Source organism: Myxocyprinus asiaticus, chromosome 10 (assembly GCF_019703515.2).
Source record: "Myxocyprinus asiaticus isolate MX2 ecotype Aquarium Trade chromosome 10, UBuf_Myxa_2, whole genome shotgun sequence".
In the NCBI taxonomy this organism is placed as follows: Eukaryota; Metazoa; Chordata; class Actinopteri; order Cypriniformes; family Catostomidae; genus Myxocyprinus; species Myxocyprinus asiaticus.
Genome location: NC_059353.1, coordinates 34521630 through 34643892, shown reverse-complemented (window position 1 = coordinate 34643892; position 122263 = coordinate 34521630). Strand labels below are relative to the sequence as shown.

Sequence of the window (122263 nt, the reverse complement as noted above, 5' to 3'; positions counted from 1 at the left end):
AGAAAGACCTTTACCCAGTATCATCACCAATTTGCCACTAGCATATGAACATAAAGGTCTGATGGTCACTGTAAGGTCATCTGTTCAACATGCCAGTTAGTGGTCCAGTTGCACCATAGAATTTGTTATATAATTAAAGAATGCAAGTATGTAAGCATATAAATATACTTATTAATTAATGTTGCTGTTTAATTTGAAGCATTTGCCATAATGCAACATACTAAACAAAATCTGAAGGTTCATGCTATACCATTTGTTACACCAATATTTTTTTGCTATTACCGTAAATGTGATAAATTACAAAATAACAAAACCAAAGTGACCTTCAGTTTGTAATAACTGCCCACTCTGCACTCTTCCGCCCCAGACAGCAATTTCATTATTAGGGGATTAATCATAATCTCTTTAACTTCCCTCTAATTGTTTATATATACAGTATTTATATACACACAGTTGCAATCAAAATTATTCAACCCCTCTGACCAGCAATACATTCTGGTGATGTGAATTAAAACACATCAACTAAAACCTCAGTAAACAGTCAAAGTACGTTTTTAATACACATTTGAGTGATTTTGAGAACAAAGAGTTCAGTTTACCCAAATTTTCAAATATAAAATAACTAATTCTCTCCACAAATGTCATCAAAAATATTCAACCCCCAAAGTCAATCATTTGTGGAGCATCCTTTATCCTTAATAACAGCAAATAAATGTTTCAGGTAAGTGTCCTCAGGCTTCGGACACCTCTCTGTTAGAATTTTTACACATTTCTCATGAGCAAAAGCTTCCAGCTCATTGACAATCTTTGGTTTCTGTGCTGCCACAGTTTCCTTGAAATCCCAACAAAGGTTTGCAATGGGATTTTAATGATGGACTGAAAGGGCCATTTAAGGACATTCCACGACCCATCCCTGAACCAGATTTTGGACAACTTGGATGTATCCTTGGTGTTATTGTCTTGCTGGAAAGTCCAGTGATCACGGAGCTTCAATTTACACATTGAAGGCATCACATTTTTCATGACAAAATGGCCTGATACCTGAAAGAATCCATGGTGTCAGTCAAATAGTCAGGATAGCTGTTTCCTGCAGCCGCAAACACCCCCATAACAGGACTGATCCACCTCCATGCTTGACTGTGGGGATGGTGTCGTTCTTGTCATCATCTTGTCATCTTACTCCAGTCGTACTGCTGACCCATGGGTCTAAAACTCATTTTCATTTTAGTGTCTTACATCTATAAAACCTTCTTCCAGGACTCCACAGGTCTTTCCAAATTACTTCTTGAATATTCAAGTCAACATTTCCCTTGGTGAAGTTTTGCTTTCTTCCACACCCCAAGAAGGTTGCTGTTGTACCATATTTAAAAAATGTATGAATGGTGCTGCCAACTTTGGAAATTGAAGTGCCTTGGAAATGTACTTTAAGCCATGACCTTTCTTGTGTAATGAAATAATCTCCTCTATTAGCTTATTTTTAATTGCATTTTTTGCATAGAAATACATTTTTGATTACAACACTAAAGTTAAATTTTAAAACTTAAATAAGCGCCATTGCAGATTGATGACTTAATTTTGTTTTAAAACAATTACTTGTGTAGCCTTATATATTTAAGAAACAGCTACATGCAGTAGGGGTTGAATAATTATGACATGGCTGTATTTTAAAACAAATATAAAAAATAATATTAAAAAATCCTGCTATTTAGAAATATTAGGTTATATATTCACACTATGACTTTGAATGTGTCACTCAACTGATATAGATGTAAAGTTTAAAAATTCTGGGTCATCAGAAAAGCTTACCTTTGTAAATCCTTACTGTCTTGGGGGGTTGAATAATTTCGATTGCAACTGTATATATATATATATATATATATATATATATATATATATATATATATATATATATATATATATATATATATATGTATGCAGTGTGTTGCATAAATGTGTGTGTAAATTGAGTAATGCATCTGAACATTAAATGGGAACAATCTGGACCTTGTTTAAACTTGCCTCCACTAAAACAGTACATGCACCACTTCATATAATAAGAAAGAAAGTAAAACATGATTTTTTTTTTTTTTATTATAAACTGTGCTTTATGTACTATTGCACATGACTCACATGACCACTTTTTCTTCAGAGATGTCTGTTAAGTTGTTTTGGAATTTTCTATATGAAGAGCTCCTCATTAAGAGAACAAACAAATATGGGAAATAAATGTAAACATTAAACGTATAAAGGGTTAACATACACATTAAAAATGACAGGATTTTTTTTATTTTATTTTTTATGTATTCATACTAAACTAAACTATATTTTATTTTATTATTATTATTATTACTTATATTTTAAACTTTTTTAAAGATTTCATTTATATTACATTCTATTTTTATTTTACATGTTCACTTCATATGTATACTCCGAAAAATCAACAGAGTCTAGTCTTTTAATATTCATCAGCCTGGCGTTCGCCATCGGAAGACCTCCGAGCAACGTCAGCAAGATCTAATTAATATCAATGAGCAAACCCGGCCTTTGAATGTCTTGCCAAGCTGTGACGGAGCTTCGCGTTATACGCATGCTCAAAGATGCGTAAGCATTGGACAGGTTGTACGTTCGTGTGAGAACATATGGGCAGGTAAATAAACCGCCGAACATGTTTTTATTTGTGCTAAATCCTAATGTACTCATTACAGTAGCAACAATGTGAACATTCCGGTGTGGAGCTGAATTATGCACTTATCCTGTTGCGTTGCTTGCGAACATAAAACCAATCTAAATTAATTAGCACAATAATGTTGTGACTTATGAGTGTGATTAGCCAAATTTAGTCATTCCAATTTATGCGTTTACTGTGTTTGTTTGACATTCTAGTTTAGGTAGTGTTTAGCCTAAATATTTAGCATCTGTAAGGTGTTTCTATAATCATATTAAGGCATGACTGGTCATTCATATTATTGTTCATGTTTAGCTTAGACAGTGATGTAAAGACACTAGAAAGATAACTTGTAACACTCAAAACAATGTCATTTCCTTCTCCAATGACACAATGTTCAAGTTCATTTCCATCTGAACTGTCTGTAAACAATGAACCACAACAGACATCCTTGATTCCATGACTTCATCTCTGCTGTTTGTGAATCACTTTCTTCTGAATGCCTTCAAAAACAAAGTGCTAGACAGGAAAAGTTACAGACCTTGGCTAAGTGGTATTTTAGAAACCAAGATGATGGAGACCAACCTGTCTGTTATTTTTTTCTTTAATTAATGAATATATACAGTGTATTTTATATATATATATATATATATATATATATATATATATATATATATATATATATATTTTTTTTTTTTTTTCACATTTTAGAATAATAGTTAAGTCATCAAAACTATGGAATAACATAAATGGAACTATGGGAATTATGTTGTGACTAAACAAAATCCAAAATAAATCAAAACTGTGTTATATTTTGGCATCTTCAAAGTAGTCACCCTTTGCCTAGAATTTGCAGACATGTACTCTTGACATTTTCTCAACCAACTTCTTGAGGGATCACCCTGGGATGCTTTTTAAACAGTATTGAAGGAGTTCCCATCTATGTTGGGCACTTATTGGCTGCTTTTCTTTATTATTTGGTCCAAGTCATCAATTTCAAAAAAGTTTTTATTTTATTTTTTATTATTATTATATTTTAGTTTGATAATTAAATTAATATGGTGGCACAATTATATTTTTGTCTACAAAACTAACTAAAAAAACATTTAAGCATATGCCTTCAGATCAAAAGATTTTTAAGATCATGAGAAACATTTCAGTGAAGTGTTTCAAAACTTTTGACTGGTAGTGTGTGTGTGTGTGTATATATATATATATATATATGAGAGAGAGAGATTGTACTTTGGTCTTTGGATTCCCTCAACAAGCAATCATTTTCATTGATGATTTAGTGGTGTGATGTGATTATGTAATGTTTGTGTCATTAACTGAGCAAAGCTGACATATGTTTTTTCAGGGATCCAGTTTTTACCCCTATGACTGCCCTCAGCTTGCGTTCTCCATAATGGCCCCTTCCTCTTGTCGTTGTTGCTGTCTCTGTTCCCGACTATGCTCAAGATCTTCAGCCTAAACCTTGGCTCTGGGCCTGGGTTTCGTCACCTTGGGAACCAGTCGCATCCTATTACTAAAATTCTCAGCCAATGAAGGTAAAGTAATATTACACCAATATGTACAAACAGCAACTTGATATATTTATTCTCTTGATGTTAATTACTTACTGCCAATATATTGAGAACATATTGTTGCTGCTTTTGATGATCATTTGTTTTCTTAAACTTGCAGATAACAAATATGACTTTCTTCCTGCCTCTGTGAATTTAATGGCAGAGGCCATCAAACTAGTATTTTGTTTAGTGATGTCAGTACGGGTGGTCATTCAAGGTGAGTCAGCCTCAACTTTGATATGTACCAGAATAGCATTCCTCATTAGGCCTATCTGATTGATGATATTCTGAAATAAAGACATATATAACATCACTAAAACTATAACTTTTGTTTTCCAGAGGGTAGCTCTTATAAAGATTTGGGATGTGCCTCTGGTGCCTCTTTTCTCAGTTACTTGAAATGGTCTGTCCCTGCATTCCTCTACTTCCTCGACAACCTTATAATCTTTTATGTGATGACCTATCTGCAACCTGTACGTTGGACTTTTAAAGGATTTCAGTTGTAGATAAATATTAGTAGTTAGTAAAAAAATATAAGTAGAGAAATAACTCCATTGCATTTGCTACCTGTATATAAAAATTAATGATTTTTGGTTAGTGTACACTAAAACCATAAAATAGAGTAAGAAAGTTCATATAATGCCGAAGTATTCCTCACTTTTTTTTTAACAGGCCATGGCTGTATTGTTTTCCAATATTGTTATTTTTACAACAGCCATTCTTTTCCGAGTGGTTCTAAAGTAAGTATTTATCATTACACTACACTGTAAAAATGAGTATTTTTGTCTTGTTTTCCAGTTAAAATATCAAAATATTCTTAAAACAATATATATTCACTTGACAAGCAAAATGACATAAGGTATTAAGTCTTGTTTTAAGAGAAGTTGGACATTTTTTATTAAACTTTATGCTTAAAAAAAGAAAAAAAACAACTTGTTTTCCCTTTGAAATAAGTGTGTTTTTCTTTCTTACCCCATTGGCAAATTCTTGTTTAAGCATAAACCCCACTAAATGTAGTTTTTTTTTTTTTTCCCAAAAATAAAACAAAATATCTTATGCCGTTTTGCTTGACAAGTAAATTAAGAAATATATTCTTGGGAGTACATTATCTATCTACAGTTGCATACCAAATTGTTCAATAATAATATTTATTCTATAATCTATATTTGCATCCTGTGGCCTGCAGGAGGCGCTTGTCATGGGTACAGTGGACATCTTTGATCATTCTGTTCCTGTCCATTGTGTCGCTGACCACTGGCAATGGTGACCAGCATGCCATTGCTGTACATGGCATCCACCCAGCCCACATTTCCACCCTCTCCAACAGCTGCCTGAAATACGCCCATCCCAGGTTAGAGCAACAGAACCATACCGAATCAGAGTGGATGAATGGCTTGTCACGTGAGCTGTGGGACAGCCAGCTCATCCACAAGCTGAACAGCTTTGGCTTGGGATATGTCCTACTGCTGTTGCAGTGCTTCATATCTGCACTGGCCAACATCTACAATGAGAAGATCCTCAAGGAGGGGGAGCAGCTGGTGGAGAGTATCTTCATCCAGAACAACAAGCTGTATGTCTTCGGTCTGATCTTCAACAGCCTCACATTGCTCCTGCACTCTGATTACCGTGATTTAACGCTGCACTGCGGCCTCCTCTATGGCCACAACGTCTTCTCCATTGCTCTGGTCTTCGTCACCGCTGCTCTAGGTCTCTCTGTGGCTTTCATCCTCAAGTTTCGTGATAACATGTTCCATGTGCTGATGGGCCAGATCACCACAGTGATCATCACTGCGCTCTCACTCTTCCTTTTTGATTTTAGGCCATCAAAGGATTTCTTCCTGCAGGCGCCTGTAGTTCTGCTAGCCATCTTTATCTACCACAGCAGTAGACTGAAGGATCCAGATTACACTCTGCAACAGGAGAGGCTCAGGGTCATCAATGGTGAAGTGTTTGAGAGGTCAAGAGGGGTAAGTGTTGCAAGTTCAGATTCAAATAGACTCAACCCTGAGGGTGGATATTAAAAAAATATATATAATTATTCTTTGCTTAATCGGATATTGGTTCTCTAATAGGGTTGGGTAAAAATATCGATTTTCCGATGCATCGCGATCTGCGTTTGAACGATCTCGATCCTATAATCCTAAAATCGATCTTTCATTCTATGCGTCAACCCTCTATAATGCAGTAAATCACTTGCATGTGCTTCTAAATCTCATGCTATGTGGCTAAATATGTCTATGTTTAGCCACTGGCTAGTAAATGTTCAGATTTCACTCACCAGTGATTGAGTAGTAAAGTGGAGAAGAAATTATTAGCACAGAGGTCCTTTCACTGCATGTTGAGAGTAAAAGTTTGGTTTAACTCGTTCTGTGTGTCCAATGACGAGATCCACGGATCCATTTGTCATTGAACAATGTCTCTTTTTATACCCGTTCTGTTTTTTACTGTTTTTTTTACAGTCGGTGATTAAAAACAACAAAAAAAGAAAAACTGTATTCTAATCACACGTAGATGCGTTAAAGAAACCACGCATGTCTTCTCTTGTAAACATGCTCTTACTGGCTGATGCCACTAGTCTCGGAGACAAAATAAAGATAAAGATAACAAAAATATATATGCAATATAATATATGCAATTTCAAGACATTAATTGATGGAACAGACTGAATTTGAAACTTTTTCAAAAGCTATGACCAATTTGATGAAAAACTAATGATAAAATATCATTTGTAAAATTTATATTTTCGAATTGTACCTAGAAGGTTGCCTAGAAGGCTCCTTTATAATAAGAGCATCAGCTGAGAGAGAATTTATTTTATATTTAAGCAAAATGGACATTGTAAAAGAAATGCACCCATATGAATCGATATCGTATCAAGAGCTGTGAATTAGAATCAGACTGAATCGGGAAATCTGTATCAATACCCAGCCCTACTAATACCAATAAATGCCACCATTTAGTGACTCTAAAAAATATCACCCAACAACACCATTTCACCATTGCATGTTCAAAAGGAAACAATAACTTGTACATAACATAAACTTAATACATTTTAAACAACTTAACATATAAATAAATATATAAAATATTGTTATCGTTTAGTTATTGTGTCTAAAAGCTGAAGAAAAAAAAACTGGCTCTGTATATCAGTTATCGGACACTTAATACCAGGATTGGTCACAAATAACAGTTCGTTATTCTCCTACTACAAGTAAGAGTTGTGCTCTTTTTGTTTAGAAAGGTTTTTACTTTGCACCTCAATGTATTGTCCAAATCTTTTCATGCATGGGTCATTCGTTTTCACTATTATTTTTTAAATTGTGTACACACTGACTCTTTGTGGGAAATGCTTGGTAAACCCTGATTTGATTTAGTGAGGATGGGTCAGAAACCCGATTCTCTGTATAAAAACACAATTTAGAGCAAAGCCCTACCTTAGATAATTGCATTATTTAAATCAAAAGTTATATAGAGAGCAGGGAATTCCATTAGTGGCAAAATGGCACTTTTCAATGAGAACTTTGTGTTGTTACATAGAATATCTTTTCCCTAGGGCTAGGGAAAATGAAAAAGTTCCAGCTGAGTTCATGTTTTCTGTATAGTAAATGACAACTTCTAACATGAATAGTATATTGCATGAAACTGCATTCATTGGACGGCATAATCCTTGAACTATAATCTTCCATGCAGATAAGTCTAAGATAAGAGGTAATGGAAATAAAAACATTTAGCATCATGTACTTCTGTACAGATACAATAGTCTTAATGGACATGTAGTATCTCATGACTATGTCTCATGTTTTGATTGCAGGATGGAGAAGAGTTGGAGAGACTAACCAAGGCTGACACAGACAGCGATTCAGAAGAAGAGTCTTTTTAAGTCGGTTTTGAACCCATCTCTGTAAATACTTTGTAAATATTCTGGAATCAGCGTGTATATGCATAATGTGTATTATAGTTAATTAAGAATCTAAATATGTACTGCATTGTTTCAGTTACATGGAATGTCCTAGAGACACCAAAAGGGATCAAAGAGTTATTATTATTAGCATTCTCTTACAAACTGTCCATGTAATTATTATGAGAATGTATTAACCTCATTAAGTTTGATTATGATTGTGAAGATATTACTGCTTTCATTACATTTTGGTTAGACTGTTCTTCATTGCTTCATAGTTAATATGAATATGGATACATAAGGTATTAAGAAATCATTCTATTTTTACTATACTACTCTAATGGTAACATCTGCTTTCACATATACACATTCACAAGCATCATGTACTATATGCCGTACTGTGATGGCATGTTTTGTATTTTGAGGTGTTGACATACGAAAAAAAATAATACTGTTCTGGGATTTTGGGGAGAATAAAATCCCACTTTAATCATATCTGCTTAAATATTTGCACAGTCATTTTATGGAAATTCTCAATAATTGTGTATAAAAGGTAGAATACAATTTTTCTAGTGTTAAAATATTTGGTCACACTTTATATTAGGTGGCCTTAACTACTATGTACTAACATTAAATACATACAAGACTATGTATTTACTGTGTAACTACATGTTGTTCGGCAAAATGCCCACATTTGCTGCTACTGAGGTTGAGGTACAGGTAGGTTTTGAGTATGGGTAGGGTTAGGGTTAGGATTAGGGGTTAGAGTTAGGTTTTGGGGTAAGGGTTGGGTTAGGGGTAATGTTAACAGTGTAACTACAAATGTAATTAAAGTACTTTAAATGTAATTTCAATGCAACAACATGTATGTACATAAGTAAATTGTATCAAATGATTAAGTACATAGTAGTTAAGGCCACCTTATATAAAGCGGGTCCAAATATTTATCTAATCGCATCTTAGTATGCAGAGTCTACTATATGTAAGCCAATTGTAGGTTGCTCTGTTTATTCTGACCAAGCTGATGCAGAAACATTGGCTCAACCAATGGTTTGGGGTGGGATTATCAGTTTGTTTGACCACAGGAATAGAAGGGAAGTTCTAGGAACCTAGTTGAAAACAGCAGAAAAATTACACATTTCATCTGTAATAATAAATTTGTGGCAACTGTCAAAATATTACTGACCAGCAGAGGGGGATAAAGTAAAGAAAATATTGTGCTATTGCAACAGTTTATCTTGATGTTCTTTAGTAAATGTTAGATTTTTATTTTTTTTAATGCTGTAAGTGCCTTCAAAAATGAAAAAAGGGCATCTTTAGGAGAAACATACAATTGGGGATCACATTGCACTAAAATTCCAGCTGTATTATACAATAGTTTAGCTGAGAATACAATTTGTATGAAGACTTTCAATATTTGGAACATATTGTGTCCAAAACACAAAGGCATGATAATAATATATCTTTACTGAAATTTTAGCACAACTTATAAGTTTATAAATAAGACATAAACCATATTGCGACAGTGCTCTTTACAATAAAGGAATAAAATCCAAACCATGGTTTCAACAAGAAAAAGCAGGATGTGACCTTTAAAAACAATCACTTTGTATAGAGAAAACATCCAATAAATACAAAAGTTATGTTAACTTCTTTTATCTACAAAAGATTTTGTCCATAGATGTAAAAGAGACCTTAGACTTATAGCAGAGGAGAGGTATATTTTAACAAGGACAGCTGTATATGATTATTGTAAAACTAGTTAAAAGGAAGTTTTAGAGTTATCTCTTACCCTGAAACTGTTTTATGGAAACTGTAAAACCTTCTGCAGGGTTCACAGGTTAGCCCTAATATCACCAGGGCCCTAATAACCCTGATGATAGCCATCCTGGTAACCCTCATGGTAACCGTGGTGGTAACCATAGCCACCGTACTCATCTTCGGGACAGCGCATGCCTAGAGACTGCTGGATGGCCATTTCCTGTCTGCGGAGCTGCATAGAGTCGATCAGATCGTAGATGATGGCCATAGACCACATGGGGGATGGGTACCAGGACTTGACATTTCCATCTTTCCCCACCAGCAGCATGGAGAAGTACTCAGGGCTGATCTGGAAATAGTTTCTGATGTCCCTCACTAGAGTTGCAGATATTCCCTCACGCTCCACAGTTGCAGTCCCTGAAACACAAATGTGGGTGTCAGAAGCAACATACACATGAAAAACATAGGATATTCTCAAGAAACTGCCATTTGTGTGTCCCCATGACTTACTACTGATGTAATTAAAAGGATAATTCACTCAAAAATGAAAATTCTCTTATCATTTACCCACCCTCATGCCATCCCAGATGTGTATGACTTTCTTCTGCTGAACGAAGATTTTTAGAAAAATATCTTAGCTGCATAGATCCATACAATACTAGTGAAAGGTGGTCAGATCTTTGAAGATCCAAAAAGCACATAAAGGCAGCATAAAAGTAATCCATACAACTTTTACTATAAATCTCCACTTTTACTTTCACTTTCACATTCTTCCTCTTTTTCATGCATATTGCCACCTACTGAGCAGGGAGGAGAACTGATGGTAAAATAGGACTTAAATATTGATATGTTTCACACCTTCACCTATCATCTCGCTTCTGAAGATATGGATTTAACCACTGGAGTCATATGGATTACATTTATGCAGCCTTTATGTGCTTTTTGGAACTTTGAAGTTCTGGCCACCATTCTCTTGCATTGTATGGACCTACAGAGTTGAGATATTTTTCTAAAAATCTTCATTTGTGTTCAGCAGAAGAAAGAAAGTCATACACATCTGGGATGCATGAGGGTGAGTAAATGATGAGAGAATTTTCACTTATGGGTGAACTATCCCTAACAGGATGCTGAACTTTTTCACATTATTTGATAGATGGAACTCTGTTTAGCATTTCATGCAAAATACATTTAAAATAGAACATGCATTTTATTTAGAAATGTTTGTTTTTCATTTAAATATTAACCAATTTGCTTTGTTGATGTTCCAGTTATTGTAATGCAACTTGTCCATGCAACTCTGTTATTCCATTAATTTTAATATTACTTTCCCTGCAACTCTGTTTTGCTGTCATCCATCCATCCTCTTTCTAAACATACATGTTAATACAAAAAAGTCTTCCACAGCACATTTTCACAAAAAACAGATTAATCTGAGTAAAATCAGCAGGATTTAGCAGATATTGGCTTTGCTTTCATCTGCATATGGGGCCTATATATAGGACTTTACAAAGATTTCAATGTCAGCACTCTAAAAATGGCTTTTTAAAATAATTTCTTAATCTAAATATCTTAGAAGGATGCTCTTCAAACTTGCTAATGCAGCCTTTCAAAATACACAGGAGCCGCAATGTAAACGAATGGAAAGCTGTCTGAAGTTTCAACAATGATGGGAAATATATAAACACCTGAGGCCTCTTTCATTTCTGTCCTGCAAAATATTATTCCAGTGGGAAGTGTTTGGTCATTTCTGAGCCCTGCTGAGCTGGAGAGGCTGACTCATGCAGGGAGGGGCCTGAAATAAGAGCCTATTTGCTGCTTTTCACTGAAACCTAAAAAGCAACTAATGTCAACACAACAACACTCATAAACACATCTAATTTGCTCTGATTAACCCTTGACTCAAACTAAACATCTGCCTGCTGTAAGATTTACATGTAAGCTGTCATATTGCGAAAAACAGCATGTTGTGTACAAATTAATCTAGAGGTGTTTGCCTAAAAGCGATGTGTGTATTTTTTTCCATGTTTAAATACTTACTCCTATCAGAGCCTAATATGCAGAGACAGCTATAAATAAGCCATTCGTAGGTTGATTTCCCCAAAAAGTGCAAGCACTGTGGCTCTGCGGTGTTCTGAAAACACTGCACTGATTGTTTGATTATCCTAACCAACCCGACACAGCAACATTGGCTCAACCTATGGCATGTGTTTGGGACAGGACTATCTGTTTGTTTGACCTTTGACAGACAGAGGCAGTGTTCAGGAAACCTGTTTGAAATCAGTCATTGAGCATGTTTACATGCACCAATATGCTGATTACTCCCAAAAATCAGCTTATTTATAAATCTGACAAAGCAAGAAAACCGTGTTTACATGAGATTTGAAATAATCGCATTATTCTCTGATTTTGACGTCAAACTGTGAACAGACACGTGCTCAACACGTGCGCACATTGGACAAGCAGGTGAGAACAATGGTAAAGATGTTTACACGCCATGCGAAATCCGCGTAATGGGCAAAAATCTACCTGTGTCGACCAGCTTATTCTTACACCATTTATAACCTTACGCCGATAAAGGAACGCCGTTTATTGCGTTTACATGAACACACGCGTTGTCGGCTTATTAAGCATAATCGGTGTAAGAATGTCAGGGTTCGTACAGATGCTTCAAAGTTAAATTCAAGGACTTTCAAGCATATTTTTATTTGTTTTCAAGGACTTTGCTCGAGATGTCATTAAAAATAATTCTTTATTTGTTAATTTAAAATAAAAATATTTTATTCACTATTATATTAATCATATTTATTTTTTTATAAAACACCACTTATTACAAGTACAACATATCTCAATGTGCATCTTTAACTACATATTCTCAGTAACAATTCTTGGTTGATTCATGACGAAATTGATGTGTTATTGTAGTGTGCTTCCTTAAAATGCACTTTGCTTTCCAACAAAAGTGAATAACTGTGTCCGTAAACAGTAGTCCATATGACTCATGTGCTGTGTTCCATGTTTTCTAAAGTCACACAACAGATTTATGTGAGGAACTGACCCAAATTGAAAATGGGTCATTTTCAAAAAATTTGGACTTTCCAACTTATAAAACATTGAAATTTCCCATTCAGTTCAGTTTTTACCCATAAACGCTGAGGGTAAACATTTTGTAACATGTTGACATTATTTTTATTCATAAAGAACAACTTGGCTGTTGTTCTTTCTTTTATTATTTAATTTTGTTTCACGAACGAAGCAAGTTAACAATAAATTAACACTAATGAGGGTTAAATGGGTTACAACACCAAATTTTGAGGGTCCAATGGGGTACAACACCAAATTTTTGTGTGTGAAAATATTACAGTTAAAATGTGAATTAATAACTTTTTAACATGCTGGGAAAAATCACTATATGCATATTTAAGCAGCCTCTGAAAACATTTTTAAAACATAAAAAAAATAAAAAAATGTTTTAACATTGATAACACCAATGCCATGAAGTTAAGGGACAAACATTATTTTTAAATTATTCAAATTATTAATAATAACTTTGTTTTGCTTTTTTGCACACTTGTTCTGCCTTACACTAATGCTTCTATTAAAAATAAGTACAAAATAAACACATAAATAACTTTAAATGTCATAGAAGTCGTGTAACAGATGAAGTGGATGGGATTTTTTTTTCAGGCAATTGATTTCAAATATATTTTCTAAAAAAAAATTCAAAACAGAGTCAAGCCATTTCATATCACTAAAGGTTAGGTTATAGAATGATACCTTTTATTTTATTTTTTTGCTATTAGAAAGCTATTTCATGACTAATAAAGTCAAGGGACATGTTTGTCAACATATTTTGATATTGACCCAAATGTTGTCAGAAATAACCTGTTTTATGAGACACAAAGCTGTCTTTACACCAGGGGGCGCTAGACGGCACACAAAACTGAATCCTCCATTGATCTGCATTGAAATCTCAGAACGTTTTACATCTTATGTAATTTTTTTACTCTGGAGAGTAATTTTTAATAAAAAATTATAGTTGTAAGAATTTATACTTGATAAAACTGCCACAGCAGTATCTATAAAATATATATTTTGAAAATCCTCCTGTAACAATTGATTGTGATTGGCTCATTCTGAACAGCGCTGCCTAAAGTTTTTCCGAAAATAAATACATTTAATTTATTAAATGATTTAAGCAATGTATTTTACGTTTTTCTATAATTCAAGCACTTTTTAAAGACCTCTTGGTAAAAATGGCTATTTTCAAGGGTTTTCCAGGACTTAATTTAAAAAAGCCAAATTCAAGTACTTCAAGCACTTCAAGCACCTTGTACGAACCCTGGAATGTGCATGTAAGCACTCTCATTATTTTCGCAATTCTGTTTTGTGTAGGGGTGTAATAGTTCGAATTTCTCATGGTTCAGTTTGTATTACAGTTTTAGGGTCACGGTTTCGGTATTGTTCAGTACTTTCTTTGTTCAGAAAAAAATATTCCTGCCAAATCCAAAGAATAATCTATTTGGTAAACACTTCAACAGGTTTGATCTTAAATAACAATCATTGTTTTACAACAGTAACCATAGTTTAACCATGTTATTTATAGTAAAATCATAGTAACCTCAATATAAACATGGTTACTGTCATGGTTACAGTATATAGTAAAATCATGGTTACTACATAAAAACTACAGTATTACTGTTATAAAACCATGGTTAATTGTATCAAAACAATGATTTCTACTCAGAAAACTATGGTGACAGCAGTCATGGTTACTACAGTTTTACTATAGTAAAACCATGGTTAATTTTCATCAGGTTCCGTAACTAAAAAAAACATTTTCTCTAATTACTAAATCAACATTTTAACTTAATACCTGCACTAATATGCTACATGCATCAACATAAAGTGCACTTCAGATTCATCTCAACATATATTCAATATTCAGAAGCTGTACATCACTATAAAAGGAATAATCTTGCAATTAAAATGCAAACGAGAAGGGATGTTGTGATAATGCTGCTTGAGTATTTTAATAATATGTGGAAATCCCACATGAACACCACAAGTGCTTTAGTTATTGTTTCATGTCTGTTTAAATTAGCATGGCGTGACTGCTTAAAAATGGAAGGGAGTGCGTGCAGTTTTGGCTCACCTGCGGCTCTTTCCCTGGGTGATGTCGGTGTAAAAGATTAATCATGTATCACTATAACGGCATCTTAATGCCATTAATCAAAGCGCATTATTGATAGAAACGCGGGGGGCTTTCTCTATCAGCGGCTTATTTTCTCTGCTTGCCATTTTCACCTACACACAACGCGTGCAGAACAGTGATGTCATCAAGTTGACCCACATGAAACACAGGCGGAGTGTATCCATCTACAGATCCATTCAGGTGCATTAGCGGAGGTTGTAACTGTACCTGTTTGTTTGATGCTTTGTTTTCTTGACCAAAAATTTTGCTCCAGAAGTGTCATTAAACTTGAGGTGAACCGATCGTGGTGCCAATGCTTCCCGAAACGTAGGTGGCGAACTGTACGTTTTTTTTTAATTTTTTTTTACCAAGAACCATTACACTCCTAGTTTTGTGACACTTGTGGCACAGAAATTATACACTTCACCTTTAAGCATTTCTTTACTACAGATACTGAATGTGCTTTTACATTTACTAAGACTGCAATATGCAAAATTATTAAGCAACAACAGAGCAATCTGGTATTTCAAACTGGTTCATAGACTGTAGCTACCAGTGTTTGCAGTTGCATACCACTTAATAGGGCTTCTCGCACCTCAAAGTCTAGACCACATTTAAGTGTTTACTGGTAAGTGTAGTTTTTTTTATTTATTTTTTTTAGCATGTTTAAGTGGCAAGAGTCTTACCATTGATGGGGTAAAGCTCCAACACTCCACCCATGTCTGCCAGCTCTGTCCCCACCAGCTTCAGTATTGACACATGGCGAAGACCTGCAAATCAACCGATACATCAACCATTTCAAGGTTAGAGAGCAACAGACTAAATAAATCAGTAGCACTTTACAATAAGGTTCCATTTGTTAACATTATTTAACAACATTAGTTACATTAGTTAACATGAACTTACAATGAACAATATTTTTACTGCATTTATTAATCTTGGCTAATGTTAATTTCAACATATACTAATACATTTTTTAAATCAAAAGTTGTATTAGTTAACGTTAGTTAATGCACTATGAACTAACATGAACTAACAATGAACAATTTGATTTTTATTAACTAACATTAACAAAGATTAATAAATGCTGTAAAAATATTTTGTTAATTGTAGGTTCATGATGCCTAATGCATTAACTAATGTTATCGAATGGAACCTTATTGTAAAGTGTTAGCAATAAAACTAAACATCCTGTGACTTTTATTCTGTTCTCATTAAAGGCATGTTTGTGGCTTACAGATTGTAATTATTGGGATATGTGGGTGATATATTAATAAACAAAGCTTTTCTCATTAGAATATTGATAAAAACTTGATGAAGTCATTTATGTTTGAAGTGATGACCAAATCCAAAAACGCTTTGGTAACAGACGTCATCTTAAATGGAGAGGAAAGTCAGTCATTTGTTATTTCTTCATGTCAATGTTGATCATTACAATTGTACAAAGGCAATCAGATATTATGGTATATCCAACACAAATTCATTTAGTTGTTTGTAGTTTTAACAGAAAAAAAATACTGAAACTATGTGCTACTATCTGCCCTGACACTACCAAGATAGGGAACATCTCTTTATGGTCCTCATTGCCATTTCATGTGGATACGCTTAATTTGGGACAGAAAACAGAAGAAGCTGCACCTTACTATTAGCTGTTCCAAGTGTGGTCACATGCTAGGGGTCACCGCCTAGAGCCCTAGACCAATGGGTGTGGAACTGGCTAGCAAACTACTACTAATAAAAAGGGCCTTATATCAGTCAAATCCACTGTGTGCGCAAAACTGTATTTTATTTATATGAAGAAGCCACACAAGAGCTTGCCACAATGATGAATTAATGCTTAGTTTTATGAATTATATGTTTGTCAAGATTTCTGGGACAAGATACAAACTGGCAAATGTTCACTGCTGTTGTGTCAAGCCTATTTTGTGGGAAACATTTCTGACTGCACATATCATTGGAAGACACATAGTTCATGGGAATAATACCAAGAAAATCAAAAATCCATAACGTAGCGGAATTTACAAGACCTGGCTTGTTCTAAACAACAGCAACAATGGCCTGGTTTCAATCTTATCTGACTGACAAGAGAAAATCATTGTCAGGGGTTTTCATACAGCACACAGATATTATCTTGGCAAATTTGAGATATATGTGAAAGAAACATGTAAAATGCTGCAGGGTAAAAAAGGTCAATCTGTCCTTTGACACAACTGAGGTTTGCGTGAGTTCCTGAAGAATAGCTACAATTCCTCCCAGCAAATTCTTTGGAATTACTCTTGAAATTCCCCTAAGGTTTAGTGGTTATCATGCTTACCTAGATTGCATGCCTGGCTGGTCAGTGCATAGAGCTGTTGCTGATAGGCCCATTCTTCATCATCTGGCGCAGATATGACAAACAACCTCCGTCTCCAACGGAATCTAGGATCACCCAGACAAAATTCATTACCAGAGTATAAAGACAGCAACAGGTCTGTTTACTCAGAGTTTACAAAGGAATATTGAAAATATAAAAAAAAATTGACATTTCTGTGAGAGATTTATCTTACTGATTAAATGCAATCATATACTGGACATTTTATACCTTACCTATAAGGTTGCCAAGTTAAAGCAAAAATATACATTCAAAAACAGGGACTAAAAACAGTTCATGGAACATAAACGAAAACCGTAACAAAGAGATTTTCAATTGTTCCAGAGTAAAAAAAAAAAATTTTTAAATGCTGGTAACCGGTTATAACAGGTTAATTTTGTTCCGTAAATTTTTTTCATGAAACTAAAGGCCAAAGGGTTTATCACAGTAAATTTTTGTAACTACACTACATGTTGCCCAAAAAAATTAAACTTGTGCTTTGATCCTGAAGGAAACTGTTGCATCACCCATTTCTTTGCCTAATTGCCCATTGTGGATGTAGTATTCTGTGAATTAAGACCTTTTTATCAACTATGCATAATTACTACATATACATGTATGGCTAATCCAGATACAATGAAAAGGTAAAAGGAGGTAAAAAGTAAATTTCTCAGTTGTTTCAAAGTCTTCACTTAATTATTGTTAGATGCATTAACACAGATTTGATGCTGCCAGGTTTTGACTGAGAAGCAGATCTGTAATACAAATTATACTACACTGTTAATTAACTGTATGCTGTTATGATTTCTGTGCTGATAAATTAAAAAAAATTAACTGCTAAATTTAGCTTATTTTGGTGAGGCAAGTAGCTTATTTTGGGCTTGTTTTTCCAGACCAGATTGCTTATTTCTATTGTGAAACCTGGCAACACTGCAATTAGTATTTCACCCACCCCTTAGCGCTGAGTTCCCCATCTGTCACTCACTCGAAGTTGCGTCGATGTAGTGACACTAGGGGTCACTCTTGGGGGCCCGAGACACCTCTGGTCTTTGATAAAAGGCCAATGAAAATTGGCAAGTTGTATTTGCATGCCACTCCCCCGGACATACGGGTATAAAAGGAGCTGGTATGCAACCACTCATTCAGATTTTCTCTTCAGAGTGAACGGTCATGCTCTCTGAGCTGAATTCCCATGACTGTTCATTCACCTCTGCTGGATCTGACGGCGCATTTCAGCGGCTTCTCCCTCCTCTGCACTGGTGCACTGCAGAGAATGCCCCTGGGCGCTTCGGCAGAAATAAGAGTATATTTCTCAAAAAGAGCGGCACACACGGAACGTCTTTTTAAAGATGCCTTTCCTTTGTGTGTTATTCCTGGTTGCGCTCGTTATCTCTCACCTTCTGACGGTCACGATCACTGTCTTTCGTGTCTGGGCACTGCTCACGCGGAGACAGTGTTCGTGGATGGGTCATGTACTCATTGCGAGGACATGTCCATGGCAACGGTGCAGTCGTGGCTTGCCTTCGTAAGAAAGCAAGCCACCCCAGAGGCTCCCTGCCTCGGTACCCACGGGTATGAGGCCAGTACGGCTAGCAATGGGGGCAATTTGGGGACCCCAATGGGACCGCCGGGTATCCCCCCGCGGACCTCCCATTCCCCAGCACGCTCGTCTGCCCCGATCGGGCTTCCAGATGAGTCCGCCGGCTCGTCTCACGGCGAGTTCGACCTCTTATTCGGAGCCCGTGAAAGTGATGAGCTCTCGAGCGCAGCATCAGAGAGCGGGCTCGTCCAGTCGGACGCGGAAGCCTCAGCTGGGCTCCTCCCTTTGGGTGCGGTCGCCCAGTCACAGGCTGACGCGGAGATGACAACATGCTTTCCCGGGCAGCCGTGAGCATCGGGCTAGAGTGGAACCCTCCGCTCTTCCCTGAACCCTCGTGGCTTGATGATTGGTTCCTGAGCTTGCGGCGCCGCTCAAAGCCATGTCCCGCCCCCGTTCCTTTCTTCCCGGAAGTGCATGAAGAGCTGACAAGGTCGTGGGAGGCACTTTTTACTGCCCGGTCCTGATCTTTTCAGCTTCCCCGCCCTCACTTCCCTCGATGGTGGGGTGGCCAAGGGCTATTTGGCAATCCCCCGGTGGATAAAGGCACTCACGGTGCACCTATGCCCGCAGAGCGCCGCCACCTGGCGCGGGTGCCCAAAGACCCCGTCCAAGGCCTGTAGGTTTACGTTGTCTCTGACGGCCAAGGCCTACAGTGCCGCTGGACAAGCCGCCTCCGCCCTGCACGCCATGGCTCTCCTGAAAGTCCGCCAAGGCGCTAAGGGAACTGCATGAGGGTAGTTCCGCCCTGGGATTGATGCAGGAACTGCGCTCGGCGACCGACCTCGCTCTCCGAGCGATGGAGGTCACGGCGTGGTATCTTGGGCGGACGATGTCCACATTAGTAGTCCAGGAGCGCCACCTTTGGCTCAACCTGTTCGAGATGGGTGAGGCCGACAGGACACGGTTCCTTGCTGCCCCCATCTCCCAGGCTGGCCTATTCGGAGACACCGTCAAGGACTTTGCCCAGCAGTTCTCGACGGTGGAGCAGCAGACGGAGGCTATCCGGCATATCCTGCCCCGGCGTGGCTCAAGATCCCGCACCCCGTCTGCTTGTCGCCAAGGGCGTCCCCCTGCAGTGACTGCACCAGCTCCGCCGCAGCCCGCCCCTTCGGCCCGGCCCTGGTGTGGAGCCCACCGCAGGAAGCAGACGGCACCTGTCTCGTGGCCACCAAGAACCTGTAAAAGGCTTCAAAGCGCCCCTGAGACGGGCGACCCAGGGACGATGAAACCCGCTGCTCTGGAGTTGGTAAGCAGACCTCTCCATCCCCCGGTCGAGGGCCAGGAGGAGAATCTTTTTGTTACCTTTGCATTTAATTGTGCTGCATGCCCAAGTGGCTGCAGTACCCAAGAGTTCAGCAAGAGTGATTTCCTTGTTCCCTGGGTCACGTATCTGGTGTGCACGGCCGTCATCACGACCACCGTCCACCACTCTATTTGGCAGGTTTGGCGCTCCAACGGCGGTCTTCCGTCCCTGAGCGCCCAGCTGTGGCACAAATCCACCCCCGATTTGACAGTCTCCACGGGTCACGAGGACAGGCCTCTTCCTCCCCATCCCAGGCTGTTCCAGGGGTGGTCACAAGGAGCCAGGTAAGTGCTTCGATGTCCCTAGACTCAGCACAGCCACGACATGGTTTGGCACCTCGAGCTCCGCCCCGCTGCGAGGCCCCACCTGCCGGTATGTCCGACAACGTTGTCCCTTTGGTCCCCCTTGCGCGGAACTTGGATGCGTGGCTTGCGCTTTCCAATCTGTTGCGATGGCTGGTCCGGACCGTCCGACTCGGCTACGTGATTCAGTTTGCCAGGTGTCCGCCCAGGTTCAGCGGTATCCACTCACCTTGGTGAAGGACGAAAACACTGTTACCTTGCGCGCGGAGATCGCTACACTCCTACGGAAGGGTGCGATAGAACCTGTCCCTCCGGCCGAGATGAAGAAGGGGTTGTACAGCCCCTACTTCATCGTACCGAAAAAAGGTGGTGGGTTGTGGCCAATCTTGGACCTGCGAGTACTGAACCGGGCTTTACACAGACTCCCGTTCAAGATGCTGATGCAAAAACGCATTCTGGCGAGCGTCCGGCATCAAGATTGGTTCGCAGCGGTAGATCTGAAGGACACATACTTCCACGTCTCGATTCTTCCTTGACACAGACCCTTCCTGTGGTTTGCATTCGAGGGTCAGGCATATCAGTACAAGGTCCTCCCTTTCGGCCTGTCCTTGTCTCTTTGCGTCTTCACGAAAGTTGCAGAGGCAGCCCTTGCCCTGTTAAGGGAAGTGGGCATTTGCATTCTCAACTATCTCGATGATTGGCTAATCCTAGCTCACTCTCGGGACATGTTGTGTGCACACAGGGACTTGGTGCCCTCACACCTCAGCCGACTAGGGTTTCGGGTCAACTAGGAAAAGAGCAAGCTCCTCCCGGTTCAGAGCATCTCTTTCCTTGGTTTGGAGTTGGACTCAGTCTCTTTGACAGCGCGCCTCACGAACGAGTGCACACAGTCGGTGCTGGCCTGTTTGAAGGCGTTCAAACAGAAAACAGCGGTTCCACTGAAACTCTTTCAGAGGCTCCTGGGGCATATAGCATCCTCAGCGGCGGCCACCCTTCTCGGGTTGATGCATATGAGACCGCTTCAGCACTGGCTTCAGACTCGCTTGTGGACAGGCCTGCGACTGCATTGGCACATCAACTGCCTCGAGTTGCTCATTGACGCCGTAGCTATGGCATATCACGCCCAGGACGTACCGCCCCCGGTAGGGCTACGAGCCAATTCTACCAAGGGTATAGTGGCCTCCTGGGCCCTGGCCAGGGGTGCCTCTCTAACAGACATTTGCAAAGCAGCAGGCTGGGCAACACCCAACACGTTTGCAAGATTCTACAACCTCCAGGTGGAACCAGTTTCGTCCCAGGTAGTGGCACACAACACAAGCGGATAAGCCCGGGATAGCCGGCCGGGTGTATCGCATGCACATAGCGCCTTTCACCTCCTCTGAGCTGAAGACGTGCACCATTCATTCCCTGGTTGACTTCCTCCGAGCCCTGTGGCAGTCGAGTCTTTGGAGAGAGGCCCAGTACACATGCTAACTAAGAGCCCTGTTCTGGGGTAGGCGCTCCGCATGTGGCGGTTCCCTGTAAGGTAACCCGTGCGATGTATATCTTCCGCTAATTAGTTTCCCTGTCGGCAAACTGCATCTTCCTTCGGCAGAGCCCCCTCTGCCACAGTCTCCATGTTTGTAGTAACTCCTCCCCCATTGGGTAGGATCTACCTTGAGACTCTCCATATGGTCGGCAAGTGACGTATTTTTCCACTTAAATATCCCCCTCCTCTTTGGGTGAGGTTTGGTCTCCGCAGTGTCCTCCCCTTGGGAGGGACACCCCCTAAATAGACCTGGCAGCCCAGTCAGATAATACCCCTTCTTTTTTAGGGAATGGAAAAAAGAAGGGGAAAAGAGGCCACGACTGGGCTAGCCTGTCTCTATCTTTTGGGTAGTCGACTTGTCCCCAAAGGGCCGTTCGACACTCATAACTATGTTGGGGGAGGTTACGTGTCGGCCTGGTGTGCTGACTATGAGGCACACAGTGGTCTGCCCATCACACACCGCCAGTTCACGTAACACAGTTCAGCCAGTTGTGGCATTTCGTATAGGGACCCCTAGTGTCACTACATTGACACAACGTCGAGTGAGTGACAGATAGGGAACGTCATGGTTACTTGTGTAACCTCCATTCCCTGATGAAGGGAATGAGACGTTGTGTCCCTCCTGCCACAACGCTGAACTACCCACTGAAATGGCCGGACCTTGTCTCGGCTCCTCAGCATAAAACCTGAATGAGTGGTTGCATACTAGCTCCTTTTATACCCATATGTCCGGGGGAGTGACATGCAAATACCACTCGCCAATTTTTATTGGCCTTTTATCAAAGACCAGAGGTGTCTCAGGCTCCCAAGAGTGACCTCTAGTGTCACTACATCGACACAACGTCTTGTTCCCTCCATCAGGGAACGGAGGTTACGCAAGTAACCAGGACATACTATCATTTTAAAAAGAACGTTATTAACCGTTATTTTATTTTGTTCTAACCAGTAACCATTTGGAAAGGAGGCTGTGGAACTTCTTAACCAGAACGAAAAAATACTGTTTTTGCTCAGAACGAACAGAAATGAAAAACATTTAGGTTTTAGTCCCTGTCCAAAAATGAGAACAAAGCCAAAAACAGACATAAAACAGGTAAAACAGTAGTTTCTGATGTTTGAAGTTTTGTTTTTGGATATCTTGTTTGAACAATTTTGTCTCACGATGGCTCTGATATCTCTTTTTCACCAACAGAGTGCCGGTGTTGGTGCCGGAGCCTTGGCCCAATCTGTTCTGTGCAATTAAACCCAAGAAAATTTGGTTCTGGGCTGAAAAAATATACTCTGCACTGGTCTCCTAAACATTCTGGTCTTGAACCAGAAAACACTAATGTCAGTGGCAAGGGGGCGAGATAATATTTTCGTATGACCACGTAGTATTCAAAACAACAACTCAGTCTGGCTAGATTGACGCAAATCAAAACTTGATTGCTACCATTAGAATCAATTTCTTGAATCGATTTTCTAGAGTTCCACATGAGTTAAAATGCACATTAAAGTAATGGAAACTGCAAAACAATAACATGTTTTGACCATTCGTGCATGTTATGAGTGTGCGATAACATTATGTGACTGGCCCAATGAAAGGTCTGACCTTGGCACACAATTCTTCAAACATGCACTCACAGAGCACTTTTTAAGGAACATCTGTACATCTACTTATTCATGTGATTATCTAATCAGCCATATCTAATGCAGATATGGGTCAGGAGCTTTAGTTAATGATCACATCAACCATCAGAATGGGGGAAAAACTCAGTGATTTCGACCGTGGCATGATCGTTGATGCCAGATGGGCTGGTTTGAGTATTTCTGTAACTGCTGATCTCCTGGAATTTTCACACACAACAGTCTCTAGAGTTTGCTCAGAATGGTGCCTAAAACAAAAAACATCCAGTGAGCAGTAGTTCTGTGGACGGAAATGCCTTGTTGATGAGAGAGGTCAACGGAGAATGGCCAGACTGGTTCAAGCTGGCAGAAAGGCAACGGTAACTCAGATAACCACTCTGTACAACTGTAGTGAGCAGAATAGCATCTCAGAATGCACAAAACATTGAACCTTGAGACGGATGGACTACAACAGCAGAAGACCACATCGGGTACTTTATTAGGACCATCCTGTTCCTAATAAAGTGCTCAGTGAGTGTAGCTCTAGACATTCGGAAGTGTTTAACCCACAGCTGGTCTTTAAAGTTGGTCCTCACAGTCTGCCAGAATAGTTTTGAGCGTGGGTGCTCCCAGGTATGTGGAGGCTGGCGGCGTGAAGGCATCGCAGCCATTTCAGCCCTCGATATACACTACCGGTCAAAGTTTTAAAATGCTCATTCTTTATTATCTTTTTTTTTTTTTTTTTTTTTTTTTTTCACATTTTAGAATAATAGTAAAGTCATCAAAACTATGGAATAACATAAATGGAACTATGGGAATTATGATGTGACTAAACAAAATCCAAAATAAATCAAAACTGTGTTATATTTTAGCATCTTCAAAGTAGTCACCCTTTGCCTAGAATTTGCAGACATGTACTCTTGACATTTTCTCAAACAACTTCTTGAGGTATCACCCTGGGATGCTTTTTAAACAGTATTGAAGGAGTTCCCATCTATGTTGGGCACTTATTGGCTGCTTTTCTTTATTATTTGGTCCAAGTCATCAATTTCAAAAAAGTTTTTATTTTATTTTTTATTATTATTATATTTTAGTTTTATAATGAAATAAATTAATATGGTGGCACAATTATATTTTTGTCTACAAAACTAATTTCAAACATTTAAGCATATGCCTTCAGATCAAAAGATTTTTAAGATCATGAGAAACATTTCAGTCAAGTGTTTCAAAACTTTTGACCGGTAGTGTATATCAGATATTATACCCATTCTGCGCCATCTCCTGGCAGCATTTTAAAAAATGAGGTACAATTGCTCCAATCCTGCAAATAAAACTCTCCCTGAAGCAAGGAGGTCATTAAGCTGCTCCATCAAGACAAGGCTGGCTCCCTCAAGATAATGCGCATGCCATAGAGGATGGAACGCACAACAATTCATATTTTCTTAAGTGGAATTTTTAGAATTGCAGTTAAAAAATGTGAAACATTTCGATGGAAACCCAGCTACTGTTTCTTTTTTAGTTATTTTCCCTGTCCATTTAAGATGAAATTATTTTGTTTACAAACATCATGTGTGTGAATTGATTGTTATTTTATATTTAACCCCTGACCATTACATCAAAGCCAGTTTGTGATGGCTAAAAGATGTTAAAATAAATGATTTCTCCCCAATTTGGAATGCCCAATTGCCATTGCGCTCTAGGTCCTCGTGGTTGCGTAGTGACTCGCCTCAATCTGGGTGGTGGAGGACGAATCTCAGTTGCCTCTGTGTCTGAGACCATCAATCCATGCATCTTATCATGTGGCTTGTTGAGCACGTTACCACGGAGACATAGTGCGTGTGGAGGCTTCCGCTATTCTCCGCGTCATCCACGTACAACTCACCACGCACCCCACCGAGAGCGAACAACATTATAGCAACCACGAGGAGGTGACTCCCTTGGAACTGAGCCAATTTGGTTGCTTAAGAGACCTGGCTGGAATCACTCAGCATGCCCTGGATTCGAACTCGTGACTCCAGGGGTGGTAGTCAGCATCAATACTCGCTGAGCTACCCAGGCCCCCTAAAATTTGATTTTAAAGGAGTAAGAAATGTAAACAAGGACTGTGATGAGCATTTTTGTTTCTGGGTAGCTTAAAGTATTTATAAACATATGTGATCTGGCCTGGGAACCAGCACTATTTCAATGAAAAAGGTTCTAAGATACCGGGAAAGGAAGTTCTCCAATGATCTTGGCTTGTCTTCTTTCTTACACATCACTCCATCACGTTTTTGTTGTTCCATTTCTCTGATACGTGAGAAAAATGTGTCGATATGGTCAAACACAGCCTTCATTGCAATTGGCACTTCATAGTTATGCTGGAAATAAAAAAAGAGAGATAAAACTTAGAAAATCCTACAAGCCTCATAGAGGGTTAGAAGGTTAAACTGAATACCTTTACCAGTAAAGGGATATTCTCAATGCATTTTAAGCAGCCAAGAATGCTGAACCTAAAATTATGTGTGCAAATCAACGGAGCTGTGAAGAATTCTTGGCATTTTTTTCTGCAAACCACAACAAATATGCTGTTCAAATGCAATTCAAAACAACAGTCCAAATATCACGTTTCTTCTCATTTGCACTTTTGGCAGTTATATACAGTATTGAGGCTCTGTTCATAATGTAAATGCAACACCTGAATTCAGTTTAAATACTACATGCTCAGTATTGATGCAGTATTTGAGGGTGTCTGACCAGCAACGGCTCTGAGGACTTTCAGTAGATTTTCCTCTCTGTCCCTATCCACCGCCTGACTGCACCGAGCCATCTTTGTTTATTCCAGCCATCTAAAAACAGCTTTATGCTGGCACACCTCACATGCCACTGAAAAGTACAGTGGAAAAAATCTTTAAAGCTGTAAAAATGTGGGGGCCTGGGTAGCTCAGTGGTAAAAGACGCTAGCTACCACCCCTGGGGTTCGCTAGCTCGAATCCCAGGGTGTGCTGAGTGACTCCAGCCAGGTCTCCTAAGCAGCCAAATTGGCCCGGTTGCTAGGGAGGGTAGAGACATATGGGGTAACCTCCTCCTGGTCGCTATAATGTGGTTCGTTCTCGGTGGGGCACGTGGTGAGCTGAGCGTGGATGCCGCGGTGGATGGCGTGAAGCCTCCACACGCACTATGTCTCCGTGGCAACGCGCTCAACAAGCTACGTGATAAGATGTGTGGGTTGGCGGTCTCAGACACGAAGGCAGCTGGGATTCCTCCTCTGCCACCTGGATTGAGGCGAATCACTATGTGACCACGAGGACTTAAAAAGCACATCGGGAATTGGGCATTCCAAATTGGGTGAAAAAGCTGTAAAAATGTAATGTATGATATGTACAACGTGGAATATGGTTTCATGATACCAACGTGGAATATGGTTTCATGATTCATGATGCAGTAACCATTATAAAGGCAGTGGGGGTTAGTGGGGGTGCATGACTGGTGCCTATGATTTCACCAAGTAGGATGTCAAAACAAGCATAGCAAAACATCAGACATAGTCCGAACCTTATCTCTAACCTTTAACGACCCCTAAAATCTGAAGGAATGAAAAAGGTTGATAATAACACTGCTCAAGCCCAAACCCAAGCCTAACTGTAACCATTTCCCTTACCTACAATCTGATTGGTTTAAACAATGGTTGTTACAGGGACAAACAAGGATGTTGATGTCAAGAACATGTCTTACATGGCAAAATCATGGTCACTATTAATTTTTAAAGACTTTTTAATGCCTTAAAGGGATAGTTCACCCAAAAATAAATTCTCATTAACTCACCCTCATGCCAACCCAGATGTGGATGACTTTCATTCTTCTGCAGAAGCGCCGAGGCATGGTGCCATGTTGATTGCTGCTCTTTGCAGACTTGTTAGTTTTGTATATATTGTCTTGTTTGGGTCACTATTCTTCCAGCTAGTTTCCTCTCTTATCACTTATGACTGCCAAAAACTTCTGAAAACAGGTGAAACAGTCCGACTAGATGCAATTTTTGGTGTTAGAGAGCTGGAGTTGCTACCTTCGCTCTTTTGTGAACAACATGGCCGACGCGACTCATCTGGGACCACCCAGAATATGCAAGCTCGTAAACGGGGTCGCAAGGACGGTGTACAGGTAAGAATGAAACGCTGCGGGCTATGACCTCCGATGTCCAGCATTTTCCTGTCCAATGTTCAGTCTCTGGACAACAGAACAATCTCAGGGGATGACTTAAAATCCAAAGAGATTTTCTTTCTACGGATTTGCTGTGTTTTCTTCTTTACGGAGACGTGGCTCACCGGCAGCAAGCCGGACCAAACAGTCCAGGCCGAGGGCTTCTCAATCTACCGTGCAGATCAGACTGATTCATTGTGAAAAAAAAGAGGAGGCGGCGTATGCTTTCCTATAAACAACGCATGGTGTATGAATGTGTAAGTAATTTTACAGAACTGCACTCTGGACCTTGAATACCTTCTGATCAAATGCTGACTGTTCTACCTGTCTAGGGAGTTCTCGGCTGTGCTCATGGCCGCAGATTACATCCCAACCCAAGGGAACACACACAGCGCTTTGAACGATCTGTACCACATCATCACTGAATACGAGAACAAGCACCCCGATGGACTGTTCATTATCTCGGGGGATTTTAACCAAGCTTCAGGAATATCTATCCAAAATACCACCAGCACGTCTCCTGCCCCACCAGAGACCCAAACACCCTCAACCACTGCTACACCTCACATAAAGGAGCGTACCGTTCCCTACCTCGTCCGCATCTAGGACGGTCAGATCATGCCTCGATTCTGCTGCTCCCATTCTACAAACAGAAACTCAAGCGAGAGAAGCCTGTGATTTGTATGTACAGTGCAGTGCTGGACACCAGAAGCAGAGCAAAAGCTTCATGACTGCTTTGACTTGGTGGACTGGGACACTCATCTTCTGATCTCGACGAGTATGCCACAGTGGTCACAGACTTAATTTGGTACTGAATAATTAACTACATACCCAATAAAACAGTTTGCTCATTTCCTTACCCGAAACCGTGAATTACCCCTGAAATCCGATATAAGATCCATGCACGCACCTGCGCATTTCAGTCCGGAGACATGAATGCATACAAGAAATGTAAGTATGACCTCCGGAAAGCCATCACCAAAGTGAAACGAGAATACAGCAGGAAAGTGGAATTACAGTTTAACTGCACTCAAGACGCACGTCAGATGTGGCAGGGAATCCAAACTTTAACGGACTATAAACTGCAGATGCGGTTATTCACAGCTGCTGGTGCATCTCTCCTTGACGAACCGAATGCGTTTTACGGCCGTTTCGAGCTCGCAAATAAAGATCTTCCAGTGCAAGCTCCCACAGCACTGCATGACTACAGTTTTACCATCTCTGCGACAGACGTGAGAAAACTCTTAACCGAGTCAACAAAGCTGCTGGTCTGGATGGAATTTCAGAATGTGTTTTAAAAACATGCAGTGAGTAACTGGCTGCTGTCTTTACGGACATATTTAACACCTCCTTAAAAAGCTCAACTGTACCAACCTGCATCAAAAACACTACCATTATCCCTGTTCCAAAGAAAAACAAAGTTAGCTACCTTAATGACTATCACCCAGTGGCACTAACCCCCACTGCAAATAAATTCTTTGAGAGGCTGGTTCTGGAACACATTAAGAACACCATCTCAGACACTTTGGACCCACTGCAGTTTGCCTACTGCCACAATGGATCCACTGAGCATGCCATATCACACACACTTCATACCACTCTAGCTCACCTGGACAATAAAAACTGTTATGTGAGGCTATTATTTGTGAATTATAGTTCGGAATTTAACTCTGTCATTCCAACAAAGCTGATCCACAAACTACTAGATCTGGGACTAAATGCCACATTGTGCAGTTGGATCCTGGATTTCCTCACCAACAGACCCTAGTGTGTGCGGATTGGCAGAAACACCTCCTCCCCACTGATCCTCAACCCTGGCACTCCACAGGGAAGCGTCCTGAGCCTTGTGCTATATTCCTTGTTCACACATGACTGTGTGGCCAGTCATAGCTCCAACACTATCATAAAATTTGCTGACGATACCACCATTGTGGGTCTGATCACCAACACTGATAACAGAGAGGAGGTGAGGCTCCTGGCAGAGTGGTGCCAGGACAACAACCTGTCTCTCAATGTCAGTAAAACTAAGGAGCTGGTGATTGACTTCAGGAAACAGAATACGGTACATGCACCCATCTACATCAGAGGGGACATTGTAGAGAGGGTCAACAGCTTCAGATTCCTAGGGGTCACCTTCACTGCTAAACTCACATGGACTGAGCACACAGCATCTATCTATGGCGTCTGAAGAAAGCCAGGACAAGAAATCCCTACAGGGGGTGGTTAAAACAGCCCAGAAAATCATCAGCACACAACTACCAGCAGTACAGGATATCTACACCACATGCTGCCTCAGAAAGGCAAAGCGTATCATGGAAGACCACAGTCACCCTGCATGGGCACTTTTCTCTTTTCTGTCCTCTGGTAAGCGGCTCAGGACTATTTGAACCCACACCACTAGATTCAGGGATAGCTTTTACACCAATGCTGTGAGAATGTTCAGCACACACTAATGTGCAATATCAATAATGATACTGGACTCTACACTGTCATTTTTGCAACTTGACTTTGCACTGACCTCTCCAAACTCATCACTTGCACTGTCACCTTATTGTTTGGTAATTATTTTGGTTGTTTATTGTTATCTTTATATATATGTATATCTTGTACTTAGCTGTACTATACATTATATGCTGTCTTGTCTGTAGTATGTGGAGAAGCGTTCAAGCAAGAATTTCATTGTACCTTGTACATGGTACTTGTACAAATGACAATAAATGTTGAACTTGAACTTATAAACAAACAAAGATTTTTAGAAGAATATTTCAGCTCTGTAGGTCCATACAATGCAAGTGAATGGTGACCAGACCTTTCAAGTTCCAAGTATCACATAAAGGCCACATAAAAGTAATCCATATGACTCCAGTGGTTAAATCTATGTCTTCAGAAGTAAAAGTGAAGTGTAGATTCATAGTAAAAAAGGATTGAAATACTAATCTGTTTCTCACATAAAGTGATTGCACCGCTTCAGAAGACATACTGTATATTAAACCACTAGAGTCATATGCAGGGCTTGACATTAACACCCGCCCACCTGCCAAATGCGGGTAAAAACTGGCAGTGGCAGGTAACTTCTTCACTCTTACTATCCACTTTGGCGGTTGGCCACAGTTGAAGCAAATTTAATTGTATTCATCTTGTGTTTAGCGCTTCATAAGCAGTAAACATGTTTCTTATACATGACGTCACTCACATCTCCATGGGGCAAATGAAGCGTGCTCCAGACATATGATTGTCAGAGCTCTGGGACAGCGCAGAGCGAAACTTGTGTGATTGCGTTGGGCTTGAATAGATATTGCGGCGGCCGGCGCTTAGAGACCAATTCTACTGAGAATCTTCTACTTTAAAGCACTATATGGAGGAAGTCAAACCTCTCAAACTGCTAGACAGCCCTGACATTATAAACAGCACTGATGAGATAAAGAGACAACAGTGTGCCATGCATAAACATCGATTACAAGATTTAAAAAAATCATCATCCAAACTAAAATGTTTTAACTTCAGTAACACTAACTGGTAATTTGTATATAGATGCATATTAAATAGATTAGGGTGAATCTTTAAAACTTCATTTTTATTATTAATAATTATTCTGTCTTCATTCACTCACCTTTATCTTGGTTCAAACACATAGGACATTCTTCCATGAATGGAAAAAAAAAGATTAATGTATATTTCCATTTATGGAAAAAGGTGCAATGAAAGTGAATGGTGACTGAGTTTTATCTACCTAACATCTTTTGTACTCCATGAAATTATTAACTGTGAAAGTTGTAGTTAAAGGTTTCTAAATGTGTTAAGCTATTGGTTTTTCATAACAAATATTATAGTTTATTTTTTAAGAAAGACTATCTACAGTATATTAGCCTAACCAAAGTAATGTGGAGCCATCCATGGTCGAAATTGTGGTTATGGCCTTAATATTACAAATGTCACTGTTAAAAAATGGAAGAACAATGGTAAACTTTCATGAAGGCAAGTACAATTTAGAATGGTTAAAAGGGTTAAAATCTGGACTTCCATGGACAAATTATTGACAAAGTTTTTAACTTGTTCTTTCCTACTCCTGTTCTAACAGGTCATGCTTGCCTTCAGATATTCTAAAAGGTGACATAAATCATCAGGCTTGTGTCCTGCTGAACTCATATCCTTCTTGTTCAAATAAAATATCCATAAAATGCATGCAGTTACAGTCTCTAGTTACTTTTACCACTTTTTGTGGGGCGGGGGATTTTGACTAGTGACTTTGGAATACCACTAGCCATAGTGGCCGGTAAGCCAAAAAGTTAATGTCAAGCCCTGGTCGTATGAATCACTTTTATGCTGCCTTTATGTGCTTTTGGAGCTTCAATGTTCTGGTAACTATTCACTTGCACTGTATACCTACAGACCTACAGAGCTGAGATATTCTTCTAAAATAATTATTTGTGTTCTACAGAAGATGTCATTCACATCTGGGATGGCATGAAAGTGAGTAAATGATGAGAGAATTTTCATTCTTAGGTGAACTATCCCTTTAAGTGAACTATCCCCACCACCCCCCACCCACACACATTTGATACAGTTTAAAACATTATGAAAGATGCAATAAGGCAATCCTTGCCATGCACATCCCAGCCAACCACCATATGTGTTTCAAATGTGATCTTTTACCTTCCCTTTCATGTCCAGATCTGTAAGGACCATAAAGAAATCATTGTAGGTCATTCCATACTCTTTCCTCAGTTCCGTGATAAGATCGTGGTTCTCCAAATCCTCCTGTCTCAGACCTTTCATGGGTTTGTCATTCTCTGCAAAGACAAAATCCCACAGTCTGATCAACCAACCAGAGAGATAAATGCAGAAAATTACAGTCTGTAAGCTTTGTTTTGACTGCACTTCAAAGACATATGCATGTCTCTCATAACATACAATATGTAGGATGACCTCTCTGGTGAGGTCAATCTAAATATCAACCAGTAGAATTCAGGAAACCAAGGCCCAATCCTATCCTGCTGTTTGTCTAGATGGAAAATCACTAGACATGCAGTCTTTTAATGAAGTGCTGTGGGGCCTTGTGTGTTTATTCTGGGAGCATGGCTTCCTCTACTCTAAAAGAGAGAGATAAAAACAGGGCAACTCATGTGAAAGACCCTCTTTGCTCTGTGGAAACTCTGGGTGGGTGAGACAGCACGGGAAGACGAGAGCAACCCAAAGTATTTGTTTTCCTTCCTGCAAAATTTGAAGAATTTCTCACTCTGATTTCCAGTGGACATTCTGTGTAACAAAAGAGAATGTTTAACCCTCATGTTCTGTTGAGATTGTCTTTACTGTTTTTTTATGCTTAACTCCAGTGTCCCCAGTTCTGTATGAGTAAAAATAATATTAGTAATTTTAAAATTAACCTTTTTCTTTTTAAATTATTCTAATTTATAATAATGACAATAATTACTATTTTATGTTCCTCCGAGTTCCTCTGAGAATCCAAACCCAGTAAGCTAATATTGTTGAAGATATAATCATCTGTTGTATCACAAAATATGCACGTGCTTTTCAGAAATGTGACAAATACAATTAAAACAAGTAAAAATACATTAAATGAACACTTTATTAGGAACACCTACACATTCATGCGATCGTTTAATTAGCCAATCGTGTGGCAGCAGTGCAATGCATAAAATCACGCAGATATGGGTCTGGAGCTTCAGTTAACCTTTTCGCACATGAGTTTCTCCTGTATTGACGGACCCTCCAGCGTGAGTTCTTTAATGTGCGCTGTAATTTAAAAATAAATCTTACCTTACACTTCACAGCAGGTGCATTGAAGGACAGATTATATCACAGCAGGTTCACTGAACGTCAGATCATCAAACATATAATGTGGTTTTTAGATTTACTTAGATTATAATTATTGATTATGATGGATAAGATGTGATCGCGAACACAATTGCTGGTGTTATGGATCAACTGTGGATCGTGTTAACTGGGGATGTGCACATGCACGTGAATAATTGTACTTGCCTTTTCAGCAGATTTGTTTAATGTGAATTGACAAGGAGCAAAAAAATATGTTTTGCACATGATTAAAAAATGTTGGTATCATTATTAAAACAAGTTTTTTCATCGATGTCTGTTCTAATGAATTTGACACACTTTAAGAGCAATTTTAACCATTTCACAGGTTAACATCTGGTTGCCCATGTTGACGTGGGACATTGGTTTGAATGGGAACTGGTGATTACACTTGTCAAGAGCAGTAAATCACAAGTGGAATTCTTTTATATACAACATTAAAGCATCATATGCTGATATGTGTCAATAATATACTTTCAATTGCTTTTCTTTATAATGAATAATGGCTTGATGAACTAATAGTTTGAGAACATTCTCACAGAAAGTGAAAAAATATTTCAAATCCATGGTTCAAATCCCGATTAATCAGGAAAAATTTGAAGTGTTACTGCAAATTATGATGTATTTTTAACAGGTCTATTGAAAAAATTTTGTACAGTGCATCCGGAAAGTATTCACAGCGCTTCACTTTTTCCACATTTTGTTATGTTACAGCCTTATTCCAAAATGGATTAAATTAATTATTTTCCTAAAAATTCTACAAACAATACCCCATAATGACAATGTGAAAGAAGTTTGTTTGAAATCTTTGCAAATTTATAAAAATAAAAAAACCCACCACACACAACAACATGTACAGAAGTATTCACAGCCTTTGCTCAATACTTTGTTGAAGCACCTTTGGCATCAATTACAGCCTCAAGTCTTTGAGTATGATGCTACAAGCTTGGCACACCTATTTCTGGGCAGTTTCTCCCATTCTTCTTTGCAGGACCTCTCAAGCTCCATCAGGTTGGATGGGGAGTGTTGGGTTCAAGTCTGGGCTCTGGCTGGGCCACTCAAGGACATTCACAGAGCCACTCATTTGTTATCTTGGCTGTGTGCTTAGGGTCGTTGTCCTGTTGGAAGATGAACCTTCACCCCAGTCTGAGGTCCAGAGCGCTCTGGTGCAGGTTTTCATCAAGGATGTCTCTGTACATTGCTGCATTCATCTTTCCCTTGATCCTGACTAGTCTCCCAGTTCCCGTCGCTGAAAAACATCCCCACAGCATGATGCTGCCACCACCATGCTTCACTGTAGGGATGGTATTGGCCAGGTGATGAGCGGTGCCTGGTTTCCTCCAGACATGACGCTTGCCATTCAGGCCAAAGAGTTCAATCTTTGTTTCTCATGGTCTGAGAGTCCTTCAGGTGCCTTTCGGCAAACTCCAGGCAGGCTGTCATGTGCCTTTTACTGAGGAGTGGCTTCCGTCTGGCCACTCTACCATACAGGCCTGATTGGTGGAGTGCTGCAGAGATGGTTGTTCTTCTGGAAGGTTCTTCTCTCTCCACAGAGAAATGCTAGAGCTCTGTCAGAGTGACCATCGGGTTCTTGGTCACCTCCCTGACTAAGGCCCTTCTCCCCCGATCGCTCAGTTTGACTAGGCGGCCAGCTCTAGGAAGAGTCCTGGTGGTTCCAAACTTCTTCCATTTACGGATGATGGAGGCCACTGTGCTCATTGGGACCTTCAATGCTGCAGACATTTTTCTGTACCCTTCCCCAGATCTGTGCCTTGATACAATCCTGTCTCGGAGGTCTACAGACAATTCCTTGGACTTCATAGCTTGGTTTGTGCTCTGACATGCACTGTTAACTGTGGGACCTTATATAGACAGGTGTGTGCCTTTCCAAATCATGTCCAATCAACTGAATTTACCACAGGTGGACTCCAATCAAGTTGTAGAAACATCTCAAGGATGATCAGTGGAAACAGGATGCACCTGAGCTCAATTTTGAGTGCCATGGCAAAGGCTGTGAATACTTATGTTCATGTGATTTTTTTCATTTTTTTATTTTTAATACATTTGCAAAGACTTCAAACAAACTTCTTTCACGTTGTCAATATGGGGTATTGTTTGTAGAATTTTGAGGAAAATAATGAATTTAATCAATTTTGGAATAAGGCTATAACAAAATGTGGAAAAAGTGAAGCGCTGTGAATACTTTCCGGATGCACTGTAAATCACATACACATTCAATTTATTATATTGTTTTAAATAAATCAATCAAAATTGAAGCTGAATCTAACAGCTAGTAATTACAGTATACTCTACTGAATTTCCTGAGAATGGTTGAATTACTGAAAAAAAAAAAAAAACATGAACGACATTTTCTAAAGTTTACGGGCTTTTTAAAATTGTCAAACCATTTTAAGATTTAAGATTGAAAATCTTAAGATTTTGCCTAACAAACAAAATCATTATGTTTCTGAAGAACTTCCTCATGCTTTCTCAGAGTACCATTTATTCTTACCCATTGGTCAATTTGGCCTTTTGCTCTCCACCAAAAATATTGCACTGTTCTGAAAGATCATCTTTGTCATGGGTAGTCAAACATACGACACTGTCATGCACAGAACCTTTGAAAAGTAAAAGATGCTTTTATAACAATTTAAATAAAATTGAAGATACTCACAGGCAATAGTGCATAGTTAGCCAACACACTACCCCTAGACCAACAGACCCTCTATGTAAACAGTAACAATTGTTTTATCAACTTTGTCAAGCTATTGTTTTTTTTTTTTTTTTTTTATAAATAAAGGTCATTTAAGAGTATAGGCCTATTGTTGACACATATAAGCCTATGATGCTTTAGTGTTGCAAATAAAAGACTTCCACATGCGATTTAATACACTTTACGACAAGTGTAATCGCCAGTTTCCATTCAAACCAATGTCCCACGTTAACATGGGCAACCATGTTAGTTACCCTGTGAAACCATGTTAAAATCACTCTTAAACCGTGTCAAATTTATTGGTACAGACATCGATTATACAAAATGGGTTAATAATGATAGCAAAAAAAAATGTTATGTGTAAAATGTCTTTTCTTGGCTCCTTGGTAATTCACATTAAACAAATCTGCTGAAAAGGCAAGTAAAATTATTCACGTGCACGCGCACATCCCCAGTTATCACGATCCCCAATTGATCCATAACAACTATGCTATGCGGCTATGCGTGCTGCCATATTGTTTATATACAATGCAACATGGGATTTTGAGTTCGTGATAGAGGCATAGAAAGTTCTAAAAGCCTAGCCCTTACACTTTACCGGAAGTGGTTAGAATGAGTGACGGACGGAATGGGAGAAGGCTCGAGTGGATTGACTAGTTTGTATATTCTTTGTTTGACAACAGAAAACATAGCCGCATTGCTGCATCAAAACTGTGCGCTCCAACGGTAACGGTAATTGTTTGAATGTATGTTAGACATACAAATAAAGATATTGTGATGTTGAAAAGACAATTTGAGCAGCTGGTTCATTATGACAACCACTTCAGTCCCTCTTTTGCTGGTAAACAGCAGCAAGAATGCCGATCACACCAGTTTGATTGTACATGAGAAAGGGTTAATGTTCACATTAACCTTCAGAATGGGGAAAAATGTGATCTCAGTGATTTTGACTGTGGTATGATTGTTGTGTACAGTTGGGGTTTGAGTATTTCTGTAACTGCTGATCACCTGGGATTTTCACACACAACAGTCCCTAGAATTTACTCAGAATGGTGGCAAAAACAAAACAAAAAATCCAGTGAGGGGCAGTTCTGCAGACGGAAATGCCTTGTTGATGAGAGAGGTCAATGGAAAATGCAAGACTGGTTTAAGCTGACAGAAAGGCAACGGTAACTCAGATAACCACTCAACAATTGTAGTGAGCAGAATAGCATCTCAGAATGCACAAAACGTTGAACCTTGAGGCAGATGGGCTACAACAGCAGAAGACCATGTCGGGTACTTTATTAGGACTATAGTGTTCCTAATACAGTGCTCAGTGAGTGTAAACAACTGGAAAAGAGTGTGTATACCAGTAGGGAAATTGAAGTCTTTTATGAAGTTAACATTTTGTTCTTAATCAGTTCTCATAAGAGAAGGATAAGAAATAAAGTATCAAGTAGATATTATATGTTTCGATGCATTAAAATGACCTTTGTGTCTTTCAGACCCCAAACAGAACATGTGTGTTAAATGACTCTACTTTCAGCATGGGAGGCCCTTGTGAACTATAATTCAATGACATTATGAATAGATCAAAGCTGATGCTAAACACCATTTCATCCTCTAAATACCATATGTGGTATCCTCTAAATATGTTTTAGAGGTTTATTTATCTGTCAAGGCAAAACTGAATAATAAGGAGTATGTTTTGTCTTTAAGCTCACACACCCTCACTCACTCTAGTTACATCATAGGCATTACAAACGAAAAATGAGAGATTAGGTTTTGCCTCAGCAGTGCACCTAATTATATGGGCTACTGTTCTTACCATATCCACAGAACCTTTAATTGTGGTTTAGAAACCACTGATCATAAAGTCATATTTCCTTTTCCAGTACCTCTGTTGCCTGCTGCTGCACTGAAACTAGTCAGACTGAGCTGGCAACTTGTAAATTCTCCAGACAAACCTGATATATGATATATGCCATAACAGAGAGGCCAGTGTCTTCACTTTGCTGCTTTTAAGAAAGAGATGTGTTCGTGGACGGTGAAATCATCCAAGCACCTGTTTTACTTCCATTTTTCCATCGTGAAACAGTGAAAGGTACCCATCACACACAACCATATGATGTAGACCAGACTAAATGAGTGTGTGGAACAAAAGTGTAAGCAGTAATTCATTCAGAGGCAGTCAGGAATAATTAAATAATCTTTAAACCCCATTTATTGCATTTTGTCTTAATGCCTGTCGAATTTTACATTCTAATTCACATGCAATAATAATGAAAACAGCTGGTGCGCCGTATATATCATTTTAGTAATCTGTATTTTTTTTACTTGCTTTCCAGTTAAAAAAAAAAAAAAAAAAAATCAGATACATTTACTTGAGAAGCAAAATCGTGTAATATAAGACCTGTTTTCAGAGAATACGTATGTACTGTATATCTTGTATTAATAACTCCATTGGCAAAAAGTTTTTTCTTGTTGCTTAACACACACAAACACACACACACACACACACACACACACAAATAATTTGCCAATGTGGTAAGAAAAAAATAAACAAAATATTAATTAATTCAAAATATATTCTATGAAAACGTCATATAACAGAAATTTGCTTCTCAAGTATTTAAAGATGTTTCGATATATTTACTTGAAAACAAGACAAAAATACTGATTAAGAAAATAACTTTTTGCAGTATGAAAACAGACACAGACATAGTAATAAAAGATAATTTTCAGGTACAACTCTTCAAGTCACAAATCTGCACTGAATTATCTCACCATGCCTGAGGGAGTAAACCGTATTTATTACAATTACTACAAGTCTTCAGCATCTTAAAAGTCTCCACTCGAGGACTCACAACCCCATATTTGAATTCATGCCATAGGCTTCCCTCCTTTTATCTTCATCCAGGAGCAGAGCATAAAAAATTACATGGAATTGCTTGTCAGAATAAAGCAATGTATGCTTTTAACTATACACCCTACAAAACTAGTCAGTCTGCCAAGAACTGACTACTGCTGCTGCTGAGCTAAAATGCTCCAGTCAGTATATCAGCTACAAAGGAAACAGACATTTTCCATGTCTTGGATAATGGACTAGGGAGAATAACGTGCTGAGACAGACTCTGCTCTCTGCTCCCACTCTTTCATTTGATTGATCTAGCAGCTTTCCCTGAAACTTAAACAAGTACCATTTACTCCATTCCCAGACCGAACTCCAAGTTCCTTTGCTGTGAGGTTCTATATCATGTGAGGTCATAGTCTGGAAAAGTTTTGCCATTACTCACAAGTGAGAGCCAACTGTCAGATAAAAGGCACTTTTTTCTTGCCATAACATTAAAATCTCTTAATCTCCAGCACAGCACCGAATGTCAGTCTTTGGCCCAATCATACATAGCTCACAAACTAGCAAAACTCTCAAAGAACAGGAAACAGTTGTTCTATTTGTAAATGTTGCAGGATTTTATGACAGGTGGCCAGGGTTCATCTTGGCTCAGTGGGAATGGATGGAATGTTTTGACCGGAACCTCCCTATAACCTGTTTAAATGTCCATATGTCAACACATGACATATGGCTGTTTAGGAATAAGAAAAGCAGGACAGAATATAGCTGCAAGCAGCAATTATCGAGGGTTCAAGCACATGTGACAAGAAGATGACCAAAATAATAAAATTTGAAAGATTAGATTGTGTGGATGTGGACACAGATGTTTTGGGGTCAAATTTCCCCAAAGTTTTGATCACAATAGCACAATTAGGATTTAAGTTATAGCACCCCCTAGCAGAGGAAATTGATTAAATTTGGCATGAGACCTCAGAATGTCATTCAGGTGTACTACGTTTTTTTAAGTTTGAATATTGTGCTCACAAGATACAGGACAATTATTAATTATGGGCCTCAGCCAATGAATCAACATTATTTAACAACTTTTTGTCAGCAGGGTCTCAATATGAAACATACTAAATTTTGTGGAAATTGGAAAAAAGGCCTAAGACGAGTTCGAAAAAGTAGTAGTTTAAAAAAATGTTAAATTAGTAGAAAATGTTTTATGCGGAAATGGAAATTCATATAACCAAATGATTTGAAGGCACTGAAGGATTCAGAGGAAATATACATTTTTAGTCTAGCCCATAGGGTTCTACCGTTATTAGCAAAAACGTGAATAAGCTTATTATCGTGCCACCTTTTAGTACCACCAATCCTCACAAAATTTGGTATACTGCCTAATTTTGGCAACCTTTTAAGTGGATGTCAAATTTCATAATGATCGGCAGTTCACAACAAAACTTATTACCTGATGAAATTTGATTTTTGTTGATTTATCAAAATGATATTTTAAGGATATGTTAGCACTTGAATCAAAGAAGATGCATGTCAAATTGAAACGATTGCAGAGTTATAATGTGTTTTTAGTTGTAGCGCCCTCTATGGCAGAACTGGATAAAATTTTGCATGCATCCTCAAAATGTCTAAGTTTACTAAGTTTAGTTAAATCTGAACTTTGCGTTTAGAAGATAAAGTGGGATAAGCAAAATTGGGCCTTAACATTTTACTAGTTTATAACTATGAATTGGTTTGACTAATAAACATTTTTTATTATAACTTTTTGTCAGGAGGTTCTGAAGATGTATACCAAATTTCGTGTAAATCAGACAAATAATCTAGAAGGAGTTCAAAAAAGCAGGTTTTTCAGAAAATTCAAAATTTTTATAGACTGAAATGAAATCGGATATATACACTGGCGGCCAAAAGTTTGGAATAATGTACACATTTTGCTGTTTTGGAAGGGAATTGGTCCCTTAATTCAACAAAGTGGTATTCAACTGATAACAAAGTATATTCAGTACATTACTGATGTAAAAAACAGCACCATCACTATTTGAAAAAATTCATTTTTGATCAAATCTAGACAGGCCCCAAATCCAGCAGCCATCATTCCAACACCTTATCCTTGAGCAATCATGCTAAATTGCTAATTTGGTACTAGAAAATCACTTGCCATTATATCAAACACAGTTGAAAGCTATTTGGTTCGTTAAATGAAGCTTAACATTGTCTTTGTGTTTGCTTTTGAGTTGCCACAGTATGCAATAGACTGGCATGTCTTAAGGTCAATATTAGGTCAAAAATGGCAAAAAAGAAACAGCTTTCTCTAGAAACTCCTCAATCAATCATTGTTTTGAGGAATGAAGGCTATGCAATGCTTGAAATTGCCAAAAAACTGAAGATTTCATTCAAAGATTTACACTACAGTCTTCAAAGACAAAGGACAACTGACTCTAACAAGCGCGTGATGAGTTGTGCATGGATGCCACGGAGAATAGCGTGAAGCCTCCATACGGTCTCCACGGTAACGCGCTCAACAAGCCACGTGATAAGATGCGCGGATTGACTGTCTCAGACACGGAGGCAACTGAGATTCGTCCTCTGCCACCCGTATTGAGGTGAGTCACTATGCACCATGAGGACTTAGAGTGCACTGGGAATTGGGCATGCCAAATTGGGGAGAAAAGGGGAGAAGAAAAGTAAGAAAAAGAAAGGACCTGACAGACTTCAAAGAAGAAATTAACCAAAAACTCTGCAAACAACAGCGGAAAGAGTGGACGAAGTGGAGAAACGAACCATGGAACCACAGATCTGGAAGAGTGGGGTGTGAACATGAGGGATGTGCACAGTAACACTTTGAAAATGTAAGAAAATTCGCATGCCTAAATAATGGATTTGGAACAACATATGTATATATGAGATTCTTAGGGTTGTGAGGGAAAGAATGTGACGGAATTTCTGATGGAACTCATCATGTCAGATCCGGGCAACCTACAGGACATTAACCTCCAGATACAACGAGCTTACAGAGCACTCGTCCCTAAACCAAGTGAAGAAGCGCAGCCTAGGTCGCTGGTGGTCTGTTTCTTGGAGTATTGCATAAAGGAGATGGTTCTACGAGTCGCATGGAGCAAGAAAGAAGTATTCTGCTTCTGAGAATTTTCTTCGATCATGACTACGCTACAGAAGTCCTTCAGCCCAGGAAAGAATATGGCGAAGTCAAGAGTTCCCTATCTGTCACTCACTCGACGTTGGTGTCGATGTAGTGACACTAGGGGTCACTCTTGGGAGCCTGAGACACCTCTGGTCTTTGATAAAAGACCAATGAAAATTGGCGAGTGGTATTTGCATGCCACTCCCCCGGACATACGGGTATAATAGGAGCTGGTATGCAACCACTCATTCAGATTTTCTCTTCGGAGCTGAACGGTCACGCTCACTGAGCTGAATACTACTGTTCATTCACCTCTGCTGGATCTGACGGCGCATTTCAGCGGCTTCTCCCCCCTCTGCACTGGTGCACTGCAGAGAACGCCCCTGGGCGCTTCGGCAGAAAAATTAGAGAGTATATTTTCTGAAAGAGCATTTTTCCCCTCTAAAAGAGTATATATTTCTCTAAAAGAGCGCACACACAGAACGTCTTTTTAAAGACGCGTCTTTTTAAAGATGCCTTTCCTTTGTGTGTTATTCCTGGTTGCGCTCGTTATCTCTCGCCTTCTGACGGTCACTGTCTTTTGTATCTGGGCACTGCTCATGCGGAAACAGTGTTCGTGGATGGTCATGTTCTCATTGCGAGAATGTCCATGGCAACGTTGTGGTCGCGGCTCGCCTTCGTAAGAAAGCAAGCCACCCCAGAGGCTCCCGCCTCGGTCCTTTTACCCACGGGAATGAGGTCAGCGCGGCTAGCACTGGAGGCGATTTGGGGACCCCAATGGGACCGCCTCCGTCGGGTATCCCCCCGCGGACCTCCCATTCCCAAGCACGCTCGTCTGCCCCGATCGGGCTTCCGCTGGCTCATCTCACGGCAAGTTCGACCTCTTATTTGGAGCCCGTGAAAGTGATGAGCTCTCGAGCGCAGCATCGGAGAGCGGGCTCGTCCAGTTGGAAGCCTCAGCTGGGGTCCTCCCTTCAGGGTCGACTGCCCAGTGACAGGCTGACGCAGAGATGACGACATGCTTTCCCGGGCAGCCGTGAGCGTCGGCTAGAGTGGAACTCACTGGAACTGCAAACGAGGGTAGTTCCGCACCGGGATTGATGCAGGAACTGCGCTCGGTGACCGACCTCACTCTCCGAGCGACGGAGGTCACGGCGCGGTCTCTCGGGTGGACGATGGCCACACTAGTGGTCCAGGAGTGCCACCTTTGGCTCAACCTGGTCGAGATAGGTGAGGCGACGAGACACGATTCCTTGCTGCCCCCATTTCCCAGGCGGGCCTATTCGGCGACACCATCGAGGACTTTGTCCAGCAGTTTTCAATGGTAGAACAGTAGATGGATGCTAGCCAGCATATCCTGCCCCGGCGCGGCTCAAGATCCCGCACCCTGTCTACTCATCGCCAAGGGCGTCCCCCTGCGGTGACTTGTTCCCTGGGTCACGTATCCAGTGTGTACGGCAGTCATCATGACCACCGTCCACCACTCTATTTGGCAGGTTTGGCGCTCCAGCGGCAGTCTCCCGCCCCTGAGCGCCCAGCTGTGGCACAAATCCGCCCCTGATGTGACAGTCTCCACGGGTCACGAGGACAGGCCTCTTCCTCCCCATCCCAGGCTGTTCCGGGGGTGGTCACAAGGAGCCAGGTAAGTGCTTCAATGTCCTTAGACTCAGCACGGCCACGATGTGGTGTGGCACCTCGAGCTCCGCCCCGCCGCGAGGCCCCACCTGCCGGTACGTCCGATGACGTTGTCCCTTTGGTCCCCCTTGCATGGAACTTGGACGCATGGCTTGCGCTTTCCAATCCGTCGCGAGGGCTGGACCGTCCGACATGGCTGCGCGATTCACTTCGCTGGGCATCCGCCCAGGTTCAGCGGTGTCCACTTCACCTTGGTGAAAGACAAAAATGCTGCTACCTTGCACGGAGCTCGCTACCCTCCTACGGAAGGGTGCGATAGAACCTGTCCCTCCAGCCGAGATGAAGGAGGGGTTTTTCAGCCCCTACTTCATCGTACCGAAAAAAGGCGGTAGACACGATCACTCAGGCTAGGGCCCCCTCTACGAGGCGCCTGTATGCCTTTTAAGTGGCGTCTGTTCGCTAAGTGGTGTTCTTCCCGTTGGGAAGACCCCCAGAGATGCGCAGTCGGATCAGTGCTTTCCTTCCTGCAAGAGAGGTTGGAAGGGAGGCTGTCCCCTTCCACCTTGAAGGTGTACGTTGCTGCCATAGCAGCACACCACGACGCAGTCGACGGTAAGTCCTTAGGGTAGCACGACCTGATCATCAGGTTCCTAAGAGGCGCCAGGAAGCTGAATCCCTCCAGACCATGCCTCGTTCCCTCATCGGATCTCTGTAGTTCTTCAGGGTCTACAGAGAGCCCCCTTTGAGCCTTTGCAGTCAGCTGAGCTTAAGGCACTCTCCTTGAAGACTGCCCTCCTGACTGCGCTCACTTCCATCAAGAGAGTAGGTGACCTGCAAGCGTTCTCTGTCAGCGAAACGTGCCTGGAGTTCGGTCCAGGTTACTCTCACGTGATCCTGTGACCCTGAACGGGCTATGTGCCCAAGGTTCCCACCACCCCTTTAGGGACCAGGTGGTGAACCTGCAAGCGCTGCCCCAGGAGGAGGCAGACCCAGCCCTGTCGTCGCTGTGTCCGGTGCGTGCTTTACGCATCTATTTGGATCGCACGCAGAGCTTTAGTATCACTGAGCAGCTCTTTGTCTGCTTTGGTGCACAGCGGAAAGGAAGCGCTGTCTCCAAGCAAGTCCAAGAGGATCGCCCACTGGCTCATTGACGCCATAACTATGGCATATGTTGCCTAGGACATGCCGCCCCCGGTAGGGCTACCAGCCCATTCTACCAAGGGTGTAACGGCTCCCTGGGCCCTGGCCAGGGGTGCTTCTCTAACAAACATTTGCAGAGCAGCGGGCTGGGCAACACCCAACACCTGTGCAAGGTTCTACAACCTCCGGGTGGAACCGGTTTCATCCCAGGTAGTGGCACGCAACACAAGTGGATAAGCCCGGGATAGCTGGCCGGGTGTATCGTTTGCACATAGTGCCTTCCACCTCCCTTGGAGCTGAAGACGTGCGCCATTAATTCCCAGTAGTGTTCACAAACTTTGTTCCCTGGTTGACTTCCTCTGAGCCCTGTGGCAGTCGAGTTTTCGGAGAGACTCGCTGCTGGCCCAGTACACGCGCTAACTAAGAGCCCTGTTCTGTGGCAGTTCCCTGTAAGGCTAACCCCATGCGATCTATATCTTCCGCTAGTTCGTTTCCCTGCTGGCAATCTGCGTCTTCCTTGGGCAGAGCCCCTCTGCCCCAGTCTCCATGTTTGTAGTAACTCCTCCCCCATTGGGCAGGATCTACCTTGAAGGCTCTCCACATGGTTGGAAAGACCATGTGACGTATTCTTCCACTTAAATATCCCCCCCTCTCTTTGGGCAAGGTATGGTCTCTGCGGTGTCTTCCCCTTGGGAGGGACACCCCCTGACTAGACCTGGCGGCCCAGTCGGATAATCCCCCTTCTTTTTTAGGGAGTGGAAAAAGAGAAGGGGAAAAGAGGCCACGACTGGGTTAAGCCTGTCTCTATCTTTTGGTGGTCGACTTGTCCCCAAAACGGGCCGTTCGACACTCATAACTATGTTGGGGGAGGTTACATGTCGACCTGGTGTGTTGGCTATGAGGCACAGAGAAAGTCTGCCCACCACACACCGCCAGTTCACGTAACACAGTTCAGCCAGTTGTGGCGTTTCGTATAGGGACCCCTAGTGTCACTACATCGACACCAACGTCGAGTAAGTGACAGATAGGGAACGTCATGGTTACTGGTGTAACCTCCATTCCCTGATGGAGGGAATGAGACGTTGTGTCCCTCCTGCCACAACGCTGAACTACCCGCTGAAATGGCCGGACCTTATATCGGCACCTCAGCATAAAACCTGAATGAGTGGTTGCATACCAGCTTCTTTTATACCCGTATATCCGGGGGAGTGGCATGCAAATACCACTTGCCAATTTTCATTGGCCTTTTATCAAAGACCAGAGGTGTCTCGGGCTCCCAAGAGTGACCCCTAGTGTCACTACATCGACACCAATGTCTCGTTCCCTCCATCAGGGAAAGGAGGTTACACCAGTAACCATGATGATTTCTCAAGTAAAATTCCAAACACTATACCCAGCGAAACTGAAAGTGTTCTTGGATAGCGGGATTAAAGTATACAACAGTGCTTCAGAAGCGGCAAGAGAACTGAGGAAGAAGGGATTTGCAATTGACCCATTCGAGCGTACCGGTCCGGTGAATAAAGTACCTCTTTGGCAGAGTCTGAGTTGGAAAACAGTGGCAAGTCGTCAGGCACAGATACGTGACAGACTGAGGAGTTATCAGCATGTTCCTGGTCAGACAAAAGACAATGGGTCATCTTGAATACAAGATAGTTATAAAGGTATTACAGGGTATTTGACTCTAAATTAACAGATAAAACTGTAATTGCAAGGAATAACAGACCAAACTTTATTTTGATCTGAACACGATTACTTATATTTGTGTTTTCCACTAATCCCTGTAATTTGCCCTTCTTGCCCTAAAATTTATTTCATGGATAAACCTCCACTTAAAATGTACGGACATAGACCGACATAATGGGTCCAATTAATTGTGAAAGAATAGCAATTTTCTTGCCATTTTCCGTGCGGGCAGAGAGGCCCTTGATTTAAGCGAGGATTTACCCTCTATTGTTGAGAGGGTTATAATAAGTATAACCTTTATGGTGGAAATACATGTTTCAAGTTGTTATTCTGTTTTTCATGTTATATAGTTTAAATATTGTGTTAGTTTTAAATGATAGTGTTCTAGTTGCCAAGAGTACATTTTGTCTGTGTTTAGAAGGAATTTCATGCATTATCAGGAATATAAGTTAATGTCACTCAATGTTAATGGGTTGCATAATGTGGTGAAAAGAAGTAAAGCTATAGCAAAGATAAAAAGGGAGAGACCAAACATTATTTTTTGGCAAGAAACTCACTTGTCAAATTTAGAGCATGAGAAATTTAAAAAGTTGGGTTTTAGGAACTGTGTTTTTTCATCACATAGGTCTGGTCGAAAACAGGGGGTAGCTGTCTTAATTCCCAACTCACAACATTTTGAATTTACTTAAGAAGTTAGATATGAAGAAGGCAGATTTATAAAGGGTAAATTAGATCATAAAGAAGTAACTTTATTTAACATTTACGCACCTCTAGGGAGTGATAATATTTTTTTTTAGAAAAATATTCCAAATGATTGCTTCAGAATCATATGGAACTCTGATATGTGGTGATCTAAATATTCATCTTCAGCCCGAATTGGACGTGTCAAACACAAAAACTACAAAGAGGGTAACTCCACAGTCCTTAATGGTGTGGAAATTACTAATAGAGCTTTTCCACTGCACGGTACGGCTCGACTTGACTCGACTCTACTCGCTTTTTGGGGGTTTTCCACTGTGGATAGTGATGTCAAAACCCTGCAGATCACTGACTGGTCAGAGAGAATCACCACTACCAGTGTCACTGGATTTGAGACACGGGACATCAACCCGCTAGTTTAAAGTTAGCAACAGCGACAGCAGTATCATTTGTTCACGCGACTTTCGAATTGTAAAAAGAAATGGCTGTGTGCAAAACCACGCCGTGGTCAATAAACGAGGTGCAGACGTTCCTCTCGTTAGTAGCCAAGGAGAGGATCCAACGAGAGCTGGATGGGGCGACGCAACTATGACGTTCAGCCTATAATCCCACCCATGTTGAGGTTGCACTAAACTGCAGTGGAAAAGCAAGCTCAGAAAAGTAAAGAGTAAAGTAAAGAGTCGAGTCGAGTCGAACCGTAACGTGCAGTGGAAAAGTGCCATAAGAGAGTTAGGGTTAACTGATGTTTGGAGGGACTTAAACCCACAGAAAAACAGTACACATACTATTTGGCTTCCCACTCTGTGAATTCCAGGATAGATTTTTTTATTATTTTTTTTTAATCTGACCAAATGTTGTAGGTTGTACAATAGGGGTCAGAGATATACAGTATCAGATCACACAGAGATTTACCTCAAATTACATTTAGATAACACACCGAAAATCAGGTTGTGGTGCCTGAACACAGGTATTTTAAATGATACATCCGTGCAAGAACAAATTAAAAGAGAATTCGAACGGGGGTCACATTACGCCATGCAAGGAGCGGATGTGTGAGCGACGAGCTCTGCGCACTTTGCTGAATTTTCGATTATTCTCATGTTATAATCTGGTGAAATTTGATACACCCAGTTACACATTTGCCCTTTGTTGCAAAACATGGCAAAGAAGTCAAAATCCTCGGGCTCTGGAGACATTAAAAGACACTTACGTGTTCAGGATGAAAGCCCCAACAGGCCTACAGACCGGGCACTCGATTTGGATGGCGCGGCGGGAGAAGAAATCCAGCGTCAGTTGTCCAACATGTCGGTGCTGTTCACGAAGATTCTTGCTGACTTGGAGGATTCCGCTGTAATACGTCGATCGATTACAGTGATGGAAATAAAATTCTCTGAGTTAGCTACAAGAGTGACTGATGTTGAAAAACGAATCGATTTTCTGGAATCTTTGGAGAGGGACTTAACTGCTAATCCGCCCGCGACCAAAGTTGATTTGGAACATCTCCTTAACAAGATTGAAGATCTTAAGAATAGAAACCGCAGGAATAACGTTTGAATTGTTGCAAGTCCTGAGCATGAGGAGGGCAGAGATATGGTGAAATTCCTAGACGAGTTTTTCCCGAGTCTGCTCGACATAACAGGACACAAGCTGGAAATCGAGCGAGCTCACAGAGTGCCGGCTCGGAGATCTGCTGAGGGAGATAGGCCCCGATCGAATCTGGCCAGATTTCTGAGATCATCCGATAAAGATCTTGTGTTGCGCCAGGCGAGGAGCAAAGGGAAGCTTTCTTGGAAGAACCATAATATTTTCTTGTTCCCGGACTTTGCGAGTTCGACAAGAGAGAAACGCGATCGGTTCAAGGAATGCAAGAAACTCTTACATCAGAAAAAGATCTTGTTTGCTCTAATGTTTCCTGCCAAACTGAGAATAGAAACGAAGGTCGGTCGCAAAGTATTCACATGTCCAAATCTGGCAATGTCTTTTATAGAATCATTGTCTGAGTAAACCATTGGTTGTTTCTCATGTGAGTGGGCCTGACTCGCTGTACTTACTCTTGAGGAAGCTGGGCAACATTTTAGGTTTTTTGCGTTGGCTCTGCCGTGCGGCTGGAGCTTGTTTTGTGAATAACACTTTCCTTAAAGAAAATTTTGCATTGAAGTTCCCAGACAGATTGAGAGTGGACACTATGGATGACCGCAAAATATCTACATGCTCATACAAAGGATGTCTTTTATAAAGCTGACGGATTGTGTATGTCATGGTATATACGTTTATGCAGCCTCTGAGTGAATTGACTCGATCATCCGGGGGAACCGGGATGCCGGTTTTGTTTCTTTTTGTATTGGTTCTGCCTAGCGGCTGGAGCTTGTTCTGTTGAATAACATTCCTTTGGAACAGCTGTTGATTCATCTGTTCGTTCTTCGTGGTTATTCCTCCTGCTGGCTGTGGTTTGTTTTGTTGAGTTTTTTTTTTTTTCTAGACAATGGAATGATTACGTCATCCATTGAACTCATAACAGCCATCTCACTGAACATTCGTTTGTCTGTCCGAGGATTCTGAATGGTTTTATATCAGCTGAAATTTGTTTTGTGGAAGATCACACCTTTGAGACAGTTCTGTGAATTAATCTACACATTCTTTGTGTTCATTCTTCCAATTGACTGGGTTTATTTCACAAAGTATTTTCTGTTATGTAATTAAATTGAGCAATCCGATGGCAAAGTTGTCGTGGGGACTCGAGGGCGTTCATGGACCTTTTGAGTTTAGAGGGATTGTCGCCAGTTGCCGCTGTCGTGCGTGGGGTTAATGCGCACGTTTTTCTTTTTTCTGTTTGTTTTGTTCGGGGGGATGTTCGGGGGTTGATTGTTTCACTAATGGGGAATGTGGTCTTCATAATTTTGTTTTTGGCACACAATTTATTTTTTCTATTATATCAATATGTCAGTTGTTAATATAAGTGTACTATCTCACATGGAATGTGAATGGGTTGGGGCACCCCATAAAAAGAAGGAAGGTTTTTTCTTTTCTTAACCGTAAGAAATATGATATAGTGTTTCTTCAAGAAACACATCTCTCCCCGCAGGAAGCTGAAAAATTTGGGAAGATATGGGGTGGACATGCTTTCTTTAGTGCTGGCACAAGTAAGAGCAAGGGAGTCATTATATTGATTAATAAACATTTACAATTCAAATGTCTCAAACAGATTAAAGATAAATTAGGAAGAGTAATTATTGTTTTAGCTGAAATTCAAGGGCAAAGTTTGATTTTGGCTAATAGTTACGCACCTAACGCTGATGATCAGGGCTTTTTTATAGATCTTGAAGGGATGTTGCAAACCGCTGGCACCCCTCATGATATAATATTGGGAGGAGACTTCAGTCTTTTGATGGATTCAGTCCTTGATCATAGTGAAGCAAAAGTGTGTAAGTCCCCTAGAGCAACACTGACGCTTCACAGGATGTGTAAAAATCTTGGTCTTTCGGATATTTGGAGACTTTTGAACGCATCTGGTAAGGACTATAAATTTTTTTCATCAGTCCATAAGATTTATTCTAGAATAGATTTTTTTTTGATATCCAAATTTTTTTGATATTTCATTTGTTGTTGATTGCTCAACTGGAAACATTTTAGTCTCAGATCATGCCCTGGTGAGTTTAGAAGTGATGCCACATATAGAGAAAAAGAAATCATATAGTTGGCGCCTTAATGTATCCCTTCTGCAAAATCCTGATTTCCAACAAATGTTGAAATCAATGTTTATATGGAGACCAACTGGTCCTCAGTATCCTCTGTGGGCATGGCTTGGAAGGCACTTAAAGAAATTTTTAGGGGCCGGATCATACAGTATGCCTCATTCATCAAAAAATCCAAAGCACGACAACTCGTGGAGTTGGAAGGAAATATTAAAAGTGCAGAGGCAGAGCTAAAGCGCCATTTGTCAGCTGATGGCCTCAGAGAATTGACCCGATTGAAATATAGATATAATACTATTTTGTCACGGAAAGTGGAGTTTTGGTTATTCAGGGCAAGACAGTCATACTTTGAGTTGGGTGACAAAGCAGGGAAGCTTTTGGCTAGATATATAAAGCAGAGAGAGTCTTTTTCTACCATTCCCTCAGTGAAATCTGCTGGTGGTGAAATATTTACCTCGGCCATTGATATTAATAATGCCTTTAAAGAGTTCTATATTGATCTTTATAGTTCCACGTCTTCGTCTACTGATGAAGATATTAGAAACTTTGTGGAACCATTAGATCTTCCTAAACTGACGATTGAGTAAAAAAACTCTCTTGATTCTGAGATAACCTTGGAGGAGCTTGACGAGGTAATTAAGTCCCTACCTACTAGCAAGGCTCCGGGGCCAGATGGTTTTGCCACAGAATTTTTTAGATCCTATGCTACAGAACTGTCTCCACTTTTGTTAGAAGTTTATATTGAATCATTAAAGAATGGAAAGCTTCCTCCAACCATGACACAATCCCGGATCAGTCTGATTCTTAAAAAGGTCAAAGATCCATGCGAGTGTAAAAGTTACCGTCCAATTTCCCTGATCCAACTAGATGAAAAAATATTGTCAAAAATTTTGGCTAATCGATTAAGTAAAGTTATGACATCTCTTATACATATAGATCAGATGGGGTTTATTCTGGGCCGCAGCTCTTCTGATAACATCAGTCGTCTCATCAATATCATGTGGTCAGTAGTGAATGATCAATCTCCAATCGCTGCCATCTCACTTGATGCCGAAAATGCGTTTGATATGGTAGAATGGGATTATCTTTTTAAGATTTTGGAAATGTACGGGTTCGGGAGTACATTTATTGGTTGGATTAAGTTACTTTATAGACACCCTGTAGCAGCGGTACAAACAAATGGATTAATCTCAGATTATTTTACTTTGAATAGGGGCACTCAGCAGGGTTGCCCTCTTTCCCCATTATTGTTTTGTCTTGCCCTGGAACCATTAGCAGCTGCAATAAGAAAGGAGGATGATTTTCCAGGGGTGGTGGCGGGAGGTGTGCCGCATAAGCTTCTGCTTTACGTAGATGATATTTTATTATTTGTCTCTGAACCTACTAGATCTTTGCCTTGCCTCCACAGAATTATTAATTCCTTTTCCAAGTTCTCAGGATACAAAGTCAATTGGGCTAAATCCGAAGCTTTGGCTTTGACAGCGTACTGCCCAGTAACGGCTTTTCAGCCGGGCGCCTTCCAGTGGCCCAAACAGGGCATTAAGTATTTGGGGATTTTATTCCCAGCAAATCTGTCTGATTTAGTTAGTGTTAATTTTGACCCTTTAATAAAAACGTTTTCGAGCGATGTCAGCAGGTGGGCTTCATTACATTTATCGATGATTGGGAAGGTTAATGTTATTAAAATGAATTGTATTCCAAAATTTAACTACCTGCTACAGTCTCTCCCTGTAGATGTCTCCCTCTCTTATTTCAAGGAATTTGATAGCATAGCGAAGTCCTTCATTTGGAATGGTAAACATCCCAGATTGCATTTTAATAAGTTACATAGGCCGATAGACAAAGGTGGGCTAGGCCTACACAAGATTTTGTTTTATTACTATGCGTTCAGTCTCAGACATTTGGCTCATTGGTCACTTCCACCTGAGAGAGCACCTCCCTGGTTTGTTATTGAACAGGCAGTTCTTGCCCCTATTTCGCCATTACAAAGCATCTCTATCAAACTAATTGGAAAAGTTAATTTACACCCCGTTATTTCGCATTTACACTCGGTATGGACTAAAGTGTCCAGATCGTTTAAATTGGACACTTATTTAAATGCTGCCTCGAGCATATGGCAGAACCCAAGACTATGTATTGGCAAGTCTCCTTTCTGCTGGCCGGAGTGGACTGTGAGGGGGTTGCTACACACGGTGACCTATATGAAGGTGGTGTGTTGAGATAATTTGAAAACTTGGTCCAACATTTTGGGATCCCCAGACCTCAGTTTTATAGGTATTCACAACTGCGCCACCTGCTTTGCACTATTTTTGGGAGTAGCACACATCGCTCTAAGGAGGCAGATGCTTTGGGAGAGGTGATTGCGGCTTTTGGAAAAGGTCATGAGGCATCAGTGTACTACTCCCTGTTAATTCAGAGTATGGGGGACGGAGCCTTAACTTCTCTCAAGAGAGTATGGGAGAAAGATTTCAACTTGGCATTGGAGGAAGGAGTGTGTGCTAATATTCTTAAAAATGTTAAGTCTGCATCTAGTGATGCAAGGGTGCGTCTTATACAATTCAAAATTTTGCATAGATTTTATTGGACCCCCTCTAGACTGTATAGGCTTGGTCTTAAAGACACACCCACCTGCTGGAGATGCCAATCGGAGGATGGAGACATGGCCCATGTTTTTGGTGGTGTGTCAAGATCCAAAAATTCTGGTCGAAGGTTCAGAATTTTGTGTGCGACGTGGTGGGCACTCAGGTTTCATTTTGCCCCAGACTATGTGTTCTGGGCGATGGGGCGGTCATCGATGTGGGGGATGGCCATATAGGGAACTGGGTTCTGACATGTGTGATGATCGCCAGGCAGGTTATTTTGAGGGGTTGGAGGTCAGCTGGTGTGCCTCCATATCCGGAGTGGTGCACGGAGGTGGGGAGGGTGGCAGCTTATGAGGAGGTGTCATCTGGAAGGGTGGCTTGGATAAGTTTGGAGTTTTTGGAGGGCTCTCGGGTGGGGTGTGGAGAGAGTAGTGTTTTATAGTTTGTATGATTATTATGTGTGTGTATGTGTGTATGTATGTATGTATGTATGTATGTGTATATATATACATATATATATGTATTTATGTTTGTATATGTATGTATGTATATTGACCACAGGGTTGTTTTTTTTGAGGAGGGGGGGGGCTGGGCGGAGTCGGGGGGGATGTATATGTATATATGTTTACAATTCATTGTAAAAAAAAAAAAAAGAGAGAGAATTCGATCTATATTTAAAGGACAATGACAATGGAGTAGTTTCACCCAACATGTTATCGGATGCCTTTAAGGCTGTCATGCGTGGAAAATGTATTCTCACCTCACTGCGGAAAAGGGTGAAACAGATGAGGATGCAAGAACTATAGGAGAATCTGGACAGTTTAGAACTTCAGCACAGACATAAAAACTACTCAAAATTATTGAACCAAATAAAGGTGAAAGAACAAATCAATAAAATATATGAGGAGTATGTAAAAAGAAAGGCTAAATTTACCAAGCAGACATTTTATGAAACTGGTCCTAAAGCCATGAAACTTTTAGCCTGGCGTCTACACAAACAGAGAGCAGAGAATATGGTGAGGAAAATAAAAAATCTCCATACAGAGAAAATAAGTAGCAATGTAGAGGATATCCAAAAGTGATTTGAATATTATTATAGAACTTTTTATTTCCAATCATCCAAGGTGGACACCTTATCTATTATTCAATTTTTTGATTCTTTAGATTTACCATCAATCGGTGAAGAACAGAACAACATTTTAACAGCAGAAATAACAGTCGAGGAATTAGATAGGGTCTTATCAAGGTTAAAAGCAAATAAGTCCCCTGGAATGGATGGTTTTCCGTCCGAGTGGTATTTATCCCCCCTCTTCTTAGATCGTTTAACCACATACTTAAAGAAGAAGAACTTCCTCAATCTTGGAGAGAGACTATTATATCTGTAATACTCAAACAGGGGAAGGACAGTACAGAATGTAGTTCCTATAGGCCTATCTCAGTCCTAAATGTAGATTACAAAATGTATACCTCAATCCTAGCAAAGAGATTGGAAATGATTTTGCCTGAATTAATAGAACTGGATCAGACAGGGTTTATCCGAAACAGACAGATTCAGTATAATGTAAGACATACGCTTCATGTAATGAGCCATATAACACAAAACAAAATTTGTGCTGTCCTTCTTAGTCTGGATTTAGAGAAGGCAACTGATTTGGTAGGATGGTTATATTTATATCAAGTGCTACACAGATTTGGGTTTAATGAAGAATTCATTCGATGTACACAAATAATATACTCCGGCCCTACTGCAAGATTAAAGGTAAATGGCAGTTTATCCCAAACTATCACATTGGAGAGAGGAAATAGACAGGGTTGCCCTCTGTCCCCATCCTTATTTGCATTTTTCATAGAGCCCCTAGCACAATCAATTAGAGAAAATGTTGAAGTACAGGGTATAGAAATTTAAGACAAGGAAGAGAAGATCAGCCTTTACGCTGATGACATTCTGCTATATTTGAGTAATCCTGAACACAGTAAACTAAAGTTAATGTCCACTTTGGAGGCTTTTGGGGCTCTCTCAGGTTACTCATTGAACATACACAAAACTCAGATTATGTCACGAAATTTCTTACCATCGCAAACTCTCAAAAACAAGATATAATTTTAAGTGGGACACGCAAAGCATGAAGTATCTTGGAATTATCATACCGAGAGATATATCTTTTCTCTATGAAAGTAATTACGGGCACATTACCAAGGTAATAAAATCAGATGTGACCAGGTGGGCGTTACTAGATATAAGTAATCGGATAGAAACAGTTCAAATGAATATAGTAGCACGCTTGCTATTTTTATTTCAGTCGTTACCAGTTGAAATTTCACAGAAACAGTTTTGTGATTGTGATGCATTTGGATAGACGATTTTCTTTATTTTATACTTTACTTATATTATATTAAGCTTTTAATCAATTATAATCTGCTATTAAGCAATATTCACATATCCATTCTTTATATATTAATTTATCTATGCAGTCATGTCATCAATTTACTTAGGGATATTAAGTATTTCTTTTCTTATTCAATGTTCAGTGACTATGTTTTGTTATCATGATACCTACCTAAGTGCTAGAATTAGTTAAGGTTATTATAAAAACTGTTACATCTTAAATAATACTGCTTACGCAGTTTTAGACCTTGAATGTCATCGAGACCCAGGCTGAATGTGTTTTTTTCTCTGTCAGAACAACAACATTGAGATAAACCAAGCTTGCACACAGATTTGTATTACAGGTTTGGACAAATATCTTTTCAGCTCTTCTCTCCTCGCTCTCTGCAAAGACTACATCTCTGAGGCCTCAGTCTATCTTAATCCTTTCTTTTACTTAGTTCATTAGATAAGACAACATACTACAGACTTAGTTTAGGAGTTATATTTTTAAGACCTATTTACTAAATATTCCAAATGCATTTCATTGTTATTTTCATTTATCCAGTGTTCATTATAATTGCTTTTTTTCATTAATTAATTTTTACGAAATAAAATTGTTAAAAAGAGTTATTTTCCATCTGCTGGATCAGCCTGCACCATTTGTAGGTTCCTTACTGAGATAAAGTTGAAATCAGATCAACTTTGTGATTCTTCTCCTACAAGGCAAAGATTAGGAAGGTGAGTTTTCATCTTCTATTCTTTTAATTTCTCTGTTGATTGATTGTTGGTGAAGTCTCGTGAGGTATATTCCTTGGTGCTGGATTTCTCAATTTCGGCTGCAGACGGAGAGAGAACAGACGAGAAGCAATAATCTCCTAATCTGAGGACTGATTGGGTGTGATCAGTCCCATAAATTTGACGTATTGTGGGGTGAGAAAGTACAGAATCTTTGTGATCCCAAGTGGCAGATAAGAAATATGGGAGTAGCAGCCTGAGTTTTGGTGTGCACCAATTTGAGATTATCGATAGTTCACAACAGTTTTATATTGCATGATCAATAAAGGTTGAACCTGACTGGTAGGTTCATTTTGAATGTACCTCCATTTATGAGACACCACAATCAAATAACAGAGAACCTTGCAGTGTGTTTGTTTTAGAAAACGAAATTATTAAATGCAAAAATTCTGATCCAGAAATGCAGATGTGTAATCATACAACTGAAATTGTAATACCTGTGATACAAGATGCAAATAAACAATATAATAGTATATATTGAAATAAACAAATTGAAGTTTATTTGAGATTTACATTGTGTTGTCTAGTGAACGAAGTAAATTATTTTGTTGGAGTTGTCATAATACCTACTGAAAATGGCTTTTTCAATGGAAAAGGGAAAAACTACAGATTGCTGAGTTATTTTATATTGGAAAAGCATGGAGGAGACCATTGGTGATGCTTTGTGAGAAAAGCACTATATAAATATAACTTTTTATAATCATCACTTAGTTTACTGTTCAAGAACAACTGAAATTGGTTTTAAACAAATTATTGTGGTGGCGTAGTGGGCTAAAGCACTGAACTGGTAATCAGAAGGTTGCTGGTTTGATCCCCAAAGCCACCACCACTGTGTCCTTGAGCAAGGCACTTAACTGCAGTTGCTCCAGGGGGATTGTCCCTGTAATAAGAGCACTGTAAGTTGCTTTGGATAAAAGTGTCTGCCAACTGCATAAATGTAAATGTAAAAGAATCAGAGTGGAAAGAATTGAAAATCCTCTCACTCCTCTCAGCCTCAATTTGCTCAGTTTCTGCTCCAAACACAACAGCACTGAAAATAAAGATAAAGATAAACTAAACACAGGGAAATCTTTCAAGCCCTGTGAGGGAAAAATTTGTTATGGTCCGATGCTTATATTGTGAGGGCCAATATTTTGTTTGATTTTCTTTATTAACACTGGTGCACAACTGAACATAATGCAGTTTCATTAAGTTATCTTGCAAAACATGCAATGATATCATAGTAAAACTTCAACAGTTGAAGATATTTTACAATGGCAAAGATATGCGTCCAAATTAAAAATTGCTGTTCCAAAATCTGGCCGACAAATTAACCAAATCTCCACTAGTGGAGGTATGCAAATTACTGCCATTTCATTGATGAGAATGTGATGAGGGCAGTGAATATGTGAAATTGTATCCGAATTTGAAGTGTGTTGAATTTGCATTGCAATTTAATAATCTGCGTACCAACATTCAGCAAATCATCACCTTTTTAACCATATGCAGTTAATCAGGATATATTATAATTATAAATAATTTGTCATTTGTGTATTTGATGTCTGAGGTGTGACTGATTTATATCAGGTATGCAGGAAACAGTGCTTAATCATTTAGCCCGGCTCCCAGAGAACAGATATACATGTGAGTTGTAATTAATTCATTGAGCATTGTTCAAAGTAAGTAAGAGTTTTATTGTGTTTAAAACTCAAGTCATCCTCCACACACCTCACCGCTGCCTTCGTCTACTGGAGGAGACAAAGACGAAGTCTATCTCCAATCAAGACGTGCAAAGTAGGGCTGGGCAATATGGCAAAAAAATAAAAAAACAAACTTATGGATGATTCACGATTCGATTTTTTCAACTTTTAAATGTACTCCAACATGATTCAAATTGTATGTTCTTTATTAGAATGTAAGGCAACCTGATTATAGAAATCCAAGTTCTGTTAATTATAGGACACAAAGGTGTGCATAAAAAATTTACAAATGCACCAAATGCACCACAGGGGGAAGTTGTCAACAGAGAACAAATGTAAAATAAATTAAAATCTAATAAACCCAGATGTTCAGAAATAACAGAATAAGAAAACTGCAAACTAATTCTTAGCCAGTGTAGGTATTCATTTTATCTAAACCAAGTCTATCTAGAAAGTTATCTAGAAAGTACTCATTGTATATAAAACGATCTGTGTGTATATTCGTAAACCCCTGCAGACAGAGACGATAACTTATCATTACAATTCAACAAGCAAAGTTTGTCAAAATGATCGCTTGGCAAATATTGGCTATAGACGCAGTACACTTGAAACATGTCACAGAACAAAGCAATAATTAGCGATCAATTTGAACCAGCATGGCAAAAGGAGTGGTGTATGTTTGATTCTCCCATATATAGCCTCTCCATGATTTGAAATGAAGCACCCATAACTGCCCACAACATTATCAGTGGACCAAATTCAGTCTTAATGTGTGGTTTAGGGTGATAAGGAAATGTAAACTTGAACAACAGGTTAGGGTGCTAAGTTGGGCCCTACTCTCAATTTCCTCTGGCCCGGATAGATGAGAAATTTCGTTTTTGGGTTCCCAAGGGAATAACTGCATATTGCTCTATTTTATCTGGGGGGAAGGTTCAAGATTTTCAGAATTTAGTTGATACATGTGGCTTGGAAAAACAAGACTTTTATAGATTTTTCATAAAAGTATTATAATGCGGAAATCAAAAGAGGGATAGAGGATTTTTCCTCTTTGATTAAATTATTCATTAAAACCTATAACATGAATGATAATAAACAACTAATATCTAGGCTATACACATGTATTCAAGATTCCAACAATCACTCTACTGTATACACCGATCAGCCACAACATAAAAACCACCTGCCTAATATTGTGTAGGCCCCCCTCGTGCCGCCAAAACAGTGCCAACCCGCATCTCAGAATAGCATTCTGACATGCTATTCTTCTCAGCACAATTGTACATAGCGGTTATCTGAGTTACCATAGACTTTGTCAGTTCGAACTAGTCTGGCCATTCTCTGTTGACCTCTCTCATCAACAAGGCATTTCTGTCCACAGAACTGCCGCTCACTGGATGTTTTTTGTTTTTGGCACCATTCGGAGTAAATTATAGAAACTGTTGTGCGTGAAAATCTCAGGAGGTCAGCACTTATAGAAATACTCAAACCAGCCCGTCTGGCACCAACAATCATCCATGCGATTATTTAATCAGCCAATCGTGTGGCAGCAGATACGGGTCAGGAGCTTCAGTTAATGTTCACATCAACCATCAGAATGGGGAAAAATGTGATCTCAGTGATTTGGACCATGGCATGATTGTTGGTGCCAGATGGGCTGGTTTGAGTATTTCTGTAACTGCTGATCTCCTGGGATTTTCATACACAACAGTCTCTAGAATTTACTCCGAATGGTGCCAAAAACAAAAAAACATCCAGTGAGCGGAAGTTCTGTGGATGGAAATGCCTTGTTGATGAGAGAGGTCAACAGAGAATGGCCAGACTGGTTCGAACTGACAAAGTCTACAGTAACTTAGATAACTGCTCTGTACAATTGTGGTGAGAAGAATATAATTTCAGAATGCTATTCTGAGATGCGGGTTGGCACATTGTTTTGGTGGCACGAGGTGGACCTACACAATATTAGGCAGGTGGTTTTAGGCAGGTCACGTACCTAACGCTTATTTATGGGTGAAAAAAAAGAAAGGAGACCGTTCATCAACATTCACATGCCGAGGCCAGTTATGGTTTTAAGTCGGTGTATACCTGCATGATGGACGAAGCTGAGCTACAATCACACTGTGTACAATCATACTGGGAATATCACCGTTGACTTTTATATCAGTCTCTGTGTTGTTAACCTTTCATGTTCATTTGGAGCATGCCACACATGTGAAGCTGATCAGATCGGGAGCAGCATTAAGACAAGTGCTATTAATTATTTTTCTCTTCCTTATTCAACCTTTGGTGGATTTACACCATATCTAACTATAGCTTTCGCATAATTTTTTGCAAAATCTTGATTTCTCAATTTAAAAAAATTTAAAATCGTATCAAAACGCAAATTCAAATTAATCGGAAAAACCACCCAGCCCTATTATGTGCTTGATGAGTAATTAAAAGACTCAAAATCACTGTTCGTTGATGGAAGCAACTTCTATGAGAGTGACACACTATACACTGGATGAGCAGTGGTTGAGGGGGAAGTCGGGCAATACTCTCTCTTCGGGGTTGCTTAAAGGGGGTACTGCTCAAGAAGCAGAGCTTTACACTCTGAAATCGGCTCTAAAACATTGCCTCCAATGAAACTGAACCAATTACCATTTACAAAGTCAGCGCATATTGCTTTCATGACGTTCACAACTATGACCCTGTTTGGAAAAGTCATGGATACCTTACCACCGCTGGTAAACCAATAAGCCACCAACCAGTGATCAAAGAGATTCTCGAAATTTGTGGTAAAATACAACCAAATTGTGTCACAGTTTACAAAGGCACGGGTCAAAGTATGCTTAACTATACACTCTCAAAGAGAAATTCCCTTACCGACAATGCTGCTAAACAAGCTACAAAATCCCAAACAACAGACAAGGCTGTCATTTTTCCTGTTCACCCTGACTGTGCAGGCTCAGAGTCAATGTCTAAGATATACAATCCAGATGATGTTGAGGTTTGTCAAAAACTGACTGCCACATTATCAGATAAGGAATTGTGGATTTCAAATGGCAAAGTTGTTCCACCAATGGGGTACCAAACTGAATTGATTGATTTGTATCATGGTTTGGAGTCAACAAAACACATTCAATGCTCCAACAAACTTGGTTTTGGCCCGACATGAGAATGATATAAAAGACAGGTTGTCCAGATGCCTACATTGTTTGAAAACAAAAACAAAATTTGTGAAAGGCAAAATTCCAGTTGGACATAGTTCTCATCTGAGGGGACCATTTACACACTTACAACTCAATTTTATATCATTGCCTTCTGACCATGGCTATAAATACGTACTGGTAATTGTGTCATTTTTTCTCGACGGGTAGAAGCGTTCCCTTTAGGCACCGCCACTGCTGAAAAAGGTGGCTAAAATTTTGCTGAGGGAAATATTACCTCAAGATTAACTCAAATTGTTAACCGAGTCTCTCTAAAAGATTTTTTTTTTTAAATTACACTGCCCTCAGCACTTAAAACATGAAAAATAAAACGCACAAAGCATACCATTTAAGAGTGAGAAACCCAATGCAGGTGGGAGATAAGGTATTTTGGACAAATATCCTCAAGATATTATGGCCCTCATCCAGTGTTATTGACAACTGCTACATATTTGCTTGTTGAAATTGATGATTCGATGGATGCATTTAACGCAAACTAAACTCTTTCCCTGATTGCTCTATTAAATCTACCCGCCGACCCCACCGACGCTATGCTTAATGCTGCTATAATGATAACACTACCCCCCCCCCAACAGCTCCACCAATGTAATGCTGCTTCTTAGGAAAGGAAATATACCTTCCACAAAAAAAAAAAGAAACATAACAATAATACTAGTCACTAACTTTGCTGGAAGGGTTTCCCTTTCGTGTTTTTTCTCTCTCCCCTCTTTCTCTCTTCTCTTTCTATTATTCTTTCTCTTTAATAACAGGTACTGATTAATGCTATCTGGAAAGTATGCAGAGTTCCTAGATCCAGGTAGTGTGATCTACCAGTTGATGCCTTCCTAGTCATACTGGGGCATGACCTCTTCCTGAACGATCCTGCTTTTCTAGCTGTGTTGGTTGGCCGATCGATCCGAACACCACCACTCTTCAGGGCTGGGTCTATCACCACTGGAGCCTTGTACTTCTGCCACTGAAGTTTCACTTTACTTACTTAGTCCATTAGATGAGACAACATACTATAGACTTAGTACCTATTTACTAAATATTCAAAATGTATTTCTTTATTATTTTGCATTTATTCAGCATTCATTATAATTGATTTTATTTCATTAATTACATTTTACCAAATAATATTGTTATTCCTTCTACAAATCATCCAGGTTATTGGAGTTATTTTCCATCTGCTGGATCAGCCTGCACCAGACTGGGATAGAATACTATCTAGATTTATATGGAACAGCAAAAAACCAAGAGTTAGATTTAAAACTTTACAATTATCAAAAGAAAAAGGAGGAAGATCCATGCCCTGCCTGCAAGATTACTTTTATGAGGCCCAGATGAGGCCCATAGTTTGTTGGTATGATTCAAGTTACACATCTAAATGGAAATAGTTAGAAACGTCACAAACATCAACTTCTATGATGTCACTGCTAGGCAATATTAAAGCAGGCAAAGAAATTAATTTAAATCAGTGGACCAAATTCAGGCTTAATGTGTGGTTTAGGGTGATAAGGAAATGTACACTTGAACAACAGGTTAGGGTGCTAAGTTGGGCCCTACTCTCAATTTCCTCTGGCCCGCATAGATGAGAAATTTCGTTTTTGGGTTCCCAAGGGAATAACCGCATATTGCTCTATTTTATCTGGTGGGAAGGTTCAAGATTTTCAGAATTTAGTTGATACATGTGGCTTGGAAAAACAAGACTTTTATAGATTTTTCATAAAAGTATTATAATGCGGAAATCAAAAGAGGGATAGAGGATTTTTCCTCTTTGATTAAATTATTCATTAAAACCTATAACATGAATGATAATAAACAACTAATATCTAGGCTATACACACGTATTCAGGATTCCAACAATCACTCTACTGTATACACCGATCAGCCACAACATTAAAACCACCTGCCTAATATTGTGTAGGCCCCCCTCGTGCCGCCAAAACAGCGCCAACCTGCATCTCAGAATAGCATTCTGACATGCTATTCTTCTCAGCACAATTGTACATAGCGGTTATCTGAGTTACCATAGACTTTGTCAGTTCGAACTAGTCTGGCCATTCTCTGTTGACCTCTCTCATCAACAAGGCATTTCTGTCCACAGAACTGCCGCTCACTGGATGTTTTTTGTTTTTGGCACCATTCGGAGTAAATTATAGAAACTGTTGTGCGTGAAAATCTCAGGAGGTCAGCACTTATAGAAATACTCAAACCAGCCCGTCTGGCACCAACAATCATCCATGTGATTATTTAATCAGCCAATCGTGTGGCAGCAGATACGGGTCAGGAGCTTCAGTTAATGTTCACATCAACCATCAGAATGGGGAAAAATGTGATCTCAGTGATTTGGACCATGGCATGATTGTTGGTGCCAGATGGGCTGGTTTGAGTATTTCTGTAACTGCTGATCTCCTGGGATTTTCATACACAACAGTCTCTAGAATTTACTCCGAATGGTGACAAAAACAAAAAACATCCAGTGAGCGGAAGTTCTGTGGATGGAAATGCCTTGTTGATGAGAGAGATCAACACAGAATGGTCAGACTGGTTCGAACTGACAAAGTCTACTGTAACTTAGATAACTGATCTGTACAACTGTGGTGAGAAGAATATAATTTCAGAATGCTATTCTGAGATGCGGGTTGGCATGTTGTTTTGGTGGCACGAGGTGGACCTACACAATATTAGGCAGGTGGTTTTAATGTTGTGGCTGATCGGTGTATATTAAACAAGAACGAGAAAAAGATGGGGATTCATATTCCAGAAGATGAACGTATAAATATATGCTGATCGCAGAGCATGACTAGTCACTGCAGGACCTTAAGAGAATTCAGGTGGAAGAATATAGTACAATTTTTTATCACACCTAAAGTAAAAGCCAAACAAACTGGATTAACAAATCAATGGGCTTGTTGGAGACAATGTGGAACATCATTGGCTGACCACTTACATATCTTTTGGGCCTGTCCTGTAGTACAATTATTCTGGGGAGAAATACATTTAACTATTAAAGAGATTCTTGATATAGATGTTGATTATACAGGTTATATCTTGGACACATACCTGAATCAGTTAGAAGCAAAGACAAATATCTACTATGGATATTATTGGTGGCTGCTAAAAAACCAATTACTCGTCGTTGGCTTCAACGTCCCAACTAGAACTCCTTGGGAAGAAACTGTTACAGAAATGTATAACATGGAAAGACTTACATTCAAATTGAGATTGCAAGGGGGGAGTTTTGGTAAATACTGGGAGAAATTGATTAGGCATGTATCTAATTACATTAGGAGGAGAAGAATGGCCTATATGACTAGCAACCCAGGTTTTTTTTACATTGTACTTGATGTTACCGATGTGAGATGCGTACCAATGATACACCCATAACTAATGTCAGCTAATGGAAATCCATGGAAGGTCTGTAACCAAATGGCCCTTGCTGTGTTTGTTTCTGTGTTTTTGTATTTTTGTTTGTTTGTCTTTATATGTTCCAATTTAAAAATAAAATAAAGTAAAAAAAAAAAAAAAAAATGCATGAACTTATAATAGCACTACTTATACTTATTATGTACTTATTATAGTGGCAGATGCGTGCCTGAGTAGCGGTTGGCATTTGAGACCATATGGCCAAGTTTGGGGTCTCTACAATTTAAGGTTTCTGATGCCTAGACACTTTTATGGCAGAAAAAGAATAAGAATACGAAGAAAATGAAAATCAGTACAAATATAATGGGGTTCCAACTTCTTTAGTGCTTAGAAACCTAATAACAGGTGACAATGCAGACAGGAGGCTTATATGATAGGTAACACTTTCTCCCATTATCTTCTTAGACTTATTTTAATTTAAGAGATTTTTGTGGTTGAAATACAAGCTTTAGAGTTTTGATAATAAATAATCTGAGGCAAATTTTCAAGGTAACTCCCTTCATTCACATTTCACACATGAAGTTTTCCTCTTTCTTTTCCTCTCTTTTACTGTGTCCAACAAGAAGACAGTGACTTACCAAGTTGGTAATGATCTATCTTCATGGTGCTGTTTGTCAGGGTGCCGAAGATGGTGATAATGGAGATCTTCCTGATGGCCATCTCACACACATGTTCCAGGTATTCATCTCTCTGCTGAACATACATGTTGTTTTCTTCCGCTGGAGCGGTAATCAACTACAGTAAAGGGTTTGAAACAGAATAACAGTAAATAATAATAAATAATTTAAATAATAAAGATAAACATATAAATGACATGGTTCAGTGTATCATTTACAATACTCACAATTAGTCTCCTTTTGCTTTCAAAATAGTCCAAAAAGGTTGCAAGAGTTCCTTTAGGTGGTGGTGGTGGTGGTGGCGGTGGTGGTGGTCTCTTTGTTGGTTTCGGATACTCTTCTTTCTCAGGGTTCTTTGAAATTTTCTTTCCATTTTTCTTTCCCCCTTTTCCATCCTTTCCCCTCCTCTCCGCCTTGTCCTTTTTTGACAATTTGTCGGTCTTGTCCTTTTTCTTCTTTTTATCTGTCTTGTCCTGCCTGCCCTTACCTTTCTTGGTGGGCACTACCTCTTCCTCCTTCTCTTCTGGATAACCATTGGTGGGTTCACCTACATTGTATTTATCGTTATAAGCATTACTATTTCCTTTATTGCCATTCTTTTTCTTGGATGGCTTAACTTTAGAAAGCTTGTGTTGTGTAGGTATGACATTGGTGTGTTTGTGACCATATTCCTTTTTGTCTGTGCCATATTTTCCTGTGTTGGCCTTGGTGTAATAAACAGGAACGGTTGTGGGTGAGGTGGTGCTTTTGGTCTGGTATCTGTCCCTACGGTTGTAATAGTAGGGCTCAGTAGTGGTCTTGGGGGCTGGGATCCACTGCGGAGTAGTATGAGCTCTGGTGGTCCTCTGAGTGGTGGTGGCCTGTGTGGTGGTTGTGGTTGGCTGTGTTGTTGTTGTGGTGGTGGAGCGGGTTGTTGTAGTTGTGGGCACTGAAGTGGTGGTGGTAGTTGCTTTGGTAGTAGTTGTAGTGGTGGTTGTTGGTCTCGCTGGAGTTGGTGTAGTTGTAGTTGTCGTCTGAGACGGTCTCCGGATGGGTTTCCGCACCTCTTTTCTCCCCGGTCTCCTATCCATTGGTGGATCAACTTGGGGGCCGATGCTGGGGACTCCCTCAACCACCTGACCCTCCACCCCAGCCCCCTTACACTTCTGTACAAAGCCTTTTTGCCGGACTTTCTCCATTTTACGCATGGGCGACTGGTCAATAACTTCATACACAGCCTCCAGTCTGACAGGATATGGGTAGCGCTCCTCCAACTGTAGGGTCTTTTTAAGAAGGACCATCCCAAACTTTCCTTTCTCTAATTTGAGAAAGTTCATGAGCCTGGGAATAAGGGTTGTATCTAAAGGCTCTTCCATCACTTTGCCTTCGTTAGTAATGCGTCGGATTTTCCCACCCATCTCCCCTTCCTGGTGAAACATCACAATCTGATGCACATGGCGCTCTGCCAACTCACAGTAAACCTCTGGTTTGAGAAGGCTCATCATCAATCTGTAGTAGCCATCAGAGTCATGGGGTGCGGAAATAACCAGCAGGCGGTTCTTTCCCGCAAATGAGGCCAATAAATTCTGAGAACCAGCACTGCTTGGCGTACGAGATACTCTGGCCCTGGCTCCAGGTGTTCCATCATCTTGCTGGATTGGATTCCTAGACCCACCCTGCGCTGGTCTTCTTTGTGCCAAGAACTTTCTGGAGTGCCCGTTCCTGGTAACATTTATGCCCATGTCTCCCTGCATTTGCTGCCGTCGGTCACTGATCCATGAACCTACTCCTGTTCTAATAATCTGACTCTGTTTTGATTTGTTAAGTCTTGCTCGTTTTATGGACATCAGTCTGAGTTTGGCTTGTTTATCGGTCGGGCTACTCTCTGACAGGTAAACTGCCAATGTCAACAGACACAAAACTGTGAAACCAAGCATGTAACTTCCCCTCATGTTTGAAACCTTCAGTAACACTTTCGCCAGTAAAGAGAACCAATCCAGTAAAGTGTCATAAGATTCTGGCTAAGATTTGATTGATTTATTTTGAAATAGGAACAGTTTAGAATTCTGATGCTCAGCGCAAAAAAGTGCTAAAGTCTGGTAGAACCATCAGCATCATTTTTGGAGGCTTAACAAACAAAGAAAAACGCTTCAGACAAGGTATCAGTCAGTATAGGAATAATTTTACAAATCAAGTTTGGTTAAAAACGTCAAATGAGATCGCTTATTTTTTCCCACAAAATATGATCATTTAGCACAATTACCTGTAAATGCATTTAGGGAACATTTCTTGAACATTCAGTGCTCGCGCTTCCACATTCCCATGAGAGTCAATGAATCAAAGCAATGGGGCAATTACTTCTGCCCAGTGCGAGAGCATCTAATCTCATCGTTCTTATATTAAAATGCATATAATCCTTTAAAGAACTGACAACAACTGCCATGAAGTAAAGCTGGTTTTCAGTCTGTCAGAAATTGAGCCTCGAAAAGTTTGACAAGCGCAGTAAATTCAAAAAAGTAAATTCAGCACAAATTTAGCTGAATCAATGCACGTCGCAACAATGAGAAAAAGACAGAAAATACTTCCGAAAATATGGGAAAACTCCTCTCTGCGAGGCTCCTTGTCACTGGAAGCTTTCCCAGACATGTCAGAAAGTAACAGCCACCTCCGCATCCTCTGACGAGCGCACAGAGAACCAGCCCATGCAGCTGTATGGAGTTATATATGTGCCAAAATTCTGCGTGCGCAAAAAATTTATTTGGAGCGCTCAAAATGGGGGATCTCTCGATGTGAGGGGTGCTGTGTGTTCTTCTCTGCTCCAAATTATACTAGTTGTTACAATATGTTGAGCGCACAAAGTAATTTTGTTCGCGCATGAACTTAGTTTTGTAAAGCAATGTATCTCTCAAAGATTAATAATTTTTTGTGTGTGTGGAAGATCTCACTCTTTTGCGTGCACTCTGAACATTTGACTGCTTAGTTTGCTTTTCCAACCCTATTCCGACAAGTCCCCCATCCTACGTCAGGATTGGCTACTAGAAGCTGCTTACAAGCGCTCTACGATTGGATAGTTGAGGTAGCTACAGCAACCATGAACATCTCAGTGTAAATGTAGCAGAAGAGCCAACAGGCACAATGCTCCAAGTTCAGTACACACTTTATATACTGTATGCAGTTATCATTACAAAAGACATTTACTCCATGGATTATAGAAATACCAGGAATACTGTAACGCTTAACTTACTGTAATGTAAGTTTTTCAAAATATAGTAGCCTGGGATCATGCAATGCTAAGGATTTTTTTCTATTTTTAAAAAACTTTTTGCAGTCTCAAACAACTGAGTTTCAATATACTGTACATTTAATTTAACCCAAACTATGACAGGAGACATAGTTAGCCTCTTTCCCTTCCATTTCTTCTCAAACAATTTTGACAAAAGGGTTGTGGTAGAATGCATAAACTTCATAAATTGGCATACTGAACATTTCAAGATACCCCACAGCTTTGAAATGCAAACATAAACAGCTTTTCTAATTTATGATCAAGAATAGAATGTTAATTTAGTCAATATTTATAATATTCATAATATACAAGGCTGTCAAAAAAATAGAGGACACACTAAAGAAGGTGGACAAAATAACATGTTTATTAAAGAAAATAACATTTCATTTAATAACAAAGAAGGTTCAGTGGTTGCTAATCCATGGTAGACTGTAATCTGGTCACATTTATTTCAATAAACTGCTCTCTCAGAATATCTTGTGGGACAGATGGAAGTCAAATTAAGTTCCCCCCAAACTACCCTATTATGCTAGTCTTAAAGAGTTTTACGCATGGGAGAGATTAAATTAATATTATTTCAGATGAAAGCAGGCACGGACTGGCAAATGGAGCCGCATGGGCCGCCGCGTTATGCAGAACACGCCACAAAATGGCGCCGCGATATGCATGGTTTCTATGTAAAATCTATTTATGTAAAATCCCGGGCCGAATTTTCTTCTCAGTCCGACCCTGGATGAAAGTGTTAACTAACATGGCCAATCTAGTAGCTACGTTAGTGTAACTTAGTAACCAAGATAACCAAATACTAGCCAAGAGAACCATACTAAGAGAGCTATCCAGACAGTTAGCTAGCTAATATGCCTATTGGCAGTGTACAGACTAAAAATATATTTCATAAAGGTTAAATAAAGATAGTTAAGTCAACAAAAGAGCTGCTGGTCATAGTGTGTTACACATTTCCTTTCTTGAAAACAAACTACCCCCTTCTCCTCTTCCTCTTGTTTTTATTAGTATGATCTGTGGTCTAGCCAGCCAATCAAAATTGTCCACCTCATATCTGATTGGCTGAAATTCTGGCACATTATATTGCTGTGACCTTGTTGAGCAAACAAGCAGTCAAAGCAATGAGTGCAGGCAGAGTGGGTAGGAGGAGAGAGCGAGTGAGATCTTGCACACGCAAAAAAACAGTGGAGTTACGTAAATGTCAGAATTCTGTGCAAATTCACAATCAAGTAAATTTTATTCAAGTGCAAAATTTATTTTTGATTGCTCAAAGTGAATTAGTCTTTGCAAGGAGATACATTGCTTTACAAAACTGAGTTGACCCACGTGCAAAATACCTTTTTGTGTACTCAAAATATCATCTTGCGTGCGCAGAACATTTGTATTTGCCCAAAATAAAATCTTGCACGCTCAAAGTATCATTTTGTGCACACAGAACATGTTTGTGCTATCAAAATATCATATTGCGTGCTCAAAATATAATTTTGTGTGCGCAGAATTGTGGCACACATTAAACTCCATACAGCTGCGCGTTGCCAGTGCGCAGGAATTTACTTCTGCTGAGTATGCAGTTCTCTTGGAAGGATTTTTTTTTTTTTTTTTTTTTTTTTTTTCCAGAGTAGGCTTAATATTTATACATTCATGCATTTACTCAGAAGGACCCATAACTGATCAAATTTTGGGAGTTTTCAAATAAGTCTGCAGGACCACTAATCAACTTTAGTTATAACGTTTGTACAGGATAAAGCCTACATTCTTTTCCAAGATTGCTTAGATGCTGAACTGAAGATGTTTTTATAAATGGATATATCATAAATATATTTAGCGACTGGCAACCCAGAGAAAATTTGATAACCAATAATAGTGGTAGGGTCACTTAACATCTGGGATAGGATCAGATTTCATGCAGAGAAAAGACAATAGCTTCAGCTGTGAGTCAGAACAATATGGGCGTCCTCACTTTACCTACAGATCATTTTATATTCAATAAATATTAATCATCTGAATCAGTTCAGTCTAAAACAACTGTCATCACAAACTTACCATTTAATTACTTAAATTGTTTCATTAATAGATCATATATATATATATATTTTTTAAGTCATTGATTAGTTTTAGTAGTAATTAGTGATTAGTGCTGCCTTTATGTGATTTTTGGAGCTTCTGAGATCTGGTCACCATTCACTTGCATTGAAAGAACCTACATAGCTGAGATATTCTTCTTAAAATCTTCGTTTGTGTTCAGCAGAAGAAATAAAGTCATACACATCTGGGATGGCATGAAAGCAAGTAAATGATGAGGAATTTTCATTTTTGGGTGAACTATCCCTTTAACACATGTATCAATGTGAGCAGCACATGCTCTAAGTTTTTTTTTTCTTCCTGCCACATGTGACACTTAATACAGTACATCAGTCTGTAATGAAAACCATTTGTGAAAACAGCTATGAAAGATCATCACACCATGTAAACAAAGCAATAGAAATGATCAGAACTTGTAAATTACTCATATGTTGACTCATTTGGTGAGTTCTCAAATCTCAGAAATGTTAAATAAAATGAGAAACTTTAACACTGCACATCTTTGTGTGTATATTAGTTATTACTAATTCCTAGTCCCAGACGCAATGTGCAGGCCTTTTTCACATTTGGGTGAGAAAATCTGCAAAATTCTGAAAAATCGATTTAAACTTGATAATATGTGTTAAACAGAGCTGAGATTCCTACACTTATATTTGTAGCTGAAAACATGATCAAATTAGCTAAAATGGTTTAATAAACGAACACACAAGGAGTGTGGTAATCATAAATAACTTTGTGAATGATGATCAATTCTGCAGAAAGAGTTCTAAAGGCCTATATTCTGTGTGGTCCTGCTAATTGCTTTTCCGTTCATTTAGAGGTGGGAAAAAAAAAGTGGAATATTATCAGAATAAAAATGGACCATCACAGATTTGCAACTTTAATGCCCTTTTTGACTTGTAAAATAAATTCATGTCAATCTAAAAATAAAATAAATGTTACCATTCGCTGAAATATGGCTGTGTAGGGGATCATAAAATAAGTGCATGTCTTTACAACAAAGATACAAGATGAGGGATATGAGAATTGGAAGGAGACACAGAGGCAATGTTCAAAGTTCTTTCAGTTCCACTGATCTGTAATTGGCTCTTGGGGTAATGGTGCCCAGAACCTACAATGCCCTGTACTTAGATTTGATTGAAGAGGATATAAGCAGCTACATTTAGCTTAAAATAGCAAGAATAAAATAAAATAAAATAATCTATTTTAATTTTTTTGGTTAACACTTGGGAATAGTTCATCCAAAAATGAAAATTCTCTCATCATTTACTCACCCTCATGCCATCCCAGATGTGTATGACTTTCTTCACCTGAACACAAACAAAGATTTTTAGAAGAATATTTCAGCTCTGTAGGTCCATACAATGCATGTGAATGGGTACCAACATTCTGAAAGTCCAAAAAGCACATAAAGGCATCATAAAAGTAATTCATAAGACTCAAATGGTTAAATCCATATCTTCAGAAGCGATATGATAGGTGTGGGTGAGAAACAGATAATGTTTAAGTCCTTTTTCACTATAAATTCTCCTCTCTGCCAAGTTAGTGGCAATATGAACAAAGAATGCAAATCGGCAAAAACAAAAGAAGAATGTGAAAATGAAAGTGGAGATTTATAGCAAAAATGGACTTAAAAATTAATCTATTTCTCACCCACACCTATCATATCGCTGGATTTAACCACTGGAGTCATATGGATTATTTTAATGCTGCCTTTATGCCTAACTTTTGGTACCCATTTACATGCATTGAATGGATCTACAGAGCTGAAATACTTTCCAAAAAATGTTCGTCCATGTTCAGAAGAAGAAAAAAGTCATACATATCTGGGTTGGCATGAAGGTGAGTAAATGATGAGAGAATTTTAATTTTGGGTGAACTATCCCTTTAATGCATACGGAGCTTAGTATACTATTACACACCAACTGCAGTATATATTCAGAAACATATATTACGCAATTAACATCATAAACAGGAAAATATATTTACGATGTATATATATGCCATCATACTATAATGAATCTACACAATGACCTTGCAGCCTTGTGTTTACATATGGAGACAGACCTCTACATTTTGCTCTAACTACACCTATGAACTCACAGTCTCTTTCAGTCTAATACACAGCTGCTCTTGTATCCGAAAGTGAAGTCATTATCGTAAACTTTGTGAGAAAGGTAATTAAACTGAAAATTAAATTGAAGGGCAGATGCATTCATCAAATAATGAAACAATTTGACCCAGACTAGATCCATATACCGGTAGACCTAGATTTTGATTATCAATCTACTCTATCTCCCGTAACAAAGGGCCACATTTAATGTTTGGAACGTTTTATACACAAACAAACCATGCACAGAATCAACCTCAATTAATTTAAAATAATCAAGATTTCATCCACAAAAAACTCTTGGTTTTGTATAATTTTATTATGACAAACGTCTAAATATTTAGTTTGTGTTTGTGTGTGTGTGTGTGTGTGTGTGTGTGTGATCTAAAGGTTTGATAAAAACAATAATGCATCAATATTACCACTGTGAAGAAAAAATCTCCAGAATCCTAAGTCCTTTTTATTAAAGTAGCCTCCAGTAGCTTTACTACTGTGAAAATGTTTGCTAGTAAAAGGATTGATAATAGGTGTAATGCCCTGCTGCCAAGTCAAGAGCAAATGCTCTTGTGAATGGGCCATGAAAACAGCTTGGTGTGTTGGAGAACATAGAACAACATTAATGTGGTCTTATTTAGTTTGTCTGTATGAAAAGAAATGGCTTGAGTAATGCAGATCAAATTTGCTATTAACCTGTTCCATTCATGGTTTATGGCATACTAACTATGTTGTTCTTGATGTTTACTTTTCTCAATATAAGATAAAAATAAAAGCTGAAAAAAGGGGTGTAAATGAAGGAGTCACTCACACACGCATGAGGATCTATTCTTAGTTAGGCTTGTAAAGAATGTCCAGGATCTACCCAAACAGAAATGAGACACCATGACAAATATTATGCATATATGATCTTAGTAAAAGCAAAGTGTTTTATTTGAGTTTAGATGCCACTGTATCAAAGCAAACCCCTTACCCTTACTGTAAGATGAATTCAAATTATGCATTCTATTTTTATGTGATGTCATTTGGCCTGTTAAAGTGCAAGCATATATGGTAATATTTTCTTTTTATATACACAAATCATATGGCGACATATCAAGTATTTGTTGTTCTGGCCTGCTTGCAGTTGTAGAGATCTCAGCAGCTGTAAAAATGAGAAAAACCCATAATTTCTTCAAATAAAATTCAAATATATCTCAGTCTTCTGTCAAACAGACTGTACAGGAAGTGAATCTGTTCTCCATGTGAAATTAAACCCTTTGGACAAGTCATTCATTTTCCTCTCATAGTTTGTGTGCTTTCTCTGCTTGCAATGTGCACATTAGACCTAGCAAATATTAGCAGTGTCATCACTCTATGTTAGGCAAAGAGGTGATTCAAATTGTAAAACGTGACCAAACAGTGTCTCTGGGCATCAGGACTTGTAAAAGTGGATCCCTCAAGAAAGCTTTGATGAGATCTTTATTTTTGCTTAGAAAACAGTGTCAATGGCAGGTCATTTAAATGCTATGTACGAAAGCTGTCCTTCCACTAATATTTACAAGCATGTTAGGAATATCATAGGAGGTTTAATCCATCCTCTCCATCCATTATTAAAATGTTAATTGTGGTAAATTAATGTAACGTCTGTAACCTCCGTTCCCTGATGGAGGGAACAAGAAGTTGTGTCGATGTAGTGACACTAGGGGTCGCACTTGAGAGCCCTGATCACCTCAGATCTTTGAGAAAAGGCCAATGAGAATTGGCGAGTGGAATTTGCATGCCACTCCCCCGGACATACGGGTATAAAAGGGAGCTGGAATGCAGGATTCATTCAGGTTGTGCTGAGGAGCCGAGACTTGGTCCCGGCCATTTCAGCGGCTAGTACAGCGTTGTGGCAAGAGGGACACAATGTCTCGTCCCTCCATCAGGGAACGGAGGTTGCGACAGTAACAGAGACATTCCCCTTCTGTCACTCACTCGACGTTGTGTCGATGTAGTGACACTAGGGGTCCCTATGGAAAAACGCCACAACAGCTTAACCGTGTTATGCGAACTGCAGATGTCTGCTAGAGAGGTGCCATTGGCCAGTGCCCACAAGGACGCCCACAAGGAGGTGAGCGCAATCAGGAGGGCCATCTTTAAGGAGAGGGTTTTCAGCTCGACTGACTCTAGCGGCTCAAATAGGGCTCTCCGAAAGCCCAGGAGGACCACGGTGAGATCCCATGAGGGGAAGAGGCATGGCCTGGGAGGATTAAGCCTCTGGGCACCTTTGAGGAACCTGATGGTCAGGTTGTGCTGTCCAAGGGACTTACTGTGTCATGATGAGCCACTATAGCGGCTACATAAACCTTCAAGGTGGAGGGGGACAGATGCCCCTCCAGCCTCTCCTGCAGAAATGAAAGCACTGACCCGACCGCACATCTCTGGGTGTCTTTGGCTCAGGAAGAACACCAATAAGATTAACAATTGCGAATAAGCGCCACTTTAGGGCACAAAGCTGCCTGGTAGAGGGAGCTCTGGCTTGAGTGATCGTGTCTACGACTGCTGGTGGTAGACTGCTTAGACCTTCCGTGTCCCATCCAGGGGCCAGACATGGAGATTCCAGAAGTCTGGGCGCAGATGCCAGAGGGAGCCTCGTCCCTGAGAAAGAAGGTCCTTCCTCCAGGGAGGTGCTGTTGTGAGGAGCGTGAGGTCCAAGAACCAAGTCTGAGTGGGCCAGTATGGGGCAACAAGGGTGACTTGTTCCTCGTCCTCCCTGACCTTGCACAGGGTCTGTGCAAGAAGGCTCACTGGGGGGAATGCATATTTGCGCAGCCCCCGGGGCTGGCTGTGTGCCAGCGCGTCTGTCCCGAGGGGGGCTCCCGTCAGGGAATACCAGAGCGGGCAGTGGGAGGATTCCCGGGAAGCAAACAGGTCTACCTGTGCTTTGCCGGATCAACTCCAAATCAGCTGGACCACCTGGGGGTGGAGTCTCCACTCTCCGCTGAGCATTGCCTGCTGCGACAGTGTGTCCGCTGTGGCGTTGAGGCTGCCTGGGATATGAGTGGCCCGCAGCTACCTCAGCTGCTGCTGACTCCAGAGGAGGAGATGGTGGGCGGGTTGTGACATGCGACGAGAGCATACGCTGCCTTGGCGATTTATGTATGCTACTGTCGCTGTGTTGTCGGACCAGACCAACACATGCTTGCCCTGGATCAATGGTAATAGCCTCCGCAGGGTGAGTAGAACTCTCAGGTCCAAGATTGGACCCAACCCACCGCCTTTCTTTGGTACGATGAAGTAAGGGCTGTAGAACCCTTTCCCCATCTCGGCTGGAGGGACAGGCTCTATCACGCCCTTGCGTAGAAGGTTCGCAATCTCTGCACGCAGAGTGGCAGCGTTCTCGCCCTGCACTGAAGTGAAGTGGATGGCGCTGAACCGGGGTGGGTGCCTGGCAAACTGAATCATGTAGCTGAGTCGGATGGTCCTGGTCAGCCACCGCGATGGGTTGGAAAGCAGGCGTCCAAACTCCGGGAGAGGGGCACTAAGGGGACGATTGCGTCTGACGTACCTGGTGGTGGGGCCTCACGGCAGGGGGGAGCAGGCAACGCCACGTCGAGGAGCGTTGCTTCGACCCGAGGTGGCTGCGCTGAGGGGGACCTCAAAGCACTTACCTTGCTCTGTGTACCCAGCATAGGGTGGGTTAGCGACTGAGGAGGAGGACCTCTTGGACCGTCCTCAAGACTCGTCACAACCGGCTGGCTGTGTGGCACGGCCGGGCGCACAAAGGCTGGGGGGGCCACGTTCGTGGGGCCCTGGCTGCGAATGCTCGGTATCTGGCGGCCGTGACAACGGCGGCCGTGAACACCGATTATGTGACCCAAGGAGTGAGGAAACTGCTCTTTTTTTGGCAATTTGGGTACCACAGCCCATTCAGTGTTCGGCAAACAAAAAAGAAAAGGAAACAAAGGATTTACCTCCCGGCCCTCCAGCGGGGAATGGAGTGGTCTGGATACAAGCTCCGTAGCAGACGTCTCGCTCCCTGGGTCGTTCCTGCAGGGGGCTCTATGCTGGGGCCGAGAGCTAGGCTCGGGCTGAGGCGGAGCCGCCTGGGCTTTCGCTGCCGCAGGGGGACACCCTCGGTGAGCAGACAGGGTGCGGGATCTTGAGCCACGCTGGGGCAAGATGTGCTGGATGGCCTCCGTCTGCTTCTTCACCGCCAAGAACTGCTGGGCGAAGTCCTCAGCGGTGTCGCCGAAAAGTCCAATCTAGGAGATGGGCGCGTTGAGAAAGTGTGCTTTGTCTGCGTCCCTCATCTCAACCAGATTCAGCCACAGGTGGCGCTCCTGGACCACCAAAGTGGACATCTCCTGCCCGAGTGCTTGCGCCGTGACCTTTATCGCCCGGAGGGCGAGGTCGGTCGCTGAACGCAGCTCCTGCAGCACATCGGGATAAGGACTACCCACGTGCAGTTCTTTTAGTGCCTTGGCCTGATGTACCTGCAGGAGGACCATGGCATGCAGGGCGGAGGCGGCCTGTCCAGCGGCACTGTAGGCTTTGGCAGCCAGAGACGACGTAGTCCTACAGGCTCTGGAGGGGAGCACCGGACGATCCCGCCAGGTGGCGGTGTTTTGCGGGCACAGGTGCATCGCAACCGCCTGATCCACCTGAGGGACCTCCGTGTACCCGTCGTCAAGGGTAGTGAGAGAAGTCTGTTTCGGGCAGCGAAAGGTGCCCTCCACGACCTTGTGAGTTCGTCATGCACCTCTGGGAAGAAAGGAACCGTGGGGGTGGGGGTGGGGGGGGGTGGTCAAGCCGGCCATGTCTCATTTCAGAACTGGACGGGAGCAAACGAGCGTGCTGGGGAACGGGAGGTCCGCGGGGAATTACCCAGCGAGACCGCACCCATTGAAATCCCCAAATCGCCTCCAGCGCCAGCCGGGCCGGCCTCACACCCGTGGGTAGAAGGCACAGTGCGGGGGGTAGCTAGAGTGGCTTTCTCTCAGAAGGAGGAAAGCCACGACCGCAATGTTGCCATGGTCATATCCTCGCAATGAGAACATGAACCATCCACAAACGCTGCCTCAGTGTGATCGCTGCCCAGACACGTGAGACAACGCCCGTGGCCGTTGGAGGCAGAGAGATAACGACCGCATCCAGGAATCACACAAAGACGGAAAGACATCTTTAAAAAGACGTTCAACATCAATATGTGTGATCTAATAGAGAAAATATACTCTTTAGCAGGAATATACACTCTTTTAGCACTGTTGAAGGGCCCAGGGGCGAAATCTGCACTCGTCGTGCAGAAGGAGAGTAGCCGCTGGAAATGCGCCGTATATCCAACAGCATACACTTCTTAAGAGGTGAATGGAACAGCAGTAGTATTCAGCTCGCTGATAGTACAACCGCTCGGCTCCGAAGAAAAAATCTGAATGAATCCTGTAATCCAGCTCCCTTTTATACCCGTATGTCCGGGGGAGTGGCATGCAAATTCCACTCACCAATTCTCATTGGCCTTTTCTCAAAGATCTGAGGTGATCGGGGCTCTCAAGAGCGACCCCTAGTGTCACTACATCGACACAACGTCAAGTGAGTGACAGAAGGGGAACAATCTTTTTTGTGGGTCTTACCTTCACATGGAAACAACAACAACAGAAAGAAAAAGAAAAAAAAAAACATAGTTGGTAAGCACCTATCTTTGTTTTAGCCTGAGCACTCCAGAAGGGAAACAATCTTTTTTGTGGGTCTTACCTTCACATGGAAACAACAACAACAACAGCAACAACAACAACAACAACAAAAAACAAACAAACAAACAAACAAAAAAACATAGTTAGTATGCACCTATCTTTGTTTTAGCCTGAGCACTCTGTAATAACCCTAACAAAAAGTACCATAGTATTCCCATAAAAATATACCATGGAAAAATGTTAATACCACTACCATAATGATAATCCCACATTATTCTTTGAAATATCGTACAGTGCTATTTAAATACTGTAGCATATAAATATAATAACCAAACAGTACCCTGGTATATATTTCAGTACCATGCTGTATTATGCTTTAATACTTACGAAACACAAAAACAAAGTTTAAAACTTGACACTTGACCATAAATATGAACAATAGTAATAGTGATGATTGTCTTAACAAGCCCCACTACTAAACAACATAATGGCCTTAAATGGACCATAATAAGCATGACATTTCAGTTTTTAAGTTCAGTTGGCTACAGCTCCTCATGAAGGCCTTCATGTGGCTTTATTCAGACAATTGAACTTTGAAATGTACAAATATTTGAGTAAGAAACTGCTTTCAACTCTCAAGTTTCAGAGTTTGATCTGTTGCTGAATACCACAAGCATGGCAAAAATCAAGTCTATTCCAGCTCTGCTCCTGTCATCAGTTTTCAGTCCCTGCATTAGTCCACATTTGGTTTATCCATAATGTGATCCAGACCATTTTGGATTTTACTGATTAAAGCACCTGTTTCTGGTTATAATAGAACAGAGTAGTCTTAAAGGAATAGTTCACCCAAAAATAAAAATTCTCTCATCGTTTATTCACCCTCATGCCATCCCAGATGTGTATGACTTTCTTCTGCTGAACACAAATTAAGATTTTTAGAAAAATACCTCAGCTCTGTAGGTGCACACAATGCAAATGAATGGTGGCCAGAACTTTGAAGGTCCAAAAAACATATAAAGGAAGCATAAAAGTAATCCATATAACTCTAGTGGTTTAATCCATGTCTTCAGAAGTAATTTGATAGGTGTGGGTGAGAAACAGATCAATATTTAAGTCAGGTTTTTACTATAAATCTCTACTTTCATTTTCACTTTCACATTGTTCTTTTGGTTTTGACGATTCACATTTTATGTGCATATCGCCACCTATTGGGCATTTATAGTAAAAAAAGACTTAAATATTGATCTGTTTCTCACCCACACCTATCATATCTTTTCTGAAGACATTGATTAAACCACTGGAGTCGTATGGACTACTTTTATGTTGCCTTTATGTGCTTTTTGGTTCATCAAAGTTCTGGCCACCATTCACTTGCATTGTGAGGACCTACAGAGCTGAAATATTCTTCTAAAAATCTTTGTTTATGTTCAGCAGAAGAAAGAAAGTCATACACATCTGGAATGGCATGAGGATGAATAAATGATGAGATAATTTTCGTTTTTGGGTGAACTATCCCTTTAACAAACAGTGTCTTTGCTTTTGAGTTGAACACCTCACAGAGGGCTTGTCAAAAATTCTAGATCAAACAAAATCATTTACTTCTTTTGAAAAGAAAAGAAAAAATATTCTCTAGATTGTTATTAATTTCAGATCCTTCAATAAGGTATTTTTCATCATACTGGATTGAAGCTCAGAGTTGATGTTTTATACTTAACAGTTTGGAAGTGTTTAGTCGACCCTTTCATTTTTAATATTTGAAAGACTTTATTATTTGTTGTTTATTTGGTGTACCTTTCTACATCAAATGCTTCCCAAAGAATGGTGTTTGAAGATGGATGGCCAGCTATTTTATATTAAACTTTTAAGGAGCCAGTTCAGACTAGTGTTTGAATAAGGCATTCCACATTCAGGCATTAGAACAACATTCTGTGTGGAGCTCCAGGCAGACTGACCAACCTCTCCCACTCCTCGCCCCCACACATTCACCACTCTCCTAGTTTCCACTTCCTTTTCACAACACACACACACACACACACACACACACACACACACACACACACACACACACACACACACACACACACACACACAAAAGCACACACATACACAAGTATACAGAAAAGGACAAGGTTACCTGTGTACACAGCAGAAAAAGTCCAGTCAGTCTAGAGATGTAATGTTTGCATTTACAGTAATAGGCTGTGCATTCCTACACACCAAGATGTCTTATGTATGTTATTTAGCACATTTTAGTGAACTTAACAGTGCATAACAAAAGTGGAGTGGATTTAAGCACTAACAGTATGTGTTCTTTCTATTATTTTTTATTTTATTTATTTATTTGATATGTTAGCCACTCCTGGAAACAGATCTTATTTTTTTTACCATACCATCATCCATATGCAATTATTCATTCCTTTCCTTATAATGGCAATCATTAAATAAAAATGTACAATATACCACCAAGAAGGTTGAGGCTAATATTCTACCTAACATCTCCTTTTGTGTTCCACACAGAAAAGAATGTCTCTAGAACAACATAAGGGTGAGTACATTTTAATTTTTTTGGTTGAGCTATCCCTTTAAGAGTTAAAGGTTTATCTATTAAAGACATTTGTGAAAGGTTAAATCTAAGGCTGTATTCATCATTCTTAAGTCTAAAATGTACTTCTTTATTTAATCATAAAAACGTAAGCCTCTTCTTTTGCTTGTGAGTAGCACTTTATACATGTTGGTGATGAAAAACAAAATGTCCAGCCAGTGACCAAAGTAGTTTACTTGATTTCCAGTGTTTCACCGCAAATCTGTCTGAAATAAATATTTGATGTAAAAATATGGATTTGTATTTGTATATCTTGAACACCTCACTGCAGGCAGGAATTTAAAGGCATTTAAAGGCAGGATAAACAATAATCTTATTAACTACTTGGACTGGAAATTGTCAAAGAATCAGATGAAACAGATGCAGTAATTAACAACTAATTGTGCAGCTTTAACTGTGTTTATTTTGTTTATTTATTTTCCAGCACAATAATCATCTATGCTTATAGATAACAAATTACCATTCTCCTTTTTGTTGTACCCAATCAGTTTCGATGAAGATTCTGATGCTTTCTATTTAAATCTAATACAACTGTCACCTGTTTATACAGCTGATTTCCCTTATTTGTATATAAACACACTTACTTTTGAAATCTTCAGAGATATTCCTTTATAGGCCCTTTCCCACTGCAGGAACTTAAACCGTTTAAGGTACTTTTTGGGGAATTACTCTGTTTTTGCTGCTTTCGCACATGAGGATGTATAGTTCCTCTTAACCTTTTACAGGGAATTTTTTTTTTTTTTTTTTTTGCTCCTACTCCAGGGTAGGTACTTTTTGAGAGAACAGGAACAATGGGAGGTGCTGCAGCCTGTGGTTCATCAAAAACGTATGACACACAATGCAATGAGAAATAAGAAGAGTCGGCAGTTGCCATGAGTAAACAAACTTATAGCTGCTAGCCTAGGATTGCACTAATTTTCCAATTCCCTCAACAGAAATAACATAAAACCAACAAAGTTTCCAAAGAGTATCATCTGTTTCACATACTATATGCTGTTTGGCTTCAACGGGTGACAGGGTTTAATTTTTAATTGCACATCTACTGTGACAGTGCAGCACTGTACAGAAAATAAAGTGATTTTTGGATTACTACATTGAGTTTTTCCTGTGATAACGGGATACCTATTCTAAACGTAACTTTAATGAAATGTAATTTAGATGAGGAAAGTATTGTGTGCCTGCTGCTGCGTCAAGACATCTTTTTTCAGTCAAGTAGTTCAGTACAGTGTACAATTTTGACTCAGTGGAATTCAAGCTTATAAATCATTCTTAACCCAATGGTTTTCACCTAAAACTATAATGTAAGACAATAATAAGTTCTGAACTGCTCATAAATGTAAAAAGATGTATATTTTTGGCATGTTTACTGAAAAATATAAAAGTTATTAATTAATATACCATTTTTATTTAGACACTGACTACCACATCTGGAGTCGCAAGTTCGAATCCAGGGCATGCTGAGTGAATCCAGTCAGGCTTCCTAAGCAACCAGTTGGCCCGATTGCTAGGGTGGGTAGAGTCATGTTGGGTTAACCTCCTCATGGTCACTATAATGTGGTTCTCGCTCCTGGTGGGGCACGTGGTGAATTGTGCATGGATGCCGCGGAGAATAGCGTGAAGTCTCCACACGTGCTAGGTCTCTGCGGTAACACGCTCAACAAGCCATGTTATAAGATGCGTGGATTGATAGTCTCAGATGCGGAGGCAACTGAGATTCGTCCTCCGCCACCGGGATTGAGGCGAGTCACTACACCACCACGAGGACATAGAGTGCATTGTGAATTGGGCATGCCAAATTGGGGAGAAAAGGAAAAATAATAATAATAATACTAAAAAAATTATATGCCATTTTCTTTTTTTTAGAAATAATAAAATGTAGAAATTCTTTCATTTCAAAATTCACAATGTATATTAACAACTAATATGAGAATTACTAGTAATTTGAATGAATTTCCTATTACTCATAACTGCTCAATACAAGTTAGTGGTCAAAAGTTATGAAACTAACCTATTATTTTTCAACTAAACATCATCAAAACAACTGTACAACTCAAGTATACAATATTCATACTTCTTTACTATGTTTTTAAACAAAACCTGTTCTATTTACTTGCATGAACTGCTGAATGTTGATGAGTGAGGATGCTGCAAACTGGTTCGGCATCAGATGGCTGCAGAGTAAAATGAGGACAGTTTCCTCTTTCAAGCCTTATTTAGTCTAATTTGTGCATAAACTTTTGCTCCCGCAACATTTCCTTTAGACAGTAGTACCTTTGATTTAGTTTATTTATTATGTTTGTAAACAAGATGCAGTCCCATGCATTGAGAGACAAAAAAGTGTGTGAGAGGATGGGAAAGAGGCTAAATGTATAGTGAAGTGTTTATAAGAAAAAATTGAATTCATAGATGTACAAAAAAATCTACATAATGTCACGTGTAAAGCCACAATTGATGCCCCATTCAAAATTGACCCACGAACTCAAAATCTAAAAAAAAAAAAATAATGGTTGTATCTCAAACAATTTTATTAAAAAATATGAAGAAAAAAAAGGTTCCCGTACTAAAAACTATGTAAAAATTATGATCTAGCTCTAAATTACTATCTTCCTCTTTTTATGTCACGACATCATGATCACATTGTGCCTTTTTGAAGGTCTCGACATAAACATCCTCTGATATCAGAATAAATGGACAACAGATAATACAGAAACAAATATTCTTACATCGACTTCCTCCCAGTTTATTTAGATTTGTTAAAGAAAAAAGATTTAGCTTAAGGATTTAACAGTGTTTCTACAGTAAGTAACCCAGAACCTGATGCATGTGCATACAGCTACAAGTTCAAGGTTTTTCTCCAAGTGCACAAACCAAATTACATACAACAGTGCCAGTTCTCCTGGTTTTGGCTTCATTCATCCATTGAATGAAATGTCAGTGGCTACTATTTCCCACGTTCATGAGAATAACTGTAGATGATGCTGAGTTTCCTTGCTACCATGCAGGGGTTTATTTCCAGTGCTGATCTCACCATGCTGAGCTGGAAATGTTTCCTTCTGTAGGCTGATCAAGGTCTGAATAAGCCACAGAATCATGATTCCCACATATTATTAAACAGAATGTGCCTGGTGAGGTCTAACTACATTTGAAAATCTGCAATGAGTTTTACTGCTGGCAAGACATTATGAAATAGTAAACTCTGCCAAAATGTATTATTTTAACACAAAGACACTTCCTCTGGCATTTAATAGCCACTCTACAGAAGCCAAAATCTCACCGTAAGTGAACATCCCATTTGCTTTTGACATGGATAAACACAAAAACTAAATATTTAGTTTAAGCTAATTTAAGCTAAATTTTACTCTGCTATGCCAGAGTAAATAAAGTATATGTTATATGTGTTGAATCAACACACTTAAAATTTTAGAGACCTATTCTTTGCTTTTGTAAGTTTAAACAGGCTTGTGTCCAAAAATCTTTCAGTACTTTTCCAAAGCCTCTTTTTGTACAGACAGTCCAGACATTTTTGATTGGCTCTGCTGCAGATGGAACGTGTTAAAGTTCACATTTTTTCACAACCTCAAGACTGCTGTTATGTGACCCATGAGGAGATAGCTTGTAGTGTGAATGAACACACGTGCCTTCTAGGGTGTAAACGCAATTGAATGCTACAATGGGAGCTTTTGTGATTCAGTTTTTCAGTCTTAGCTAATGTGACTTGCTGCTTATCAAATTTTTTCTTCAACTCTAATCCAGTATTTAATTCAACAATAAAACCTGTTCACAATCAGGCTGACATCATTCTGTTTTCACTCCTCTAAAAATCATTTGCATTATCCATTGTCCTTGAAAAACCTATATTGATCAACTACTAATCCAAATATAAGCCCCCCGCCCCCCACCCATTAGCATGTTTGTTGCCAAATATATCCATGTAGAAACTTCCCTGCACTGCTGAAGAGCTTAAACAAACCTCCTTTTATGATCACATAAAGATAGGATGACAAAAATGAATTGATCTAACAGACGTTTTTATTGTAACTTTACAAGGCCAACTCATGGGCCTCCCTAGCAGTAAAGACTAGCATTGACAAAGAGGGAATTGAATCAACCAACTAATTCAGAAAATTCTTTCCAATAACCAAAAGTAAAGCACTGAAAAGATTGTGTGATTCATTTAGACCATCATAGTTTTTTTGTGAATCAGTGTAAGCATGAAAATGTTCCCCTTAAATGGCAGCCAAAGGTCTCAACCCCTTAAATAATTTGGAGATTAATACAGTATGAGGTTATGAAAAGTAAAGGAATGTGGGGGAAATGAGTAGGTGGATTCAGCCTGAAGAATATACTGTGTAAATTAAAGAAGAGTCCCTGGGGGAAATAAATGATGAATAGGAAGACAAAAATATAAGGTACAACTAATTCTATGCACAGAAATGACAGAAACAGTCAACTGCTGACCAATCTGTGTTCTTGGCATGGATAAAATGAATGAACTCAAAACAACTTCGATTTGTGGTAAATTGGAGTAAATGGATCCCATACTCAAGAATGTTTTTCCAAAATGTGTGCTGAATTTAATTTAATTTGAGCTGTCTAACAAAATCATGTGTATGCTAACATTTAAGAAGCAACTCTAGGCGCAAAACATTGCTTTTCTTTTTACAAATAATAATAAAAAAAAAATCAAAACAGGCTTGTTAATAAAATCCAGAGGGCATAAAATGCCTGAATGAATTGGGGGGCAAAAACCCCTGAAAGTTTTTCATTTATATTGCTAGAAAACGAGACATTATAAATCAAGAACTTAATTAGTTCCACAAGCAATGCAAAATAAGGCATGGCTTACATTAAACATCGTGGTGCACGTGTACACAACAGTGAAATACTGTGACCTCTTCTACTGTGACCTTTTCCACTGGACCTCTGAAAGCTAATTATTTATTTTTCATCATAGATTTATTTTTATGAGATCACATAAGACCTACTGGTGCCTCGTGTCAAACATCACTTTGTTTGATTTCAGTTGCCCAATTGCCCCCCTTTAATAACTAGCCCATATTTCTTTAATATCTGTCACAAGAGACGCAATATAGGTAAAACCCTCACAGGTTTATCTTCAAAAGGATTTAATATAAACGATAAACGTGTGAGAGTTTTGTGCCAACATTGATCTTGCTAAAAAAATTAAATGTGGCTGTGATGCCACCTGCTGGATTTAGGCATTACTACTTATAAAACACAACATCGTGCATGATGGCATAATCGCCTGCCTTAAAGGGATAGTTTACCTAAAAATGAAAAATTGTCTCATCATTAACTCCCCCTCATGCCACAAAAAAAGATTTTTAGAAGAATATTTCAGCCCTGTAGGCCCTCACAATGCAAGTGAATAGGTACCAACATTTTGAAGCTCCAGAATGCACATAAAGGCAGCATAAAAGTAACCAATTAGACTCCAGTGGTTAAATCCATATCTTTAGAAGCGATGTGATAGATGTGGATGAGAAACAGATCAATATTTAATAAAAATCCTCCTTCCTGCCCAGTAGGTAGTGATACACACGAAGAATGCAAATCAGCAACAAAAAAAACAAAAAAAAAGTGGAAAGTGGAGATTGATGGAAAAATGACTTAACTACTGAACTGTTTCTCACCCACACCTATCATATCGCTTCTGAAAATATAGATTTACCCACTGGAGTCGTATGGAATACTTTCATGCTGCCTTTATGTCCTTTTGGAGCTTCACAATTTTGGTACCTATTCACTTGCATTGTGAGGAACTACAGAGCTGAACAGGGACGGATCTACCGGGGTGGCAAACGGTGGCAAATGCCACCCTAAGAAAAGGCATTACCACCCCATCTGCCACCCCAGTATAATAATATAAATGTAAGATTTTGACATTGTGTAGAAGTTTATTCATGTCGAACTGCCTTAACTCACCGGACGCACAAATGACTACACAGATTGATCGTGTGATTGATTACAGCGGTAGCCAATCACGTGAAAGTATATCAGTGGTCAATTGCGTGATAGGTTAAAGAAGCGGTCAATGGTGTGATGGGTTACAGCAGCAGCCAATCGTGTACTTGCTGCTGCAGCTCATGTGCAATGTTTGGGTATTTGCGGGTTTAGGTTTTTTGACCTTATTTCCTCAACAACATGACAATATGGACAAATACATGGAGAAAAAAGAGGTAAGAGATTAATTTTCCAAGTCTTCACTGAATGATTATTTGAGATATTTTTGTCAGTTGAGACATGTCCTCAGCACTTTCTAAAATAGCTTTGTGTATAATCCAGATGAAACATCTCCAGTTCTTGAGTAGGAGTTTCTATTTCATCTGATCTGTGTATGTTTTAATTGGCGATCCGGCGCTGGAATGTTATTTTGAATTATCAGTGTTGTTTAGTGTCAGCAGTTTTTTTCTGCAGTTCACGGAATTAGAAAAGCAAAATATGTCCCCCATTGTGATGGCCTTCTCGGCCGTATTGTTTGTGTGTATGTAGAGCTTGTGTTTTGTCTTTCTCTCTTGTTTTGTCTTTCTCTCTTGATCACTTTCAGGTGTGTGGTTACCAGGTGAGCTGATTGTTAATGGGGAGCACCAGCACACAGTGTGTTTCCTTCCTATATAAACTGAGTGTTTCATGGTTGGGTTGTGCGATGTGAGACGGGTGTTCGTAAGCTGTGCCATCTTGGTCACTGATGCTCTCGCGCAGATTCCCGCTGCTGGAGCGGAGAGTTTGTGGTTGTCGCTGTCTGAACTTCGCCGTTAGCTGTTTTTTCAAATACAGAATGGTCAATAAATGTTTCCGCTGCTCTCATCTCCCCGCATCTTTTATTGCATTTTATTTTTAAAATGTAACACCCATCCACTGACATACAGATGCAATATTGGTTTATTACAATAAAAGTTATATTTGGGTGAATTATAAACCAGAACCTCTAAAAACTAGATGCAAAAATGTACCACTAGAGACTAGACCAATCAGACATGCTCTTGATTAAATTGATGCTGATCAATTTGTTCATCTACTGACTAACAAAATCCCAAGACTGATAGTGGCAGATGTAGAGATGAAATTACCATATAATGTGAAATATCTATTTGAGTGCTTGAATCGATCATTAAGAATGACTGTTTATCAAAATAGGTGATTTAAAAAAATCTTTTATTAATAAATAATTAATATTCATGGTTTTGCAGCACTGCCACCCAAAGTACAGTTTTCCTAGAGTTTATCTTTATTTAGAACTAACTTTGTGTTAATGTTCCCTTTCAGATGGTTTATTCCAACTGTTACAAAGTTGACAGGCCTACAGGATTTTATTAGCAGAATAACATTGAGTATGAAGCATGGTAACTTGATCCATAAGAACTACGCATGGGCGCTTGCTTTGGTGTTGCCACCCCTCATAGGCTGCATGCCACCCCCTTGCCACCCCATGAAAAAAAATTCTAGATCCACCCCTGGAGCTGAAATATTCTTCTAAAATTCTTTGTGTTCTGCAGAATAAAGAAAGTTATACACATCTGGGATGGCAAAAGGGTAAGTAAATGATGAGAGACTTTTAATTTTTTGGGTGAACTATCCCTTTAAGGTAGCAAACATTAAATAATGAGGCAGAGGAAGTTATAGGCAAAAAAATACGTAATTAATAAGTAATTTCCACTGTAAATTACGCTGTGAGGGGGTGACACTGTAATTTACTGTCATCTTACAAGATACTTAAAATATAGGATATTTGACATAACATGATCACCAAAGAAGTTGCATTATTGTTAGTTCTCACAGACACGATCCATATTTATCATATTTTACTCACAAACTGTTGTTCTGGGAGGTCCCCAAACTGTTCATGTTTTCGCAATGACTAATTGCAATGACTAATTCTGCCGGTAGATGTCCCTGTTTCTTCAATTTCTTTATATAGTGATACCCATTCAACTCAAAGCAGTGATACAGTGCACGTGTGCATTTATGGCAATCTCTGAAACTGTTTTCATAACTAGCACATGACTTTGTGGTGACGATTAAGTAAATTCTATGCTTTGAACACCCCACCTATAATCTTTTTAATGGTCTCACAAAAACTGTAAATTATCTCCTCCCTGTTCAAACTTGCCTGGACTTAGAGTGTGGAGCTCCACCTCAACATCTTGCTATTTAGGTGAGAGTTGGACGGAAAGAAAAAGTAGAGTGTAATCTTCGGCATGGCTGAGACAAAAACAATCGCAAAAGACAGGGTGATTTAGTTTGTCACACAAATGTATTATTGCACATTGATCTACCAGATGATGGCGATAAAGACCTTTTTCAGTTGCGCCATATTTTATTTTTGACGGGGATGGAAACGAGGATCTTGAGAGATAGACTTACAGACTTTTGTTTAAATGGGATTCTATCGTTCAGCTGACGAAACACTGAAAACATTTCAGTAGACAAAAAACTGTATACAGTGCATGTCATTGAAGAGACTGCAAGTCTATCCCCACAGCCTCGTTTTCATTCCTGTCAAAAATTGCATATGGCGCAACTCTAAATAAGGTTTAGTGCATACCGAATGGTTTGCCCTCAAAACAGCCTCTTGGATGTTGAGTTACCGCAATTCTAGACAAGAGCCTTCCCAGTGTACAGTGCGCGGTCAAGTTCTTTGCTTAAATCATCTTCAGTAGCCTATACAGAACTTTTAGTGAAATTATTCAGTCATTATGCATTTAGTATTAGATTCAGTCTTAATAGATCCTTCCCTCATTTTTTTGTGAATTGTTCATTTACTCATCAAACACCTAATTCTATGCAGCATCGACAAATTCAAGGTGTCAAAAGCTCAAACAACACGGTTACACCTTCCAGCATTCAAATACTTTGCGCGCTGTTACTCATGATGACCCATCCTCACTTACACGAGCATATTTTCATTCTATTGTGTTCATATTTTTCCTCCAGCACTGCCCACACACCTCCAATGTGGTACAGTGAGTGCATAACCGGCAAGCCTGAAGCTTGCAATCCACAGCGTTTGCTCAGACTGTTATTGTGCTGTAAACAGGATGTGTCGATTCACTTCCACAGTTATCTCATTTTTCTCCCCAAACCCATGCATTCCTTGGCGTTTCCTTCAAAGATGAGCATAAGGGTCAAGTAAAGGCACTTAGAAACAAGCATAGTGTTGATCTGAGGGAGCAAGAGTGACTTGGTCTGTCTTCCATCAGCCATGTTTAACTGATCATTCCCAGGTTCATGTGACTGGAGACTGCAGAGCAGCTTGGTTTGTTTGAAGAGGGAATACCTTTAGCATATATTCAAAATGTCATACAAGCTAACTCTGGCACCATCTCAACAGTCATTCACAAAAGGGATGTGTTCAAAACACCTTGCTGCAACTTCACTTTGCAGTCACTCAAAATTGTACTCCGCCCTTTTACCTCCTGCTTGTAATCGCTATTGCCCATGCCATCAATCATGGTGCACTAATAGGCATTGACAAGACCTTTCCAGACTGCTGAAACAAGGGATTACACAGGCATTTTAAAAGCTCTCACAGGATGTCAGAGTTCACTCATAGCCCTTTAACGAAATTATAATTCTGGAAAGAAATTGGCAAATTCTGTCCTGCATTGGGAATTCCAGGAGCGAGCCTTCCTGATGCTACTTTTTACACAGGAGAGCATCAGATATAATGAACTGAAGTAAAGCTGTCAGAGCAGTGGCACAGAAGGAAGTGCGTTGCTTACTGATTATAAGGAGCTGATGTGGGTTCAATTCCGGCGTGGGTCATGTCCCGATCCTGTTCCGCCTCTTTCTCTCTCCGTTTTACTGATTGTTCTAATAAAAAGGCAAATTTAAAAAAAAAGAAAAAAGAAATAAAACAGACTATTCATAGATTCTGCATATCACTAATACAGGTAAGGATGCAGAAGATATCAGAGTCAATGTTTATTTGTAAAGTAATAGACATCAGTTGGATTCCCTTTCTATGTGGCTCAGGAATATAGGTCATGTCTGGAACATGTTGCTGTAAGGCAGCCAGCTAAGATTCAAATATCTCATTTTACCCATGATGTTCTGAGTGTACATCCTGTTTTACTATGGAAGGTATTAGCACTTGTCAAGTAGATGAGATCAGATCAGCCTGTGAAAAGAGGCCATACCTGCATGGGGCCCAGCTGGGTGTCTAAGCCTGTCGGCTGTATGTTTAAAACCAATTAATAGCCGTCTATCATTCTACAGATCTGCCCTTCCTCTGAAAACCCTTTCCAGTTTCCCATCCCAGAGCCTGCTCAGGTTTTTACACTGGAAGGAGGTCAACCCCTTAACCTCTACACTTTATCTTGATCAGATTTCCCTCTGGCTGGAGGTGGGGTGCTGTCGGGGGTGGCAGTATGCTGTGGAGCTTTTGAAATTCCAGAGCTGATTTCACATGATTTACATTGCCTTCATTCTGATCCCTCCTCTGTGACTCATTTTTGGAGCTGCACAAGGATAATGGACATAGAAATGGAGCAGGTGATGAAGATAGGCAAAATCTTCCTGGCTGACCAGCCTCAACTAGCCCAATAAGATGGAAATGGAGGAGTGAAAGAGAGGTAGATGGTGGTTGGTCCTGTCCGAGTCAGTTCCCATGTCTTGTTTGGAATTTAATGGGATGAGGCAATAGGAATCTGACAACTTTTGTTTAATTTATGAGACGATGGGCCTGTTTTTGTAGTTTCTCCCCAGGTCACATACCAAGAATGGTGTGTGTGTGCATGCATAGAATGATTTCACATTTCTATTGCTTAGAAATGGTGTCACTGTTTATAAGCTGGCCCCACTTCTTTGGTTGTTATCTCCCCCACCTATCCAGAGGTTTGTGTTCACAAAGATGATATCTTGAAAATAAATTGCATTGTGTGCTGCTTCTGATTTTTAGCTGAAATGTTGCTGGTTTAGCTTCACAGTGCCTGATCATGTCTCTGTCTGTCTATCTGTCAGAGCATACCCGTGTCACACAATCTCAAATCATAGAGTAATAAGACATAATAGAATGACTGTCTAATTCAGAGAGTGTCAGAAAGATAATTTAACTGAAAATGGTGTTAAGGTAGTTATTTCCTTTGCATGGCTCCCAAGTTTAATCTTGGCTTTTTCCCTTGCTAACCTGTGGAATGCCACATTCTCCTCCATGTGTCACCCAGGAATGTCCCATCCTTTAAAAGAAGAGATTTGCCATGCTAATATACTGTATAACCAATTACACACTTAGCATTTCCTGTTTTCTTTTGAGATTTTTTCAACCTCAAAGTGCCAGTCAAGACTGAAATGCCTGAACATGATTCTTATTTGCAAAGGGTCAATGCACCATTGCCCCTACATTCTAAAGGCCCATTGTTCCCAAGAGCCGGGAGACTCCATAACCCTCAGCCCCTGCTCTCTTACCCCAGAGCCCCCACATCAAGGGCCCGCACTGTTTACACAGCACCGCTCACAGAGTGACCTGCTACGTAAAGGATTAAATAAGGTAGGGCCTTCACGGCAAAGGACAGAGCGATTCAATCACTGCCACAGACAGTTAGGCTGAGCAAGAGAGTAGAAAATAGAGAGAGAAGAGGCGACTCGGGTCTGAAAACGGGTTTTGTGCAGCAAACAATGGTGAGATCAAGATTGCTTCACTGAGACGCCGAGCTCGCTTTCTATGTGTGCATTCTTGATGAACCCTTCAAAGAGATATAAATGTAAGAGACTTTCTCTCTGTGTGTGAACACATTGCTGATATCTTCGTCTATGTTTACAGAAGACCATCTGAAACTGGAATACAGACTAAATTCAAGTATTCAACATTACCATTACTGTATTAAATATACTATATTTATAGATGCACTATGAAACTTTGTGCTCTCTAGCCACATCTGTGGTTGGAACTTATAATTGCAAGGAACTTGCGGAAGAACACTTTATGTGAGTTGTGTTTCTGCACTTCTCTTCTGCGTGGATGAATCTCATGGTTTGAGGTTACGTGCATTTGTCCGTGATCATGACTCAGAAATTTTCACCAGTGGAGTCGGAGTCATAACGGGCTATTTTCATGTTGATATTGTTATTCGAATAAACATTTATAACCACAGTATTACTTGCTTTGATGAAAATAAACAACTCATATTTACATATTTTGAATTAATTAATTTACACTTATATAGCACTTCTCTGACTCTACTGTTCAATTCATTAAAGCATGACATAATATTATATAAGTTCCAACAACCCTACCAGAAAACATATCCATGCATTAAAGCAAGTAAACAACTTCGCCAAATAGTTAACAGATCCATCCAGACTGCTGCGATGCTGTCCTGTGATGTGTCTGACTTACTGAACAGCGTAGTTTCCCCCCCAACCGGAACACGTGACATGGGTTCTTCTTTTCTGTGTTTACAGACATGACATAAATCACAAGGATGAATGTCATAATTCTTTTGTGCCAAATCCGACCCAACAGCTCAAATCAAAATAATTTTTGTAGGCTTACCGTAGTGAATCGGGGTAAGGCAAGGACATGGTTTTGAACACTGATTTTTATATACTCAATCTGTAATGGCATTTTGTAAATTTTTAGACAAAAAAATATTTTGTAGTGCAGCTCTAAGTAGCCTGCAGCATGATGATATGACAAATTAAGTTAACATTGTTTCAAGTGATTTCACAGAAAGAGGTGAGGGATGTGAGCCACCTGTATAGGAGGTTAATAGCGAACATCTTCAGAGTCAGAAGGGAAATGAACCCTTTCTGTGCAATCAATGGCTAATTAATGGGAACATGTTCATTTTGAGAACTGCAGATGCAATGAGTCATTAAGTACAATGGATTAGACTAAATCCACCCCATTCCCCTGCACATACAAGAGTGAATGAGACGTAGTGGATAAATCTATCCCCTCCCTTCCCATTCCATGCAGTACAAGAGAGAGCAAGACATTGTGGCATTATTCTCTGCATATTATTTTCCATATTTCTATTCTATTTATTTCTTCACTTTGCAAAAGATCTTCCCGCTCCAGGTGTATGACAGCATGATGGGAAAATGAGCATTGCTGCAGGCGTGTGGCATGAAATGAGAGCTGCAGGATGCTGACCATCTCTCTCAGCTGTCCCTTTAGGAGAAGTTTCTGAGATCTCACAGTGGAGGAGAACAGGCAGACAGTGTGTATTGTTAGCATGAAGGGTGTTCTCCCTGTCAGGGACATCAGCTGCTGTAGAAAAGCTTTTTGTTTTAATGATTGTTGATTAGATTCAGTTTGATTCAGTTAGTGTTTGCAAATTAAATTAATCAGGCTGACAATTTTAAAAAAAAGGAATTAAAAATAAAAGCTAAAAGAAGAGGCGTGCTGGCAGCTTTTGCAGGGGAAGTCAAGGTTACTCAGTTCCCCCAAAAATTTACATTTATTTTTAATTAAACCATCGTCATCCTAGTGTTGTTCCAAATCAGTAAGACTTTCTCTCATCTGTGGAACACAAAAATGTATGTTAGGTAGGATGTTAAGGACTGACAGCCTCAGTCACCGTTCACTTGCATTGCAGCTTTTTACCACATAATGCAGGTGAATGGTGACTGAGGCTAACATTCTTCCTAATATCTCCTTTTGTGATGCAATTAAGAAAAAAGTAATACGGGTTTGGGACAACATGAGGTTGAGTAAATGATGAAATGATCATGTACAATATAGTATTTTACATTGTGCAATAAAATATAGCATTGCCAAATACAAAGATATAAGCCAAGTCAACTTTTAGAGATGACGCAGGCAGAACTTTTATCTGCAGGACTGTTTCAATCATTTTATTAAAGACCAAAGGGTGATCGCAAGCAAACACACACAAATACACATTCAAAGGCATGTCAGATCAGTTGTGATACACATAAGTCCCTGTATGCACGTTCATACAAATGCAATAGATAATGAATGCAAGCACTGGATGTATGTTGAGTGCTTCTGCAGTGTGTAAATCCTGAACATTGCTCAAATGCAGAAACCAGATTGGGACAAGGGGGTCAGCGCTGTTTGCTCTCTCTAAACTGCTGTCTTTGCAACTATGATAGGCATGCCAAGAATTCCATAGATCATTGTGTGTGCCGATATGGCTCAAAGGTATGCAGTCAAGTTAACAGAAACCCGACCTACCTGACTGATCGAAACTACACCCACGCTTTATTAAGCTCACAATGCTCATGTGGGAAACAATGCAACAGTTCCTTCCCAGTTAGGGGACAGAGATGACAGCTTTGAATGAAATAAGCTATGTGGAGAGAACTGCCAAGGTCTTCTCTTTATTCTGTCCTCTGCGGTTGCCAGGATATGCTTAGATTTTTTATATATTTTTTTTTCCAGACACCACAGGCAAACAGCCTTAGCTGATTTCTGTTAGTTCCTGCCACAATACACTCCATGTCTACAATGTTTAGCACCTTGTGTATTGCAAGGATTTATCGAATTTATTAAGTTCATTTTAATAAATAAATTCATCTTCTATATTCTCTCCTCAGCACAAAGATCCTTCACAGTTGAGGTGGCTAATCTATTCCCTTTCTTTTCTCACCATTCAAACCAACTATCACAAATGAATGCATGCATAGCAATGTTTTTTTTAAGTTTTTTTTTCTTATTCTTCAAGAACAATTTGCATCCTCAATGTATTAATTTTGCACTCAGAAATACATATGTACACAAATAAAAGTATATTTCATTCTGATGCCTGAATGAAACGGATTTGTTTCCAAGTCCTAGTGGAAGTGCATTCCTGAGGGCTTTTGTGGTTCTTGTTTTATCCTCCCTGCCTGACCCAACCCAGCTGTGGGAACAGGACCGTGGGGCGTAACTTCATGCCCAGTCTTCTCACATACTTAAACACACACATGCACGCACATATCTATGCACACACCGTATATAGCATACGCTCCCTTGTAGCTCTTGCAAGCCATTATCACAAAAAAAGTCACTCTGTGTTGCACCTGTACTGATTTTTTTTTTTTATATGATCACATGGGAACTCCACATGTTGCTACTGAATATTCCAGTATCCTGACATCGACCCCATTCTGCCGAGTAACTGAAAAGTGCCATCTCCCATCAGACATCTTTGCATCAATTCAAATGTTTTTACCTATTCCTTTGGCGTGTTGATACTGCTTTATGCGAGCAGCCTCAGAGACAGGTTCTTGTCCTACGGAAACCAGAAAATAATTGTGTCTACAGAGCGATGCTGAGGTTGCATTTTTCCTCTTAGAGTACACTTTTACTCCATTGACGGTTAGGTTTAGGGTTTGGGTTTGGGTTAGGGCATAGCGTTAATAAAATATGCATTACTGTTGACTGTTTTTCATAATTTACAACTAAAAACAACTCTCTTTAATACTCGCTTTTGGTACCCCTCTCTGAACATTTCTCCAAGAAACTAGAGCACACACGCGCCTATACATTCAACAACACTTCCCCATTTTGCCACTGGGGGCAGAGGTACGAAAATCAGTGATCACAGATTTCAGCTGAAGACCTTTCGACCTACTGTCACCGAATTCACAGTTGCTACATCCGAATATCCATACTTCCCTACTATATACAGTAGTATGCAAAAACAGTATGCCAGCGGAGTAGCATGTACGAATGATCAGTATTCATAAACCAGTAAGCGAGAAATACCTGGATGACCTACTATTTCCAGCGAGATTCTAAAGTGTGGATCAATTTACTATTCCATATAATCCCTTGGGAGTTCAGGAGACATCACATTCAAAATACTGGATTTAAAAGAACGGTGGTGTAACATGAGTGGGATGGCTCTTGTCAACTGTAAGTGCTATATAATGCTATATAGTGTGAGTGACGCTGTGTCCCTGCAGCCGGAGTGACAGAAGTGCTCTTTAACCACACAGCACACACTGAAGTCAGCGGACAACATGTTGAAAATGCACTATAAACCTATTTATCAACACAATCTTTTACAATAAATGCTTTCATGACTCAACATAAATTACTGTACTGAAATACTCACTCATTGACTTAAAAAAGATGTCTGTAGCAAGTTAACCACACAGTAACAGGCACGCAATACTTCCCTCATGATGATTTAGTGTACAATTGAGTTAAATTATCCACTCTTGATAAACATCTGATTATTTATATCCATCATCTCAGGAAAATTTGTATGTAATAATCCAGAAATCACTTTCTTTTCTGTATAAATAAACATAATAAAGAACTCTTCTCACCCCAGCAACCACCTCTTCACTCTGCTGCCATCTGGAAGGCGCTATCGGTCTCATAAGACACATACCTCCAGACTCCTGAACAGTTTTTATACGAGCATCATCAAAGAATTGAACTACAGACTACACATTATAAGTTATAGGGTTGTACAATAATACTACTGCTTTTTATTGATTGACTATTTATAATTTTTATATTTTTGTATATTTTTATGCCCTTTTGTCTCTATTTGTTGTATGTATGTTTTTCATGTATGTGTGTACCACTGAGGACAAGCACTAAATTTCGTTGTACGGTTGTGCAATGACAATAAAGGTATTCTTATTCTAATTCTAACAGTCACACAGTAAAAACAGTACAGATGCGATGAAAAATCAAAGCGTGTGTCCCGATGAAGTCACACACACACATATGAAACGGGTGATCCTCTTTGGATACTTTTTTGTTGGTTTTATTTTATTTCTGTTAAGGGAGTTGTAAAATTAGAAAGGTCCTCTGAATAGCAGGCTAGCAGCAACAGGTTTGTTTACAAATGGCGGCTGCCCACACCTTGCGTTCCTCAATGCTCTGTGCGTCAAAGGTTTTTTACTATTTATAGATTGCAGCACCTTCCACAGTCCCTCTACGCCCCAAAAGTACCTACCCCGGAGTAGGAGCTAAAAATGTAACTTTACGAAAAACGAGGCAATACGAGGAACTTTATTTACTCCTGCTTTAGTCCCTGGAGTGGGAAAGGGTCTAAATACAGAACATACTCTGACAGTATGCAATTTCAGACACAGGGAGTGAGATCAGTATGGATATTCTCTCGAAAAGCCAGAATCTAGGTTCACTAATACAGGAAGAATCCATATGACTGATATGTAAAGGAATCAACCACAATTTGTTTTCTTTGAGCATTTAGGGAAAGGTAAATCTGAAATTAATGATACCACAACAATAGACAGCTGTTGAAAAAAACATATTCATATAATGGCATAGCATTTTTGCAACCATGAACAGTTAATAGTGAGTAGAGAAAACACTGAAAAAGTTTGTGGAAAATGTTGAGTTTATGATTAGAATTTCTGCAAGTACAGAAGTAACAAGTAACGATTATTTTACAGATATAACTCAGAAAACGAATCAGAATAAACCGTTATGTTTGGAAATATCTCATTTACTTTCTTTTAAGTGCCTCAAAAGGATATACATCACTGGCAAATCCAGTGGAATTTGCGATTTCAACCAGCTCTTGCCATTTTGTGTGCAATATGCGCAGTGGCGAATTTAGGCATGGGCGACATGGGCAGCCCATATGTAAGTTTCATATACACAGTATTTACGTGATGATTTCTGTCAGCTTGTCAAACCCACGTGTGGGACCTAAACTCAGACTCTGTGACTGCATCTATTATTGCATCTACCACCAAGTACAGTCAAACCGGTGCATAATCCAGCAGAGTGCTGCATGCAGCTCTCAGTCAGTCCTCATTAACCTGCTGTCTCCTCAATTCAGACCTGTGTGGAGGACATCCTTTGAGGAGCCAAGAGTGTGTGCTCATTAGACAATCCCACACACACTGCCTACCTCGGGTCAAGAGCATATACTGTAGCCACCCTCTCAGTTCCACTGACTGATTGATGCTGTTAACATGTCATTTCACGTAACGACTTTAGAATTGATAAGTAGGCCAGGTGAGTGGAGACGAGCACAGGACAGTACTAAGAAGAAGAAATTTGAAGAAACATATTTGAAGTAATTCAGCACAGCCTTCATGTGTGAAATGCATAACGCAGTGTCCTACCTTGTTGAAAAGACCACCTTAAACAGCATGCAATTCCCATGCTGGTCTAGGTTGGTTTATGCTGGTTAGTGCTGGTTTAGCTGATGGACCAGCATAGCTATGTTGTTCTTTAGCAAAACCTAACCAGATAAAACGTCATGGTTACTTGCGTAAACTCCGTTTCCTGATGGAGGGAACGAGACGTCAAATTAATCAAATCAAATCAAATCAAATCAAATCAAATCACTTTATTGTCACACAGCCATATACACAATTGCAATGGTGTGTGAAATTCTTGGGTGCAGTTCCGATCAACATAGCAGTCGTGACAGTGATGAGACATATACCAATTTACAATAACATCAAATTAACACAGCACAATTTAAACATCTGATATACACATAATTACACTCAACAATATACAAATAATAACATACACTGTACAGTATACAATACGCACTATATAGATACACATTATTCAATAAAATAAATAAATAAATAATAAAAATATATAAAAAAGTATATATAGTATATATAGAATGTACAGTATTGTACTGTATTGACGTTCAGGCTGTCGGTTGATAGTCAGTTGTTAAGAGAGAATCTAATATAATAATAATATAATTTATGACAGTCCGGTGTGAGATATAAGAGTAAGGGTAATAAAGTGCAGTGCTGATGTATTTGATCATGGGAGATCAAGAGTTCAGAAGTCTGATTGCTTGGGGGAAGAAGCTATCATGGAGTCGGCTGGTGCGGGTCCTGATGCTGCGATACCGCCTACCTGATGGTAGCAGTGAGAACAGCCCATGGCTCGGGTGGCTGGAGTCTCTGATGATCCTCCGAGCTTTTTTCACACACCGCCTTGTATATATTTCCTGGGGGGAAGGAAGCTCACCTCCGATGATGTGTCTGGCAGTTTGCACCACACTTTGCAGTGCTTTGCGGTTGTGGGCGGTGCTATTGCCGTACCAGGCGGAGATGCAGCCAGTCAGGATGCTCTCTACAGTGCTGGTGTAGAACCGTGTGAGGATGTGGCGGTTCATTCCAAACTTCCTCAGCCGTCTCAGGAAGAGGCGCTGATGAGCCTTCTTCACAACGACTTCAGTGTGGATGGACCGTGTGAGTTCCTCAGTGATGTGGACACCCAGGAACTTGAAGCTGCTGACTCTCTCCACTGGTGCTCCATTGATGGTGATGGGACTGTGTTCTCTGTCTTTTCTTCTGAAGTCCACCACAAGCTCCTTTGTCTTACTGACGTTGAGGGAGAGGTTGTGCTCCTGACACCAGTGTGTCAGAGTGTGCACCTCCTCTCTGTAGGCTGTTTCATCATTGTCAGTGATCAGACCTACCACCGTCGTGTCATCAGCAAACTTAATGATGGCATTGGAGCTATGTGTTGCCACACAGTCATGTGTGTACAGGGAATACAGGAGTGGGCTGAGAACACAGCCCTGCGGGGCTCCAGTGTTGAGGGTCAGTGATGAGGAGATGTTGCTGCCCATTCTAACCACCTGGCGTCTGCTTGACAGGAAGTCCAGGATCCAGCTGAACAGCGAGCTGTTTAAGCCCAGAGCCCGGAGTTTCTCATCTAGCTTGGAGGGCACTATGGTGTTGAATGTTGAGCTGTAGTCTACAAACAGCATTCTCACATAAGTGTTCTTTTATTCCAGGTGGGAGAGAGCAGTGTGTATTGTAGATGCAATGGCATCATCAGTGGAGTGGTTGTTGCGGTAAGCAAACTGCAGCGGGTCAAGAGAGAGAGGCAGCACAGAACAGATGTAATCTGTAATGATGGGGGTCAGAGCAACAGGATGCCAGTCATTTAAGCAAGTTATTTTTGATTGTTTTGGAACAGGCACAATGGTGGATGTTTTAAAGCATGTGGGGACTACAGACAAAGAGAGGGAAAGGTTGAAAATGTCCGTAAAAACACCAGCCAGCTGGTTCGCGCATGCTCTGATGACGCGGCCCGGAATGCCGTCTGGGCCCGCGGCTTTGCGGATATTCACCCGTCGGAAGGATCGGGTTACATCCGCTACAGAGACGGAGAGTGAACTAACCTCTGTAGCTTCAGCCGCGAGAGCTCTCTCTGCGAGGGCGGTGTTATTTCCCTCGAAACGAGCATAAAAAGTATTTAGCTCATCCGGGAAAGAGGCAGCGGTGTTCATGGCGGAGTTTTTATTCCCTTTAAAGTCCGTGATGATGTTAATTCCCTGCCACATGCTTCTAGAGTTGGTGATGTTAAACTGTCCTTCAATCTTGCTCCTGTACTGGCATTTTGCGGTTCTGATAGTTTTTCGGAGGGCATAACTGGCTTGTTTATGCTCCTTCGCGTTCCCGGAATTAAAAGCGGAGGTCCGCACATTAAGTGCCGCGCGAACATCGCTATTAATCCAAGGTTTCTGATTTGGATAGATCCGTATTGTTCTGGTCGGAACCACGTCCTCTACGCACGTTCTGATGAAACACATTACGCTATCAGCGTAAAGCTCGATGTCGTCATCAGAGGCGGACCGGAACATCTCCCAGTCCGTGTGATCAAAACAGTCTTGTAGCGTAGAGTCTGATTGGTCCGACCAGCACTGGATCGTTCTGAGGGTGGGTGCTTCCTGTTTCAATTTCTGCCTGTAAGTGGGCAGAAGCAGAATGGAAGAGTGGTCCGATTTGCCAAATGGTGGGCAGGGGAGGGATTTGTAGCCATCCCGGAAGGGAGAGTAGCAATGGTCCAAAGCCCAGTCCCCTCGTGTGTTGAAACTAATGTGCTGGTGGTATTTTGGTGCGACTGATTTTAAACTGGCTTTATTAAAGTCCCCGGTCACAATGAACACGGCCTCAGGGTGCACGGTTTCCTGCTCACTTATACTCCCATACAGTTCCTTGAGTGCCTGGTCTGTTTTGGCTTGTGGGGGAATGTACACAGCTGTGATAATGACCGCTGTGAATTCCCTCAGTAGCCAGAACGGTCGACACAGAAGCATAAGAAATTCCAGATCAGGAGAGCAGAAAGACTTGATAGAATGTACGTTCCTCTGATCACACCAGGATTTGTTGATCATAAAACATACACCACCTCCTCTGCTTTTACCTAAGAGGTCTTTCGCTCTGTCCGGGGAGAACCCCGTGGGTTCAATGGCTGAATCTGGAATCTCAGCAGACATCCAAGTTTCTGTTAGGCAGATAATGCAGCAGTCCCTTGTATCTCGTTGGAAAGAGATCCGCGCTTTCAGCTCGCAGAGCTTGTCATCCAGAGACTGAAGATTTGCCAGTAGAATAGTGGGTACCGGGGGTCGATTTGCGTGGCGTCTTACTCTGATGAGAACGCCGGCTCTGTTTCCCCTTTTCCTTTTGCGTTTCCGCGGCCATGCTGCGTGTTTGTAAACAGCGGGTCGGCATTGAGGAATGTGAAGTCCGGTTTACGGTGTGAAATTGCTGAACCAATGTCCAAAAGTGTTTGTCTGTCGTAGACAATAAGGCAGACAACATCCAAGATGAAAAACATAAGAATTGTGAACAAAACAAACAAAACACTACTATGTTGTGTCGGAGCTCGCAACGCAGCAGACTCAAGATGGCGCCGAGATGTTGTGTCGATGTAGTGACACTAGGGGTCACTCTTGGGAGCCCGAGACACCTCTGGTCTTTGATAAAAGGCCAATGAAAATTGGCAAGTGGTATTTGCATGCCACTCCCCCGGACATATGGGTATAAAAGGAGCTGGTATGCAACCACTCATTCAGGTTTTATGCTGAGGAGCCGAGACAAGGTCCAGCCATTTCAGCGGGTAGTTCAGCACTGTGGCAGGAGGGACACAATGTCATCAAGGAACGGAGGTTACGCAAGTAACCATGATGTTCCCTATCTGTCACTCACTCGACGTTGTGTCGACGTAGTGACACTAGGGGTTCCTATACGAAATGCCACAACTGGCTGAACTGTGTTACATGAACTGGCAGTGTGTGACGGGCAGACCACTGTGTGCCTCGTAGCCAGCACACCAGGTCGACACGTAACCTCCCCCAACATAGTTATGAGTGTCGAACGGCCCTTTGGGGACAAGTCGACAACAAAGATAGAGACAGGCTAACCCAGTCGTGGCCTCTTTTCCCCTTCTTTTTTTCCACTCCCTAAAAAAGAAGGGGGATTATCCGACTGGGCCGCCAGGTCTAGTCGGGGGGTGTCCCTCCCAAGGGGAGGACAATGCGGAGACCACACCTCGCCCAAAGAGAGGGGGGGATATTTAAGTGAAAAAATACGTCACATGGTCTTGTCAACCATGTGGATAGTCTCAAGGTAGATCCTACCCAACGGGGTACTACAAACATGGAGACTGGGGCAGAGGGGCTCTGCCCAAGGAAGACGCAGTTTGCCAACAGGGAAACGAATTAGCGGAAGATATACATCACATGGGGTTTGCCCTACCCCAGAACAGGGCTCTTAGTTAGCACATCTCTACGAAAACTCGACTGCCACAGGGCTCGGAGGAAGTCAACCAGGGAACATAGTTTGTGAACTGTACTGGGAATTAATGGCGCACGTCTTCAGCTCAAAAGAAGTGGAAGGCGCTATGTGCAAGCGATACACCCGACCGGATATCCTGGGCTTATCCGCTTGTATTGCGTGCCACTAACTGGGATGAAACCGGTTCCACCCGGAGGTTGTAGAACCTTGCAAAAGTGTTGGGTGTTGCCCAGCCTGCTGCTCTGCAAATGTCTGTTAGAGAGGCACCCCTGGCCAGGGCCCAGGAGGCCGCTATACCCCTGGTAGAATGGGCTCGTAGCCCTACCGTGGGCGGCATGTCCTGGGCGTGATATGCCATAGCTATGGTGTCAATGAGCCAGTGGGCGATCGTCTGCTTGGAGACAGCACTTCCTTTCCGCTGTGCACCAAAGCAGACAAAGAGCTGCTCAGAGATCCTAAAGCTCTGCGTGCGATCCAAATAGATGCGTAAAGCGCGCACCGGACACAGCGATGACAGGGCTGGGTCTGCCTCCTCCTGGGGCAGTGCTCGCAGGTTCACCACCTGGTCCCTTAAAGGGGTCATGGGAACCTTGCATTCATAGCCCGGTCAGGGTCTCAAGATCACGTGAGAGTAGACCAGACCGAACTCCAGGCATGTTTTGCTGACAGAGAACGCTTGCAGGTCTCCTACCCTCTTGATGGAAGTGAGCGCAGTCAGGAGGGCAGTCTTCAAGGAGAGTGCCTTAAGCTCAGCTGACTGCAAAGGCTCAGATGGGGCTCTCTGTAGACCCTGAAGAACTACAGAGAGGTCCCATGAGGGAACGAGGCAAGGTCTGGAGGGATTCAGCCTCCTGGCGCCTCTCAGGAACCTGATGATCAGTTCCTTTAATGCCCACTTCCCTTAACGGGGCTAGGGCTGCCTCTGCGACCTTCGTGAAGATGCCAGGAAACAAGGACAGACCGAAAGGGAGGACCTTTTACTGATACGCCTGACCCTCGAATGCAAATCGCAGGAAGGGTCTGTGTCGAGGTAGAATCGAGACGTGGAAGGATGCGTCCTTCAGGTCTACCGCCGCGAACCAATCTTGATGCCGGACACTCGACAGAATGCGTTTTTGCGTCAGCATCTTGAACGGAAGTCTGTGTAAAGCCCGGTTCAGTACTCGCAGGTTCAAGATTGGCCGCGACCCACCGCCTTTTTTCGGTACGATGAAGTAGGGGCTGTAAAACCCCTTCTTCATCTCAGCTGGAGGGACAGGCCCGTCTCAGGGGCGTTTTGAAGCCTTTCACGGGTTCTTGGTGGCCACGAGACGGGTGGCGTCTGCTTCCTGCGGTGGGCTCTATGCCGGGGCTGGGACGAAGGGGTGGGCTGCGGTGGAGTCAGTGCAGTCACCGCAGGGGGACGCCCTTGGCGACGAGCAGACGGGGTGCGGGATCTTGAGCCGTGCCGGGGCAGGATATGCTGGATAGCCTCTGTCTGATGCTCCACCGTCGAGAACTGCTTGGCAAAATCCTTGACGGTGTCACCGAATAGGCCAGCCTGGGAGATGGGGGCAACAAGGAACCGTGTCCTGTCGGCCTCACCCATCTCGACCAGGTTGAGCCAAAGGTGGTGCTCTTGGACCACTAATGTGGACATCGTCCGCCCGAGAGACCGCGCTGTGACCTTCGTCACTCGGAGAGCAAGGTCGGTCACCGAGCGCAGTTCCTGCATCAATCCGGGGGCAGAACTACCCTCGTGCAGTTCCTTTAGTGCCTTGGCGGACTTGCAGGAGAGCCATGGCGTGCAGGGCAGAGGTGGCTTGTCCAGCGGCACCGTAGGCCTTGGCCGTCAGAGACGACGTAAGCCCACAGGCCTTGGACAGGGTATTTGGGCACCCACGCCAGGTGGCGGCGCTCTGCAGGCATAGGTGCACCCCGAGCGCCTTTACCCACCAGGGCATTGCCGAATAGCCCTTGGCCGCCCCACCATCAAGGGTAGTGAGGGCAGGGAAGCTGAAAATATCGGGACCGGGCAGTAAAAAGTGCCTCCCACGACCTTGTCAGCTCTTCATGCACTTCCGGGAAGAAAGGAACGGGGGCGGGTCGTGGCTTTGAGCGGCGCCATGAGCCCAGGAACCAATCATCGAGCCGCGAAGGTTCAGGGAAGAGCGGAGGGTTCCACTCTAGCCGACGCTCGCGGCTGCCCGGGAAAGCATGCCGTCATCTCCGCATCAGCCTGTGACTGGGCAATCGTCCCCGAAGGGAGGAGCCCAGCTGAGGCTTCTGCCTCCGACTGGACGAGCCCGCTCTCTGATGTTGCGCTCATCACTTTCGCGGGCTCCGAATAAGAGGTCGAACTCGCCGTGAGACAAGCCGGCGGACTCATCTGGAAGCCCTATCGGGGCAGACGAGCGTGCTGGGGAATGGGAGGTCCGCGGGGGGATACCCAGCGGAGGTGGTCCCATTGGGTTCCCCAAATCGCCCCCAGTGTTAGCCGCACTGGCCTCATACCCGTGGGTAAAATGACCGAGGCGGAGAGCCTCTGGGGTAGCTTGGTTTCTTATGAAGGCAAGCCGCGACCGCATCGTTGCCATGGACATGTCCTCGCAATGAGTACATGACCCTTCCACGAATGCTGTCTCCACGTGAGCAGTGCCCAGACACGAAAGACATTGATCGTGACGAGCACAACCAGGATCGTGAGATAATGAGCACAACCAGGAATAACACACAAAGGAAAGGCATCTTTAAAAAGACGCGTCTTTTAAAAGACGTTCCATGTGTGCCGCACTTTTAGAGAAATATACTCTTTTAGAGAAATATTCTCTTATTTCTGCCGAAGCGCCCAGGGGCATTCTCTACAGTGCACCAATGCAGAGGAGGGAGAAGCCGCTGAAATGCGCCGTCAGATCCAGCAGAGGTGAATGAACAGTCGTGGGAATTCAGCTCAGTGAGCATGACCGTTCAGCTCCGAAGAGAAAATCTGAATGAGTGGTTGCATACCAGCTCCTTTTATACCCATATGTCCGGGGGAGTGGCTTGCAAATACCACTCGCCAATTTTCACTGGCCTTTTATCAAAGACCAGAGGTGTCTCTGGCTCCCAAGGGTGACCCCTAGTGTCACTACATCGACACAACATCAAGTGAGTGATAGATAGGGAACAAGGTGATTAGTATTTTTAGATATTTGTACCTAATGTTAACACTTACAGTTTTGTACATTTGGATAGACACTGAAATGCACTATATGTGCATATTGGCAGCATCTACAGTGTAAATGCTTTGACATATGTGGGTAGTTACATGAAATTTTAGAATGTGGATACTTTTGTAAATGTCCTGCATGACATGCTAAACTCCATCAAAACATATTTTAAACAGCATTTTGCTAGTTATGTTATAATTATAATGCATGCAGTTTTTATATATAAAATCAGAAACTTCATGGAAAATGTATTTGACACATTGCAGGACTACTTATTATGAACTTGTGAATGCAAAAATTGAAATGCTGACCAGTTAAAGAACCTAATCTATACACTTTCCCATATACATTCATATACATTTTAATGATGATAATAAAAAAAAATCCATAGACATTTAATGAATCAGTTACAGCTTTACAGACATACAGTACCTCCAGTTGTTTTAACCCTAAAGGAATTGTTAACATTTAAATGTCTCTAAAGTTGTTTCAAAGTAAAAAGAAAAAAAAAAAAAAACATTTTAGATACTGTCAGTATGTTGATATTGTACGTTTCATGGTCTATACAAATGTATGAAAATTTAAGTGTAATAGAACCATATATTACATACAAATTATATAATCAAACTATGAGGTTACATTGGATAAAAGGTATCTCTTCCATATTAATGTTTTTTTGTTTTTTTTTTTCAAACCAGCTGCAAGCATGACATGCACCATTTTCCTGAGTTTTCATGCCCACTTTGAACTCCCATTGGTCCAAAATTTCACTTTATCATAACTGTATATTAAACATTAAATATGTTCTAATTGGCTGTAACTGTGCTGCTTCGTAGTTTCGCGTTTAGTGTGGACAGACAATTTGCTTGTTGTGTCTGGTCAGGGCATAGAGTCAAAAGTTTTGGGGAAAATCTAGGCCTATGAGGAAATTATTTTTCCCCCTGAATTTTCCGTTATGAAACGGTTCTCACTCCAGGTGAGAGGAGTGATCTTTTACATACAATCAATCAATGTTTATTTATATAGCACATTTAAAAACAACCAAGGTTGACCAAAGTGCTGCACAATATATAAGATGACAACAATCAAGACATGTAATAACAATAAACAATAAAGATACAAAGAAAAAAAAAAGGTCAAGGAATGTTAAAATCCAAGGAAAATAGATATGTTTTAAGTTTAGTTTTAAAAGCCGAGATAGTTGAGGCAGTTCTAATATGTGCCGGAAGACTGTTCCGTAGCTTAGGTCCAACAACAGCAAAGGCACGATCACGACTATTCTTAATTTAGACCTGGAAACACAAAGCAATTCAGATTCACCAGATCTAAGACATCTCTGTGGAGAGTACTTAACTCACCTGGTTATAGAGATTTAAATACAAACAATAACATTTTAAAATCAATTCTAAATTTATTAGGAAGCCAGTGCAATATAATCAAGACCAGTGTGATGTGCTCAAGTTTGCGTTTCCCCTTAAGGAGCCTAGCTGCAGCGTTTTGAACAAGCTGAAGGCGTGAAATGGACGAATGAGGGGCACCAATGTAAAGCGAGTTACAGTAATCCAGGCGAGAAGTAACAAAAGCATGGATCACTGTTTCAAACTTGCTTAATGACAAGAATGGCGTAACCTTAGTTAACAAAACGCTTATCTGCTTTTCAAATTTAAGGTTGCTGTCAAACAGAAAACCCAAGTTTGTAGCGCATACGGTCCTATAAGGTGAGAGAGAGTCTAGGTCAGAATCACATGCACTGTTGTTATTCTAGCCAAAAAGGATGATTTCAGTTTTACTCTTGTTCAGCTTTAAAAAGTTACTCGTAAGCCATAATTTGAGTTAATATAAACAGTCTAATATGGGCTGTAAGGCATGTTTGTTGTCACGCTTTAAAGGGAGATAAATTTGGGTGTCGTCAGCGTAGAGATGAAAGGACACTCCGTATCTATTAAAAATGGAGCCCAGAGGAAGCATATACAGAGAAAACAATACAGGGCCAAGGACTGAGCCCTGTGGAACACCACAACTTATGGGGCTTTTCCACTGCATGGTACAGCCTGAATCGACTCGACTCTGATCACTTTTTGGGGGTTTTGCACTGTGGATAGTACCTGGTTCCTGATACTTTTTTTAACCTCGGTCGAGGTTCCAAGCGAGCCGAGCCGAGCCGATACTAAATGTGGCGTCAAAACCCTGCAGATCACTGATTGGTCAGAGAGAATCGTCACTACCAGCGTCTCTGGATTTGCGACACGGGACATTAACCCGCTAGTTTTAAAGTTAGCAACAGCGACAGAAATATCATTTGTTCACGTGACTTTCAAATTGTAAAAAGAAATGGCTGTGCGCATAACCACGCCATGGTCAATAAACCAGGTGCAGACGTTCATCTCGTTAGTGACGAATGAAACGACGCAAAACGAAAAAGTCTTTCAGGAAGTGTCTCAGCTGTTGGCCGCACACTGCTACCACCAGACCTACCAACAGTGTAGGGAAAAGTAAAAAAAACGTAAAAGTGACTACAGAACCATCAAGGACCACAACAGCCGGAGTGGTTCAAACAGAAGAAAGTGGAAGTGGTTCGACCAAATGGATGCTATCTATGGCAGTAGACCGGCGAGCAATGGTAGGTAGAGTGCCCTGGACTCGGAGTTGTTGGAGTCTACGATGGAGGATGGTACGTTTTGTACGTTAACTCTATATTCTGCTTGAAAGCTTCACTTTATTTAGTTGACCAGCTACTGGAAAGCTTGCTTCTAAAACAACCAGGCCAATTTAACTGTTACACTTGTGTAAAATCACCATGCAACAACTGCTTTATGCAGCACAATGAGCTAGTAGCTAACAGCTAGCGGTCGTGTTATTGTTTATGGTCAGTAATGTTTGTGTCACGTTTAAGATGATGTCACGGCAGTAGAGGCGGCACAACTATGACGATCAGCCTATAATCCCACCCATGTTGAGGCGGCACTAAACTGCAGTGGAAAAGCATGCTCAGAAAAGTAAAGCGAGCAGAGTCGAGTCGAGTCGAAACGTAACGTGCAGTGAAAAAGTGCCAGTAGATGTAAATCAGAGGAAGAATGATGTCCAAGATGGACAGCAAACCTCCTATTAGTTAGGTATGAACGAAACCACTGCAACACTGTGCCCCGAAGGCCCACACATGACTCCAGTCGAGATAGAAGAATATTATGATCAACCAAATCAAAGGCGGAGCTAAGATTTAACAGGATTTCCCATAGATTTCCCAGAATCAGTGGTTAGTAAGATGTCAATGCTCTTATCATGCTGGTTTGAACTATGCTTTGCACTGCTGGCATATTCTTTGTTTTTTTTTCTGAGGGATCAATGATATTTTTGGGTGAACTATGCCTTTAAAAGAGGATAAACATGTGCCTTGGTTAGTTCAGGTGTGGGTTTCTTCCGGGCTATTATCTAAGAAACAAAAAAATAATAATTCAAGTTGGTCAAGTATGAGGCCAGGTTCAAATTAGGCCAGGTGAAAGGAGTGATCTTTTACATACAATGCTCTTATCATGTTGGTTTGAACTATGCTTTGCGCTGCTGGCATATTCTTTGTTTTGGCTCCATGCAGTTTTTTTTTTTCTGAGGGGTCAGTGACATTTTGTGCCCTTTCCAGTTTACAGTCTGATTATGTCATATCAGCTTGTGAAAGCCCACTGATATCAGCTGTGTGGTAACAAAACAGCTAATTTCTCTGAAATTTCAGTGTATTCTGAATGAACACTGTTGCTAGGCTCTCTAGTTACCTCGTCCCCTTTGATCTTTTTTATTATAAGTAAAATCAGGGTTACAACAACAAAATGATTCTCCAGTATGTTAAAAAAACAGCTTACTTTTCTCATTAAAATACAATAAAAAGCCCACATTTGGAAACCAAACATTATCCATTGTGAGAGTCAAATAATAAACATGTCAGGGCTTCTGTTTATATTTAGATTTTTTCAAACTGGACTTTTAAGACTTTGGTCAAAGAACCCAAAATCAAATTACAGTATATGGTCTGCACACGTATGTACTGAATGTGTAGGCTGGCTTGTTCAATATTAAAATATCTTTAATTTCACATTTATGGCCTTATAAAGTATTTCAAAGTCGGCCGACCTGATAAAAGGGCCTCTTGACTAGCAAATTAGAAGGCCAGGGGACACTCTTATCTTATGCTTTCCTTTGTGCCCTTGGAAACTAGTTGATTAGGGGCACATGAAAAGCTTTCGGCAAAATTATTTCTTTTCTCTGACTAAACGTGGCCTATGGTTTTATCAGTTTACCTGGACTTGATCAGCTGGGATTCCACCAAGCCTGTGACCTCCATTGTACAGTGAAGTGAGCACACATTTTATTATACATCATGGCAGGTGATGTTGGTAATTTTCTTGACGCTTTCTGCTCAGTATGTTACTCTAAGCCTATTTTCTTTTGTGTCAGATATGATATAACGTTATTTAATTTAAAGAGGAAAGAATTGACTGACTGATTGAAAGACTGATTTAAAATTTATTTTTATTTTTTTTAATGAGTGTGCAAATAAAACAGCTTCTGAAAATGATAAGTATCTTGGCTCCAATAACAGCTTTTTACATAAATTACTAGGTAAAATAAAGAGGAATGCTATTTGTCATGTTATTGTGATCAGATGATGTTTGTGACCAAAGTTCTGCACAAATCCTGTCTCTTGAGTTGAATATATCTATACTACAGATGATAATGCTCCATTAACTGTTATCTTATCTTACAAAGGTAGGTCAGGAAGTCTTTAGAATTACTTATTGCATTATATTGTTACAATCGTGAGGAAAAATTTTTTAAAGACCTTCTGGAATTCTATGGGTTGCAGCATGAATTGATCCTGATATGTAATTAAACAATTTAACAAATGGCACAACACAGTGCTAAGCAAAGTAACTGGTGAAAAAATATAATTAATTATAAAACACTTGTGACCGCTCATCTACATTAACTGGTAACCACAATCAGTGGTATGGGTTTGGAACATCATGATGACAGAATTTTCATTCTTGGGTGAACTATGCCTTTAAAAGAGGATAAACATGTGCCTTGGTTAGTTCAAGTGTGGGTTTCTTTCGGGCTGTTATGTAAGAAACACAAAAGTTTCAAGTTGGTCAATTATGGCCTTATCGAACAACATTTCAGTTGACCTCAGAGGAAGAGGTCTGTGATTTCAGTTGAAATCACAGGACTTAATGACTACAGACCTGTCGCCCTGACGTCTGTGGTCATGAAGTCATTTGAGAGACTGGTGTTGGCCCACATGAAGGACATCGCTGGATGCTTTCTAGATCCCCTTCAATTTGCTTATCGAGCAAACAGGTCTGTGGATGATGCAGTCAACATGGGATTGCATCATATCCTGCAACATCTGGACAGACCAGGGACATATGCAAGGATCCTTTTTGTGGACTTCAGTTCGGCTTTCAACACCATCATCCCAGCTAAACTCCAGAATAAATTACACCAACTCTCTGTTCCCATGTCTATCTGTCAGTGGATTACCAGCTTTCTGACAGACAGGCAGCAGCTTGTGAGACAGGGTAAATTCACTTCCAGCACCTGTACAATCAGCACTGGTGCCCCCCAGGGATGTGTGCTCTCCCCACTACTCTTCTCCCTCTACACCAACGACTGCATCGCCAAGGACCCCTCTGTCAAGCTCCTGAAGTTTGCAGATGACACCACTGTCATCGGCCTCATCCGAGATGATGATGAGTCTGCATACAGAAGGGAGGTTAAATAGCTGGCTGTCTGGTGCAGACAAAACAAACTGGAGCTGAACACGCTCAAAACAGTGGAGATGATAGTAGACTTTAGGAGGAACACCCCAACACTGACCCCCCTCACCATTCTAAACAGCACTGTGGCAGCAGTGGAGTCATTCAGGTTCCTGGGCACTACTATCTCACAGGACCTGAAGTGGGAGACCCACATTGACTCCACTGCAAAAAAGGCCCAGCAGAGGTCGTACTTCCTTCGCCAGTTGAGGAAGTTCAACCTGCCACAGGCGCTGCTGATACAGTTCTACTCAGCGGTCACTGAGTCTGTCCTCTGCACTTCAATAACTGTCTGGTTTGGTTCAGCTATGAAATCAGACATCAGAAGACTACAAAGGACAGTTCGGACTGCTGAGAGGATTATTGGTTGCCTCCCCCCCCTTCAAGAACTATACACTTCCAGAATGAGGAAAAAGGCTGGAAAAATCACTCTGGACCCCACTCACCCTGCCCACTACCTTTTTGAACTGTTGCCTTCTGGCCGACGCTTCAGAGCTCTGAGCACCAGAACCATCAGGCACAGGAACAGTTTTTTCCCCCAGGCTATCCATCTCATGAACAGTTAAAACTGCCCCTTGGAGCAATAATTAATGTGCAATACACAGCTTAGTCTTTTTATATTATCCAACACATACCTCCTCTTCTGCTGTTGGACCTCATATATTCAGATAGAAGACAAAGGCAGGCCTAACACAGTCGTAAAAACCTAACTCAGGCCCCCACATACAAGGTCATAAATTATACTGATAAAAATTGCGCCAAAATCAAACAAAGGGAGTCCAAAACAGACTACAAATCCCATGAAGCCTTGCTCACTAAAGGATCGAACTCTCAACTCCTATTGGATGAGGCACACAACAGAACGTCCCTCAAACGTCCCCCCCATGACATCATCAGGAGTAGAAATACCTCTGAAATGCTTCCGGGATTTGCTTCCAACAACTTTGTTTGCAGTGTGTAGATGCAGCTCATCGCTGCTCTCAGGTGCAACCTCGTGGCACAAGGAAGTAACGTCCGACTTGAAACTGTGGCCATACAATCTCCATCTCGCTGGACGTGTTGAGATTACTCTGTGTTCAACCGCATATTCTAACGGATCTGAAGGAGACCGCCGAGCAATCCGCATCTTCATCCGTTTGCCTGCAGAAGTGAAGAGATTAAAGATTTCTCTTCCATCTTCAATCAAGTCAACATTTCTGAGTTCCCCTCCAGCCCGCCAAGAGCGAGGAAACGGCCTCCCGTCATCACCTGAGCCTCAAGGAACCGGGTCGGAGTTAAAGGACGGATGAACACACATTCTGCATCCTCATGCGATTCAAGTAAGCGGTTTACGTCTGGGCAGAGATAGAATATTATAGTGTGTTATTCTTGTGTTTCAAGGTTTTTGCTTGTACAGTTTACGGACCGCCATGTCCGCTCATTATTAATACTCAGGGTATTAATTATCACAAATTTGATTTGCTGTATTGTGGTCCAACCAAATTGGACTGTTGTGCATTTTCGCCATCGTGGGTGAGACCGGCAAACTGAGTTTATCCATTAAAGAGTCAAAGAACGCGGGACTGTTTACGAGCCGTCCACCGCGTCTCTGAGTGATAAACTAACAGCTGCTTTCTCTCCCACGATCGCGAAATCGGCTTTAGGGCCGTCACTTTATTCTCTCTCTCTCTCTCGTACTAACCACACACACACACACACACACACACGCGCGACCCCTCACAAACATTCTGGCACACATTTTTGGCTCATTGATAGCTTCGTACTAAAGCTCAGCTTTGTCCCTAAACTATCGTACAAGCGGATACACGCGGTAACTGGTAGACACCATTGACTGGTTTCTCTCCGCCCACATTTGCGGCCATATTCCCTGGCCGGAAGTCTCGCGTACATACTCTCCACGAGAGTCACGTCCGCCATTTTGTGCGCATACCTCCTTACACACACACACACACACACACACACACTCTCAAACACACACACACCCTCATGTGTTATAGGATTATTTTGATTTCCATATCTAATCATATCACTGTTTAGTTTGTAGTTGTAAGTCGGAAGTTTATTGACTGCATTGTGTTAATTATTAATTGATATTACTGCATAAATAAACTTTGTTTATATTACAAAGAGAAGTGTTTTGGTTTGTTTTGCATATGCCTGTGTCATGCTGACGGGATGTCAGTGCTCGAATTCAAGCCTTCATTCATTGTTTTTTTCCCGAAAATCGATATTCTTCGGATGTCGATTTTCCTAAGAAAACAATCTAATATTGAGACTGTTTTACTGTCTGGTTGTTAGTCCCTGATTCCAGGGTGGTGCCCCGTCAATGTTAATCCTTATTAATATTCTATTGATTTTTGATCATTGATAATTATCTTTGCTGATTGTTGAATTTGAATGATCAATAAGCTAGTGTTAATTTTTAATTAATGTTTCATCGATGTTAACTATTAACGATTATCTTTGATAATTGTTGATTTAAAGGATTAGAAAAAGCTAACATTGATTCTCATCAATGTTCTATTGATTTTAATAATTAATAATTGTCTTTGATAATTATTAATTATTGCTAATAACCAAACCCGCTCCTAAACGTAGCGCACAACATTTACTGGAGCCCCATATGAGGCTTTAATGAGTTAGATTCAATTAATTAATTTAAATATTATTTAATAACTAAAGAGATAATTATTAATTATTTCTGAAAGTAACACTGATCTAAACAACCAGGAAAGCCCTACACTGCCATTACATTCCCTTGCACTGTACATAACCGATTTGTATTTAGATTTGCACTATTTATGTGTATGTGTGTGTGGATGTATGGATGTATGTATGTATATGTATGTATATATATATATTCATATATGTGTATGTGTATGTATATGTATGTATGTGTGTGTGTGTGTGTGTGTGTGTGTGTGTGTATATATATATATATATATATATATATATATATATATATATATATATATATATATATATATATATATATATATATATATATGTATGTATGTATGTATGTATATATGTATATATATATTGTCTATTGTGTATTCTATATATACTTTTTTCTTTTCAATATTTATCTATTTTTTATTCAGTTTTAATTCGTTTTTTAAAAGTCTTGTTGCTGTTTTTGCATTGTTGTGTACTGGAAGCTCCTGTCACCAAGACAAATTCCTTGTATGTGTAAGCATACTTGGCAATAAAGCTCATTCTGATGCTGATTCTGATTCTGATTCTGAAGAGTTTACTCGAAGGATTTATCTGAAGATGTTGGTCCTCCATTAGCCCACAGACAGACAGAGGTCTGTCATTTATAAATGTAAGTCATTTTACAATGTTTATGCTCTCACTAGCTGCCTGATAAATGTGACAAATACATTTACAGTGAAAAGGTCACAGTGAAAAAGCTCCAGAACTGATGCTAGCTGCTTCTCAAAGATGTTACAGCAGTATTTCTTACTACCAGATACAGTTCCAACAGTAGTTGTTAAATGTAATACTCTGTTTCAAGTGTTTAACTGTGTGCTTCAACCTTTCAATTAGTCTTTCCTCTTATTTTTCATTGCTTAGCAGTGACCCATTAATCATGTTCAAAATTTGACCTGTACTAACATTATAATTTTGTAGCAATTTAAAGTATCTGGGAGAGACCGGGGAGGATTGTAACACATTTTGTTTTTAACATCTGTAGTCTTGTGTTTTTTGGGGCTATCCTTGCATTCCAAACGTCCTAAATGATGCATTCGGAGGACACTTCTAAAGGATTACAGACAGTCATTATCGCCATCCTGTAAGGTCATTCAAAACAGAATTTTTAATAATAATTATTCTCAAATTGAGTTCTAAATGACTGTTATTTATGAGCCCCACTCTTTTCAAAAGAAATAGGGCTTAGGGATGATCACTTTTGAATGGAACATGCCCTAAATTACTCTAACTTTGATCTAATGTTCCCACATTTGAATGCTACAAATTAGAGTAGGTCTATGTTAGGCCTATATATCAAATTAAAAAAGAGAACCTGCTCATGATCAACAATCAAAAGTAAACCAGAGTAGAAATTTTACTTATCTCAAATTTCTTTCTTTTTTGGCCTATAAATTCTTTATATTTTAACACAGAATCTTACCATCTCTCAGTTGATTTCTGCCGTCAGTTCTGTGGTCTGCACACCCAGCGTTCTCCCCTCTGCATGTGTTTAGCATGCCATGTCACAGAAACAAGTCACCACAACTATGTCATGCAGACATTTATTTTTGCCTTGTAAAACTTACCAAATGTTGTGGCATTTTTGAAAATAGTTTGTACATTTGTGACACAAAACTGTTTGCTTGTGGCCCGAGGCAGTACGAGACCTTTACAGGAGGAGTATGATCTGACAGTTAACCATCAGTTGAAGCTTTTTAATTGACTTGAAAAAGCTTGATAACGTCACTCAGCCCACACTACAGACAGATCTGGATGTGTCAACCGCCTTTGACATCCCTCTTACAGTATAGGCCATATTATCTTATGGACTGTGGCTGAACCGCTCTGAAGTAACCACTCCTCCCTCCTTCATTTGGCTGGCTCTGTATTTTCTGTCTTTCCTTCATACTCTGTTGCTTCCTTATTCACAGTGTGCTAAACCTCACTATTATTCAGCAGATCTTTGAAACTCATAGTAGTTACTTGGTGTTGTTTGCTCACTGTTGTTGGTTTTCGGAGTCTGTGACGCCACTGGTCTGACTGGGAGAGAGACTTCAGTCATGTGAGGGCAGTAGTCTAATCTCTGTGTGGTATCCCCCTTGCCCCTTCAAACAAACAAACACACAGGTTGATATGCTGACTTCTAGGTTAGTGACAAATGTACGTCATACATCACCATCAACTTTGAAACTACAGAGTCATTCACATGCCAGCCTGTCATCAAAGACCACATCACTTCAGGGTTTAGGTTTGGCTTCTAGGATTTGGCACAGACTTTGAGTTTATCTTTTTATTTGAGAATGTGTGGGTATATCCTGCTTTGATGTTTTAAGTACTCTGAAATCTTGTAGGTTTGGTATTTGGCTTGGTCTTTGTTTCATGTTATATGTCTTCATATAACTGCCATCTTGAAACCTGCTGTATGTTGTTGTCTGGGGTAAAAAGATGTTTGAAACAGTCGAGCAGCGATATACTGTTTGCGAACATTCTGACACCCACCACACCACTGTGGGAGGCGTTTAGAGGAGCATTTAAGGGAGGACGCTCAGTAAATCCTTAAAGGGGCCATGACATGAGGAATAAAATTTTCCTTGATCTTTTGACATATAAGAGGTCATTGTACTATAAAAACATACTGTAAGGTTCAGAACTGTAAACTTCCTCCTTAATAGAAAAAGAGCATTTATTTAAACCAAGCTGCAGAAATGTCTTGTTTGGAATTCATGGAACTTGTGACATCACAAGGACCAAATACATCTGCATATGCAACGCATATTTTTCCGTCATTGCACACTTGGCACCGCCCACTGGTGCTCAGTCAGTCACACAGGTGAAACGGAGAGAGATGAGGCCTGTCATGGGAGATTCATCCAAAGTGTACTTACACAGGACACCTTCATGCATCTTAATGTCAATGTTTTTCTACATAAACATGCACAGACAGACGTCTTTGACCGCTTGATACATATCTTGGGCCACTTTTAAAAGACATAGTGTCAAGTTACAACACTGAAGAGGAGAATACTCTCTGTCATGGACACGTTCTTTGCCCATCTGCGCTATTTTTAGTTGTTGGTGTAAGTGTCTTCATCGTATTTTAGAGTGGATTGTATGTTCGGCTCATATCTTACCAGTCATAATACAATTCAAGCTTTGCAAAGGAGCTCTTATTGAAGGATGGGGCAGTTAAAAACACTTGGATGTGATAGCAAATACCGTGAGTAAACCGTTTCATTCATGAATATTTCATATGTCATGACTGTGTGATAGTTTATGGTGCTGACACCCTGTTTACACTGTGCACATCTGTTGACTCGACGCGATGCAACGGCTGGGGGCTGTCTACACTGGGCGCGTCGACACAAACTTTCTAAACTGTTTATTTGTGTTGTTGGCTGTAGTAGCACCACTGAATGGAATGGGACATCTGTTTACTGTCAGTGCAATGTGACACGCCACAATGGACGCTTCCATGGTAGACAGCATCATTGATTGTAATGGGTTCTTATTGCTTTTGATGAAATTCTCGCATCTGGTGTAGACAAGGTGTGAGTGTTAACAGTTGTGCTTGAGATGAACAGTGTAAAGGGGGTTATAAGGGAAAGGAGGAGGCGAGAACCGGCTTGACAATATAAATTATAGTTTAATACTAAACTTAAACAAAACGCCATCGCGTGGTCCTCGATCACTCCTCCACCCTCTCAGGCGGATGACAGCCACTCCTCCCCGGGCGGACCGGAGTCAAACCTCCGACCTCCAGCGGACAGAACGCCCCTCCGGGGCGTCTATTCCCTCCTCCCCTCGCAGACGGCGGTCTTCCCTCGACCCCTCCATGTTTCTGGCAGCCGGCAGGGCACTCCTCCGCCCCTGGCAGTGGCTCTGTCGCTCCAGGCGGTCGGGGAGTCCAGTCCCTCCTCGCCTCACGGACAGCGGCCGTTCCCTGCGGTCAGGCTACTCCGTCCCCCAGCGGATGGCAGCGGCGCACCCCTGGGTGGACAGCAGTGTTGAGGACTCTACGACGGGCATACCTCCTCCCTCCCAGGTTTCGGCACCAGTGTAAAGGCGTTATAAGGGAAAGGAGGAGGCGAGAACCGGCTTGACAATATAAATAATAGTTTAATACTAAACTTAAACAAAAACACACAAACATAAACACATACAGGGCAGCTGCCTGTAATTCTCTCTCTCTCTGGAACTGCCATCTCCGGTCGCCTTTATCCCTCGCTCGCCTCATCAGGCTGATTGGGGTCCAGGCGTGCGTCATTCCGGCCTGGCCCCACCCTCCTCCACGCTACAAACAGTTTAATATATTCGGATGCAATGTGTTGGATGTGCGTTATGTGTAAATCCTGACATTTAGTTGGTGCTTATTAATTTCCAATTGGGTTTAAAAAATGGCTCTATTTGAGGGGCTACACGATGTTAGTCAATCATAGCAATGGGCATTTACACTGAAGTTTAAAGTAGGCGCTTAGGCAAAAATCAAGTGTTTCAGACAGAGGGCCAGAGACAGGGTTCAAAATGATGATATATTACTAAATTATGACTGTTTTAATGCGAAACACTTTACTAACATTATCAGTGGAAAAGATTGCAAAGATTGGTGCATAAATGAGTGTTAATGGGTAAAAGAATGGTGATAAGATGGGCATACATTACTATGTGTGAATGGCTTTACTGCAGAAGGCACATGAATGAAGCAGCATATAAAACAAAAGAGTTAATGGCCAATTAAAAGTATTTGAGTAGATTTTAAAATGCATGATATGTAATTGGAAAATGTCTCTACACGAACTATTGTACAGATGTAGGTACATTTGCACACCGGTGTGTTCATGTTGATTGATCTTGATTGACTGTAGTGATGGGTCGTTCATGAACAATTCGTTCATTTTGAGCAAACGAGTAGTCTCAGAGAGTGACTCATTCATTTTGTGTTGGTATGCGCATTGCGCATCCTCCGTTCGTTTGTTACGTGAAAACCACATAGGCGCTGTACAGGAAACAGAAATGATTAGTTCACCTTTCAACTCTTTTGGTCTGAGTCGTTCGTATTTTTGTCACGTGCCAGCCATATACGCTATGCATTGCTCACACAGGAAACAGAAATTATTAGTTCACCTCTCCAGTCTTCTTGTCCAAGTCGTTCGTTGTTTTGTCACGTGACAGCCGTATACGCTATGCATTGACAAAAGAACAAAAGACTCGGACAAGGTGAACTAATCTTTCTGTTTCTTATAATTTGTCCTTGGCTGCATTATCATTTTTTCTTATTGGGACTATAATCAAAGTTTGCTTAAGTAGACGTGTTGGGGGGATTTGGCTATTGAAAATGTAACATTTTAATGTAATTCTGCTCAAATGAATGAAATGACTTGAATAAAGATTTGTTCATTTTGCTGAACAAGACTCAAAGATCCAAGTCAGTAAAATGATCCGATCTTCCCAACACTAATTGACTGAACAACTTGAGCAGCCGGCCTCAAAATAGGTGGAGCTCCATGGAACATCAACCAATGACATGGACCAATGGCAGTAAGAAGGTGTTTAGCAGCCGGTAAGAAGTTTTCCTAAAAGTTCGCCCAGGCGAACCGATACGAATCACCAAAATGAATGCAAAAACCTTGTTTTGGCCAGACTTTATTCGAAATGACGTCACACACGTTCATTGTTAAAATTCGTATGAAGTGTACTGGGGCCTTCAATGTTTGCTTTGATTTGTTGTCACTGAAGTCACCAACCAATACTTGATTTTTGTTGAATTCTTTGTTATATTTTATGTACACTATGAACAGAATTATTTACAGTATGTGAATGGCATATTATTCATATGAATTACAACTCACAAAGCAAACTGAGCATGAAGTAAAGGCTGATTTATATATTTGCGTTGAACCTACGGCGTAGACTCCGCGTAGTGGCCAACGTGTTGGTTTGCATTTATAGTTCTGTGTTGGCTTCTGGGGTGTTCTGCAATTACACAGCCAAAATGCTAATTATACATTCATAAATAATCAAAAGCAGTGTAATTTTTGGATTCAAAAGTATTTATTAAATTATTGTAGCATTAAAAACAAGCAAATAAATGAGAACAATTCTGTATGCTTGCTCTTGAGTCACTTAAATAAAACAAATAAATATTTTGGCATACTTTTGATATTCAGTGCTGAAAAAGAAATCATCAAATTTAATAATAACTATACCTTACTTGGCAAACACTAAATATCTTTTTAAAGACTTTACAATGCATATAGGCAATATAACCAATTCTTATCAGGTGCTTTTTAATTTGCTGACAAATTAGAAGTGTTCCATTCCCATAGCTTATGAAATATGTTTATTTACTGTCCACAATACTGTCAAACAAACGGTCAAATCATTGTGCACTCATAATCAGCCTGCAAGATGGTCAATTGCGCTTTGCAAATTGCGTTC

At 40.6% G+C, this 122263-nt stretch overlaps 2 protein-coding genes across 2 annotated transcripts; one reads left to right on the top strand and one right to left on the bottom strand.

Moving 5' to 3' along the window:
- The first annotated feature begins 2282 nt into the window (after window positions 1-2282).
- Window positions 2283-8467, top strand: LOC127446738 (probable UDP-sugar transporter protein SLC35A5). Its single transcript, XM_051707886.1, has 7 exons — window positions 2283-2647; window positions 4023-4212; window positions 4349-4447; window positions 4570-4703; window positions 4903-4970; window positions 5417-6197; window positions 8042-8467. Exons 3-7 carry the CDS (start codon window positions 4387-4389, stop codon window positions 8108-8110), a joined length of 1113 nt encoding a protein of 370 aa, XP_051563846.1. The 5' UTR covers window positions 2283-2647; window positions 4023-4212; window positions 4349-4386; the 3' UTR covers window positions 8111-8467.
- A 195-nt stretch (window positions 8468-8662) lies between these two features.
- On the bottom strand, window positions 8663-68598 carry ccdc80 (coiled-coil domain containing 80). Its single transcript, XM_051707875.1, has 8 exons — window positions 68202-68598; window positions 66187-68065; window positions 65921-66077; window positions 32592-32728; window positions 25971-26122; window positions 17395-17498; window positions 15767-15850; window positions 8663-10306 (listed from the first exon to the last, which is right to left on the bottom strand). The coding sequence occupies exons 2-8, from the start codon at window positions 67888-67890 to the stop codon at window positions 9993-9995; spliced, it is 2652 nt and encodes an 883-aa protein (XP_051563835.1). The 5' UTR covers window positions 67891-68065; window positions 68202-68598; the 3' UTR covers window positions 8663-9992.
- Between the last annotated feature and the right edge of the window lie 53665 nt (window positions 68599-122263).

What these genes read in the sequence shown, in the direction of transcription:
- LOC127446738 (XM_051707886.1), top strand. Translation starts at nt 4,387, where the DNA reads ATGGCAGAGGCCATCAAACTAGTATTTTGTTTAGTGATGTCAGTACGG. An exon ending in AGTACGGGTGGTCATTCAAG is followed by an intron (nt 4,448 to 4,569) that starts GTGAGTCAGCCT and finishes TTTGTTTTCCAG; the next exon opens with AGGGTAGCTCTTATAAAGAT. An exon ending in TGATGACCTATCTGCAACCT is followed by an intron (nt 4,704 to 4,902) that starts GTACGTTGGACT and finishes TTTTTTTAACAG; the next exon opens with GCCATGGCTGTATTGTTTTC.
- ccdc80 (XM_051707875.1), bottom strand. Translation starts at nt 67,890, where the DNA reads ATGAGGGGAAGTTACATGCTTGGTTTCACAGTTTTGTGTCTGTTGACA. An exon ending in AAAGCAAAAGGAGACTAATT is followed by an intron (nt 66,078 to 66,186) that starts GTGAGTATTGTA and finishes CCTTTACTGTAG; the next exon opens with TTGATTACCGCTCCAGCGGA. An exon ending in ATCTGGACATGAAAGGGAAG is followed by an intron (nt 26,123 to 32,591) that starts GTAAAAGATCAC and finishes TTTTATTTCCAG; the next exon opens with CATAACTATGAAGTGCCAAT.